This window comes from Carcharodon carcharias, chromosome 2 (genome assembly GCF_017639515.1).
Source record: "Carcharodon carcharias isolate sCarCar2 chromosome 2, sCarCar2.pri, whole genome shotgun sequence".
In the NCBI taxonomy this organism is placed as follows: domain Eukaryota; kingdom Metazoa; phylum Chordata; class Chondrichthyes; order Lamniformes; family Lamnidae; genus Carcharodon; species Carcharodon carcharias.
The window spans coordinates 195,986,095-196,130,273 of NC_054468.1; the positions used below are offsets into that span (position 1 = coordinate 195,986,095).

Sequence of the window (144,179 nt, forward strand, 5' to 3'; positions counted from 1 at the left end):
ATTAATGTGAAAAGAGTGGCGCAAGGACACCTCCAGTTTGAAGTACACTTTCTCTCACTTACCTGCCATGGCATCCCGTTGCTGCTTTCAAAATGGAAGGCCTCCTGAAGACCTTCCACATCTGAGAGCCTGCCTATGGACAGTGAGCCCACCTTTTGACACTAACTGGCCAAATCAGGGAAAATCAGAACGAGCAACAGTTTCCCACACAGTGCAGGCTTCTGACTGAATTTTACAGTCAGCTACCTGTTAACTGGCTTAGGTCGACACTTCCACCTCCACCAGTCAAGCAGATCCCAGGGAGGGTGGGGGTGGAACAAGAACACAAAGGCACAAGAGGTAGGATACATCGAGCCCACTCCGCCATTTGATACAATCATGGCTTATCTTCACCTCCACTTTCCCATCCTCTCCCCACGTCCCTTGATTCCCTGAGAGACCAAAAATCTGTCTATCTCAGCCTTAAGTATGGACAATGATGGAACATCCACAATCCTCTTGGATATGGAATTCCAAAGGTTCACATCCCTTTGAGTGAAGAAATTTCTCCCCATCTCGCTCCTAAATGATTGACTACTTATCATGAGAACGTGCCACCGTGTTTTAGATTCCCCAACCAGTGGATACAACCTCTCAGCATCTACCCTGTCGAGCCCCTTCAAAATCGTATCTGCTTCAATGATATCATCTCTTATTCTTCTCAGTTTTGGGGAATACAGACACAGTATACTCAGTTTCTCCTCACAGGACAGCCCACTCATCCCAGGGACCAAATTAGTGAACAATCATGAGCAGGGAGTATCATGGAGGGGAGATGGGAAGCCTCAGTGAGGGAATAATATTCCAACCCTGCAACAAGGCCACTAGGGTTCACCCCTCAATACTGGTAAAATACCAATAACAGCAAAAGAAGGCCCTTAAGTGGCCATTAATTTGCCCCATGCCATGATACCTGATTTTATGCACACCTCGCACCAGCCAGCTCAGGGGAGGGGTGTAAAATTCCAGCCAATATCCATAGGTAGATGCTCAAATAATTCATTTTAATGGAGGGTGCAACAAGCATATCTGTTTTAATAAGATACAAATACTTCATAGCCATACTTCATGTGGATCTTTGCATATGTCCACGAAAACTATATGCAACACAGAAATGGAGGGAGATCGGTCATGCATTTAACAAAGTGATGTATGTGCAGGTGAAGTAATGTATTCTACATATATTATATTATTAAGTGTGCTATATTTAGTTTAAATTTGAAGTAGGTATAAGTAAGATAGTTTCAGTGCTTAAAAAATAATCCGTTCTGTTTCCAATACCACTGTAGATAAAAATCCAATATTCCCCTGCATCCTCAAGAAGCTATGAACTCTCTCAATTTTACTACACATCTTTGTGTCTTTGAAATGCTCAACAAAGCACATGTTTCTGGCAATCTTGGATTCATAATCCCACACTGTCTACTTAAATATGTGCACTCACGGTTATCTTCCCTGCTGTGGCCTTGAGAAAGGGCAACTTCAATCATTGCTGTTAATATTTTCTCTCCAAAGGTGCAAACTGGATTAGTCTGTTGACTCCCTAATTATCTTAATCTAATATCCTGCCCTGTCAAATTAGTGTAAATATTGAAGATGAAGATGAGTGGGAGTCGGGGGAGGGGGGTGGTGTGTGGGGGAGAACAGTGGAAAACAAGGATTTAAATTGATTTGCTTAAGGATTAGTTTGGAAACTGGACTGGGATTAAAGCCAGGAAGTAAACATAGCAGGATGTGTTTTCCAGAAAACAACACATTGTAATACTTAAAATAAATGAAGTCTTAAACTAATTGTTCATTATTTTTTGGAGTGGCTTAACTGGTTAGAAATTGCTTCTGACTTAACTTAAGCTTCAAGAAAATTCAGTTAACTGACATATTCTTGGAGAGTACTTTGGGATTGTTGTAAAGTGCTGATTTTAAGTTAGGATATTTGAAATATTTCGTGTTAGTGATCAGAAATACTGTTGCATAGCCCTTCATGTTCAAGTGGAAGAAAGTGGCTGTTACAAGATTTGTTCATAGAGTGGTTGGAATGGCTGACATTTGGCAGATATATCAGGTTTACCTTCAATTGTTGCAAATTTCAAAAACAATATGTTAGTAGTAGTGAGTTAGCAGCTTGTTTTACATCCCTCCCAATTTTTACTCAAGCAAAATAAATCTTTACACAATATTACACAAGCAAACAAAGTCAAGGGTCAGAATTTTCTTGCAGGTGGAGAGGCTTTTCATCTGGTAGCAGAGGTCTGGATCCAGAAGTCCCTGCCCTGAACCTGGCCTCTGCCATTTTTGTAGGGGGTGGGGTGGGGAATGAGGCAGGTTCTAACGTACACATCTGTGTTTCATGGAGACAACTGCACAGATTTGATTTTGGTCAGTGAGATATCCAAATCATGACTTGTGCACTTTAGACTGTTAGAAGAAGGTCTAAAACTGTCAGAATTCTTTAGAGCAGTAGGGTACCTTTTTGGAGAGGTAAGGTACGTTTTGGATATAGTCCCAGGACACCTTCGGGAGAGGTCAGGTGCCATTTTGGAGAGATCAGGTGCCCTTTGGGATTGTTATAATTAGTCATGAATCTGTGTAAAAAGTGCATAAACTCATTGGAACTGTCTAGCTCATTGGAACTGTCTAGAACTGTCAAGGGAACTATCAAAACAACTGACAAAACAACTGGAAAAAATAACTGTCAAAGAAATTGTCAAGCTGTCAAGGCATTTAAATGTCCCACACTAAATATTAGAAAGATCTCTCTGCAGTGTTACAAATAAATCAGTGCTTGCTATTTCACTCTGTCTGTTGGCATAAGTGTGAGGGTTATCATTACTGTATTAGTGCTGCATAATTGTTTTCACAACCTATCATTATCATAGTGGGGTGTTTATCAGTGCACAGTTTGATTAACAGCTCCAAGTGTTTATAGATCTTAAAAGTGGGACTATGAATACAAATGCATGCTTCCATAAGGGATTAAAGGAATTTAAATGTAATGAATAGGTTTTTATCAACAAGAGATTTTTTTTGAAATAGTGAATTCATCAAGAGACAAAAAAAACTTTTTAAAATCTCAGCATGGGTCATGACGTCTACCCATGGTGGATACTGGGTGAATTAGCATGGTCGGTGTAAGGGCAAAGGGTGGTGGGTGGGGGGCATAGGTTGGTATGAGTTGGCACTAGATGGCATTGGGGCTACAAAGGGCATAGGCTGGCATTGAGGGTATAACAGGTCATGTGACATAGGTGGAGGTACTTGTGTTGGCATGGAGGGTAATGAAGGGCCTTGTGGGTGGGTGAGGGCATGAGGTGCCATGTATTGGCATAAATGGGGCATAGGGATTGTATGGGGAGTGAGGGGATGTGAGGGATGACGGCTTGAAAGCTGTTTTTAGTTTTATTCATTTTTTGATATCTTCGATGAAGTGCCAGAGCACCGATTGGCCTTTTGCCCAGCCCATCTTCGCACCCAGCAGCCTCGGAGCTCTTTCCTGGTTTGCCCTCCATGACTCTCATTTTCACCCAACACCCCCAAACCAAAATTCTGAACTTCTGGGGCACTTTTACTGAGTCGTGTTTGCAAAGCCATGAATTGTCCCAACTCCAGGGTCAAAAATTCAAGCCAAGATCAACTCAGATTAATGTAGACCCCGACTGTCAATGACAAGATAATGGTCCTAAAATCAGCTCACCCTATACGCTTATTATATGAACTATCATAACTATTAATATGGGTAGACATCTTGTCACATTAGATGCCAGATACAATTGTGAAAATCCTGTTAACAAGTATGTTTACATGAAATCAGTTAGTGATTTATTTTCCATCGCGAGCAAAATGTTCACTTAAAAGGAATGCTTGATTAAAAGAAACATTTGCCCTTGTCATAGGAGTGCTCCTATCAACAGTCCTAAATTGGGTTGAGTTGCTTGCACGGTTCAGCAATATACAATATCGTTAATAATTGCTTGCATCTGCAACCATTTGAACATGTTTGCATTCTAATCAGTGTAGCAGTCATCTGGAACATATTTATACATGCCAAACATATAGCTTATAAAAAGTTTGGGCCGTGTATAGGTCATCTAGAATCATAGTGTATATGATCATATGAATTTTGTGTCTTAGCTCTCACAGTATTCACCTGTACTTGATCCCACTTTTCAATCCTGAGTTTCATAAGGGAGCCAAGCCCATTAATGGATACACACAGAAAGGAATAGAACCTGAGCTGCAATTATTGAGAGAATTATATAGAGAATTCCATCATAATAATATTCCCAGCCTCAGTAAATTTCTTAGGCCACAAAATTCAGCTCCAAGCACTGATAGCTTCAGTGTTACACAAACCAGTTGGAGTGAAAATGGTGGGTTTCCCACTCCTGACCACTTGCAGCGCAGCCCACGTTGATCAACATGTCATTCAGTGCAATAACACAGGCGTTGTGGGCATGTGCCAGAAGTATTTTGAGTAGGCAGATTGTGAGGTCGGCCAGTGTCTAATGATGACACACAAACTTGTCACTGCAGTTAACACCTTCTCTTTAACGTGCTAACTGAAAATGCATTCAGCTGCATGTAGGGCCCCTGACCAGCGCTCTTAAAGGGATCCATCCAACTTGCAGGTTACTTGCTTATTATGATCAGTTGGTTCTTGTAGAGCTAGTAGGGGTTGTTGGAAGGTGAAGCCTGCAGGGAGAGGTGCTCTGAATATACCATTTGCTCCCAGATATGGGGGCTATAGTTGCAGTCTCCCTTGGGGCTGCAGAATCTGATGGAGATATGGAGCAGAGGCAGCAAAGAAGATGAGTTGCTTGCAGAGGTAGGAGGAGAAGGCATTCTCAGCTGGAGGCCTTAGCCACATAGGATCTTCAGGGGCTACTTCCTCTAAATGAAGAGCAGTGTGTTCCACTGCTGAGCTTCACCAAGGAGATGGTCACTGAGCCTCTTTCAACCAGACCTGCAGCCTCTGAAACAGGGCAGGGAGGGATAGTGGCCGTTAGGCTGGAACTGATGACATAGCAAACATCTCACAGATCGCCATCCATCACTGCACACAGGAGGTCACAGGGGCTCTACACCAGGAGAGGTGAGTTCACTGTCTTCATCTAAAGCAGAGAGAAGCAGGCATGCACAGAATCTTTTGCCTGAATAGAAGACTTCCCCATACTGCAGGGTTCCATTGATTGCACAAACACGGTTTTACAGGTGCCTCATCTCAATAATGAGATGTGCAGCAACTGTAAATAGTTCCACTCACTTCATATGCAGCTGGAGTGCAATCTCCCCAGCACATCATGCCGATGACTGCCTGCTATCCAGGCAGCAGTCATGATGCAGCCACCCTGCATCAGTCTGCTGCACCAGCAAACTTCCAGTCACCACATCAAACTCGAGCGTAATTACCTGGTGACAAGGGCTAGCCACTTTACACCTAGCTGTACCTCCCCGCCACAATACCACCACACGTGTCCAGCTCCCATGCAATGAGAGCCAGACTGCAATGAGTGAACGTAATCGAGCAAACTATCCAGATTCTGAAGCAATGTGCACTGCCTGGATCGCTCAGGAGGAGCCTTCCAAAATTTGCCACTGCACATGCCTCAACTCATGGTGATCTGTTTAACCCACCACAAAGTTGCCATCTTGAGGCCACAGGCAACATGGTTTTCATGACTACCTCAATCTGGTTGATGTTCCCAACCAGATCCTCCACCCATCCCAGACATGGTCATTTGCAACCAGAGTGTCTATTGGCACCATGGGCTGAATTTTCTTTGATTAATGGAGGTGGGACCAGGGACACGTGGCCCAGAATTTCCCACCTCCAGTCAGCAAGCTCCCTTGCTGGAACAGACTGATCCCCCAACCAAATTCAATCAGGCCAGGTCAGGGTGCAAAAGGCACAAGTAGCAGATAATGAATAAAGGCAGTTAAAGGGCCTATTAAGACGTCTCAACACCGCCAACTTGAATTTTCCAGTCAGGAAAGGAGGTGGCTTCCCAGCGGCAGACTGAGAGGCCAACTATCCAGAAACATTTAAACCATCCTGCTCCACCAGAGCCCCTTCACAATTGTTACCTGATAGCTATGGGACAATTTTATTCTGAAAACGCTGAGAGGGCACCTCTTACTTGAGGCACCTTCCTTACCTGCATAGGCAGGGAGCTGCTCTATCAGTGCTGGAGTGTTAAAGAAAGGGTATTTATTGGATCCTCCCTGAATTATTCTATTCATCATTGTGGCCATACTTTCCTCCGTCTGTTAATTTTGAATAAACATGTAGACAGGTGAAAGAGGGATATTGTATCATATCCAAGGTTGCTGCCCTTGTTCTTTAGGGATTCAGGCCATAATCTCAGCCTGAACTCCCAGGTGGGTTCTACTTCTGTGAGTTATACACTGAATTCCTTCAAATTGGGAGCTCCCAATGTAAGAAATTGCTCCCCCTGCCCCTGCCCTTTTATGAAAATGTTTGGGGTGGGTGGAGGCTCTGTTCCCCAAGGCTATTGAGGGAACTTCTATGCAAGGCCAAGAGCTTCCACATCCAGATCACATTCTAATTTCTGGTGGAATAAAGCCAAAGCTGCAGTCAAAGAATGCCACAATAATCATGGATTTTCATGGTCGATATAGGGTTGGAAAATCAACTCAGAGTCAAATAGGAGATGGTCTTGCAAAATGTTTGGTTCAGGCTGAGACAGCAGTTTATAAGGACAATGCAGTCAGAGACACAGTAGCAAATTTTGTGGTAGGGGCCAAAGAAGGTGTCCTAAACCTTCCCAATGTTTAAATGGAGTAAATGGAGACTTGTCCAAGACTGGATGTTCAGCAAGCAGTTTGACTGCACAGAAGGAGTAGAAAAGTCATGAAAAGCATTGGAGAAGCAGAGCTTGTCATCAACAAGGTAGTCATTGTGACTAGCACAATGCATCACTGGGCAAATTTGCCAGAGCCAAATGCAATACTTCTCCTTGAGGAGATCATGGTTTGGAACATTGATGCTGCAATGTTCTAGGTTCCCTGTGAGGAGGGAGCAGTGTTTTTATTCATATAAACATGACATTTAGCAAAATAGTTAGACCCTAACAACAACCATTCCCAGCAAAACAAAATAATGTTCTACTTTCCCTATCACTAAAATATTGTCACTCCGAGAGTGGAAAATATCCAAGAACACCTCAGAACCTCTCACTGCCCTCTCCAAGTGAAAGATTGTCTGTGCTGAATGAAAGCTCCTGAGCTGGTGATTTACTAAAGTTGTTTCCGTGCAGTGTGAGGGCAGAAAGATGATTGGAGTCATTCAAACATGGGCCTGTAGGAATGGTGGATGGAAATGCCTTGTCTCTGGTATCTGGTGCCGTAGTGCTGGTTGTTTGAATGTTAACTTATTATGATGAAGCAAAAGTGAATGAGTTCAGACATGTCTTTTTCTGTTAACATAGTACCCTGTCTCCTGCAAAACCGAGACATGAAACAATGCCAAGTTAATGAAGAGGGATTAGCTTATATAAAGTACCTCTCTCTGAATACATCATGATAATTTAAATTGAGCCACCTGAGATTACAATGCAAATGTAAAATTGACAATTATAAATTGAGCCTGAAAAATAATATTATGGTTTGGAGTTATTGTAATGCTTTAGAATATTTGACAAAGTAGGTGATGAAATAGAAGTCAATTAAGCAACAGAGAATGACAAAGTGAGCAGTTATTTATGCTTTTCAATGTGCCAAGATCAGATCTGGCACAAAATGAATATTATTATTGAAAGAGTACCCTTGTGAGATGAGCTGTTTGCTAATTCATATAGCTGTCAACTATTTCCATCTATGAGAAGCTCCTTGTAAGACCGATTCTTAAACAATTTGGATGCTGTCATGCAGGAAAATTTATTTACACTGGGGATAAGCATTTGGGTTATTTGGAGGAAATGTTCTGTGGTAATGTTAGAATATTTGTGAAGCTGAATGAACACTGACATTGCCCAAAGCAAAACAGTGAACATTTCTCACTAAACCACCAACAGAATATTGCTGATGTGAGGAGTGTGAGACGTTCAGGGACTTTGCTGCCTCTGCTGCTCCCCCACTCTCATTGCCCAAAAAGCCGAACCGCTTCCCACATTCCCCCTCACCATTGCCCTGAATCCAAATCTTTCTCTAGCCGCTCTCCTATCCTCCCTTATGCCCTCTCCAAGCCCATCTTCTCCAAGAGACCCACCTTTTGCTCCCTTTACTCCATTATCTGGACTGCCAAACTTCCCTTCCTGGTCCCCATGCTAGCTGACATTATAAAGAGCTTACCCCCTTCAGATGCTGCCAGGTTGCTCAGAACACCCACCCTCAATTCATCTGTGTTTGTCCTATCTCCAACATCTATTTCCTCTCCAAAATCCTTGACTGTGTTGTCGCTTTCCAAGTCTGTACCCACCATTCCTTCAAATCCATGTTTGAATGACTCCAGTCAGGTTTCCACTCTGACACTGTTCTGAAACAGTCCTAATCAATGTCACAACTAATATCTGCCATTGCCCTTGGTTTCACTGGCAAATTTCATGGACCCTGGGATATCCATGGGCCCGACATTAAAGTGAAAATAATGTCTCAATGTTCTGCCCATTGAGTGGTTAATATATGAAATTGACAATCCACCTCTCCCAAGCAGCCTTGTGTGCAGGCAGCCTAACATCAAATCAAAATACAGAAGTTGGCGGGTTCGAGCCAGCTTCCCACTGTGCTGTCAGTTTCTCTGGTTTTCAAACCCCACTTCCTGCTTTTCCACACTCAAATTCAACCCGATGATCTGAAATTTCTGTCTGCATTTCCAATTATTTCACCTTTTGGTGTCAGTTACGGCTCAGCTGATATAATTCTTGTCTCTGAATCAGAATGTTGTGGGTTTAAGTCTCAATCCAGGAACTTGAGTACAAAATCTAGGTTGACACTCCAGTGCAGTACTGAGGGAGTCCTGCATCCTTTCAAAAGACCCAATAAATCAAGGTCCCCCCTTCCTTCTCAAGTGGGCATATAAGAACATGGCACTATTTTGAAAAAGAGCAAGGGAGTTCTCCCTGGTGCCTTGTCCAATATTTATCCCTCAACTAAAACTTAATAACAGATTATATGGACATTATTTCATTGCTATTTGTGGGGCCTTGCTATGTGCAAATTGACTGTCGTATATACTTCAGTACAGTGACTACACTTCAAATGTACTTCATTTGCTCTAAAGTGTTCTGGGATGTCCTGAGACCATGAAAGCTGCTATATCACTGCAAGTCATTCTTTTCTTTAAAATGCAATGCAATTTTAAAAGTATCTTTCTGCTGTAAAACTGAGTACTCACTTCTGATCTTAACATCTGGTCCTATTTTATATATCTGTGAGTTACTCATCCTGAATGAAGTGATGAGCTATCAACACCTAAATCATGACATGTTGCCCAAGACAGTGAATAAAAAAGAGCTCTCATCACTTTGTCCAAGTTCATTAATCTGCAACACATTGTAATTAAACCAAATGCCAAGGTTGTGCAACATAAGTTAATACTCTGACAGACAGGAATGCCAATATGAATTGCAGATCTTAAAGATGGCCATCTAAAGCTTCTTTAATATTGGTTTTCACTCGTCGGCTCCTGTAGTGCTCCTGCTGCAGCCAGACAATACATCAAAATAAAGTTACAGGATTTCTTTTAAGACCAGATGTCAGAAAGAGCATTTTTTTAAAAAAAAAATCATTGGTCTTCTTGAGTGCTTCCAATCTTTCTGGGCCAGTAACTGTGCTGCTGTGGTATCACACAAGGTAATGATTTTATCATGCATCTGTAGGGACTCCGAGACACAACTCACCACGGTATCACATTATGCATGTGCACTAGCTAAAATGCCACAGCCAGTCAGTGCATTCACAGAATGGCTAGCCATCATAGTATAGCCAGACTTACAGGAAAACTCACTGCCTGTTACAGAGGTCACTGTGAGAAAGTAGTGCAGTTAGCTCATTCTCCCAAGACTTGGGCTGCAATATAAAACTAACTTAAACCTGTCAGGTTTGTTGAAACCTGGATAATTACATCCAGGAAGAATATACATGCAACCACGAAGAACTGAAGACAGAAGTTACCACCCAACCATTTTTGGTCTGTTTTTTACTGAGAGGGCTGTCTAGAGGTTTCTAAAATGTAAGCCAGGCACCAAAGCCTGCAATTTGAAATACAAGTTCATTTTTTCCACTTACTTATATTTCCTGATGTGGAGACATTAGGTTTTGAGGTTATTAAATTTCTTGGTGAATTTTCAGCAGCAACAAAGCAAGCATGAGAATTCAAACCATGAACTAATACCTCAGTGCATTCCCATCCCCTCATCCTGCTCCTCTCTGTTTCTGGATATGACAAAGAGTGGCTAGACTGAGACTGTGGCAGGAACATGCTTTTTTATTCCTTCATCGGATGTGGGCATCACTAGCTAAGCCAGCATTTATTGCCCAGCCCAAATTGCCCTTGTTTAGAGGGCATTTAAGAGTCAATCTCATTGCGTGGACCTGGAATCACATGTAGGCCAGAACAGGTAAGGACAGCAGATTTCCCTCCCTAAAGGACATTAGTGAACCAGATGAGTTTTTATGACCACCAATCACCAAATTTTTAATTCCAGATTTTTTAAATTGAATTCAAATTCGCGATGGGTCCCCAGAGCTTTATGCCAGGTCTCTGGAATACTAGTTTAGTGACAATACCACCATGCCACCACCTTCCCTCCACTGCATTGCACATAATCCTCAGAACACCAATCAGCTGTCTCTCTCAATAAAAAGCTCAGCAAAATTAATTTTAACATGAAATATTACATTGTTCAGTGCTATACAGGAAACATTTAATATCAGCAAAAACTGTAATACTAGAGAAGTACTAAAACTAACCACAAATAATGAAATACAACAAGAAAGAATGATGGATGGAGACAGAGGGTTGGACCCACTGGTGATACTTGAACCTGTCGAGTTGCTTTGTTTTTCAACTAATTTCCATGTTCCTTTTATACCATTGGATGTACCTCTGATGGCAACACACCATCAGCAGAAACCCTGTGGATTAAATGTCTGGCACTCATTCCAACAGAATTATTGAAACATTTAGTATTCCAGGTTTTTAACTCACTACCTTCTGCCAGAAATGCTGCCTGTAATCATTAGAGATAGCATGCTCTGGAGAGGTGCATCTGGCACTCAGCCTGCACATGCCGACTTGTGATTTGATGCTTTTGACGCTGTTAGCCTGTACAGATCTTTCCTAACATCAGGAAGTGTCCACGGCCAGGTCAGGAGAGTTGCACTTGTGATTTTGCATAAAATACATCCTTGCACATCTAAAGATAAGTGTGAGACTTCCGAGAAACTGAGAAATAAACTGGGCGGGCTTGAGATGACAGCAGCTAACACCAATTTCAGTAGCACAGTAATGGAAAAGAGGGGTTACATCTTGTATAACTAAATCTATATCAGTCTATCTGAAAACTCTCGATCATTATGACTAAATGAGAGATGGTATTTTAAATTTTGTTATGAACAAACTGTAAGCTGTATATTATCACATGCCAGTAATTTATAGATTAGAACATTAGAACGTTTGGCACAGACTAGAAGGGCCGAATGGCCTACTTTCTGTGCTGTAGTGTTCTATGGTTCTAACATCTGATCAAGATGTTCAAGTCTGGTCATTTAATGTGCTTTGACTACATCTTTGTGCACACTTATCCAAGTATTAATTAAACAGTTAGACATGAGCATCATTGATTGGAAATCATTATGTGAAAGACTAGGCAAGGTGTCTCACATCCTATTTATATTACAATATTGTTTCCAGAGATAACTTTCAGGGACAGTAGTCAAAGGCAGGGAGCAGAAATATTTTTATGATAGCTGCAGCAAAGATATATGGTCAGTCCCTGCACTGTTTGCTATCACGCCTACCATTTATTCTGACTACTGATGAGCCTGCACAGACAGGCTAACCATGTATTCTTTTGACATTTCTAGCCTTCACAATTATTTTTCTGATATCAGAGAGCATCTGACACCAGAATTGTAAAGTTAAAATCATGATTTTTATTTCAGTGAATGCATGTGTGTAAGACTACATCTGCACAGTTGTGCCAGGATTCTCATTGGTATCTAAATTTACCCTGCAGTATAAACAGATAAGTTTAAAACACAGACATTCACTAGAAGCAATATAAATGGATTCTGAAGATGTTTCCATGGATTAAGTAATCATTGCTTTCTATAAAACTGGGATTTGCACCTTGTGCTTTTTTTAAAATGATTCATTTCTAAGCTCAATAGGCGCACCAAAAAACTAAACTTTATTGTGTATAATTGTAGATGATAAATGTTCAGTCAGTATATACAGGAAGTCATCCATTATTTGATCTCTTTCTGCAAATGTAGGCTGCAGATTTCCAGCTATGCTTTTAACAAGATGTGTACTGTCTACATAGATGGTCTGTCTCGTCCGACGTCTTCTATGATGCTTGCAGGCAGCAATGATATAAACACTGTCAGAAATAGAGATTACTGTGATACTGAGGCCAGAAGGGTCACATTTTGTAAATAGCCAAGTTCACAATTACATGAACTGCTGTAGTCAAGACACACTTGTTACCTGCAGAGTGAGTCTGTCACTGTTAATGCTTGCCACAGTCATTTAGTTTATAGGGTAGGTGGGAATTTGGTCTAGACCAGAACTTAATGACATTGTTATTGCTTTGCAATAAAAGGACCAGTTCAATTGTTTTCGCTTAACAGCCTGAAGGTCAGATGCACATTTAAGTCTAGACACATCAAGCTCAGTGATTTTAGGATAACTACCATAAAACTAAGTGACAGAGATGGCTGGTGCTGCAATCATACTGATTAATTTAACTCAGAGGTGACTGATGAAGATCAAAAAGATTCTCAGGAACTGAGAGAAGGTTTGGGTCTGTGCACAGTCACTTGAAAGTTAAATTTTGCCCAGTATACTTGATACTCATTCTAATTCTGGACTGCCACATCTGATGCGAATCTTTTCACTATTTTGCCCCAGGAGGCACTGACTCCTGCTGAGGTAAGACTTTAAAGGTGGCAGCGATCGTGCTGCATGTTAAGCCTCAACAGTGAGTATAGATAGTTATCAAACAATGAGAAATGTGTCTACACATAAGGGGGATAGTATATTTTTGACTAGGGCAATGGTGAGAAAACAGCAATATTGAATTGATGGCCCATTTTTCCCTCCATTCTTTTCTTTTCCATTGCCATCCATTGGTACCAATTGGCTGGCACCCATTTTGTGTTACTGCCCAAGAAAATGTTATTGCTCCTACATTTTTCAACAAGAGTTGTCAGAGTGAATAGGAGCAGGAACACCAGTTGATTTCTTCTCTTCCTTAGACCTTCAAGACTAATCTTGGTGCCTAAACTGAAACCCTGTTGATCCTTTTAAAAAGAGGTTGAAATGTAGAATGTACTGTTGGCAATAATAGTCTTGGAATGGTTCATATTAGAGATAAAGAAGTGAACAAACATTTAGCTTCAGTGGGGCCACGAAGTGGGCTGGCGTGGACAATCTACCCATTATAAACATTGCCCAATTATCATTTCCATTGTCTTCAATGGAAGAGGAAATTGATGGGAGTGTATAACAAACAATTGACCCACTACCACTCATTTTGTGAACCCATTGAAGGTGAATTTTTCCTCAATGTTACCTTAAGTGTAAATTTCTGAGGTATAGAAATTGTTCTATAGGGTGAGGTAGAGAGATATTTCCCTATAGAATAAAACATTAATACCTGCTAACCCTATAGAACTCAGTTTGTAAAAGTCCTAAAGAGTCATGGTATGCCCACCTTCCTGTTCTGTTACCCTCCCATGAATTCACTGGGGACATTAGTATAACCTTCCGAATTTCAAGTATTGGACACTGGGTATTCCTCCAGATGAATCATGGAAAGCAAAAAGAAAATAACATATCCTGTTTCATCACAGGGCTGGGGTTTTACATAAAAATTACAGGACCTTTCAAATTAAAGTTAGGGTGTAAAGGGTTATGGTTCAAAAATGTCCTGCATATTTTGTAATCTCAAAGGATAATGTTGAGATGCTTTTATTACGAAAAATGTGGGAATTATTTATTGCTAAGTTCATTGAAGATCTATTGGGCAGCTCTCCGGAAGGCTGTCCATCATGTGATGGCTCAGGAGAGGGGTATGTTTAGGAATGATCTTTCCTCAGGCTTTTCACAGGCCCTCCAGAACCTCAGTCAAGTTATCAAGTCAAGTTTTAGGCAGAAGAGACATCATCTGATATTTACATTTTGGCATTTTATCAATATCAAAAGTTCTGTGGAAAAAAGTGTCTCAAAACATTTTGTTCATAACTTTTATTCCATAAATTTTGTTCATAACTTACAAATGTGCTTTCAAAATCCCAAATGTCTAGTCTTTGGCCCTCCATTTGCCACAACATTTCTGTAGATCACCTCCACTTTTGATGCCCAAGTCCCCAGTAAAAACATTACTCTCCCTCACCTTGGTCATTCCCCTGCTACGGCCTTTATCTGCATACAACAGACACAGATTTGAAAGGATATGGTGGACAATAAGTTTAGCCATTCATCACAAGATTTGGCTGTACCACATAAAGCACTATCAGGTCCTACATCCTCTAAAACTGCTCACTATTCCAGGATCGTCCTGGAATGCAAAGATAACCCCCTTCTCTTCTCTACTGCCCAACTTCTTAAAACCTATCCCCTGTCTCCTCCACCTTCCCTTCCAACAATAAGCTCAAGGAACTCATGGATTTCTCTGTCACCAAGATCAAGAACATCCGATCAGATGCCTCTACCACTTCTCTCCCTTCCATTAGTCAACCAGACCAAACTTTCTCTAAAGATCTCCTCTGACCTAGTCCTGAACTGGCGTCTTTCTCTTTTATCTCCGCTCATACCTTCCCCGAGTTCCTTTTGTCCATAGGACCCTCCTCCTGCTTCCTCACCCTTATTCCCACTAAACTACTCACCACCCAATTTCCACTTATGCTCCCCATGTTCGCAAACACTGTTAAGGCCAAATCCCATCATCTTTCCCAGAACTCCATGTTTGGATCCCTCCAATCTGGTTTCTGCCCCTGCCATAGTACTGAAAGGTATCAAAGTCACAAATGACACTCAATGTCACTGTGACAAAGGTAAACTATCCTTCATCATTCTCAATGTGTCTGCAGCCTTTGACACAGATAATCACATTATCCTCCTCCAACACCTCTCCACCATCACTCAGCAGAGTGGAACTGATCTAACCTGGTTTCATTCTTACCTATCTAATCACAGCCAGAGCATCACTTGGGCTGCTTCACTTTCCACTCATTCACCACTACCTTTGGTATTCCCCATGAATTTATCCTAGGCCCCCTCCTATTTCTCTTCTACATGCTTTCCCTTGGCGACATCATCCAAAAGCACAGCGTTAGTTTTCACACACACACTGACGACACCCAGCCTCAGCACTACCTCTCTCCATTCCTCTACTGTTGCTAAATTATCAGGATGTTTATCCAACATCCAGTACTGAATGAGCAGAAATTCCCTACAATTATCTTTGGGAAGACTGAAGCCAGTGTCTTCAGTTCCCATTCCAAACACCATTCCCTAACCACTGACTCTATCCCTCTCCCTAGCAATTATCAGAAGCTAATCAAGAGTGTGTGCAACCTTTGTGTCATTTTTGACCCTGGGATGAACTTCTGACCACATATTCATGCCATCACTAAGACAACTTATTTCCAACTCTGTAGCATCGCCCAACTTTGCCCCTGCCTCAGTTCATCTGCTGCTGAAACCCTCATTCAAGCCTTTGTTACATTTAGATTTGACTGCATTCCTGGCTTGTCCCCCACATTCTACACTCTGTAAATATATGAGCATTCAAAACTCTGCTGCCCATGTCCTTACTCGCCCTAAATCTTGTTCTCCATATCACCCCTGTGCTTGATGACTTACGTTGACTCCTGATCAAGTAACATTTTGATTTTAAAATTCTCATCCTTGTTTTCAAATCCCTCAGTTGCATCACTCTCCCTTCCACTAGCCCCTAGGCCATAGCTTTACCCTCCTATCTCTGTAATCTCCTCCAGCTGCACAGATCTCTGAGAGAAATATGCTCATCTAATCCTGACTTGTAGCAGGAAGCTGATTTAGCAGTTGCAACCAGTGTATAAGTCTTCAGTTCTCTATAAAAGTAGACAAGTTTTGCTACTGCACAGAGTAAGGGAAGCACAGAGTAAGACGATGACTGAGTGCGATGAGGAAGGAGTGCTAAGTCAGGAATTTGGAACAGGTGGGAATTTGATACAGAGGGTGAAAGTGGTGTTCCTTTTATATCTTTTTCAGCCTCCAGTAGATGATGAGTGTCCTTTTTTTGTTCCTAAGCTAGATTTGCAATTTGTGGAAATTTATAACTAATTGACTAATTAAATAAATAAGTTTTGACACCTATAGCAAGGATGATGGTATGCCATGGCTGCAACGTATAAAAATCTGTGGATTGCATTGCAGTCCCAGACAAACATATTTTCAGTAAGTGTCTGCAGATTGAGCAACTTTGGCTCAGAGTTGCTGAATTGGAGCCTGAGTTGCAGACATTGCTGACATCAGAGAGGGGGAGTGTTATCTGAACACTTTTCTCCAGAAGAGTGAGGAGACATTCACACCCCTTAAGCTAAGAAGAACTTTAGAATTGGTCAATGGATAGGGACAAAACTGTGACTGTGAGTCAGACATGTATAGGCATCCAGCAGGTAGTAATGAAGGAGCCTGAGACCTTAACTTTGACCGACAAGTACAAGATGCTTGCTACCTTTGTGGATGAGTAGAAGGACTGTAGGGTGGATGAGCAGATTGACCATTGCATCATGGTGAAGGATATCATTCAAGCAGGGTGGGGGGTGTGGGGTGCAAAAAGGAATGTGGAAGTGATAGGGGACAGTGTAGTCAAGGGGACAGATCCTGTTCTCTGCAGCTGTGACCAGGTGTTCAGTTTCTAGTCAATGGTAACCTCAAGGATGTAGATAGTGGGAAATTCAGCAATGACAATGCCATTAAATGGGAGATGGTTGGATTCTGTCTTGTTGGAGATGGTCATTAACAGGCACTTGTGTGGAGTGAATGTTACTTGCCATTTATCAGCCTAAGCCTGAATGCTGTCCGGGGGAGAATTTTCTCCCCGTCGGGCAGGCCAGCGTGACGCGCACCAGGAAGCACTCAACGCTACCTGTGTGGGCGGGGTGGGGGAGGGAGTGTCAGGGCCTGCGCTCTTTTGCACATGCGCGTGTAAGACCGCAGAAATCTCCCTGAGGCACGAAGCTGCCTAAGGGAGATTAATTTCACAATAAAGCATTGGAAAAAAAGAAAAAAGAAAATTACTCAGACATGTCCCCACATGTGACGTTGTCATCTGAGCTGGGACATGTCTTGGAATTTTCATAAAACATTTTATTTAATTAATAAGCCCTTCATGAAACCACATCTTGCCCGTGGTTGAGGTTCCATAAAATTGCAGAGGCCTCCTGGCTCTTCGCCTGCTGGCCAACAGTAAGGCCTTCACAGGCCTTTGACGGTTCAGCGGGCGCGCAGCCGACTCTGGTGCGCGCCTGCCGAACTGAAGATCGGAATGATGCGTGGTGACGTTGGGACACACGCCCAATGTCACCGCGCGTCATTTTATGTGTCGGCGTGCGGGGCCCGCCCCCACACGCCAACCAGAAGATTCTGCCCCAGGAGTTTGATGGAATACACACACTTTGTATATATGGGTACAGTCACAACAAATATCAAGAAGCTTGATGCCATTCAGGACAGAGCAATTTACTTGCTAGGTGCCCTTGCAACAGGATTTAATATTTGTCTGCTCCATCTACAGGATGGTGCTAGCTGCAGTTTGTGTGACCTAACAGATGCCCTTCAGCAACTCACCAAGCTGATCTCAACAGCATCTCTCTCTCTGTCCTGCAACCTCCATCATTAAGAAAGACAAGAGCAAAAATGTTATGGGAACACCATCACCTCCAAGTTCCCATCTAAGCCATATATCATCCTGATTAGATATGCATCACCAATCCTTCATTGTTGCTGGCTCAGGATCCTGACATTCCTGACCGAACACTATTGTGGGAGTACCATCACCACAGGGACTGCAGTGGGCCTGCACCACCTTTCCAGGGAAATTAGAGATGGGCAGGAAATGTAGCCTTGTTAACCTTGCCCATACCCCAAAAGCATTTTCTCAATAAAGACATTAGCCCAAGTGTGCGAAGAACAAAGGACAAAAATACCAAAATTAAATAGGTACTTACCTGAATACCTCACCTGAATGCCATCATAAAATACGGAGGAAAGGTACACACTAAATGCTTCAAAAACAGAAGTGAGATGTTTGGCCATGCCCTATTGATATATACACTGAGTGAAAGGATTTACTCACGACTTCGTGCTGGTGACAATAATATTCGCTCAAACATACCGGCACTTTTATTGCAAGTAACAAAACATCTTATGATGCTTTTCAAGGGAGGCATATCAGAATCTGATTAGAAAGTGTGAGAGAAGTTAGTGGAGACCAATGAAGGCACGGTCCAATGTTGTTTTTATACTGGTTTTAGTGGAGAGTTAGCACTGTTGGCTATCAGTGCTTTGATCTCTCACAGCTGGTGATAATCCAGCAAGCTTTCTGGATTTGCCACGTCCAAGCACAGGTAGTTGGACGTAATAAAATAGATGTCGGGAATTTGTGGCTTTAGCATCTGAGTAAATCTAATATAAGCATGGTTAACAAAGTAGATCTTAAGAGGGTTTTTGATGCTCATCTGTATCACCACTAATTCTACTGCTGTGCAATCCTATGTTACTTTAATAACCTCACATTGAATTTATTTTCATTAATTTCTACAAGCTGATGTAAAATAAGCTTGACTTAGTGTTTCTATCACATTACACCAGAGCTTTGCAGGAGTTTAGAACAGAATAATAATAACCATGTCAGTTGAAACAGAATGGTGAACTTTCCAATATCTTATTTCTCAGAGTGAGAAAGTTACTCAGCACAAAAACAAAAACAGAATTACCTGGAAAAACTCAGCAGGTCTGGCAGCATCGGCGGAGAAGAAGAGTTGACGTTTCGAGTCCTCATGACCCTTCGACAGAAATTGAGTTCGAGTCCAAGAAAGAGTTGAAATATAAGCTGGTTTAAGGTGTGTGTGTAGGGGGCGGAGAGAGAGAGAGAGAGAGAAGTGGAGTGGGGGTGTGGTTGTAGGGACAAACAAGCAGTGATAGAAGCAGATCATCAAAAGATGTCAACAACAATAGTACAAAAGAACACATAGGTGTTAAAGTTAAAGTTGGTGATATTATCTAAACGAATGTGCTAATTAAGAATGGTTGGTAGGGCACTCAAGGTATAGCTCTAGTGGGGGTGTTTTTTTTTAATTTTTTAAAAAAAAATAATGGAAGTAGGTGGGAAAAGGAAAATCTTTATAATTTATTGGAAAAAAAAGGAAGGGGGAAACAGAAAGGGGGTGGGGATGGGGGATGGGGGAGGGAGCTCATGACCTAAAGTTGTTGAATTCAATATTCAGTCCGGAAGGCTGTAAAGTGCCTAGTCGGAAGATGAGGTGTTGTTCCTCCAGTTTGCGTTGGGCTTCACTGGAACAATGCAGCAAGCCAAGGACAGACATGTGGGCAAGAGAGCAGGGTGGAGTGTTAAAATGGCAAGGGACAGGGAGGTTTGGGTCATTTTTGCGGACAGACCGCAGGTGTTCTGCAAAGCGGTCGCCCAGTTTATGTTTGGTCTCTCCAATGTAGAGGAGACCACATTGGGAGCAACGAATGCAGTAGACTAAGTTGGGGGAAATGCAAGTGAAATGCTGCTTCACTTGAAAGGAGTGTTTGGGTCCTTGGATGGTGAGGAGAGAGGAAGTGAAGGGGCAGGTGTTGCATCTTTTGCGTGGGCATGGGGAAGTGCCATAGGAGGGGGTTGAGGAGTAGGGGTTGATGGAGGAGTGGACCAGGGTGTCCCGGAGGGAGCGATCCCTACGGAATGCCGATAGGGGGGGGGTGAAGGGAAGATGTGTTTGGTGGTGGCATCATGCTGGAGTTGGCGGAAATGGCGGAGGATGATCCTTTGAATGCGGAGGCTGGTGGGGTGATAAGTGAGGACAAGGGGGACCCTATCATGTTTCTGGGAGGGAGGAGAAGGCGTGAGGGCAGATGTGCGGGAGATGGGCCGGACACGGTTGAGGGCCCTGTCAACGACCGTGGGTGGAAAACCTCGGTTAAGGAAGAAGGAGGACATGTCAGAGGAACTGTTTTTGAAGGTAGCATCATCGGAACAGATGCGACGGAGGCAAAGGAACTGAGAGAATGGGATGGAGTCCTTACAGGAAGCGGGGTGTGAGGGGCTGTGGTCGAGATAGCTGTGGGAGTCGGTGGGTTTGTAATGGATATTGGTGGACAGTTTATCACCAGAGATTGAGACAGAGAGGTCAAGGAAGGGAAGGGAAGTGTCAGAGGTGGACCACGTGAAAATGATGGAGGGGTGGAGATTGGAAGCAAAATTAATAAATTTTTCCAAGTCCCGACGAGAACATGAAGCGGCACCGAAGTAATCATCGATGTACCGGAGAAAGAGTTGTGGAAGGGGGCCGGAGTAGGACTGGAACAAGGAATGTTCCACATACCCCATAAAGAGATAGGCATAGCTGGGGTTACTCAGCAGCCCATCCACTTGATGGTTTCCACACAACCACCAAGACTTTCAAGGATGCTCCTAATTATATAATTCCTTCACAGCACCCTAACATAATGAGGTTGTACAATGAAGCCAGCAGCTACTTAAAGGGGGTAGCACTCATTTAAAGTGACATTTCCATTGTATAGCAATTGAAGCATAAACTGGGGCCCAGATTTTCACTACATCAGAGAGGCTTTCTGTTGAGGAGAAAATTCTGGAAACTCTAAGACCCGCCCCAAGCATGGCATTTCCAATTTTCATGGTAGTGGGACTGGAATTGAGACAGGGTTTGCACATGCATGGTTTTTGGGGTCAGCTGGCCATTTAAATCCCCAGCTGCCTCCGCTGAAGTGGGTTTTTGGTAGGTCAAAAGTGTGAAACCCAACATGTGCAGATTAGACCAGGTAAAAGGAGATCTGAAACTGATGGATTCGTTTTGATAGTCAGGTACCCTTTGGAGAGGTAAAGTAATTCTTAAAATGTCACTGCCAAGATCTTTTGCATCACTTGGGTACTGCCCAGATGAAAAACATCTCGAGTTATAAGAAAAGCCTTTCATTTTTACCAGGAATGAAATGTCAAACCGCTGAATGGGAAAGATCCTACACACGGATAACATTCACTTTACCAGACATGCTCCCAAGTACATTAGACATTATTTCATCCAAAGCACACTCACACCTCATTAGTCTTACTTTGATTCAACAACTAAAGTAATTCAGAAATTCTAACAATAACCAGTTCAGTTAAAGATTAAGTTGAGTCTGAACATTAACATGAGAAACTTTAGGCGTTCATTTCAATTTACTCCGGTTTTGTCTGATTGAAAAAAAAAACATGCAACATAACACCTTCCCTTTATATAGATTTTTGATGCCAACTTTCATGTAACAAGCATTGGCTCTTTGGCTAACAGTGTTCCTTTTTATATATGGACACAGAAATTCCTGGAAAGTTTCTGCGTAACTATAATATAAATGGATTTGTGGCATTTGTTTAAGAGGGAATTTGCGTGTAACATACTTATGCCAGTTTTACCTTGAAACATTGTGAAGTTCCTCCGCCAGTTGCATCATTTCTGAGATATGCCTGCCAAAACCCTCTGCTGTGCATTTACGCAGATCGACCCCCACACAAGCAATCAGCTTGCAAGAGATTCCTGGATTTTTGCAAATTGCTGATAGGGTTGGGGTCCCAGAAGGTGCCTCTGGATCTGACACCCTTAGGACATACTCCATTTTTCAAACTGAGTGCAGGGGGGAGGGAGTCACCTCCAGCTAACAGCCTGTCACCCTAATTGAAGAACTTGTATAACAGGCCCAGTCAGGACACCATGGATTTTCATCTTTGAAGTGGGTAGCTCGTCGGGAAAATTCCCGGCTTTGCACGCCCACTTTGGGAAAAAGTGGCTCCGGATGTGTGATTTTCATTGCGGGTGGGGGGGTGGGGTGGTGGGGATGGGGACGTGGGCTGCTGTCGTGCCCACTGACCCCAGAAACATTTGTGAGCCAGAGGCGGGACTGATTCAGGAGGTGGACCTTTCATGACTCAGGCCCTACGTAAAGGGCCACCCTGGAAGTCATCCACTGTGACAAGGCTGCAGGGGAGGAGACTTCAGAAAGCTGTCATGTGAGTAAAAGTTGACCAAATGGTTATTCATACTGTGAGAGATGGCCCATGGCGAGCCTTCCATTGGAAACTTTAGACAATGAGGTCTGCCTGTTGAAAATGTGTAAGGAGTGTTCGCACAGCAGTTATTCACAATTGGCAAAGATCCACCACACCCAGCTAACTCAATGTCTGTATTTTGGCAACTACAGCAGGTTACAACACTGTGCAGCAAGTGAAATAAGCCTGGCATCTCAGGCCTGGTCTCAGGACCCCACATGCAGGTCCTTAATGTCTTGCCACATGCCCTTTCACCTGTCACATTTTCAAGTGTGGGCACCCAAAAGTGATTCGCCCTTAACCATGACATCACCACACTATCCCCACAGGCATTTTTGACTCCAATGGATTATTCCAGAAAAGTCCTATAAGCCCCAGAACACACCAGGACATTTTGGAGTGCTCACACACAAGCACAGGGCACCCAAACTGTGAATGGTCCGACCCACAAATACATCAGCCTGCACACAACTCGAGATTAAAGTTCCAACAAGTGATTTCACATTGGTATTGAATAGTGCTGCAGAAAGTGGGAATCCTTACTCATCCGTGTGCTTTATTCATTGTCGTGGCAGAATGTCCCAGAGGAGCAGAATGTCTGAGTCTCATGGATTAAGTGCACCCAGGGTCTGCAACCAAGACCTCGTGCCAGAGGGATACCCTGTATCCAGCGGATCGGAGGAACCCTCCTGTTGTCAGGAAAAGTGTGGCAAGCAAGAGCAGTGCGGTGAAGTCATTCAGCAAATATGAAAAATCATGAATACAGTACCCGGGCACGGCTCTTATCATTTCCCCCATTGTCCCTTTCCTCCTCCAGCTCTTCCTCCTTGGTTACATCTTCTCCTGAGGCAAATGGCTCCTCCTCCTCCACATCTTCCTCCGGTGAGTGGTTTACTTCACTAGGTTCTGGATTCTGAAGCTGTACAGCCCTTCTCTGCACCAAATTACACAGCATGTAGCAGGCCACTGCTATCCTTAATACCCTTGCAAGTGAATATTGCAGTGGTCTTCCTGAGTGGTCAAGTCATCAAAAACACCTTGTTAAAGGCCGATAGCCTGCTCGATGGTTGCTCTGGTTTGACGATGGCTGGTGATGGCACAATGGAGTAAGCAGCCACCTCCTCAATGGGTAACCTTTTGTCACCCAGTAAGCAACCACAGACCTGAGGTCTAGGCTTGAAAAAGTGCAGCAGGTTTGACTCCCTTAAAATGAAAGAGTCATGGCAGCTTTCAGGGAGTTGTGGAGAAAAACCTCACTGTGTTGCACACAAGCTGCACATTGCTGGAATGAAAGGACTTTCTATTCATATATCTTTGAGCATCCTGTGATGGTGCTTTGATGGTGATCTGTGCGCAATCTATCACACCTTGTACTTGTGGAAAAACAGCTGCTGACATGAACCCCATTGCTCTTTGGCTCTGAGACGTCACATCTGCAGAAAATTAATGTGCTCCCTGGCAAAGTTGGTGACTGATGTTATGCACCTGTGGGTGGCTGATTGTGAGCAAAATTGCAGCAGAATCCCTGGAAGGATCCGGCATATTGAGGGCCACGGTAACTTTGACTTCAATTGGTAGGGCATGGGGTCCGGTTGTTTGAGGCATGAGGTCTAACTCCAACATGGCACAGATTTCTCTGGCCATATCCTGAGACATTCAATGTCCACAATGCCTTTCAGTCAACAAAAACAGAAAATGCTGGAAAAACTCAGCAGGTCTAACAGTATCTGTGTAGAGAAAAAACAGAGTTAATGTTTCGAGTCCGTATGACTCTTCTTCAGAGCTCAAGAGAAGTAAAAATGTGATGAAATTTATGACATTTAAGGGGGGGGGTAAAGCAGGCAAAGCTGACTAGAAGGCTAGTGACAGGTGGAGGCAAAGGAGAGATTGCCAAAGATGTCATAGACAAAAGAACAAAGGGCTGTTAATGATGGTGGCACTGGCTAAAGGAGATGCTGATGGTGGCATTAAGGTCAGAAAGCAGAATGTGATAATAGCAGGACAAGGGTAAGCACTCTGGAAAGAATACCATGAGCAAGGGACAGATGACCCTAGTCGGGGTGGAGTCGGGGGAGGGGACGGTAGTTGGAAAAAAAGATTTAAAATAGGATAAAAGGTGGGGATAAAACAATGAATAAAAATGAATTTAAATAAAAATAAAAATGAGTGGATAAAAAATAAAAGTTACAAAATGAAAAAATAAAAATTAAGAAATGAGAATGAATATTGAAAAAAGGGGATAGAAAGGGTGTGGGGATAGAGGAGAGAGTTCATGATCTGAAGTTGTTGAACTCAATGTTAAGTCTGGAAGGCTGTAAAGTGCCTAATCAGAAGATGAGGTGCTGTTCCTCCAGTTTGTGTTGAGATTCACTGGAACATTGCAGCAGGCCAAGTATGGGCATGTGGGCATGAGAGCAGGGTGGAGTGTTGAAATGGCAAGCGACAGGGAGGTTTGGGTCATGCTTGAGGACAGACCGAAGGTGTTCTGTAAAGCAGTCACCCAATCTGCGTTTGGTCTCTCCAATGTATTTTCAATCTTTTTTCCCACCACTGTCCCCTCCCCTCACTCCACCCCCACAAGGACCACCTGTCCCTTGCTCATGTTGTTGTTTCCAGAGTGCTTACCCTTGTCCTGCTATTATCACATTCTGCTTTCTGACCTTAATGCAACCATCAGCACCTCCTTTAGCCAGTGCCACTATCATTAACACCCCTTTGTCCTTGTATCCATGACATCTCTGGCAATCCCTCCTTTGCCTCCACCTATCACTTTCCTTCTAGTCAGCTTCACCTGCTCCATCCCCCTTAAACAGTATAAATTTCATCACACTTTTACTTCTCTTTAGCTCTGAAGAAGAGTCATAAGGACTCGAAACGTTAACTCTGTTTTATTCTCTCCACGGATGCTGTTAGACCTGCTGAGTTTTTCCAGCATTTTCTGTTTTTGTTTCAGATTTCCAGCATCCGCAGTTTTTTCCTTTAATGCTTTGGCCTTTCAATCATGTTGGAGAAGCTGAACCTGCTCCTGTATACCCTTCACTCAGGGCAATATCTCACTCTCCTCTTTCTTGTTCATCTATCTGGGGGCTCTGTCACCTCCTGCTCGGGTACTCTGGCTCTAGCAATATTCTGCTGCCATTGCCCTTCCTCTGTACGGAGTATGTGGGAAGTGAGCTGTGCCTATTTCTTCAACCTTCCTTCCTTCATGAACAGCACACTCACTCCTCATCGAGACTGGCAGTCTGTAATGTTGCCCACTTAGTTTACGTGGCAAGGAATGATGAAGAGGATGTGCCTTGCTCCTTTCCAGCCACCCCGCCACCCCCCTTCCCTGAGGTCATACAGCAGCCTCTATCTCAGAGGCAAGTTCAGCTTTAAGCCTCTACTTCACACAGCTCTATAGAAACCTTTACCCGAGGCCTTCAGAGCTGTTCACGCCTCCAGTCATGGAACAACACTGCAGTTGTGCATGTTTTGACAGCAAAAATCACAACTTCCTGCTCTTTCTTATCTTTTTAAGTGGCCCGACTGATTCATGACTTCCGCATGTGCGCTCCATGCCCACCCCCTTTCCACAGCTGCAAACATTGGGAACACCGAGAATGGGGCGTGTCTATGGATCCAGGTCCCGCTTGCCATTTTCAATTATCCAGACTCTACCCAGCTCCATGAAAGTCCAGCCCCATATCTCTGGTGATATGTCACCATTGGGGTCAGATCGCAACAAACTTCCGGGTCACGGTGCATTAGGCTAAGAATGGCCCAAATTGCCTGCAAATTAGAGACCATTCAATCATGTTGTTGGACACCTGAACAGTGCTCCAGCCATGTAATGCCAACATGAGTAATGAGCTGCACATGGAGGTCCTTCCAAAATTTTGTGTTTTTAATTTTAGGAAGATTGACTTGCTGCCAGTAGTTGTTTTCAACTACTTCTTTTTAACATATTAAGAGATAATTATTTTAATCAGTTCACCCATTTTGCTGCTGTGCAAGAGGCACATTTACAGACAGTTTCTTCCACCTGGATCCTATTTCACTTCTAACATTTTGTAGAACTGGTTCAGCTAAGGGCGGTAATCCTTTAAGAGCTGCGGGTACTATATATCCAACCTCCACCCCTTTTGTACTGTTAGGGTGGATTTAAACCAATGGCACTAAAAGCCACCCTCCTCCCCTTGCAGCTGATCCACCATGCCCCCTCCCCCGTCTGCCCCATCTTACCACAGTCCATCCTCGATCCCAGGCCTCAGGTGGGTGTAGTGCCGGCAGCAGTCACATCCTCCCTTGATGGAACTGCTAAATACAGAAGAGCTGCTGGCCTCTGGGGGATGGCCTGCCACTGGCACAAGGGCCTTCTCAAGAAGAGGGAACTTAGGGGCCGAAGTCTCTGCCACCTCCAGATCCTGCGCCCAGTACAACCTCTCAGGTGGACATATAAGATCCCATGGACTATTTTGAAGAAGAGCAAGGAATTTTTCCCAGTGTCCTGACCAATATTTATCCCTCGATCACCATCAGGAATGGTTCACTGGTTCTTCTCACTTTGCTTTTGTGGGTACTTGTTATGTGCAGACTGGCTGCCTCATTTCCTATATTACAACATGACTAAAATTCAAAAGTTAATTCATTGGCTGTAAGGGGCTGTGGGATGTCCTGTGGTCATGAAAGGTGCTCTATAAATGCAAGTCTTTCTTTTTCTTTTCAGTAGACAACGAGTGTCAGCAATCCTTTTGATCGTGGGGGCATCACAGGTCAGCTGACCAATCTGACACATTTCAGATGCTGGGGTTTCCCATCCAGTCACCCAAAGAGTCAGCGGGGGACACACCCTCTGCGATCACGGCAGCCCCCTGGCCATTTGACGCTCCATGAAGTGTTAATTGGCTGGAGATGAGATTTCTGCCTTTCACTCGGGAGGACGTTCTGCCTCAGAGAGCTGTCAGGCAATCTGATTGGCTGGCAACCCCATAGCCCCAGCAGCGCTAACAGCAGCAGTGGCCATGACTGAGATTACAAGCAGATTCTAAGGCCAGAATTTTCCGCTCCTGTTGGTAGCAGGCTTTAGGGCAGGCGGGGTGGGAGGAGAAGCGGGGGTGGGGGCAGAGATCAGTTTCGCGCTGGTGTGAAATCACAATGGATCATCCGATGGTGCCTGCCGCGGCAGAACGGGAATCCCGCTGGAGGCCGGCATGAACACGGTTTACATTCCGCTGACGGGAAGTAAGGCCGATCGGAATTGTCCCCCCCCATGCCCAATTTACCGTTACACCCAGGGGAAATCACGTCTGGACAAGTGTGACATGCAAGAGTCGGGACTTACCTTTATGACCTTGCTCAGATCGCAGACATCTGAAGAGAAGATGCTAGAGCCCTACAGCTACCAGCACCTGGAGGAACGCGTGCATTGCATGCTGAATGGATGTTCATGCACATGGCTCCACCACGAACAGCTCTTGGAAGGCAGGAGGTCTGCACTCAGCAGTTTCAACTTAGCTGAGGCTTTGGAACTTCACGGACTTCACCATGGGCTGGTACAAGTGATCGGCGAAGGGGGGTGCGGTGGGGAGAGGGAGGCCTAGGTGTGTGTGGGAGAGGGCAATGTACTGGGGGCAGGTGGCAAAGGTGTTGGAGGTGGGGTAAGGTTGAGATGGGCCAGGTAAAGGTGTCAGAAGGGGTGAGGTTATGCGGGGTGGGGGACGAAAGTGTCATGGTGGGTGGTGAGGTGGTGGGGGGAGATGCAAAGGTGTTGGGGGTGTGAGGCTAGGAAGGGAAAGGAGAGAGTACAGGGGTAGGAGGATGTAATGGGGGAGAATGGTGCAAGTGTGGAAGTAGGTGTAAGAGGAAAGGAAGATGTAAGGGAGGAACTTTGAAGGGGGAAGGTGTCTGGGAGAAGGAAAGAGTAGGAAGGGGGGAAAGTGTCTGGAGGGAAGAGGGAGTTTGGAAGGGGCTAGGTGCCAAGGGGGAGGAGGGAGTTTGGAGGGGGGGTAGGGTCTGGGGAAGCAGGAAGTTTGGAGGTGGGGAGGGAGTAAGGGTGGACGAAGGAGTAATGGGGGTGGAATGTTCCAGGGGCAGGGTCTGTGGAGTCAATAACTGTCTCCTGGGGAGCAAACTCAGTGTGGGCGTGGTAGGATGGAATGGTGAGTGGGAGAGGGGGCAGACGGAACTGCTGGGGTGGGAGGGTGAGGACGTGTTGGTACAAGTAGAAGGTGCAGTGACGGTGGTTGGTGGGGACTCGGAGGCTGACACGGACATTGAGGGTGGGAAGGAGGAGGCCGGGAGGCCAATGAGGAAGGGGATGAGATTTTCAGGAAGGTGGGAAACATGCATGTTCACCTGGACATCCTGGAATGACAACGGTTAGGGCTGTAGAGTAATGGTGGGGAGGTGGAAGGTGATGACAGGGAGGTGGACTGTGAGGGAGTAAAGTACATAGGTGACTGGGGGAGGGAAAAGAAGAGGGAGCTAATCAAAAATTTAAAGATTACCATGCTGTTCAAATCAAAAGTGAGTGGAGCCTCCTGTTGGATGGACACAGGTGCTGCATGGGAGTGCAGACAGTGGGTGGGCGGAGATGCAGGTCAGCTCATATGGACAACTGAAAGACAACCCTAGCAGGCAACATAGGAAATGCTTGGGACAGTAAGATGAGTTTGATGGATGAAGGCTCTGCGTGCATGGGAGAATGCTTGCACAAGGCTCCAAACAGCCCTGCTGCACACCCTTCTCCCTCCAGAATCACTCGTGGTCTGGCTGCATGCAGTTGAACTGCCAGTGGTGGGGAGTTAACAGGAGGATGCAGGGGGAGGACTCGTGAAACCTGTCAAAGAGGTTGAAAGAGAACATTGTACATTCTTCAGTGAAAGTGAATATATTTTCAGATCATGAAGTGACAAAATGTGTTCACCCATGACTTGTGGTCAGAAATTCTTAACTTTTCTAGACTTACTACTTCTTCTAGGTGCTTCCCTGACATCCACAGCAGCGGTGGAGACAGACTGTGCAATGGTTGGCCCTGTTGTTTCTGATCACTTCAATGTATGTCCTCTGGAGAGCCGAGGCCTTGAGGGCCCTGGTTTGCTTTGGGTGTCCTCCTGTGAGCCAGCTTCTCCCTCTGTGGTGACAGAGGATGAGGTTTATGGGGTCACAAGCAAAGGGGACTTAGGCGGAGAGGACAGCCTCTGAGTTTCCTGAGTGGATGACCCGGGGTGTCCAGCTGCGGCTCCTCATCCCTTCGGGTGCCCGAGGGCCCTGGCCTGACTCCTTGATGGGAAGGAGCACTTGGAGGGAATGTCGGGGTGTCCTGTTTCCTTCTCACGTTACCGCTGCAGCAACTCACCCATGGCACCTGCAATGGAGTGCAGGTCTGTGCACATCTCTGCGTTCTGCTGGACTAGGGTCTCTGCTGTCCACCATCCTTCCCATGGAGCCCTCCATGCTTGCACATGTGGGCACCACTTCATCAGAGAGCAGGTGGACACACTCCTCTGACTTGCATGTCACTCTGTTGAGGGCTTCCAACAGCTCTGTGTGATGTTGCCCTGCCTTCTGCTGACTCTCCATGGTGAGTTGGAAGGCCAAATCCAGAGGCTCATCTTCTGACTTGAACTACACAGATGCCTCTTCCCCAGCAGTCCTCTGAGAGCCAGCGGGACGAGCTGAACCTGCCTCCTCCTGCTGCAGACATGTTTGCGCAGTGACAACCAGATTGTGAACCCGAGCTTGCTCTAAATCCAAGTCCCACTGAGGTGTGTGTCTCTGTGCTGCTGGAGGGTGTGGGTAAGCGCTGTGATGGGTCTTCCAGGCTGCTTATTTCCAGCTCTTCACTGGAAGAGGTGTCCTTTTGGCTGGAGGTGAGAACGTGGATGGAGCTGAGGGACTGGCTGGCTGAGGGCATCGGTCGCTTGGCAGAGCTCCCTGTGAACCAAAGTAGAGATAATTAGTGCATGGCAACAGAGTCAAAAGCAGGAGGGAGAGCACTCACAGTTGGGTTGAGAGAGGGATGATTTGGTGCAGGATCCTCAGGCTGGTTTTCGCCAACCTCACTATGACCGCAGGCATGGTCCACATCCTTACCAGTCAGCGTGATGGCATGCTCCTCAAAGTGAGTGAGGGGCCTAATGTTAGCCCCTCCACCCCTCTGTCTGGGACCTCTTGCTACTGTTGTGAGACAGCTTCTACTGCATGAAAACAGATGGAGAGAGTGTGAGCAGGATGCATGGCACTGCGTGGAATGTTTGTGTGGTGAGTGGAGCCATGGACGGGATGAGAATGTGAGCTCCAGAGGATATGAGTCTGATGGAGATGTGAGGGTGTGTGAGAGAGTTAGTGGTGTTGTCCCTTGATGTGTGAGATCCTTCTAGGTGTGTAATGGGTTTGTGAGTGTGTGTTGAGAGTGATGAGGTGGTTGACTTGCCCTGACCGAATGGATGAGAGCATTTATTCTCTTCCTGCACTGGATGGCTGACCTCCTCTGTGCTCTGTTGGTGCTGACCACCACTGACACCACCTGCTAGGCCAGATTGGTTACTCTGGTGGACCCCCTGTGACCAGAGCTGAGGTAGAGGAGTTTGCAGTGGTCTTCCATAGCGTCCAGCAGGCACCCCAGAGAGGAGTCACTAAATTTGAGGTCTGCCATCACCTTTGCTTTAGGGGCCATCTGTCGCCTGGGGCAGTCCTGCTCTGTAGGCATGAAGTAGGCTGTGCTCTGGTGCACTTTAAATATGACACCCAGAGCGAAGTGGCACTGAGGTCACAGAGTAGTGGGCAAACCCAAGCCTGCCCCCACTAGCCATCCTGTGAATGCATTATTACTGAGGCAGAATGCGCTGGGAATTGGACAAAATGGTGCAAGAATCCGTCACTGCGACCAGCAGGTAAAATGTTGTTTGTCATGCCCACTACCGGACTTAGGGCAGAATCGTCCCAGATTTGCACTAAGCCTCAGAGTCCAGGACCAGGTACATGCAGGGGATCTCATGGCGGCGAGGGGAGCTGAGACCCAGGGCTGGGGAGAGAGGGGCGTGGGGGTCTTGATGGATAGGCTCAGTAGGGAGTGGAGCACCACAGGGGCCAGACCACGGGAGCGGGGTGCCTGATGTGGAAAAGGGCCCTTGGGGGAGGTGCCCCCAGCCTTTCCTGCCCGAGGGCCAAGCCGGGTGACCAGGTTTAAACCATGCCCCTGAACTCTTCCTACCAGCCTCAATTGGGGCAAAGGCAGGCCACCCTAGGCCATGTGTGTCCCCAACATTAAAATTTCAGACAGATTGTGCTTATGGGAGGGTGGCAGGAAGGCCTTTCCCACTCACCATGGCTGCAAACCCATCAGCAGGGAACAATAAAATCCTGCCCATGGACTTACAACAAGGATTGTTCAATAACGAACAAGGGCAGGAAGTCTGGCGTTCCTACTATCTTAAAATCTCGGGAGACCAGAGCCAAATGAGTCACTAAGACTATCCACTTAGATTAACAAACTCAGCAGGGGCCAGCGATTAAACTAACAACTTGCCTGGGTTATATGTGATAGCAACTCACTTAACCAGTTAGCCAGCACAGCTACTGGGGCGTCACATTGGTGAGATATTTTGATTGTCTCAGATGTTCCTGTCTTGTGAAAGAGGGTAAAGTTTGGATTAATTTAAAACCTGGTTGTTACAGTCTGTTGCTGCTGCTGCTATATTCTATTGTGGTGCAAGAAAACAGCAGCTCTTGATTGACGTTCACCCTCATAGCTTGTATCTACATTCCAATAAGCTTCTCATTAAATTGCAAGATTACAACAAATGCAAATGTTCATAATTATTTCTTTTCACTCAACCGACTATTAGGTCTGCTGAACTCTGGGTTAATATCATGATTCATTTAACAGGTAGGGGTGTATATCATTGGCATTCCGTTAAGCACATCTCTGTTAATTAGTTAACCTACCACTAACCACCTCCAATAATTTACTGTACTTTTACCCTTTTCACTTGCTACGTAATCCCATAATTCTCTAGATTCATCAACATGCATCATAGCTTTTATAGTTCATTGCCCCAACTCTGTGCCATTGATACGATATTAGGTATTCATGTAAAGAGAAGTAAATGATGAATCCAGTTATTGTGATCTATTTCTGATGTAACTTCCCTTGCAGGAAGTGTTTTTCCATTTAGGCTTCGCGTTCTGTATGACATAATCAACAATAAGGTCCAAATGCCAAATTTAGTTAGGAAAGTTTTCCATTATGCTTATTTTTGGGGTGGAACTGCCAACTATTAACAATCTGGAGTGAGTGATGTTCCTAAATTTTACTGTATGGCCTCAGAACCCATGAATCCTTTAACCTTAGTTCTTTATCCGCCATGTCAATAGCTTCTCTTCTTTGCACATATTTCCTTTGAAAAAATCCCCAAAATGCCATATTCTATCGTAAGAAAACATGGAATGAGGGAAGAGTGATCAGCCCTCAAGCCTACTCCTTCCATACATACAATCTACCTTACAATGGGGGGATTGTTAAGAGATTGAGAGCAAATAGGGAATTCATTTTGCAAATAAAGAATCCATTTTGTTTTAAATCTTTAAGGTTAAAAGTTTGGAGAACTCTGCTGAAAGTGACAGTCTTTGCATAAGTCACAGAAAATCTGTTCTCCCATTGATTGCACTTCATTTTGAACTTTCTCATAATTCATGCATGTTCAGAGATTAATTTCATCTGTGGTAAAGCTATCATTCTATGGTATAGCCAGAAATATAATCCATCTTTTACCTTAAACCTAAACAAGGTTGCTTCTGCTGGTCTCTGGGACCACAGGTGATTGATGTTTAGATAGCTTAAAACTTCATGATAAGGGATTAGTTGCTGAGCACATAAGGGTCATGAAATTGCAAAATTACAACAAATGGTGGAAAGATACAAAAATGGAAAGATTGTAACATTGAATTAGAAGGAGAAGGACGAGGAGGAGGAGGAAGGGGAAGGAGGAGGAGGAGGCAGCAAATTTCGAAAGTTGAGTTCAGCCACTTTATTTTATTTGCATCCTGTGGGCATCACTGGCTAGGCAAGCAATTATTGCCTATCCCTAATTGCCCTTGAGAATCCACCGCCTTGAACCGTTGCAGTCCATGTGATATCAGTACATCCAGAGTGCTGTGAGAGAGGAATCCCAGGACTTCAACCCAGCGACAGTGAAGGGATATTTCCAAGTCAGGATGGTGTGTGACTTGGAAGGGAACTTGCGGGTGGTGGTGTTCCCATGCACCTGCTGCCCTTGTTCACATGGTAAAGGTTGCGGTTTTGGATGGTGTCTTGGTGAGTTGCTGCAGTGCACCTTGTGGACTGTAACGTATGATATTCTACACCAAACTTTGCCTGTGAGTGTGTTCATTTAACCCTTAATTAACTTGTAATTGCAGTGCCTCCTCTATGTCTGGAATTCTCATTCTTAATACATAGACAAAGATTGCAATCTTTTTCAATTACAACACCTTATCAATAGCCCCTGGGTTATCTAAGTTCACATCCAACTCCATGACCTCGAGTTCCACTCCAAACCAGCACCAGGAATTTCTTAGGGGTTTTTCCTGCTCCACTGCCAGATGTTGGGTGAAAATCCAGTTTATGGATGGAAGTGAGATTTCCACCGAATTACATTGTGGACTGGGAAACATCCTGAGGAAATTCCCAGTGTAAGTATTTCAACACCTCTTTGCAGGTGACAATATTCCATCACTTTATTTTGCTGAAGTCCGTTTCATTTCTTTATGGGAAAAATATTCTCTTACTCTCTGTTTTAGAGGGAGCTTGTTAATTTTAAAATCTGTAATTCAATATGCACTCAGAGTCCAAGCCAAACTGAATATGTGTCTGTGCATATACATATTCACTTGAAACAATAGGGATGATTTCACATTCCAGTGTTCCCATGGAGAAAACCCTTAAGAGTGTAGGACCATGAAATCACCTTTAAAATTTTGGCAATTACTCATAAAATAAATGGTCTTCATTCATTTGGTATCTCCATTTTTTGAATACCACACTTCACGAGCATCAAACTTTGCTATGTTTGTCACCCAAGATTGTCACTCTGATTCTTTTGGTTCAAAGACAGATAAATTACTACACAATAAAACTATGACAGCCAGAATGTGCAGTTCTAGAGTTATTTATTTTGAAATTAAGAGTATGTTGCTTTTAGTTCTTTGGAAAATACAAAAGCATTTCGTTGTTTGAACTTGTCACAGTTGAATTAATTCAGGACCACAATCTATAAAATTTAACACCTATGCCATTTCTACTGAAGAGCTTGTTCATTCACTTCATCAACTGTAAGGATTTGACACTTACATCCATGCTTGCTACTGTTGGTCTATTTATATAACTGAAGGACTTTTTTTCTGAGTTTGTCATATCTTTTTCAGGGTAGCGCAGGTCACTTCAGATAACTGGGCCTTTTCTTTGAATGCAAGTTCATTCTGGAATTTGAACCAATTGTTTAAAGGTTGTGTTTTTTTTTTGCATATTTGTATGAAAACTTACTCTACATATATATTTTCATAAACTGTGCATGTATGTATCAATGACCCTCCCTCCATTATAAAATCAGCATATGTATTACAGTTCCTTCATTGCCATCAGGCCAATATTCTGTAATTCCCTAACTAACACCATTGTCAACAAAACAGAATTACCTGGAAAAACTCAGCAGGTCTGGCAGCATCGGTGGAGAAGAAAAGAGTTGATGTTTCGAGGTTCTGTTGAAGGGTCATGAGGACTCGAAACATCAACTCTTTTCTTCTCCACCGATGCTGCCAGACCTGCTGAGTTTTTCCAGGTAATGCTGTTTTGTTTTGGATTTCCAGCATCCACAGTTTTTTTGTTTTTACTATTGTCAACACACCATCATACTAAACTTAAGTGGTTGGAGAAGAATGCCTACCAACATGAACTCAGGGCAACCAGTGATGGGCAATAAATGTGACCCTGCAAGTGTTATCCACATTCCACAACTGAGTAAAAGAGGCACAGCTGAGTTTTGTAATACATGGTGAAGCATGTGGAGCCATTTCCTTTTAACATAATGATATTAATGGTGATAATGATGAAGTCTAATCTTTTAAAACACTACAAATTTCCTCTGTAATTCTAAATGGTCTAATAATATTTAATGTCCTTATTTTATCCTTCTTTCATTTCCTATCTGCATGTAGCCAAACCACATTGCATTTTTTGGCTTCCGTAGCCAGAGATAATTTTAGTGGGTTATTTTGTTTTATGTCTGGCACATTCACAATAAGCTGGTGTACTCTGAGTGTAACACTGTCTTCATTTGATTATCTTACAATTTTCTACACATTATTAATGTGCAAATATTGATGTCAGTTGCCTCTGCTCCTTCTGCCAGGTGATGGTATTTTACATAAGACATAAACGACTTTGCTCAAAGATTGTGCAATGTAAATAGGAGAAACAGCTGCAGGGTGAAGAAAAGCCATTATTTTTTAAATTAATCATGCAGAGTTCCAATGTACTGTCACACAAAAAAGTTCATCTGCAGTATGCATAAATCCAGCTGACAATATACAGACATAATGTACTGGATTTTGTTTTGGGGTCAGGACCATGGCATCGGGACCACATCCGGTCCCAACTCCACATCGCATTCCTCCTGAGACCTAACACAGTTTTTGAACAGCTGGCCAACCAATGGCCAGGGTGTGGGTCACCATCCAATTAAGGACAGAGGCTGGAGAGCCAATAAAAAGCCTTCAAGCCTTGATAGATCGGCAGAACCACCAACAAAAATGGGAGCTGCAGATGTAAGACAGAAAGGGAACCTCAGCAAGGAGGTGCCCACTGAAGACTTATTAATAAAGATGAAATTTAAATTGCCACAGCTACCAGGCCACTACTTTGGAGGGAAAACCCCTCCACAGGATGATCTGTGTCTGCAGCTTTTGCCACCTGATAGACATGGCCAAAGGGGGGAGGTTTAAAAAATTATTTGGAGTGCTATTCCCTCCCATCAGTCTGCTGTTGGGAGGCCACCTCCATGCATTGGTTGGGATTTGGCCTCTGTGTGAGCCCCAACTATTGACTGAGTGTCTCCCATTGCCCTCAATGGTCACTTGAAGAGCCTTTAATTGGCGACCTGCCGCTTGCAGGCGGTTAGCTATTCCCCCTGCTACCCCATCCCAACCATCCACTTTCAAAGTGGACCAGAGGCAAACAGGCACGCCACTCTCTGAAGTCAATTTTACAACCCTCCCAACTACACCGCAAATCAAAAACTCTGCTGTTGAGTTGCTATTCTACAACCCAGGTTCAAGTCATTTCTGGTTTTTACCTGCAGGAACCATTCCCTGACGAGCATTAAACCAGTTTTCCATAAAAAAGACACCACCTGTGTTTCTATTTCAGTTAATAATCACCTAATATTTTTTCAATTTGACTGAAGTAGTCCGGCTTCTCATCTCCGATGAACAGCTATGGAGAGACAGAATATGCATTCATTGAACATCTGTAACATTTGGCACACTGTTATTGACAGCTGGAAAAGTTTAATTGTTATTGTAACTGCGTGCATTCCAGTAGGAACATTGGTTTATTATGGCATCTGTATAAAACACGCTGAAGTGTGTAAACAATTTATTCAGAGTGCCTTACTTACAAAGTAACAACCAAGTGAGCCCTTCAAAGAAGACTGGCACCATTGACTGCCAAAGGATGAAACAATTATCTGAGCTGCCATGATAATAAGCATTTACACACTTAATTAAGTTACTGTGGTCAAAGTTTAGCCACACATTCATGGAGAAGTGGGCGAATTCCTTTCGATGAAAGCCTGCCAAGTTGCAAAGAGTTAATAGAAAAAACAAATAATATATCTTTGAGAGCAAGGGCACACCTAAAGGAGCAGACTTCCTATGCAATAGCCATTTAATATGGATTGAGCCAATAGGACACTGTTCATGAACTTTAATTGCTTATTGGAGGCCTCTCCTAATTTGCATGTTAATTAGACCTTAACAAGCCTATAGTGCACTACTGGGCTACAAAGGCTTGGCCTAAATAGCCAAGTGGTTATGGTACTGGGTTTGTAACCCCAAGCTCAAGAGTTCAAAGCTCACAATGGCAAAACTATGAAACAATGTAACTTCATCTGAAACAGATGGAAACAGGTTTGTACTCAAAAGAGTTACTGGGCTACAAATACTTCAGCCACATCCAAGTCAGAATGTTATGTGCACTAAGGCCTCAGTGTCCACACTTTAAAGACCATGCCTGATGATCAACATATTTTGAAGACCAAAGTTTGAGTTATTGTCCTCTAAATTTGATTAGATAATAACTGAAATGCACTGACGGAGAACTGTATCTCTGAATGGATAAGGGTGAATTGAACTGCTCTGCTCATCCATATCTACCTTGTACCTTGTATCGGGGTTAGTTTTCAAATGCATGCTGATGACACCCAGCTCTACCTCACTTCGCTTATCTCAAATCCTCCACTGTTACTAAATTAGCAGACTGCTTATCTGACCTCCAGTGCTGCATTAGCACAAATTTCTTCCAATTAAATATTGACTGAATGTCTTTTGGTTCCTGCTCCAAACTTCATTCCCTATCTGCTAACTCTAATTTTCTCTATGACAACTGTCTGAGACTAAACCAGATTGTTTGTAGCCTTGATGTCATTTTTGACCCTGAGATGAGCTTCCACATATTTGTAATATAACTAAAACCATCTCTTTCCACCTCCGTAATATTGCCCAATTTGGCCCCACCTCTGCTTATCTGTTGCCTTTGTTACCTCTAGTCTTGACCATCCCAATGCATTCCTGGTTGGTTCCCCCACATTCTGCTCTCCCTAAACTTTAGATCATCCAAAATTCTGTTGCCCATGTCCTAACTCACACCAATTTCTGTTCACTATCAGCCCTGTGCTCGCTGACTTACATAGACTCCTGGTCCAGCAACATTTTGATTTTAAAGTTCTCTTTTTTGTTTGAAAATCTCTTCAAGGCCTTGACCCTCTGTGTCTCTATAATCTCTTCAGCCCCACAACCCTCCATAATATCTGCGCTCAACTAATTCTGGTCTCTGATCTAAGCATCCCAGATTTTAATTGATCCACTGTTGGTGACTATACCTTCAATTCCCTAGGCCTTAAGCTCAGGACTTCCTTCCCTGCACATCTCTGCCTCTATACCTCACTTTCCTCCTTTGAGACACTCCTTAAAACCTACCTCTTTGACCAGGCTTTTGGTCACCTGACCTAAATCTGACCTAATATCTACTTAACGTGACTTAGCATCAAATTATGTTTTATTATGCTCCTGTGAATCACCTTGGGATGTTTGATTGCTTTAAAGATGCTAGATAAATGCAAGTTGTTGTTATAATCTCATGAAATGGCATTGTTTATTTTGTATACAAAATGGGTTGCGCCTAGTATAGCAATGTTAAAGAACAACTCTTTCACCAATTCTCAGTGCAAAGCACTGCTGCCGCCTTATCATTACTAGCTTAGGAAAATAATTTTCCTTTGACTTTAGACACGGTAGGAGATATATAAGGAGGTTACTGCATGATACGAGTAAATAATGACCACACAGGAGACAGTTTGTTGTACACAAGTTTTACTCTCAAGGACAGTATCTGTAATGGCTAAATACAGCTGGCTGAGCGCTTTGGTGTGAGGTGTTTAATTATCTATTCAAATGTATTCACTCAATAAGTAGTACACAAAGGCATACATGACAAAAAAGATTTCCGTAAACTTGCTTTGCATTCTCTTACTCCCTTGGCCACCTTATTGTTAGGCCTCCCCAGGTAGGATTCCCATGCAAAGTGAAAAATTAGATAAATCGCAGGCTTCTCTTCAGTATCATTAAACATTCCTCTGCGTTTACACAATTAACTGATAAAGCTTCTAAAGCTCTGATGAAAAGACACAAAGTCTTGCACCGAGATTTTAATCTCCACAAAGAATCGACTGAATACTTATTGCTTGTGTACAGTTGGATAAGCCTCAGCCAGGCTGCTCCTGTGGTGGAAGGGAGATGGGAGGAGGGGAGGAAAGGAAAAAGCAACAGGAGCAGCATAGGCAACTGAAAAACACAAAGCTGATTTTAGTTTACATTCCCTCATTTTGACTTCAGCAAAAAACTGTGCAAAAAAAATCGCTAAAGTAAATGTTGTCTGTCTTCATCAGTGAATCTTATATTTTTCACTCTTTTAGTGAAAGCTGTCAAGATTGCAAGCACCAACCAGCAGGCATTCTGATGGATATTGAAATTGAATTTGCGATATTCATAGCTATTTTAAAGAAATGATGTAGAGACCTGGAAATTCCTGGACCTGGCTGGAACAAGGGTTCAAGTTGAGCTAGACAACTGGAATTCAGGAAAAGACACATTTCTGCTAAGTGCCCACCCTTCTATATATTTTGAAACCACAGTAGGGAAAAAAAAGACTTACATTTATAAAGCACTTTTCATAACCTAAGGATGCCCCAAAGCACTTTACAGCCATTGAAGTACTTTTGAAGTGCAGTCACTGTTGTAATGTACGAATCATGGTTGCCAATATGTATACAGCAAAGTCCCACAAAAAATAATGTGATAATGACTAGGTAATCTGTTTCCAATGAGTTTGGTTCGGGAATAAATATTGGCCAAGATACTGGGGAGAACTCCGCTAGTCTTCTTGAAATAGTGACATGAGATGTTTTTTACACCCAACTGAGATAGCAGATAGGCCTCATTTAACAATATCTGAAAGATGGCACCTCCAGCAGTGCACCACGCCCTCAGTACTGCACATATCAACCTGGATTATGTGCTCATGTTTCTTGTACTTGGGAGGGGGTGGGTGCAAGTTGCCTTTTCCCCTTCAGTCAAATACAGGACTCACAGGTTAACATTTCATCACTATAATTCTCAACAGTTCCACCATTCCTGCTGCTAAATTAACATATATATACATGAAGCAGGGGTATATTACTGAACAAACATGGTGGTGGGGAGGGCATGGTGGGGGCATTTATGTCAATTTCCCAATTGCAATCAATCACAAATCAAGGCGCCAGTCAGATAATCCTGATTTCCCCCACAGACTAATGGCCCAGAAACACCATAAACAACAGAGTCTTTCACCCCTTCAATGTTAATAAAATATTTGGGACCAGATCAACAGCTGGTTACGTTGGTACCCTAACGCCCAGCCCCACAGGACTTGTTGCAGTGGAGTTGGACTTGAGGCATTTTGACCCCAGAATGTTTTGAAAATTATGATTGATCTAAAATATACTGTTATATTCTATTGTCTTCACATTTTTGAGGTAAAATCAGTGAGTTCTTATTCCAGCCTCCTAGGCCCACCAATTTTAGGGCTGCTGACATGTCTTTAAAGCAGTTATAAGTATTGGAATTAAATTTGCATATGTCACCACAGCAACAATGTCATATACAGCAACCCACAAAACACATGTGTGAATTGGAAGCTACTGCTTTATTTTTCAATGGCTTATTTTTCAGTCAATATTACTTCATGACACAATGGGAAGTGCCTGCACCGCATCACAAATAGCATTCTTCTTGTTGACATTCATTTGCAGAAAATGGTGATTTTACTGCTCTACACTATCTCTATCATGCAATAATTACCTCCCTGCTGTTAGGCACAAGGATCCTCCACAATCACCTCCTCCCACTGGCCGAGTGCGGTTTTCACCCATCAAGAGGCACCACAGATATGATCTTCACTGCATGGCAAATCCAAGAGAAAAAATCAAGAAACAACACCAACTGCTGTACATGGCCTTTTTCAACCTTCAAAAGTCTTTGACTCTGCCAAACCTGAAGGCCTATGGAGTATCCCCCTCAAATTTGTCTGCCCTTAGAAATTTGTCACCATCCTTCATCTACTTCACGATGACATACAAACCATGATACTCACCAATGGAACCACCACCAACCCTATCCCAGTACGTCTGGGGTCAATCAAGCCTGTGTCATCACACCAACCCTCTTCTCCATTTTTCACGGTACAGTACGGCACCTTACCTCCAGCATCTTATCCACAGCTGTGGGGATAATTTACAGAACAGATTGGAAAAAGTTCAACCTACGCTGCCTTCAATCTAAACCAACATCACTCCAACCTCAGTCATAGAGCTTCAAGAAGCAGATGATGCTTGTTGATTCCTTCATCGAAGGTTGTCAACTGTCTCATCGCTCATTTTTCTTTTCAATTTATCTGGGTTAGTTTCCTTCTTACCTCATTGAAATGTTCTTTTATCTAGCTACAGACCTTAATCTTTGATGGTTCATTTTCCTCTTTCAGTTTTTATATCGAATCTAATTATGTTTCCCAATCCTAATTGTCCCACTTTATTTCCTAGAATTAGATCCAGCTTGCCTTCCTCCTTAGCGGACTAAAACAGTTTGTTTCCCTTCCTTTCCATCGCTCTCTTCCTCTCTCCCCCCTCCCTCCCTCCCCCTTCCTCCCCTCCTTCTTTCCTTTCCTTCCTCTCTTTCTCATCAAATTTACATCTCTGTAACCTCCTCCATCCCTACAGTTCTCTGGGATCTCTGCGCTCCTCCAATTCTGGTCTCTTGCACATTCCTAATTTTCTTTGTTCCCCCATTGACATCCCTGCCTTCAGCTGTCTATGCCTTAAGTTTAGGAATTCACACCCTGAATTGCTTTGCCTCACCACCACCTTTTTCTTCTTTAAGATGTTCCTTATAACCTAGTTCTTTGACCAAGATTTTGGTTATCTGTCCTAACATCTTCTTATGAAGCATAGTGTCAAATATTGCTTAATAATGCACCTGTGATGTACCATGGGGTATCTTACTAAGATAAAGGTGCTAAATAAGTGCAAGCTGTTGTTGTTGTTACAGATCCATATAATCAAGTGTTGTGTATGCAACAATTTATTGCATTTATTATTACTTCCCACATCATAATTTTGGCTACCTTTTCATGTCAACTCTTACAATGGCAATTGCTTTAATTAATATTTAGAATGTTACTTAAGATGATAACAGACATTCATATCGTGCCTCTAGTGTAGGAAAACATCCCACAGTGCTTCACGGAGGTTGACGCAAAAAACAAACTAAACCAAAGAAGGAGAGATTGGAATAATGGCTAAAATCTTAGTCAATAAGGTAGGTTTATGGGGGATCTTAAAGGTGGATGATGGTTGAGAGGTAGAAGGTTTACGAAAATAACTTCAGGATGTGTAGCTGAAAGCATAGCCACCAATAGCAGAATGAATAGAGGGGGACTATGCACAAGAGGCCAGAATTAGAGGAAAGGATCTTCAGGGGGCTGTAAGCTGAGGGAGGTTACAGTGATGGGGAATGGAAAAGACACAAAGAGATTTCTACACAAGGATGAGGACTTTAACTTTGAGATTTTGGGGATTTTAGAATCAATGCATGTCAGTGAAGACATTGATCATGGGTGAGCAGGACATGGCATAAGGAAGGGTTTTGGCAGCAGAGTTTTAAATGAATTGGAGGTTACAAAGGGTGAAGGGTGGGGGCCATTGGGAAAGCATTGGAATAGGTGAGTCTGAACATTACTAAAGGCATGGATGGGGGTTTCAGAAGTAGATGAGCTGAAGAACACATGTTGCAGGAGTGGGAGTAAGTGGTCTTTGTGATGGAGAAAGAGATTGAATAAGAAGATTGGAGCTAAATGGGACACTGAGATTGTGAACATTCTGCTTCAGTCTCAAACAGTGGCTGGGGAAGGGATTGAATCAATAGCAATGGAACTGAATTTGTGATGGAAGCTGAAGATGATGTTTAACGCAAAGAAATTGTGCTCATACACGACTGGATATCAGACAAGCAGTTTGATAAAACAGAGCTAATGAAGAGAAGTAATGGACAGAGAGGTGGGACTCATCAGTATACATATGGAAGCTGACCACATGCCTTTTAATGATGTTGCCAAAGGGGAATATTTTAGCTGAAGAAGAGAAGTAGGCAAATGATTGATTTTCAGATGTAATTGAGGGTGGTGGGGGGGAGTGGATGGGAGAATGGCAGGAAGAGAAACCATTTATGGAGATCCACTGTTAACAGCAGGAATGGAACCAAGCTAGGATAGTTCCACTGAGCTGGACAATTGAGCAGAATTAGAGGAGGATGGTGTTGTCGACTGTGCCAAACGCTGCAAAGAGGTCAAGAAGGAAGAGATTGGAAAATGTGCCATGATTGCACTAACAAGGGGAAGAAATTCCTGACTTTGGTTCATGTCATTTCTGTGCTATGGTAATGGTCAAAATCTGATTAGAGAGATTCAAAGAAGAAACTGTGAAATGGTAGGTACAGATTTGGGAAGTGACAACATGTTCAAAAACTTTGGAAAGGAAAGGAAGATAGAAAACGGGGCAATAATTTGCAAGGACATGCAGGTCAAGGCCGATGACAGTAGCATTGAAAGGAAGGGAACAGTTCAGTGAGCATGGAAGACAGGAAAGGAAGTTGTGTGATCAGCAGCTTAGTGTGCATGGGGTCAAGGGAGCAGGAGATGGGATTCCTGGACATGATAAACTCAAGGGGCACAAGGAAGATAGGAGAGGAACTACAGAGATGTGGGTTCAGGGCGAGGCAGAGAGAGGCCTGGGGACATGTAGCTTGGTGGGAAGGGGAAAGGGGTAAGCAACAGATGTACCTGATCTGATGGTCTAATCATTTGTGACCAAAAGGACTGGAGCTCTTTGCATTTGTTGTCAGAGGTGAGGGTAGAAAGGTCAGAGTAGAGGAGTGTAAGGAGATAATTGGTGGAGCAGAAGTGAAGCCAGAACTCAGCTTTGCACTTCAGGATGATTCTTCAGTAGTGGATGTTCCTGGAAGATAAGAGTGAGGCCTGATGGAGTTTGGTGTGCATAGCTAAATCAATTATGCACCAGATATGCCCGAGTGCCCCTTGGACAGGGGAGCAAAGATGAGGGCCATACCAGAGGGATAGACAGGAATGGTTGAGAGTAAAGATTTCGCTGGTGCTGAGACCATTAATGATCAGGAAGTAGTTGAGCAAATGCACAGCTGCAGAAACATTATGGCGAACAATAAATCAAATATATAATCAATCCGTGTAGTGGTGAATTTATAGGTCTTTTCACACTGGTGGAACAATACATCCGCTCCATTTCCTCACTGAACTGATCAACATCTTCTCGCACCTGCCTAAACTTTGGCCTATAACTAATGTCTGCTTGCTTGCCTGTATTTTCAATCCTTAGGTTTTGCATTTGACTTAGATTTTAATTCGTATTTGCCCACAACATCAGGTAGATTTTGTGTCAAGGCTCCGTGCCACCCATCTCCAGGTCTTTCTGATCCCACACATATGCATTCACTAGCCAGCAAGCCAATATGCTGTGCATTTCCAACCTTTCCTGTTCTTCACTTCAAACTTCCCGCATCCGCAGTATTTTATTTTTTTGACTGTACATGGATGTTTACATTCACCTCACTTCAGAAACCGCAATGAAAGCAGAGGTATAGAATGAAAGCCAGTCACCTCCAGCTCAATTTTTCCCCCCAAGCTTGATAACCTGGCTTCACCCGACCCCCAGAGCACCAGCCAATCGACAAAAACTTCCTTCAGCAATTAACCTCCAGTTGTGCCTGTTCAGACCACTGCTACACCGGAAGAACCTGAGAAATGGCCTTAAAGGGACAGGACATCATATCAGCGAAATGTCATAAGACTCCCCAAGCCCCTGACTATCGGTGAAGAATTGGCTACTGATGTAAATTGTTTTTGAGTGAATACGTTATTTGTCCGAGCTTCAAACAAGAATAATTTAAAGAAAAATATTGCAGCGCACCGTGCTACAAAGCTGCACTTGTGATGAATTTATGCTGGGACAAACCCAATCAGGCTACAGGGTGCTGACGGGGTAAGAGTTGGAGCAGATCCAATGCACAGTAATTTAAAAAAAAACACAGCTTGATCGTTTCAAAGGCAATCCACAAGATTGGCGATGGAAAAAATGAATGTCGATGAAAAATATTAACACGACGGAAACACTTACAGTTGCAAAGCAGTCTGGCCAAGCAGACTGCTGAATAGCTTCTAAGCGCTACGTCCATCCCCGGTGCCTTCCCCATGTATACAGTGCTGTGCAATCGCACTTTTATTTCGACTTGAAATAATATTGCTTAGATAAGGGAAGAGGCAGACAAAATTTTAATTACACTCTGAAAAAGACCATTACTTCAACTTACAATCAAAGCCCCGTGCAATATTACATAGTTATAACTTGTAAATTAAACTAATTATATCTATTTGACAAGTACAGCACTGGCTTTAAAACAAAACACAGGAAAAACATTGGAGCACATAGTTATTTACTCTTTTTTTTTAAACCAAGCCTTTACAACTGCTTGCTCGGCTCCAGTACAACAGCTGGGAAATATTGTGTTAACAGGAACTCTGCTCCACCTTACCTAATATTCTCTCTAAAATATCTGTGTGATGTTCTGCAAAAAGTGGTCGCAATGTCAGGAATTTTAGCCGCAGTTTTGTCCCACTGCAAATTAGCTTTTCTGCAGTATAGCCCACAATAGCAATTTTTTTTTACCACAGTACTAGCAATGGATTGCATGAGGTAGAAGCAGATGTGTGGACGGGAAAGCAGAATATTTCTAAGTTGATGATAAAAACTGAAATGCAGTCAACGTACTGACTGCTTAAGCTAGGTAGAGTGTTCGTCTTCAAGCCTTCATAGCTTGATAATGGCGCTTTTAGGTTCCCATGTGTTGGCTTTCAATTATTGAAAGAAAATGTTTATTTCATAGAATTATTTAAAATCGATTTTTTTCGAAATTTAAAATGATCAGCATTATATCAATTAATTCAATGTATATATTACAGCTCACAAAAATAAAAAATGGAAACAATAAAAGTACGATTAGTACTTATCTCTTTCTCACTCAATAAATAAACCAAAGCGTCTTGTGGTTATCTAGACAGACACAGAAGTAAATAGCGATAGTTCGGTGTACCTGAATGCCCCCAGCCCGATTGCAGGGGGCAGTGTGGTGGATATTTGAACGCGTTGTTGTTGCAGTGTTACTCGTCGTTCTGTTAATTAGTGGCTGGAAATGTTTCGATATTTCGGGAAAATTCCTCTGTGAATTTAGTTCCATTTCCGATGTCAGTACTTCAATTATACATGCAATTCCAGTTAGAAATCTTTTTTCCCCTCTTCACGCTGTAAGGTATCCTTTTCGTCTGACCTTGACCTCTGGTAACAGGACGTTTACTGTATATATGTAGAAGTTATATTTTGTGTGATGTGCAATGAATTCTGAATGGCCTGTATGATTCTTCCCTTAATCAATATTAACAAGCATAAGATTGAAGTATTGTTGAAATTTGCGCGTTCCCACCAAATATCAAGTTAATTCGTAAATTAAATTTCCTCTTTACAACAGTGTTAGGATCAGGATCTTTAACCATCTATAGTTATCACCCAATTAAGTTACTGATAACCCAACATTTAACCATGATAGGTGGCTTCATTGTATGCCGCCTTTTGTCATAAGTTGCCATAAAGTGATGCTAAACAAACCGAAGTGGCACAAACGGCTTTTCCGCAGCACGTACTGCACCGGGGGAAAGCCGGGTCTCCTAGGGATGAAGGTCCCTGGCATTTAGAATGAAATGTCGCCCTGTGTTAATCGCCTCCTGTAAAATCCACCATGCTGCGGGTTATTGATCTATTAATAAATGGCAGATTAGAGACTGAAACCCAATACAGTGTTAAATTTGGTTCATTAGTAAACTGACGGCATTGTCAAACCCCCTTCGTTTAATAGCTCTGGTTTCTTGATCTATAATGCGGGAAGCAGACTATTTACACCAGTTGATTAGCTCCGCGCCAGTGCACAACATGCCGGTCGTGGGGTAATATTTGGCTGAGATTATGAATCACAGGAACATTGATTAATGCTTGAAATTTGGTACATTCAATACTTGTTGAAGGATAGGCGGAAGATCCGGAATTCAGAACCGCTTGCGCTCTGAACCTTTGCAGACGAATAAAACAGTCGGCCAGGTCGTGCAGTGCATAACATCATTATAGAAATGAATTATTGTATCTATAAAATCTATTTTTTTGGAATCAGTGCTCGTGTTGCAGGAACATTCACTGAGACACACAAAGGGAAGGTTAACCCTATCGAAGTTTAAGAAGTAGAGAAACAATAAGAACTGGGCTTGCTGCCTCTTTCTGCGCGCTCTGTTGACACTTTCTTCCCCACTCTCATTGCTAATATTACTCTCCATTTGAATAGACCTTTTCCTTTACACTGAACTGCGGAACGTGTGCCGGTCTCAGTAAAACCCCTGGAAATAGCCTCCAGATCGCCAATTTTCTCACTTGCAAACTAACAAGACAAAGGCTGGTCTGAAACTCCCAGTCACATTGGGATTGATAGATCACCAGTCGTGTGGCATTGGCCATGGTGTGTCAGTGTTCTCCTCACTAACAGAAATTGCATTTTCGAACATTAAAGTCGTGTTCCTTTTATATTGACTCTTGAGAGATCGGCCGATAGCCCTTTCATTTTAAAAGAATTTACACTTTGAAAAGGTGATTTTTGATTGCTGCTTAGTCGGGTCGTGGGCTTTTCCAATTCGTTAGTTTTGTATTTATGAACGTGAGCGGACGGTTCACGTGCAATTATATAAACTTTCAATAGTTACGTTCAAATGTAACAAGTTTCTCCCCGCTCTTTAAGCTACAGTGCGTGTTCTCGCGTAAGTTTGCATGGGCTGGGGGAAGAGAATAACGTTGCCGTTAAATCATGTTACACAGCCGTGTATTTTATGATCCTATTATAATACAGTTGGCAACATTGAAGGCTCGGTTATATTATGAGGGATATGGGCGCCGTGTGTATCTGTAAAGGAGCTCGACATGGTCTGGGTAAACGAGCTGGATTTATTACATTGAATCCTCTTGGCCAATCAATCCCGGAATGTGAGCCTGTCGGTTCTCAGCAACGTGAAACAGTAGGTGGCGCATTTCTTAATCGCAAAATGACATTTCGGTCTCCGAAATGTGTTACTTGTTTTGGCAGTACCGCCCTAACCACAGTAAAGCAGCATTTCTACAAAATAGGTCTAACCACAGTAAACTACAACATTTTAAAAAAAAGACAAGAAACATTTTTTTCCAAGTTGGAAAATAATGCAGAGGTCGCCTTGAAGCAGCGCATGAATCAGAAAAGTGACAACACATTTATCCCACAAGACGGCTTTGAAGGACACAGCCAGGAAACAACTGCAAGAAATTAATTGTGCAATGCTTTGGGCTTCATAAATAAGTCGCCAATGTGATTTAAGAAATTGTTTGGAGTTAGAGCACAATGAACACAGCGACTGAACATGACTGAAACTCACAGCCAGACAGACAGCAACTGTGGAGAAAGAAAACGACAGAGCTAAGCATTTCAAGTGTGGGCGCTTCAGCCAATATGTGTCAAGTGTTCATTCAAACTAAGTAACACCTCCATCCGTTACTTTCCCACCATAAAGTTAATTTTCTTCGAAACAGATTCATCTGAACGATGCAACTGAGAGGATATGCATGTTCACCAGAATTCTGTTTGATTGGGATTGTGATGGTGAAACATGCCTCCTTAAGAATGGCCCAGCCATATTTTGCAGAAAATACTAAGTTTTTCTGTGCAAATATTACATATTGTAAGTAAAACAAAATTCTGAAAAACCCCTGATGAAGTCATACAGATCCGTTAACTCTCTCTCTCTCCACTGATGCTGCCTGACCTGGCGAGTTTTTCCAGAATTTTCTGTTTTTATTTGATTTCCAGCATCCGTATTATTTTGCTTTAACCTGAAGAAACCGAAATAAGATTGTACACCATATAAAATAACATTACGAATCGCCTTAAGACGATTTATTAGGCTAAAGGCACCAGATAAAAGTTTTGATTTAGTTGCTGCTCTTCATTTCTATTATTTGCTTCTTAGATTTGATAAATGGCGCATCGTTAAGTGGATCAGGCCGAAGTAATCCAGCGTGACCCATTGACTTTAAATAGATATTTGAGCAAGTAAACTGTAACATTCGCTGACAACAATAATGAACAACCTGCGTGAAAAGCTGCCTTAAAGATGTCCAGGTTGCGCGCCCGTCATTTATTACCATTCATCAATTATCGCACTAATCAAAACATTTATTATTTTTTGCCTCTTTCCGGCTCTTCTAGAATTTGAAGCATGATTGCATTTGTTAATTAGTCGCTAATAGCGAGGTAATGTGCGCTTGATGGATAACCGTGTCATTGCCAATCACTCCACTCATTCATATTCCCAGCGGCGCGGGGCGGAGTGTTTGCGCGCAGATTTGTCACGTGCGCTGCCTGGCGAGGCGGGGCAAGAGCGCCTCCGTCATAATGGCTCTGAGTGATTGCCATGGGGGTTATCCAACAGAGCTCCGGCGTTGACGGCGTTGATTGGCCGAGATGCAGATGCGGGAATCCCTATTGCCAGCTTTCCCTGCGCCCAATGCTGGTGCGGTGCTCTCTGGGACCTGTGGTCCTGTAGGCCCTAGGCCGTCAGCGGTCAAACTGCAAGGACTACACCTCCCATGCTGCCGCGCGACACCGTCGCCTGGCTGCTTTAAGCCTGTCAATCAGCACGCGTCACGGTGCTTTGCTTATCAACGTTTGGGGGGGGGGGGGGGGGTGGGGGAAGCGCAGCCAATGTGAAGAATACATAAGGAAGGGGGAAAAAAATCCCCAAGTGTTATCTTCCCTGCAGGGTAGAAATTTTACTGTACAATGTGAAAACTTCACTTTCAAACAGCCGCCCTCTATAGTGTTTCACAGAACTTCCCTCTGGCAGATTAACAACGAAATGAAACGCAGAAAGATTGCCATCGCAGCTGGGCTCTGCTGTTCATTCTTCCTGGGCACTTTGCTGAATTTGTTATTTATCCCTGGGTTTGACCATCACCATCAGCAACAGAAGCATCAACGTTTTGAGAGCCCAGCGCAGGATCGCCTCAGCATCGACCCGTCTGTATTTTTCAACCGGGTGACCGACCAGGACCTGTTGAAGCAGTTGAGAGAAAGGTACGAGGAGGTTGTCCGCTATCGGCAGCAGTCAGGCTCTTCGGCGGCTGCAGGGAGGCTCGCCAGACCGCTGGAAAGGCGCTTGATGGACCTAGCCCAGAACAGCTCTCCTGATCAACTGCAAGCCCAGCATCAGCAACAGCAGCAACAGAGAAGCCCCGGCTTGCAAAGGCATAAACCATTAACTGTGGCAGGAGAAAACACCTTCGTCTCCAGCAGCCCAACGAGTGCATTTCGGTTCCATTTGCTCTCCCTGGGCTGTCCGGATATCAATAACGCGAGCAGTGTCCATTACTTGGGCTCTGGATACACAAAAGCGGTGTACAAAGCGGTCCTGAACGAAACGCTGGCAGTGGCCTTAAAGTCGGTGGACTTTGGAGGACACGACATGGAAAACTGTGTCAAACAATACGGGACACTGGAAGATTGCTACAGACTGGCGTCGTGCAAACTTGTCAAAGAGATGACACTTTTACAACGATTGCAGCACCCTAACATTCTTAAGGTAAGTGCCAGGCACTGCCCACCAGCAACTTACTCATGGAGCAGTTTCCTAATGGGTGAACTGAACATCTTCGGTTTATTTGTGGGTTCAGTTATTTGTGCAGTGAGTCATATTCAGAACGCATCCTGATCTATTTTGGTCAAAAACACGCGTGAAAAAAATGTACCGATCGCTTATTGAAAACACCACAAACCCACTCATCTTAACTCATTCACAGTGTTTCTGAGTACCTTGCGTATCCTATTATCCAGAATGAAAAAATGTGCAGAAGCAAACAGTTCAGTTTATTAAAGATATTTAGTTCATGTTCTGTGACAACACATTTTATTTTTGACGGTATATGTGCCATTAAACTACATATGATTCAATACTAAGACCGGCCAGTTATTCGGCATCATTTCGGATCAATGCCATTGTAGAATTGGGCCGCGGTATTAACGTGCTAGCAGTTTTGTACTTCTTAGTAAGAATTCACCTTTAAAACTCTGGAAAACATAATTATGCGCTGCACATTAAAAAAAATGAAAGTTATTGAAATGAAGTTAGGTTGAAACGTGTTTGTTTTTCATTATCTCTGTCGTCCACTTACTGTCTCCCTCTGTGCAGGTATTTGCGTTATTCTGTTCTACATGATCTTGTGGATTTTTGAAATAGTTGAAAGGGTGTTGGGTGGGGGAGATTGCAACCCTCCTAAGAATGCCGGCACTGAGCTACCGGAGGAGATTTGCCTAAATGAGCTCTTGCTGGCTTCTGCTCCAGGTTCCAAGTTTCCTGCTTCATTCTGCTTTAAGGGGACTTGCTTGGGGTAGCCGAAGACGAGACGAGGTCACTCTTATGTTTGAAACACGTTGGCTGAGAAGCTGGAATGTATTGTCAGCGCTGAGTGCGGATTTGCTCCCAAGACCTTTGAACCCGCAGAGTTTGAAGCAAACGTTATGTATAAGGTTGTCGCCGGCTGGGTTGGAGTCGGTTTCATCGCCGGGGCTTCAAACGGCACCGGGCATTGCCTCAGCTACAGATGTTGTTACAGCTTAAAAATGGAAAGCAAGTGAATCATTGCTCCGACTTTAACACGGGCGGGCTATAATGTAATTGATTCTAAAATTATATCTCCGCAGTATTTAAAAAATGACTAGCCTGCTTAGAGTGCATTTGGAACATTGCACAGAATATAAAGCCGATCACATCGCTCATCATCACCACGTGGCTCGTGATAGTTTGAAAAGCACATAGACATGATGCATTTGGACATATTGCATTTTTCTTGCAAGTTTTGTGAAACCACTGCGTTACACAGAGACGAGGTTTCCAACTTGTTCTCCCGGCTTGTCAGCTTCCCTATTCGGTGTGCTCACTCTCTCTGGCCAACCGCAACGACAAACTTCCTCCTGTGTCTATCTCGGATAGAGAAACAGAGTTAACGTTTCGAGGTTTGTGTGACCCTTCTTCAGAGCCCTCGAAATGTTAACTCTGTTTCTCTCTCCACAGATGCTGTCAGACCTGCTGAGTTTTTCCAGCATTTTCTGTTTTTATTTCAGATTTCCAGCACCCTGCTAGTATTTTGCTTATATCCTCGTGTCTATCTCGGCCTTTGTTCACGATTAATGATTTGTTTGTGTTTTTTCCCCCCAGAAAATAATGTAGAATAGAAACATTCAATTAGTCGATTGTCCCGACAGCCAGAAATGGTTTGTTCGGTATTATTTTCTCTCGGACACCATTTAGATCAATGGCTTTCTCCAGAACTTTGCGGGTTGAGGGGGCACCTATAACCCTAAAATCAATAACATGACAAACAGAAAGAGGGGGGGGGGGTGTAATTTAAGAGAATATTTGCGCACATACAGTTGTGAATGGGAATGATTTTGAAGAGACAGATGGATTTGTGTGGCGGATAGTGAAAGGTCTCAAATGCAGGACGGTCGGTCCAGTTTCTATAGTAACCGTGTTTCGGTTCTTTACTGGCGAAAGGGATTTTGTGGCATGCCCAGGACAGATGGCAGGTTTAAATGTAATTTACAAGATAACAGACATGTTCTGCATTGCTAAGACCCGATCTAACTCAGCTCTGTCACAAGTCCTGTACAATCCGCCTCGGCTGGCTCCTGCTTTAAATGTATAACTAAGTTCTGGATGTATCACATCGACGGCCGAAAGGTTTCACCTAGAAAGTAAAGCAGTGTTTTTTTTTCTCTCGGCACACCGGCTTTTCTTATATTAATATTAATGCAGGCGTTTATATTAATAATTTCCGTTATTAAAGGAGTGCCATCTTTTCTGTGAGGAGGTGCAGTAATGTAAGATGGCAAACATCAGAAATTACAGAGTCTGTCAAAAATCCAATTTCTCTTCTGCTTCGCCCACTGGTTCCGAAACTGTATTCCAAATAAGATTAAGAGCCGTATTCTAAATGCTGCGCTGAGCAATAACATTTGACCCGACCCTCCACCTCTCCCCGCTACCCCCAAATTAATAAGAACAGCACTGTGTCCCTGTCCGGGACCACTGGAATGAGAACTTGGTGTGGGTTTATAAAGAACGTCATGGAAAGTGTTGTCTGTGAGCCAATATTTGTTTTTTTTTATTGAAAAAAATCACAGTTGATTAAATTGATCAGGTTTTCCTGAGGATAGTTTGACTGCGTCACTGACCTGTTAGTAGCGCAGTAAAACCGGAGAATGTACCTTGTAACAGCACTGAATGATCGGAAAATGTGCCCTGTAACAACACTGAATAATCGGCCCTTTAACTTGTCACTCTCATAAACTTAACAGTGGAAACACCCCATGAACGAGCACCAGTTCATTAAGTGATTGCAGATTGTAATTTACTTCACTTCAAGGTAACTGAAAATTCGAGAGCCCACCCCATTTGGCAAGAAATATCAACGCAACATTAAATCTACAGACTCAATACCCGCGTACACAGAACACGAAACAGTGAAACTGTTCCACTTTGTAATTTCACAAGACATTTATGTAAAACAAGTGTTTACCTAAAGTCAAGTACATTACGCGGTTAAGGTGCACCTGGTTCACTGTCCAGTTATATGTCTCTCTGTTAATATACCCGGTGGATTCTCAGAAGGTACAGGGGAGATGCTTTACAAAGCTTAGCGTCAGAAGTTTTGATAAAGTGTGTTTGGGCTATAATGAGACAGATATCGAATGACTATTACTGGAAATAAAATGCAAACCATATTATTTATTTGATCTGGTTGATGGGAGGAGGGCTGCGTAAATAATTGATTCGTTGTCCATCCGCTCATTAAAATATAGAAGTTTCCTGGGAAAGCTGTCCTTTGGAAGGGGATTTGAATATGCATGAACTCCTGCCGCGTGCTGAAATCTCTTCATTTTCTCTCTTACCCCGAACAGGTGGTAGCATGGAAGGAGGGTTGTTGAGAAACTGGAGTTATTGACGGCAGGGACAGGTCGTTTCAGTGAGGGCTGTTTCATTTAAAAGGGCTGGAGCTGAAATTCGGTCAGGGTGCGATCGATATGGCCAGATCGAGTCAAAGCTGGGACAAATTGCACTCGCTGTAGCACTTAAAGCGAGGATACCTCTGTCCTCAGAGCTTTTCTTTCTCTCTCTCATTAACGCCCCGGTTGTTTCCCCTCCTTGCTATTAGTTATTTTTTCTGCATACTGACTTCCTTAAGTGGATTTTTTTAAAAAATCGACCCCGGAACACCAGTGTTTCTAAATATAGACAAGGCGATGGGCCCTGGTCTGTAATTTCTACACTCAGTTAGGTATCCCGACATACTCACAGGAATGCCCATTGGGTGAACGGATTATTGCGCACCCCGATTTTGAGAGGGGCGAGTAGCCAATCACTTAAGTAACATTTTGAGAGGGATGGAAATGTAAGCAGCAACGTAATCGTTCCTTAATACTGCTTGATTTATCTGTACACTTCTGTGGATCTACCTACGTTCAAGAAATCGAAGTACTTTTGCCTTAGCTGCCCTTCTATCTAATGAAAGGAGATGTTAATCCGCTCCTGACATCCGACGCTTATTCAGCCTTCTATTTATTTAACAGAATTTGCACCTCAAAGCCGGGAGTTAACAAAATGTAATCGATGGACGAGGTCAACCGGCAAACCAGTTGACGGTCGAGGGTTCACTAGTGTTGCTTCAGTGTGAAATGGTTTGTCAGTGAAACGAATTAATTATGTATTTCACATTGTCATTGTGTCTGGTATATGCTACAATGCAGACGAAGCAGGCGGGCCAAGTATCAACATAGTCGATAAAAAGAGCGGCTGGTCGAAAAAAAAACCTCATCAGACTCGAAGGGTGGGGAGAGTAAATAAATTGTCACCCAGTCTGTGCATTACAGGCGTCATCCGAGCAGGATGTGGCTTTCCTGTGTATGTTGGAATTAATTTTATTGTAATTAATGCAGCAAGCTACTATTCGAATGATTCCTTTTGTGAATGTGTCAAATTAGCACTTACTTTATAAAAAGAAAAATGTTAGAAGCAGAAATGCAACAAAAAAAATCCTGATTAAATTCTTCAGGTTGATTCTGGTTGGAGACTGGAATGAGGCCGGACTCGCTATCTATGATGACAGATGCTCTTTGACCTCATTACTTTCCGCTTGGTATGCTGCTATTGATCGATTGCCTGTCATTTTCCCCTTTGCATTTCACCAACTACTGAGCGTGATCTTTGCCCCTCCACTTCTGAGGGAGGGGAGAGTGTGAGTGGGTGGCTCATCGATGTCACCTCTGGCCACTTTTCTACCTCTTGTGGGAACGGGGCGCAGTGTTTCGCCGATCCTTGCGGCTGTCCAGCCCTGGAGGGTCATTGCCCAGCCGCCCGCTCATTGCTCTTTGTCGGAGTTGACGGCTCGGCGATGAAAACATCTCCTCACTGTGGCTGTCAGCTCCTTTACAAAAGATGAACAAATATCGGAATCCCAGTAACTTGCACTCAGAGCACAAGCCTGGTCTTTTCAGTTGTAATATTTTCTGCATTGCTGAAGCATGGTATTCAGCTGTCAAAAATTTAAAAAATTACTGACCCCAACTCTTAAGTATAAAAAGTCTCTCGCAGGCCACAGGGACCGTCCGGATTCAAACCATGTGACAGGAAAGACATCGTCTGAATGTTCCCATCGAATGAAAGCATTTTACACAGATTTGAACTGTCCTGCTGATCTAATGGTGAATTATTAACTCCCGACAAACTAGTTACTCAGGTGAACGACAATCACAGCCGCGACATCACATGTATGAAGGTGACTGCTGAAGATAAGTTGGGGTGTAGGTGGCTGTTGGCTCCTCTGATCAACATGAGGGGAGTTGCACTGCGGATAGACTCTGTGTATGTGTGTGTGGGGCGCTGGTGTTTGCGGATCAAAGATTTGGAGGGAAGTTTATGTGAGCTTAATTATTCTTCTATTTCGCTCCAGTGATAGGAAAGGGCGAGAAGTGCCTGTTATGGCTACTGCAGATTGTGTGTGGAAAGCAGAGAATGCCCGGGGCTGGCGGCCGGTGTTGGGGATGATAAGAGTTCAATTCACAGGAACACATTCTTGTCGATTTACAGTTGCTGTCTTATGGAATGGAGTCAACTGACGATTAACGATTCAGATCAAATATTGCAAAAGTCATTGGATCGATTGCAATCCTGTAGTTTTGGAGTAGGTTAAGGATAAAAAGTCATAGTCACATCAAATTGAGAAGATGGAGAGAGTTCAGTGGGCTAAACATTCTATGTACTGTGTGTGTGAGAGAGTGAGAGGGGGAAAGTGGGATAAAGGGGAACAAATGAAATTGAGATTTGGATACCAAATAAGGTGCAGAATGGATAAAGCTGCCATTTCTTAAGCTTCATTTATATTACAACATTCACTGATGCAAAGTGGCTTTGCTTGCTGATCAATGCAAGTGTGTATTAAAATTCAGCAGATCACCAGGTCCACTTCAATTATGAAGTGTGAGATCCTCTCCAAAAGGCTTTCTCAGATCACTTTAACTTCCCACAGGCTATATTCGTACTGGTGCTGTTCAGAATCTGGGAGACCTGTCCCATAAACCAGCTCTCAGCATTTATGTTGCTAACTCCAGCACTCTTTGCTTTGTTTTAAAAGAGGAAATCAATTGGGCCTACCAGGATTTAGTGTTGTAAATGCACATGGCTGGACCTGGTCTCCTGAAACCAATCTAAATGAAATGGTAGTTTTCCCTAGGATCTGTTTCAATTCAGTTCAAATTTCCAAAGGACACTTAAGGTTAGTCTTGCCTCCATTCTTGCCTTCAGTAATTTTAATGAAAACAATACACAAAATGCAAAAAAATGTAAGGAGAAAGCCCCAATGTATTATTTCACATATTTCGTTCTAATATGAGTAGCAAAATGACAATGAAGTCATAATTTTGCTGAAGAAAATCATGAATAATTATGTGTGGCCCATTCTGCATCTGTAGAAACAAATCAAAAGGTGAACATTTTATTTAAGTCAGGCCTCAAATTGGTAAGCACACCAACTGCGTAAATGAATAGTACAGAAGAGGTTTTGCCCTAGAGCACCAGTGTAGCAGCCAGTGAGAGATATAGCTCTGTAATATAGGGAGATTGAGAAGAGGGACAGAGGGCTTCAAATTTCACCATGGCAGTGTAAGAAGTCAAATTGAATTTTAAAAATCTGGAATCAAAAATCTGCTCTCGATAAAAGTGACCATGAAACGGTTGGCTTGTCATTAAAAACCCAACTGATTCATTAACCTTCTTTAGGGAAGGAAACCGGCTGCCCTCACCTGATCTGACCTGTGTGTGAGTCCAGTCCTGTGGTAATATATTTGACACTTCCTTCCCCTCTGAAGTGACCTCCCAAACCACTCAGTTGCATCAAACTGCTGCAAAGATTAGAATGTAGCAGGTCAAGAGGGCCACTATCAACATCTTAGGCCAGCATGGAATGGCCAATAAATGTCGGCCATGCCAAGGATGCCGACATCCTGAGAATGATTTTATAAACAAGGGAATGTGATTCGCTGCAGGTATTATTCCAGACGTTTGACATACTGCATGTCAAAGGGCAATACCCGAGGAGGCTCATGCTGACAGGAAATGGCTGTAATTAAGATATTCCGCCTGCTTCATAAAGACCTTCAAAGAAGTCAGCCATTTGCAATGCATCAAACAGTGTCAATGGAAGTCACTACTGCTCTCTATACCCATGATGTGGTCTGTACTATCTCCATTGTAGCATTAGATTTTTCAATATTCTTATTTTTCTTCCCCATTTCTTGCCTCCTCTGTCAAATATACAGACATTTTTTTAGCTCATTCATGGGATGTGGGCTTCGCTGGCTGGTTCAACATTTATTGCCTACTCCTAGTTGCCCTTGAGAAGGAAGTGGTGAGCTGCCTTCCTGAACCACTGCAGTCCATGTGGTGTAGGTACACCCACAGTGATGTTAGAAAGGGAGTTCCAGGATTTTGACCCAGCGACAGTGAAGGAACAGTGATATATTTCCAAGTCAGGATGGTGAGTGACTTGGAGGGGAACTTCCAGGTGGTGGTGTTCCCATCTATCTGCTGATCTTGTCCTCCTAGATGGTAGGAGTCATGGGTTTGGAATGTGCTGTCTAAGGAGCCTTGGTGAATTCCTTCAGTGCATCTTGTAGATGGTACACACTGATGCTACTGTGCATTTGGTGGTGGAGGGAGTGAATGTTTGTGGATGTGGAGCCAATCAAGTGGCCTGCTTTGTCCTTGACGGTGTCAAACCTCTTGAGTGTTGTGGGAGCTGCACTCATCCAGGCAAGTGGAGAGTATTCCATCACACTTCTGATTTTTGCCTTATAGATGGTGGACAGGCTTTGGAGAGTCAGGAGGTGAGTTACTCATTGCAGGATTCCTAGCTTCTGACCTGCTCTTGTAGCCACAGTATTTATATGGCTAGTCCAGTTCAGTTTCTGGTCAATGGTAACCCCCAGAATGTTGATTGTGGGGATTCAGAGATGGTAATGCCATTGAATTTCAAGGGGTGATAGTTAGATTCTCTCTTTTTGGAGATGGCCATTGCCTGGCACTTGTGTGGCAGATATGTTACTTGCTACTTGTCAGCCCAAGCCTGGATATTGTCCAGTTCTTGCAGCATTTGGACGTGGACTGCTTCAGTATCTGAGGAATGACAATGCTGAACATTGTGCAATCATCAGTGAACATCCCCACTTCTGACCTTATGATGGAAGGGAGGTCATTGATGAAGCAACTGAAGATAGTTGAGCTGAGGACACTACCGTGAGGAACTCCTGCAGTGATGTCTTGGAGCTGAGATGACTGACCTCCAACAACCACAACCACTTTCCTTTGTGCTAGGTACGACTCCAACCAATGGAGAGTTTTTCCCTGATTACTATTGATTCCAGTTTCGCTAGGGCTCCTGGATGCCACACTCGGTCAAATGCAGCCTTGATGTCAAGGGCAGTCACTCTCAACTCACCTGAGGAGTTCAGCTCTTTTGTCCATGTTTGAACCAAGGCTGTAATGAGGTCAGGAGCTGAGTGGTCCTGGCAGAACCCAAACTGGGTATCACAGAATCACACAGTGCAGAAGAGGCCCTTTGGCCCACCGAGTCTGGACCAACACATGAGAAACACCTGACCTAACTACCTAATCCCATTTACTAGCATTTGGCTGATAGCCTTGAATGTTATGAGTTATCAGTAAGCAGGTTATTGTTAAGCAAGTGCCGCTTGATAGCATAGATGCCTGGGGTGCGGCAAGTTCTGGAGCATATGTCTTAAGTACTATTGCCGGAATATTGTCAGGGCCCAAAGCCTTTTCACTATCCGGTGCCTTCAGCTGTTTCTTGAAATCACGTGGAATGAATTGAATTGGCTGAAAACTGGCACCTGTGATGCTGGGGACCTCCGGAGGAGGCCGAGATGGATCATCCTCTTGGCATTTCTGGCTGAAGATTGTAGCAAATGCTTAAGCCTTATCTTTTGCACTGATGTGTTGGGCTGCCTTATCATGGATATTTGTGGAGCCTCCTCTTCCAGTGGGTTGTTTAATTGTCCACCACCATTCACGACTGGATGTGGCAGGACTGCAGGACTCATGCTGAGATATGTTTAGGAAGGCACTACTGATCCTCCAGCAACTCCCCCATGTGATGACTGTGCAAGTGTAAGCCTAAACAGTGAACGTTAGCAGGCTACCTGACAGCAGCGAGCATCAGAATTGGGCTTGATAACATGCACAGATGCATACTTTCTAGCAGGGCTCACTGGCTAGAACCAGGAGAAGAAAACCTGGCTGACATTCTTCCTCTCCAAGTCAGAGGTGTAGGGGCCTGTTGTGGCATCTCACTGGTTGGGATCAGCTGAGGCATGGAGTGAACTTACACCTTTTTCTGGCTTATATGCACTCGGTTGTGCACTTCTGAAGGGTAAGGGTAAGCACTTCAATTCAGGACAATCAATTCTTAGTTTTTCCCTTCATGGGCACATCCTCCAAAAAGCCTTCCCTAAAAATTGTTGATGTGGACAAGGGAGGAAAAGAAGGACAAACTTTGTGACCGATTTAAAAAAAAATCTGTGGGAAATTCCTGTCCAACTCCAGAAGGTAATGAAGCAAGTGAGAGGTGTCCATGGTTACCCATGATGCAGCACAGGGCAAATAGATCTGACATACCCCTGGTTTGCCCCAATGTTCTCCACCAGCAACATTTTTCATGAACCACAGCATTCCCATACCTAGCATATCCATGAGGAAACTGTTGTACAGATCTTCAACCCTTTGAAAAAAGAAACTTTTGTCAGGCAACTAATCTGACATCTTGTCTACATATTGTCTAGGCATGCTCTTTAATCCTATCACAATCTATTTTCAACATCTTACCCAGATCTACTATATCTTATTCTGCCATATCTTTAAAAATTCTAGATGCTATCTCCAAGCCTTCTAAATCTAAAAAATTTAAGTTTATCCTTGTTGCCCTCCTCTATACCTTCTATTGAGCGATATATATCACCAGATGTGTAGACCAAAATACCTTAAGTGTGAATGTAGCAAAGCCTTACATTACCTTATTTACCTGCTGAGTTTTGAGGAGAGCTTTAATACTTTTTCAATAAAAGCTGAGATACTAAGATGAACAGCAACATATATAATTGTTACCACTGATTTTGTCACCATTTACAGACTAGAGTGTTTTGTAAGATACTTCACCACACCACTGAAACCCTTTTTGAAACTTTCCCAGTGAACTCCTTGCAGCATAAAAATGTCCGCTCACAGACATTCAAGAAAATGTCACAACTCTATAGAGTGCAATTATAAAGAAAAACTCTCACTTTGAGTTAAAGCCTCACTGGAGACTGGCACAAGACCACTTATGAACTGCACTGGGATTCTCTCCCCAGTGATTCTGTTTGCTATTCACTTCACACAACAAAACAGGGCCCATTTTTCTTGCATATTCATTCATGAGGGGCTGTTGCTTGCATGCTGTTAACTTGCTGATGACAGCTTAATAAGGTCCTCACTTTGTGTTTCATCCCAATGAGCTTGTCAAGCTTTGTGTGGCAGGCTAACCTTTCCCTTTTTTCTCTGAGGAAGGGGCAGCTGTGTCACTATTATTTAGAAGAATGAAGGACTTTTGAGAGACCACGGCTGTGACAGATTGTGCTGAGGTTGTCACACATATAAAAACCTACATGATTCTGGTTTCCATTCTTTAAAACATTGGTGGACGATTTAGCTTGGAAATAAAAATAGTACAAACCGCATTACAGTAGGGATCTTTAACAGTTAGAGAGGTGCAGTATGTAAATTCAGTAGTTTTGATTACATGATTAGGTACTGTTTTCAGAAACAAACAGGAGTGATGTGAAGAAGTACAAATTGATTTTTAAAAAAGAACTTCTGCCTGTGAAATGTAGCTTTCTTTGTTAAAAGTGAAAGTGTTCAAAATACTAAACTGATAAATTTTAAAAACCCTGCTTTAAGATGATTAGAAATAGACAGCAAGCAGTATACAACCTGGAATCTCAGCAGTCAGGTTGAAAATAATTAATTGAAAAAAGGGTATTTTGTCTCAAAATACTAAGTATCATGATACAGGGAAAATCACATAGATATACATAATGGGGGAACATTGTTGGTTGTAAATAAGCAATTCGTGAAATGTAGGATAAAACAATTTTCTGAAACTTCATTTGTTCTTTAATAACCTGAGGTAATCTTATTAGATTGAAATCTTGTTTTCGACACAGGATACAGGTAGTGCTTGAGTCCCTTACAATCTTACTTTATGTTTTTTTAATCAATTCATTCCTCTATTTGGTTCTGACAGATTGTATATTTATGTTAATGGACTATTTTTGGTGCACACTTGAAAATTTTGATTAAAGTGTTCTTTTCCTCTAACTATGAAAGGTCTTGTGTAGAATTTACCATAAATGTGAGTATTTAGAGGCACTAAGATAAATTGTGTACAAATCCACAATAACAGTCTCAGGCTTCACTCCATTTTATACAAGAGTAAACTTTAAGAAATGGTAATGATTGGGGGCTGGGTGGTGCACTTTCTATGAATGAAAAGCACAAATTGCCTATGATTTATCACTAACCATCAGCTTGTCAATTTAACATCTCGCGATCCTGCAAGAAAATTGGTGTTGATAATTAAAATGTCATACTGATGAAATGTGTAGTTCTGAGACTGGGGCTAAGGCACATGGTGGGGTTGCATAAAGAAAATTTTAATCCGCACGTAACCTGTTCAATAAATTGACTCCATTCTGGACCCTGATTCTAGATGAAAACAGTGGGGGAAAGTACTGCCATCTATCCCTCACTTTGACAAACTTAAAGCTAACCATCAAAATAATTTGTCTGAGACTGCTAATATTCCTCATTCTTTTATGGAGCAACTGAATTATGAAACAGTTAAAGAGCAACATTACAATGACATGGGGTCAAGTTTAACTGTTCCCACCCATTTTACAACCCATCTGATTTTCTTTTGCACCGACAACCACTGCTCCTTTCAGTTAAACTGAACTCCTGTGATTTGGAAGTGAAAAATCCTTTGATCTGATTAATTTTTATTTTATCTTTAAAGGTCTAGCTACTAATGTGACAGGGCATGTCATAAGGCAAAAAATAAACTTCATCTTGGACTATATAAAGTTGTAGTATTTCCAAGAAATCCAATCCTACCCACTTCAATTTAATTATGACATTTGGGTTCATTAACATTCGTTATTACTGCTGTGAAAAATGCTCACATTTATCAGCACTTTATGACAGAAACACACTAACAAACAGGTTCCAGTTTACACAGTGAGTGGTTACAATGTAGAATTCACCACCACAAGGGGCAGTTGAGGTGAATAGCAAAGATGCATTTAAGAGAAAGCTACATAAACAAATGAGGGAGAAATGAATGGAAGTTTATAGAGCTAGATGAAGTAAAGTGGGAACTGACTCATGTGGAGCATAAACATTGGCATCTGGGCCAAAGAGTCTGTTTCTGTGCTGTAAAATTTGATCAAATATGATGTAAGAAGCCCCCAGGTATCATGTTTTGCTAATTCATTAATTGTATTGCAGCAATATCATCATTCTATACATCAACTTTGATTAAACAGCTTAACATGTTGCTTTCTCGTGTTTTTCCCCTTCCATTCTGCAGCTATATGGTTATTGTTATCAGGACAGCAATGATATTGCAGACACACTGACCACTATCACAGAGCTTGGATCTCCATTAGAGATGATTCAGCTTCTGCAGACTTCATGGGAAGAGAGATTCCGAGTAAGTAATGAGGGTCTCTGGAGCTTTGATTGGGAAGGTGTGGGGGTTGGGGGCGGTGTGGGGTGGGGGGGTGGGTGGGGTGGGGGTGGGGGGGGGGCGGGGGTGTTGGCGAGGGGGGAGGAGGTGGGGAGGGAAGAAAATGTACTGGAAAGCATGGAAAGAAAATGTTCCAGCCACAAAGAATGTTGTTTCCAAAACAATTTTTGTTCTCTGGGGTTTTAAACCTGCTTGATAAACAAGATAGCCTTTTTAAGTCTTCTAATTAGTCAGGAGTTTGTTGGTCAAAGCAAACTATTTTCATCTGATTAAGCATAATGGGATAATTGCGCTTCTCTCTTTTGTTTAGAATTCTTGGGCTTAACATTCCAATTACCACAATATTTAAAATAAAAACAATGCCGTCTGTATCTTTCTCAATGTATAAATGTTTTTAACTACTGTACTTCCTATTGTTGTCAGAGGCTCAGAATCTCAAATGTTGTGGAAAAGCATGCAGAAAGAGACGAGCCTCAAACACAACAGGCACTTTGAGAAGAAACATGCAGTGCGACACATTTCATTTTGTGTTTGCCATGAATAACACATGCTATACTGATTTCCTTTACTCTGCCTAATGTGTTTCACAAATGAATTCTTGGAATTTTCAAGGGGGATAAAAACAAAGTTAAATTTAATTTGCTTTTTTTTAAAAAAATAACTCTCTTTTTCTCTTTTACTTTCTCCCTAACATAAGACCCCAGTATTCTCTGTCAGCATGGAAAGTCCATCCAGCATAGAGACATTGCTATTGACATTGTCAATGGTACTCTTCAGTCCCCTTCTGGGAGGCACCCTGCACTGGCACAGGAAGCACCAGCTGGTGATGGGGGTGGGGGGGTTTCTTTTATCTGCCACCCCCCAAAAGGCTTCTTTCTATGAGACTAGCAAAGCTTTGTCTCCTAGAAAATTTCAAAAGCAAATTTTAGCCATTTTATTCAGCGATCCAGTGCTCTAATGTTATAGACTACAGACTGCATTTTCCATTTATTTATTAATATTCTAAAAAATTGAAGAGCTGTCTCTTACCAGGTCACTGTGGATTTCTACATTTAAATGTAAAGCTCTACAGTGGCTTGTTTTCTTAGTATTCCTTCTTTAATGTGTTATTTTGTTTTCGAAGCACTGTTAAGTAAAATGAACTACAAGCTGCCAAACAAATCAAAGGGTTCAGATACCTGAAATTACACTACTGTCTTAGATACATTAAATATGTCTGTTCTTTTGTGTAATGTAAACACAGTGAACCTTCCTCTGTTGCAGTGTCATGCTGCACCTGGTATTTGAAGACACTAAATGATATGGAAGTGTGATGTCAAAACACTGCTGGGGATGGTACTCATACAGGGCAGTACATCTCAGGTCCAATTTTCAGGCTTTGCTTAGCCAGGGCAACAGTTGGGGCTCCTGGTTAGAGATAGGGAAATCTTGTTTTTGATCACCTCCCAATGCAGACGTATAAACTTCAAGCAAGGACAGGATTGGACTCGGCTATATGTCCTACATAGTTGAATAACCTATTTCATTCATACTTAAAGAATAGCCACTTGGGTGAGACGCAGACCGGTTCCAGAAAAAATGCTTCCTTCTGGACTGTGCTTCCATTGTGCAGTGATACTGGAGGAACTGCATTGCAGCAAGAGGCATTATTTGCAGCAACAGAGAGAAACCAAAACGGAATGTATAGCTGCCTGAAAGCACATTAAGCCTTAGGATCAGCCATGTTAGCCAGTTATTCTTTATATATAAGCAATTTCAGTGCAATTCCATCCTCATACATATAAATATATATAATTAAACTGGGAGCAAGTGAAGCTATATTTTACTGAACTCTGTCTTTTTGGATCTTTCTTTTTGTAAACTTAAGCATGCTATATGAAGTGTACCTTGTGCTATTTTCATTGCAGATATGTTTGAGTTTGATACGCTTATTACACTATTTGGCCCATTCGCCTCTTGGCTCAGTGACATTGTTGGACTTCCGTCCTCGTCAATTTGTTATTGTGGATGGTGAACTAAAAGTGACAGATTTGGATGATGCTAGCATCAATGAAACACCCTGCTCAAGCAACAGTGATTGTTTTATGGAGTTTCCCGCTCGAAATTTCACCTTAATCTGTTCCATGGAGGGCAGATGTCAAAGCATGAACGAGATGCGGAATCTCTACAACGCGTATAGGTAATTGCTTCTTTCACTGCTGAACGTGTCGGAAGAGCTCAGATTGCAACCACTGCTATTGTCTGAAACCGACTGTTTGTCAGTTTCATCACTATGCAAAATTGCTTTGAAACTGCATTCCACTTTGTAAAGATCTTGTGTAATTGACTTCATTCTATAGTTCTCAGAAGGGATAATATGTCCAAACATGATACAGTCTGATATGCACTTGGTGTTTATTATGACAAGAGAAGAAAAGCAATGAATGGTGAGAGAGTTTGCAATGATCCCAATGTTTTTACACAGTTCAGTCACAATCTAGAAAACAACAAAAAAAAGCAATCATATACAAACACCAATTTATACCAATCTTTGCAGATAGGTGCAGTTTGCCCCATTTAATTCCTTTCAGAAGCATGCATTCTGCACAAAACATCATTTAGCCACCAACACAAGCATTGCTATAAGAAACATATATGTTACAGAATAAAAATATGGCTCTCCAGGATTCTGTGGGATCTGTGTTGAACTTCAATGCACATGATATGAGCTGAACTCACATGAGATATGTAGAACATGGACATGCATGTTTTTCTACCTTGGAAACTGCTGCCAAATGTTTTCACTTTCTTGCAAAGCCACAGAACTGCTATAGAAATGGCACATGGTGTGTTTGAAGGGGGGATTCTTTCCAGAGTTGAAAATAATATTGATCAAAGGTCACAGATCCCTGTGCAAAATTTCTGAACATAATGGAGAAATTAAAAAAGATTCAACACTAATTTGCTAACTGACTAACTAAAGATACTATATTACACTGTAACAAATGGCTGTAAGTGATTTCCTGTTATCCCTAGTCATAAAGAGGAAACAGTGCCAGAGACCCAAGCACATAATCTTGGCTGACATTTAATTGAAGTATTTAGGGAGTGTTGCAATGTTGGTGGTGTCATCTTTTGGATGAGATGTTAAAATGGCCTTGTCTGCCTTCATAGATTAATGTAAATAATCTCACAGTGCAATTCAAGAAAGAGCAGGGATGTTCTCCCAGTGTACTGTCCAACGTTTATCCCTCAGCCAACACATAAAGCAGATGATCTGGTCATTTACTTCACCACTGTTTGTGGACACTTGCTCTCTGCAAATTTTTGTTGTGTTTCCTACGTTATGATAGCTCTAAAGTGCTTCATTGGTTGTAAGGTGCTTGGGGATACCTTGACCTCATGAAAGAGTTGCAAGTCCTTTTCTTTTAAATTTCCCGTGGAAATCCTTGCATGGTACTAAAACGCCTGCTTAGTTCAAAGCAACTTGGCTGCGCTGAGGTCCAATTTAATCATTGCTTTATTTGCTCTTAGTATTTTGATTAGTCTTGCTGCATGCCATGTTATCATGGATCCGATTTCAACTCCCAGCCAGCTGCACATTTCTAGCCTGAAAAATTGGGCAAAGGGCGATTGGGAATCAGAAACGTGCTGTGCACGGATACAATTTTCAGGCCTGGAAATGGGGGAGCAGCTCAATCACCTTAAACAGGTGGAATACAGTTTAAATATGCAAATCAGTGTCCTATGCTGGTTGTAGAGCCCTGAATGCATCTTTTCAGGTACAAACAGAATGGGCGTACACAGGGCCTCACACACATGTTTGCACATTTCTTTCAGGAGTTAAGCTGTCAAACCAGTGGTCTTTAAGGGAGGCTGCTCACAAAACAACTCAGGAAACTTAATTTGTTTGATGGGGCCAGGAGGCTCAAAAAAAATTCTCTGGTGGGCTGCCCCTAAAACTAGTAGTGTGGTTTGGCCGCCCGGAATAGAAACCACCCAGTTTTTAATTCCATTGGTTTCAGTGGAAATTGAAATTGAATGGTTTCTATTAGAGTAGCTGATCCACGAAGCCAGTGTTACACTGGGGTGGGCAGATTAAAAATCTATATCCTTGTTTTTGTCCCTTCATGTGCTCTTGTGAAACAGCAGGGTGAGGATACTCTCAGTTCTGCTAACATCTTTTTAATTTAATGAAGTGCAAAATAATAGAAAATGTGGTGGGGCTGGGGTGGGATAAGGTAGGGAAATCGCTTTTTAGTAATAATGTGAAGCAAGCGATAGTGAATGAACAGTTTGCTTTACACCCACCTGAGTGACTTCAGTGGAAAATAAAATTAGATAATTTGTAAAACAGTCTGCCGATTTTTTTATTGTCCCTTTTGCAGTTTCACCTCAGATCAATTCTAACCAACTTATTCCTAATATAACATTAACAGGATATCTTTTAAATAAGACTTACGGAGCTGATCAGTAAAATAATGAGGGTGAAATTCAACTTCATTGAAGCACAAGTGGGCTGTAATGGATTGATCGTTCATTCCAAACCGTGCCCAATTGCCCTTTCCATTGACTTTATACCATCCATTTTGTGCTTCTGCCAAAGTTTAATTTCACACCCAATGACTCCAATCTCACATCTGTGACTAAGCCTAAATCCTAGCTTTTAGCTGAAATTATTATCCTGTTAATAAAGTGTAAGAATCATTCATAATGAACGTTAATTTATAGCAGAGTGGCATTGGCAGTTGCCTGTAAGAAAGTTGGCTGACTGACTTTTGGGCTAGAGATTGATTCAGGTCAGGTGAGATCAAAAGTGGGAGAAAATTGATAAATCTCTTACCTTACTCTTCCAAAACCACTTTATCTAATTCAGGGTCGCAGGGAGTCAGAGCCTATCCTGACATGGCAATGGGCACTAGGGAGGGTACACCCAGGACAGGACACCAGTCCATCACAGGGCACACACTCACACATTAATTTGACCATCACCAATCCACGTAACCAGCACATCTGTGGATGGTGGGAGAAAAGCAGAGCACCCAACAGAAACAGGAACCGGGATTTTCTGTTCGGTTTGCGGGGGCGGGCCCCACATGCCGATGCATAAAATGATGCACAGTGACATTGTGCATGTGTCCCGATGTCATCATACGTCTTTCCGATCTTTCGTTTGGTAGCCACGCACTGGAGTCGGATGTGTGCCCTCCAAACTGTCAAAGGCCTGTTAAGGCCATTAATAAACTAATTAACCTAATTGTTAGGGCTGCCCGTCCAACATAAAGGTTGGCGGGCAGGCAAAGAGCCCAGGCGGCCTTCACATTTTTCATGAAACCTCATCCACGGGTGGGATGAGGCTTCATGAAGGGTTTATTACATTAATAAATATTTTTTGAACAATTCAGAAACATGTCCCAGCTCATGTGATGCTGTCACATGAGGGGGCACACGTAAATGATTTTTTAGCCTCTTCATTTAAAATCCACATTATGAAATTAATCTCCCTGAGGTAGCTCATGCCATTGACTCTCCCTCTTCCCCCTGCCTCCACAGGTAGCATTGAGCACTTTCGAGCGCGCGTCACGCTGGGTGGGCCTTAATTGGCCAGCCCACGTAAAATGGTGAGCAGCCAATCGCGGGTGGTGATTGGCTCTGCGCCCCCCCGCGCCCATCCAATGGGGAGAAAATTCTCCCCAGGGAAAACATACAAACTCCACGCAGACAGACACCAGAGGTCAGAATCAAACCCGGGTCCCTAGAGCAGGATGTGACACAGCAGCACGCGCCACTGTGCCACCTAAGTTTCTTGCCTATTAAAAAGACCTCTAACATGGCTCAATATTTTCTCCCATTGCAGGTTCTTCTTTACCTATCTCTTGCCACACAGTGCCCCATCAAGTCTACGGTCATTGCTGGATACTGTAGTGAATGCTACAGGTATGAAATTGAAATGTTTACTACACTGGCTTCATTCTGTCTGAAAGTTTCGGTTTACATAGCATATTTTTAGAAACAATTTGACAGGTATGGTACCAGAACCCTGTTATAATAGATTAGCATAGAAGCTGCAATTAACTGGGCTGCTTAAAACCAAATTGGCCTTCCAATCCTGATGAAACAGTCAAACATATTAGATATGTTTCATTGATGTACACTTTAAACATACACCCTTTATTTATTGAGTGTGTACCACTGTACACAAAAACAAACCACTTACTACCATGAATATTGTTTTGATTGCTTTCCAGCTGCTTATCATTTTACCTAACTTGATCTCCTGAATTTAACAAAAGAAAGCAATAATGCTGACAACTTACATTTATCTATTGCCATTAATTTAGAAAAAAATGTTCCAAGGTGTTTCACAGAGGTGTAAGGGAAAACTGGACACCAAGCCAAAGGAGAGATGAGAAAGGATGACCAAAAGTTTGGGCAAAGAGATGCATTTTAAGGAGAGCCTTAAAGGAAGAGATGTTGTTGCAGTGGCGAAGGGGTTGGAGAAGTAGTTCTAGAGTGTGACACCCCAGGTTTCTGCAGGCATGGCTGCCAATGGTGGGACAAAGGGATGGAGTACAGAAGAGGCTGGAGATAGATAAGCAAAGAACTTGGAGATGGGGCTGGCATGGTAGGGCTGGAGGAGACCCCAGAAATAGGCAGGAGTGAGGCCACGGGGGGATTTTAGCACAAAATAGAGAACTTTAAATCTGAGGTACTGGGGAGCGGTGATTAATCTTTGTCAATAAGGAATAGTTTGTTTTGGAAGCAAAAAGCCATAGTTATCTGACAGAAAATGCTATTCATGTCTTTGGGACTGTTTCAGTGGTGAGACAGGCAGAAATCTGGTTTGAGGGAATGAGATTGTGAATTCACAGGCCTATATGGGCAGCAGAATTAATCAATTAGAGAAATATAATCTATTGAAAATGAAAGTGATTAATTGTTCTGTGTGGTTTTACTAACATATCTTTGCACAAAGAACAAGCAAATAATTATGATGAAAGATTGACCCTCCAGCAATTTAAATTGGCATTTTATTGGACAGTTTACTTATTTAATAAGTTCTGTCTTTCATACTTCAGAGAACATATCTTCTGAATCGCTATAAGCAGCAATTTTAAGATAGTGTGGCCTGCAATATGAGGGATGGATTGGAACAATGAAGGCTATCCTCACAGCAAAACACATACAAGGTGCTCCTCCCATTGTGTTTTAATGCTTCCCTTGGTTTTATTTGAAACTAAGGGCTAAAACAGAATTAGGAGACTCAAATCTCTTTTTTAAGAGTCCAACCGGGGGATTAGGTCAGGGAAGAATCCTAGGATTTTCATTTATAGCTCACAGGAAGTTGCAAGTATTATAGAGTTGCATAGGAACAGAAGAACAGCCAGTGATTGGTCAGGGGAATCATAATGTAAAATTTTTGGAAATAAGTAGATTTTTGTATTAGCTAGAAATGCAAATTAGTAAATTACACCTCCTGTTGGTTGTGCTGCAGCTGGGTGTAAATTGTTGCTGAAAATGTTTTCCAAAACTGACTAGCTTCACCAAATCACTCAAATATTCTGCATTTATTGTCTCATCCAGCATTGAATAGCATTACCTAAGAAAAGCAAAACTCCCTGAGCTCATAAAACATTCTACAAAAACCATACATCTGTCCCAAGTACCACTTTAAATCCTCCTCTTTTAACACATTGCAGATGAGAGCTATGGGCTTTACCAATCCATAATGCTTGTTTTCTGTTTTAATTATATTTTTAACAAAAAACTTACCTGGAACTATTCATTCTCATTCAACATTGTTTTTAGATCCATCATGATAATACAACAAAAATATGCAACTCTCTACCTGTATAAACTCTAGCTCTGTGGAAATGGTCCATTCAGTGAATGGATCCTGTGGATTACATATAGTCTTTCTAGTATTTATCAGTGCCTTGGTATTTCAGACAATACTTGCCTACTGGAAAACAGGTGCAAACTTGTTTAATTCTTTACAAGATGACCATAAATGCATTTTTGTCACTAATGTCCTGATCTCCTGTATGTGTGATACCACAGCAAAAAGGAAAGATTGAGCCACTCCTTCCACTGGCACGTACATTGGCACTTGATCACATTGTTCTCAGCTAGGTTTCTCGAGGATGACAGTAGGATATGCCATTGTGTATTCAATGACTCTTGTCACCGCACCCCTGTTGTTTGACTCAACAACAGATGGTAGTTGAGCCAGCTAAGGTCAACCTATACCACCCCTCCCCCACATGCCACCTTCCCTCCTCCATCCCCACTTGGATGAGAGGGGGATTTGTGGTATCAAGCTGCAACATGAAAAGAGCAGAGATGGGACCCAGCCTTCTACCTGTTTATTTGCATCATTGTGAAAGAATAGACAATGGGCAGAATTTTACGCCGGCGGGATTTTACGGTCCTGTCAAAGTCAATGGAATTTAGAATGGCTCATCGCATTTTACAGCCCCAGCCCCACCAATGTTGCTAGATATCATACTCACAGTGCCAGTCCCATACTCAGGTTTATAAATGACACATCCACAACAACATAATAAACACAGTCTGGAGTTACAGCTCAGACAAATCCATTCCACTTGGTATTAATTGTAAAATGGCTAACATAAGTGAGACTGTCAGAGCAGAAGGTTTTTAACAGTAGTGGAGTTTGCTAACGGTAACAGCTGGTTTGTGATATTCCTATTACATTAGGATATCTAATTGAACATCACATAAAGCTTGAAACATCATATGTGGTATATTTGTAATTACCTAGCTCCCCTACTTCCCTTCTTGTACTCTGCTCCATATCGTGTACCTTTGCTACCTAAATTGAAGAAATGGCCAAGTGCCATTTTGCAGTTAGAAAGTAAGGAGTTTGACCTTATCATGCCCCTTCCTTCCTGTGGGCATGTGCCTGCATTCCCCTGGGCACCTCCATGCAAAAGCCTAATTGAGATCAGCAACTTGCTGTCTTGGGACTTGCAGAGAGAACCTGTTTCTTGGCACCCTCTGTGCCATTGCATGGCCTTGGTCATCAGATTTCTACTAGTGTTCTAAATTGAGAAGCCTAGATGCTGGTCTGAGGCCTGCAGTGTAAGGATGAGAAGAATAGAAGTGAAGACAATGGATATCAGAAAGTAGTGGTTAAGTAGCGCTTAAGTTTGGATTTTCAAAGCTTGAGAATTGTATGGTTTGTAGGAGGAGAAAAAACTGGCATTGCACAGTTTGTAAGGCCCTGTGGAAGAATAAAAAGAATTAGCTGGACAGTACAATGAGTACAATGAGTATTCAACACAGTTTGAATGTAGGGGGTCGAAGCAGAACAAGAGAAAACTGTTCAGGGCAGCACTAACCATGGCCGTATTGAGAAGCTAAAATGGAAAGAGAAAGTCACATTGTACTCCAGTGATTGAAGGAGACAAGAAAGCATTTAACTGAAACATTGTTTGTTTTGCAGGGGAGTTGCGCTGGGGAATAGACGAGACACTGACTCAGCTAGAGGAGGTTCTGTACCTGTTCAAGAGTGGCTTATATCTGCAGAACGTCACAAGAAGCCGAACCTCGGGTAAGACAGCCTCAATTACATTAACTGCAAGACTGCCAAACCTCCAGACATGCTGTGTACTGTTTGAGCATCAGGTTAAATGGAGGGGGCAGGGAAACTTTGATTCATCACAGATTGTGTCATTGATTCAAATGTTCAAAGTACTGTGATGAAAGTCTGTGGTTTGAGTGTATGAGGGCAGAGTTGTATAAAGAAAAATAATTATAAAGTAATTTTAATCCTGGCATGCAATTAAGCGGAGCTACGTGACATCTGTGTTGGTCCTCTGCTGAGAGTAGCTTATGAAATTTATCTTTTATTTTATTATTTAACAGTCCCTGTAGGCTAGTGCTGTTTGATTGATGCCGTGTAAAGAAGTAACAACTTGAGATTTTTAGGACTCTGGTTTGTTTTGGTGCCATAATCCATATTACACCCTAATATTTCTCAAGAGAAATTCCCATTTCGGTACAGTATCATACTCCCTACCTCTTTCAATGTGGGGGTGGATTGGGGTAGGGACAGGGGAAGTGGGAGGAGGGTAATAGACCAACATCATTTTACTGTGTGTCCATGAAACAGCATGTTGTCCACCATTTGTGAACATCAAAAGCGCTAGGAGTAGAATCTGTCTCTTCGCTGTAAGGAAAGGAAAATGCAGAATGTGAGTTGCCCTCTTCCAAGGTGTAAACTTTTGCTCAGTGACTTTTCACCCAGAAGCTTGTGGGTTCAAATCCCACTACAGAGAAACAAATACAAAAAACTACGATGATACACCATGTAGTACTGCTACTGGAGATGGGTATTTGGAGATGCTGCCGGGAAGATCCTGGCAGCAGGCGGACCCTTGCAGAAACCTAAGACGGCAGGAACCTGGAGGTAGCTTGCCATTGGCTCACTTGGGGGAGCCCACGGGACCTCTTTCGATTCCTCCCTCCACCAGAGGCATGTGGATCGGGGGCCACAAACGCGGCTGCAAGCCATCCTGCTGGGAGGGTGGGTGTTCCCCTCCACAGGGTGGCCTGGCAACTGTGGCCGCATTTTAATTTCAAAAATTTGATACATTTTCAGACGGCGCCTCAAGTTGGAGGTGCCATCTTGCAGCGGCAGTGTCCACCTCCGCTACTGGGGCTGCTGTCCTTCCAGGGCTGCAGGCCCTCTGACTGGGTCAGCAAGCTGCCCGCCATCCTTAAATGGATGTCAGCTGCAGAGGGACCACCTCTGTGTTGCTGGCAAGTGCAATGTCAGGGCCTGGAAATGGTCTTGACCCACAATTAATTTTTAAAGGGCATAAGATTCTGCCCATACGGTGCCAATCTGACATGTGTACAAATCGCATCCAAATATCATTCTACAACAGATATTTATGGATTAATTCTAGTCCCTCACAGCTGGTACTCAAATTGTAATTTGTGTCCACAAATCAGAGACTTTTCAACTGCTCTGCTTTGAAGTTATCTTATTTCAATGTAAAAAATAATTGCGGTTGGTTTGTTAGATGTTTCATGATCAGAATGTGAACAAATAAGTTCCTGTTTTCAGTTGTAAGTCTAAGAATTCTTTGATCCAGTGTGGTGTGCCTCATGTTGGTCACGCTGCAGGATGCTTTTTCTCCAGCTCCGTGCATTCTCTAGTTGGTAGAGTGTCTCTTTTTAAGATGCTAGTGCAAACCTTTGAATGGCAGTGAACATGATATATGTATAACTAAATCTTGTAAAAATGGTACAACTAGCGCATATCTCCTGCCTGTCACACTTCAACTCTCTGTGTCACACTGGAAAAGAAAATTTAAAGATTAAAGGAAAATTAAGGACAGAAAATACCTGAGCCAGAATATCTGCTGCCTCGTGACTGCTATAAGTAGCAACATGTTTGTTTTTAAACAGTAACAACCTCTTAATTTCTCTTTGTATGAGCCCAGTGTTTACTTAATCATAGGTAGATTATTGTTGTTGTAAAAGGGACATAGGCCCTTAGCAGCAGGGAGAGAAACTCAACTCAGGTCCTTCCCATTTTTTGATCTAAAAAGTGTTTGGCTGAAAAATTCTGCATTGTGGTCTGTCTCATCTGAACTTCACTGGAAAAGCCCTTGTTGCTATATTGCCTTGGGTAACTTTTAGTCATCCAGGCATTTGCTCCTTAAATATGCAAATTGGATTTGCAAAAAAAAATAGACTTGTGTTTATATAGCACTTCGACTTCCAAAGTGCTCTACAAATTTTGAAGTGTACTCCCACTTGTAATGCAAGAAATACAGCAGCCAGTTTGGGCATGACTGAACCCTTTAAACATCAATGAAATAAGGCCAGATTATCTTCTTTGAAAAGTGCCATGGGATCTTTTACATCTGCCTGAAGGGGTGCATGGGACCTCAGTTTAATGTCTCATCTGAAAGGCAGCACCTCCAACAGTGTAGCACTCACTCAGTACTGCAGTGAAGTGTCAGCCTAGATTTTGTGCTCAAGACTCTGAAGTGGGACTCGATCTCATGCCTTTCTGACACAGGGGAGAAATTGGTAGCTACTGAACTATGACTGGTGCAACTGTTGTAAGTTGCCAAACATAAAAGCAAGGTTAAAAAATGGGTAAAGCTTGCCTAGTTATGCCAGGCATTGATTGGCCTAAAAGGGATTACTGGAGGCTGCTCAAAGAAATGGGCAGAAAATTTTATCTTTTTACTTTTGTGAGCTCAGTAAAAGCAGGAGTATTGCTGTTGGGCTCACCAGAATCTGACTCTTTGCTGCTTCATTCACAGAATCACAGAATTGTTACGGTGCAGAAGGAGGTCATTCAGCCCATTGTGTCTGCACTGGCTCTCTGAGCATTTTAACTTAGTGCCAATCTCCTGTCTTTTCCCCATAACCCTGCACATTGGGCAGAATTTTGTCGTTGGCAAACAGTGGGTGGGGCCCGCTCGCCGATGCATAAAATGATGCGGGATGACATCGGGGGGAACCCCCAGCATCATCCCACCCTATTTAAATTTTCAGGAACGCGGGAGCGCAGCAAAATCAGCTGTGCACCCGCCGACCAGTCAATGGCCAATTGAGGCCATTGACAGGATCATTGAAACAATTGAAGGGCCTGCCCGTCCAACCTTAAGGCTGGCGGGCAGGCCAGGAGCCCCGGCAGGCTTCTGAAAAAAACATGAAACCTCATCCACTGGCAGGATGAGGTTTCATGTTGGGATTTAAACAGTTTAATAAAGTTTCAGTGTAATTTATGAACATGTCCCATCTCATGTGACATTGTCACATGAGGGGCACATGTTAAGGATTTGTTTTTTCTATCTTTAATGTTTTTAAAAGTGTCAGTGATCTCCCTGAGGCAGCATTTAGCCTCAGGGAGTGTGCACTCTTTTGTGCGCATGCGTGAAAGAGTGCACTCTCGCTTTTGGGGAATCCCCCCCTGCCCCTGCCCGCACGGGAAGTGCATAGCGCTTCCCACCAGGCGTCACGCTGGGTGGGCCTTAATTGGTCCGCCCATGTAAAATGGCAGCGGGGCCCGCTTCTCAGGTGGGGATCAGCTCCCCACCCACTGGAGATTGGGTCTGGTCTGCCCGCCCAACAGGCAGAAAATTCTGCACATTGTTTCTATTTAAATAATCATCCAATGCCCCTTGAAATACCTCAATTGAACCTGCCTCCACCACACTTCCAGGCAGTGCATTCCAAACCCTAACTACTCGCTGTGTATAAATGCTTTTTTCTCACTTCGCATTTGCTTCTTTTGCAAAACACTTTTAAAACTGTGCCCTCTGGTTCTCGGTCCGTTTACAAGCAGGAGCAGTTTCTCCCTATCTACTCTGTCCAGGCACCTCATGATTTTGAAAACTTCTATCAAGTCTCCTCTCAGCCTTCTCTTCTCCAAGGAAAACAGTCCCAACTTCTCCAATCTTTCTTCATAACTCATCCCTGGAGCCATTCTTGTAAACCTCTTCTGCACTCTCTCCAATGCTTTCACATCCTTCCTATAGTGTGGTGCCTAGAGCTGTACACAATACTCCAGCTGTGGTCTAACCAGTGTCTTATATAAGTTCATCAAAACCTCCCTGCTCTTATACTCTATGCTCCTATTATTGAAGCCTAGAATACTGTATGCTTTAGAAACAGTTCTCTCTACCAGTCCTGCCACCTTTAATGACTTATGTACATATACACCCAGGTCTCTCTGCTCCTGCACACCATTTAGAATAGTGTCCTTTATTTTATACTGTCTCTCCATGTTCTTCATACCAAAGTGTATAACCTCACTCTTCTCTACATTGAACTTCATCTGTCACCTATCTGCCCATTTCACCAATGCGTCAGTGTCCTTCTGAAATTCTACACTGTCCTTCTCACAGTTTACAATTCTCCCAAGTTTTGTGTCGTCTGCACACTTTGAAATTGTCCCATGCACACCAAGATCTAGATCGTTTTTATATATATCAGCAAAAGCAAGGGTCCCAATACTGACCCTGGGGAACTTCACTACAAACCTTTTTTCAGCCCGAAAAACAACCATTATTCTCTTTTTCCTATCCCTCAGCCAATTTTGTATCCACGTTGCTACTGTTCCTTTTACTCCATGACCTATGACTTTCCTCACAAGTTGGTTGTGTGGCGTTGTATTGAATGACTTTTGGAAGTCCATATACACCACATCAACGGCCTTGCCCTCATCAACCACCTCTGTTCCCTCTTCACAAAACTGCAGCAAGTTAGTTAGACATGATTTCCCTTTAACAAATCCATGCTGACTCTTCCAAATCAATCCACATTTTTCCATGTGACTGTTAGTTCTGTCCCGTATAATTGTTTCTAGAAGTTTTCCCACCACTGAAGTTAAACCGGCTAGTCATTCCATTTCCTCCCCCTCCCCCAGGATTACGTCTTTGTCCCTCCCTGAACTGGCTTGTCAGCTGATTGATGAGCTGCAACAGGGTAGATGCTTGGCAGCCACAGCTCGCTGTAGGCATTCAAGTGATGCCCAAAGCCATATTTGGCACAGGCCTTGGGATGGCATGGACCGACATGCAGAACTGCTGCCCTGGAGACTTTGTGCCACTGTTGGGGATGGAAGTGAAATTTCTTGCCCATTGTATTTACATGGATTGATGGACAAAATCTTAGCATCGCAAAGGCAGCTTAGGAGGCTGGTATCGAGGTGGCACCTGATGCATACCCACTTCTGAATGATGTCGCAAGACACAGGGTGAGACTGACATCAGCTACTCATCCAGCAGCAGGTCACTAATTAGGGAAATTAAGTGCCACTAGGGGCAAATTGGTGACATTGCAAGGATCTTACCTCTTACTGGAAATAGACCGGTCACATTGAGTCCGAAGCTCGCAAGGAGAACGGAGGCAGCCTCCAGGCAGCAGGCCTCCTTTCATTTATCCCCATTCCACCAGAGTCGCAGGTACAGAGGACTTAAACTGCTGCTGCAAGCCATCCTATCATGCCCTATGGTGACCGGCCAGCTGTGCCCATAGTTTATTTTAAACTTTAGCTGAAGTCTTCAGCAGGCACCTCCATCTTGAGGCATCTCTCACGGTGGGGCTGCCAGCCACCCAGAGCCTTGGGTGCTTCCATTGCCCCACTCACCCCGGCTGTGCAGCCTGTCCATTGTCCTTAAATGGAAGGGGCTCCTGGAGGCAGCCTGTTAACTGGCTCCTCCAGTAAGATTGTGTACCTGGAGAGACTTCGTAAACCATTGGGCTTTCAACTAAGGCGGTAAGATTCTGCTGAATGTGCCTTGCGTTATTTATAAAGCAGCATATCCATTGACTTAGCCTGAGCAGCACAACAGCAAATTTGTTTAGCTTAAATAAAAACAGAAATGTTGGAAATTCATAGCAGGTCTGTGCACACCAGAAGGAGAAAAGACAGCTCAACAGTTTGGAAAGGTCTCTTCATTGGAAACTATCCCTTTTTCTGTCAGTTGCTCCTGTTAACTCTGCCTCATGGAATATCCATTTTTTAAATAAATAATCAAACATATCAAAAGTTCAAATTATGTTTCCTGTGTGTTTTTGCATTCTCTGACTGTTTCATGTTGTAATGTTCAAATCTGTCACATTCCTGGTACACATGACCAGGATAATGAGACAAAATAAAAACACTCGGGTATTGTGAAGAAGAATTCCGAACAGTTTTGGGTTGTGGGCAGGCCCTAAGCCGACTGCAGTCGAGCTGTCCAGTCTTTCTGGCTGGTTGATGGTTGTTTGATTTGAAATGGGCGTCTGTCGCTTACCGCTTCACTGCAGCTGTATAGCAAAGGGAGAGGAGTGATGATTGATTGCGGAGTTCAGAGCGGGGAATAGAAAGGACAGAAAAGCCATTCATTGTCAAATAGAACTGAAATAACCCCAGATTGTCTGTAGTTACCTTGCTTCATAATTAGCATGAAAAGCTGCACAGGTGTTCCGATGATTTTCTAATTCTCTGATATCCGTCATGCTCCCTGCTGACTGACGCCTGTCAACACATTAAACTTATTCTCAGCACCACAATAAATAATACAAACATACCTTTGTCGAGAAAGTGCTAGGAAGGTTGTGGTTTCTCTGGTGTTGGTTGATCTCAGTTTAAGTGGCAAATCGGAACCACCGTTGAGGTGCTGTGGATTAACTGCTGTGCATTGTTTTGATTTTAAAAAATTGATGACTAGAAAAGAGAGGTTAGCAACAGCAGGAAAACTATGGTCAGTTTTTCTCTGTCCTTGTTTCGGGCTGTGTTTAATTGTCACACTCTCTCTTCTTCCTTTTCTCTCTGCATATCACATTCTATCACTCCCTCTGTCTGTCTCTCAATTTTTTTTTGTACTTTCTCTTTTCTTTCTCTTTCTGTCCCCATTCTGTTCTCCCAGTCACACTCTTGTCTTTCTTTCCCTGTTTGCCTTGTCTCCTTACTTTCCCTTTCCCCCCATCTTCCTCTCTTACACCTTGGGCTTGATTTTCAAATCAGAGTTGGGAACCTGAATCCCAGATAATGTTCAGGTCCCGATCCTGCACATCAGCTGTGTCTCTCATGCTGTGTATTTTAAATGTAAATGCCCTTACTGGGCCGGAATTGAGCTCGTGTCCAATTAGGGGCACCAAGTGTTACCAGGAGGCAGGGGCTACCTGCAGAGCGTGAGCAGCAAAGGCAGCTGGTAGCCAAGATGGGGGCCTGATGCTTCCTTACAGAAGAGAACAGGTAGCACTTTGGAGGGCCAGCAGCGAACATTAGTATTCAATTATTCAATAAGTCGGTGTTGATTATGTGAGTCTGTTGACTCTTCTGAGTTCTGTGTGCTATTAGTCAAGGCTGGATGTGGTTACAGAGCAAAATATAAACTAAACTGAAACAGAAAACTGTCATCTTGTGACTGCAGCCATTTTAAAAGCATTGTAAATAAAACTCCTTCTCAAACTGGTGTGTCATCTCTGTCTATCTCCGAGACATAAAACACAACACTAACTGCGCATGAAAGTGGCTATATGTCCAAATGAGAGGCAATGCACATGATACAGCACAAGATCAACCAGGTCCCGACGTTATCCACCATGTAAAAAAGAACTTTCATTTTCCCACCGCATTGAATCCAGTAGCTGTACACTAACATGCACCAGACTGTTCAGGTTTGCTTATTTCCCAATTGAGAATCCAGTTGTCTCCTTCCCCATCCCTTTTACAAGCTCCTCAAGGAGTTTAACTGGCTGTTAATTGAAGGTAAGTGGGTTTCCTGTTTCCACCCCTCCTACCTTTCCTTTGAAAATTGGATTGCGCCCAGAGACGCAGGATCCAGACACACCTTCTTGGAACACAACTTTTTAGGTGTACCCACAACCATTCTCAACTCTACTGGCAATTGAAAATTCAGCCCCTTATCTCTTTCTTCCTAATCTGTCTTTTGAAATCTTTAAATTTTTTCTTCTCAATCAGACCTGTTCTCTCTCCATCTCTTTTTTGCCTTTTCTGTTTCTTTCTTTCTCTAACTTTTGCTCATTCCACCTTACTCATCTTTCTGCAGTATGGTTCCCATGAGCTGCTCTAAGATTTTTATGATATGTGACATTGGGTACTAAGACAACATAAATTTCTCTAAACTGCATGTCATCCAGTGTGCAGAAGTGCACCTCCAAACTAAACAGCACTAGCTTAGGTCTCCCTGCCCCAGGCTTCCCCCCACGTTGATTGTAAGGCCATCCAGGCCCCATTCCTAACCTCTTAACTGACTGATCCGACTGTACCTTTGGGCCTTTGATTGTAGCGCCTGTCAACCACAATCCCACCCAACCCCTGGCCAGTTAGCACCTCTTGTTGGGTTTGGTCATGGTCCTGATGAGGCCTGGGATTAAAATCTCACGCTGCAGAAAGCTGGGTAATTTCCTGTCCACCTCAGCCCAACTCGCACTAGAAGTTAAAATTGAGACTCCAAGAACTTGCTGCATTATTCCATCGATTGAACATTGACTAAATGTGAGAGAATCACACACAGGATAGCTCTGCTGCAGCAAAAGGATTGCCCTCCCGTCTCCCCCCACCCAGCATCCCCACCTCAGGCTGAACCTCAATCCCTGGCGGAAACCCAACAATACTTAAGGGGCTGACCCTAGGCTCTTCCCCATTGCACTTCTGCTGGTATAACTAAGCTCCCGCATCTCTCTCCCCTTTGAATAAGTGAATATCTTGTGGGAAAGTGCATAAGCCATAAAAATGGGACCAAAACAAATCCATAAAATTTGATCCGTGAATTGCAAAAATTAAAAATACAAGAAAATTTATGTCAGACATAAAATCAACAGGGAGAATGTGCACCACTAATTTCAGAGGGCTGAAAAGATGTTTTCACTTATCATAATGCTTGTATAGTAATGCACTGTGCTGCACAAGTATGGGAGGGCTGCATGTGTTTCCACAGGCACAGCCAGGGCTTGAGAAAATCCATGGTACATTTAGGCCATTTGCTTTTAGCTACACAGTATGGGATAGAGCTTCTATTAATTGTGTTTAATTTTATGCAGGTGGTGGGCATTAACTGGGGAATCACTTGTGTTCCTATAAATAAGAGCTGTGGTGGCTAGATTATTAGATGCTTGTTTGTAATATGTATATTTGTGAATAGAAACTTATAAAAACATGTGGAGATTGCCTCCAGTCCTATCCCTCACTCCATGGATTTCTGGATTAGAACAGTTTCTGAATGGAAATTGGATCCTGCAGCGTGTGTCTTCTGTCTTGGAGACTGGATCACACATTATGTGCTTTCTGTGCGTGAAATATGTCAGTCATATCATATTTCGAGATTTTATTAAACCTGGCATATCATCCAACTTCTTAGAAGCTATGGTCAGAATTTTCCGCTCACCTGACATTATCGTGCACTTGTGCGATACTTCGGTCGGCAGGCGCACGCCATACTCGGAAGCGTGCCCGCTGTCAATTAAGAGGGCTACTAAGCCCATTAACGGCGCAATTAACTGGGATTTTTCGCTGCCTCTCCAACATCACGGTTAGTGGGCGGGCGAATTGGCCAAGCGACCTTTGCGTTTTTCAGGAAACCTCATCCAAGGGTGGGATGAGGTTTCTGTGATTAAATAAAAATCTATGCACAGAATTTTTATGTTCAGGTGACTGCTTGTGTTGCATGGATATTTTTTCCCGGATTTAAAAATCTTTATTTGATCCTTCTGAAATCTTCAGCTCCCTGAGGCAGCTCTCTGCTTTCAGGGAGACTTCTGTGTGCACTCCCCGCCGTGTCCACGCTGAGTTCAGCGCTCACCCTCCTCCCGCCCCCAACCCAGGCAATGCTAATCATATCAACGCACACCTCATGCTGACTGGCCGTTAATTGGCCAGCCAATGTGAAACCGCAGTTGGGGGTCAGTTGCAGGTGGCGGTCCGCTCCCCAGCCCTCCCTGGCCCACCGATCACACCCGCACATCCTGTCCTATGTGTTAAGAAGGAAGGCACAAGGGTAGATTAGTATCTTCACTCCCTGGGCAGTAATCTAGTGGAGTAGGTCACCCATCCATTATAGAACCCCCGCTTTTATCATCCAATTAAAGTCAATGAATTTTGTAAAGGTTGAAAAATCCACCCACCAGAATTCCACTCAGTGAAGACGAAAACCGACCTCACACTTCCTATGGAGAATGTTCTGATATGATGACATGCACCTTTAAGGCATATCTTAAAATTACTGTCAATCATTGGTATCTCGACAGGATGTGATGTCTTAGGGCAAGATTTTCCGGTCCTGCTGAAGGTGAATGGACTTTCGGCTGGGCTGCCGAATCGCCCGCGGCTGGTCCTGCCACAGAAGGGCTGGAAAATCCCAGCCTTAGTCTCATGACTTGTAGTCAGTCTATGAGCAGCATTGGTCGAGGTCAGACATGTGTTGGACCAGACTTGCAATGGACATTATTATCTTACCTTCAATAAAGACCCACATTATTGTTTCACCAATCCTTGTGTATGATTAGTACGGTTACATTGAAGGGAAGCAAAACATAGCAGAGAACAGATAAGAGGAAAATTGGGATTTGAATGTATGGATTGTGAAGACTTTGCAATGGCTCATGTTAATAAAATGGTGAATAGTTTAGTTCATATCTGCAGAGGATAGGCAGCTATGCTCTGTCAGCTTCTATATTCTTGACTTTATACCCTTTTTGTGAGCAGCAGTCTAAATGTGGGCTTACATTTTATTTTGTTGAAGCTGTATTTTCTGGAACAATGTTGCATTTGCAGGTGATAACTTGGGAAAGTCTGGCATTTTCCCAGCCAGGATCTAAACTGAGCAGTAAATCATAACTTGACTGCTATGGGTAGAGTAAATGGTCATTAGGGCTGATTAAATTCAGCTTCGGGAGTTCTTCAGACAACCTGAATAAAGAGACCACAATCTATTGCACCTATTACACTGCATTAAACTGTAAAGTGAGTTTGTTTGACCCTACAGGCTTTTGGGATATGGGCTTATAGAGAATGTATACAAGACTGAGTTATTACTCGTGAATTGTGCCTGCTGTAATTGTTGTTGTGTTTTTTACCTATATGTATTCACAGTAACCTGCCTGGAGGCAAACTGTAACAGATCATTTTGTACTCACCAAGATTGTTTACATGTGATGTATCGTATTCGTTCTTTGAAAGAAGCATGACTGTCAAGTTAATTCAACTCAAACAACACATTAACTGAAAGTGGAAATTATTGTCAAATTTTAAGATATTTATCAAAAAAATTTTTTAAAGGAAAACCTTGAATTGGGCACATGATCTAGTTTCTGTTTAGGCTAAAGAATTGATCTAGCTGTTAAACAGACATTCAGTCACCTTGGTAGCATAAGGTTATCTACCCTTAAAAGTCGTTTATTTAAGTATTAAAACTGTCATGGAGAATCTGCTGGCCAGTAATGTAAGCTATTACAGTATTGTTTCTTCCAATTTTCTCCCCTTTTGAACGTGCCGTGGTATGGTTCCGTGGGAACTTATCATCCTCTGGCGCTTGACACAATTTGCCATTCTTCTTGTTTAAACTAGAATGTGAGTGCACGGATTGTTTGACTGAAAGGAATCACAGCTGAATCTAAACTCAATTTTGTCTGTTGTCCACATATGCACTTCCAGGCAGATAATGACCAGGAGCAGCAACTTTGCTTGATTATTTTTATCCTTGTTAGGTCAGGGTCAGTGATGAAAACTATGGAGCCAAAACCCCAGCTGAGACCAGCTAACCCAGCAGAGACTGTCTGCTGATTCAAACCCAGATCAGGGAGTGCATTTATCACTTGAACATTTGGGTGGGAGTCTTTTTTTCCAGTTTTGGCTCTTTAGCCAGAACTTTACAGTCTTTACCGGCAGGTTTGCAGGTGGGAGGCTCATAAGAATTCCTGGGTGGCCTTCCCACCACCTGCCCGCCTGCTACCGAGCTGCCTCTGATTTTACAGGGGGCGGGCAAGGCCCAGGGTAGCTTGTCCACCCTCATCTCAATTGAGGCCTTAAGTGGCAAATTATTGGTGACTTAAGGGCCGCTTCCCGCCTGATCACAATTTTTCTTTGGTGGGAGGAGTTCAGGGATGGGGACATGGGGGGAAGCCCAGCAGATCACCCTGCTTGGCCCTCAGGCAGAAAAGGTGGGGAAGTTTCTATTACTGGCTCCCTTTCAAGATTGGGCATGGTATTACCCCCTTACCCTTCCCACCACAGGTGCTTCATCCCCACCCGGCTTGTTATCACCCCCACCTCTATTCCAACCACTCTGGGCTTCACCCCCCCATCCCTGCCATGAGACCTCCCCAGCTCGCGGCCCCCCCACCCCGCCACCTCCCCCCACACACACTTACCTCCACCCTGTGCTCCAGCATATGAAATCTAGGGGCTGCCTGTAGTCCCAGCAGTGGCCACCGCTTCCAGTGGGTGCTTGGCCGGCAGCTGAATGGGGTGGGAGCTCCTCCTGAGTTAGGGGCGGAAATCCCTTCTTCAGTCAATTAATGCTTCTTGGAGAATTAAATAGCTTCGGGCGGACGGCGGTGGCGGAGACGCACTCCCTGCCAACTCTTCAGGTGGAGGGGCAGGAAACTCCACCATCTGTAAAGTTCTGCACTGAGTAATTTATGGCACAGTTGGAACCTTCTACCCAGAAGAGAAGAGAAATTAGCAAGAAAGCCACTTCTCCAACTCCTATTAGCTGTTGAGATTGGCATTGGCAGAGGCCAAAGTTGATGAGGAGCCAATGGCAAAGGAGATGTGTGCAGGCTGCAAAAGGATTTGAAAACCTGTTCAATGATCAAAAATTGTCCTTCTTTAAATAATTATTAAAATGACCATGTGAAATAAAAAAATCTTTCTGGCTGAAACTCCCAAATGAAACAAAAATCCAAGTGTGCAAATTATAAGTTAACATTGGCGAGCAAAGCAGTGGTTTTAGCATCCTTCTTTACATGGCTGCAGCTTGCAAGTTGTAATACTTGTCACTTCAAATAAAAGCTTCAAAGTAAAAGAGAAAGAATTGCACGAAGGGAAGTACCCTGATCGCCAAGATAGTTCAACATTAGAAATGACAAAATCACACAGGAGTAGCTGCCAGGAAATATTACTGCAGGCCACAATTTGAAACTGCTTAAGTGTTGTCTGGGAAACGAACCGTCTGCAGGGACAGAAACATCAAACGGTCTGATTGAATGGTATTTTATCCACAGTCTCACAAAATATTGCTGATATCAACATCAATGATATTTTAAGAAGTAACTGATTTAATTTATCTTGCAAACATTGATTACATGTTTAATGCATATGTCAATTCATATTTTAATACATTGCAAGAGATGAAAATGTGTGATTTTATTGCTGTGCCTATCTGGAGATAGACATGTATTTAGTGTTTTAAAAGGCCATTAAGGTGTAAATCAACCATAACCTTGTCATTTGTACTATGATTTACTGCTGCGAGCCTCCAAATTTTATTGAAATTTTGCGGGTGAAGGCCTCTCTTGGCAGGACACAGGACTGAACTTGGTACCAAGCCTCAATATAATCTAACAGATTTAAAGCAATGGGATGTCTCCAATGGGGGTAACAGCTGGTTGAGAATGCGCTTGGATGTTTAAAAAATTGAAGTTTGTTGCATATTGTTTTGAATGAAGCTGGTCACTGCTCACAGGAAATCTTTAGTCTCTTTATCTGAGATCAACCAGTCATGCTGGCTGCGTTTGAGTGATTGTGAAAGGTATGGGAGTAGCTGCTGACTTGGGGGGAGGATTTGGCACAGAGATGAACAGAAGCTCACAACACAAGCATACCGTTTGCATACCTGCATGATGTGTTGTAGGAAGTCCCCCTTTCTAGGAGCTTCAGCAGGTGTCTCTGATCATTGCCAAACTTGTCTTGGCTAACGTCCAGAATCATTCATATTTAAAGTAAAAAGATCTTGCAGAGTGGGTGGTGATCTTTCATCAACATGTTGCTGCTCAGAGAAAGCGACTCCTAATAACTGGGACAGGATTGTATTTTGGACAAATTGAAGTGAATTGAGATTAATATTTTTCATCCATTTTTGGGGTGTGAGCATCGATCGCATTTATTGCCCATCAGTGCTTGTTTCCAAGATGATAGTGGAGGATCTTCTTTTTGACATGCATCAGGCCATGTGATCCAGCCCCAACCCATCCAGGCCAGTGGAGAGTGTTCCATCAAACTCCCAGCATAGCTTGCAGAGGTTGGAAAGGTTTTGGGACATCAGGAGGTGAGCCACTTGCCACAGAATCCGTAGGCCCTAATCTGCCTCATTCTGTGCCATATCTTTTCTATGTGCACTTATGTGCCTGTTTCATTTGAGTTTCTGCTCAGTGGTGCCCGTTCCCCTCCCTCTCTGAATGTTGCTGGCATGGAACTTGGCAAAGGCCATTGAATGCCACTCTCTCTTGTTGGAGATGGTCATTGCTTAGCACTTGTGTGGCACAAACTGTTACTTGAGACATATTACCCCAAGCCTGGACATTATCGCAATCTTGCTGCGTGCCAGCATAGACTGCTTTATTATCTGAGGAATTGCGCATGGAGCTGACTCTGTGCAATCAGCAGTGACCAGTTCCACTTCTGACTCTATCATGGAGAGAAGATTGTTGATAACACAACTAAAGATAGTTAGGACTAGAATGTTGTCCTGAGGAACTCTTACAACAATATCCTGAAACTGAGCTGCTGACCTCCAATGATCAAAGCCATCTTCCAATGACTCCATTCACTGGAGTAAGTTATGTGGGTGGGACCAGGGAATTGCAAACAGATATAGATGGACCAAGTGAGTGGGCTTTGACAGAGGGAGTTTAATGAAGGAAAATGTGAGGTCATCCACTTTGCGTCTGAGAAAAAGAAATTGAAATATATTCTTAACAGTGAGAGCTTAGGAGCTGTGGAGGAGCAAAGGGATTTAGGTGTCCATGCCCACTAATAACTAAAAGCTAGTGCACAAGTACAAAAGGTAATCGAGAAGGTTAATAGAATGTCAGCCTTTATGTCAAGTGATGCTTCTGTTGTGCTGAGCCTGATCAGACTCCATCTGCGTTCAGTTTTCAGTACTGACCTCAGGAAGGAATACCTTGGCCTTGAAAGACAGACCGCACAGATTCACCAGAATGACATCAGGGCTTAAAAGGTTAAAATATGGAGACTGGTTACATGAAGCTGGCTTATATTCCCTTGAGGTTAGATGGTTAAGGAATGACTGAATTTAGATGTTTAAATGATAAAGGGATTTGAAGGTGTAAATACTGAGAAACAATTTCCTCTGGTGGTGTATTCAGAACAAATAAAAGCTAAGCTATTAAGAGTGAAATCAGAAAATACTTTTTCACATGAAGCGCAGTGATATCTCAACTTTGCTACCACCTGCACCACCCCCCCACCCCCACCACTCCCCATGCGCCCCCTCCCACCACCCCCCCACCCTCTCTCCACCACCCCTCAAAAACTGTGGATGCTGGGTCAGATGGTATGTTCAAAAACTAGATTGCTTGATTTTTTTTTTTGGTAAGAATAAGAGAAATGGAACAAAGGAGGGTTAATCAAATTGTGGTACAGATCAATATCATGATATGGTGAAACAGGCTCGAGAGATTCACTAACTGTTCCTACGGTGATGGAGGAGTCTGGGACTTTGGCTAACAGGAATGATTCCCATCGTTATGTCTGGATATTGCTTGGCTAGTCTTCAACAGCCACCAGATGTTAGTGAAGAGGGCTTTGTGGGGCCCTGTAGGCTGGGTGTGCCTTTGCTGTGTCCTACAATGTTTACATTGCAAACAAGTTGTTCATCTGGTTTGATACTTTTCTTTCTTTCTAGCAATTTGATGCAACTGAAGGTACTTCCTAAGTTATTTGCACGGTTAAAATACTTAAATAGAGAATTGGAAAAAGGCTACACAGCCCATCCAGACTGCCCCATGGTACAACCGTGTATATCATTGATCCATTCTCGTAGTCAAACAAATTCCAAGGAGAAGTGAGAATACCTGCAGGTTAAACCTTGTGAATTTCCTCCTTAACTCGTAAGGCAATCAAGAAAAGTTCCAGCAAGCTGCAATAATTCATAAACCCTATTACTCCTAATTGACCCTTGCAGTCACATATAGTTCAATTATTATTTGTATAATGCTGCTGTATAATGCTATCCATTTTTTAAATCATAGCACTTGTCTTAATGTTACTGTCTGGTGTCACTGGGACAACTCACTGTCACCTCTACTTGGCAACTTAAAAAAAGACCTATTTAAACTGCAAACTTACCCTTTATAATGGAATTGCTGTCCTCGTCCATGAACCTGGACAGCATCACTTTGAAGGACTGCAGGAAATTTTTACTCATTGCAGGAAACAGGCTACTGTCTATAAAATAAGGCACTATGCAGCATTACTGCAGGACACAAACAGGCTTCGATTGTGATGAAAACGGATGCATCAAGTAAAGCTGTGGTATCTCTTAGTGGCTGTGGGAGGAAATCTGGACTGAGATTCATGCCTGCTTAACCCCTTGCTGGTTATAGGAGAATCCATGAGAGCTCAGGAATGGGCTATATGCACACACTGCTGTCTTCACTGCAAGAAGATCAGCACATGTGTGCTTTCAGCAGGAGTTGCTGGATTGTGATGAAGAGCAGGATCCCTGTCTAGCTTCCTTTGCCTAAGCTGAGAACGCTGTGCAATTTGTAATATTCCTACCCCCATCCCTTATTGAGGTCAGCAAATTCAGCACCCACTTTGTTGGTCTATGTAGCTTAGCCAATCAATAGGTTAAGTATCAGAATCAAAAGTAGGATGTTTTGAAACAATCACTGAGGCATGTGGATGGCCACCTGTCAAATAAAGGCTATTTTATCTAATGTACAGGATATGAAATATAATCATTACAGATAATTATCCATTTTAAATTAATGAAATTAGTAACTGTGCAAGTTGAAGTAGCAGACTAATAAGAGTGTAATATATGTACTGTGTTTTACTATGGAGTAACTATAGACAGTTTTCACATGATAATATCTCCTATATTTAAATCTTAGTTTCCCTTTGCCATTTACCTGGCCAGCTGTGGACTCTAGCACTCCATGTAACACATGTTACCACTTTAACATGATTTGGAAGGCCAGTCTAATAGCAACCTCAAGTAGCTCCGTGTAAACAGTTTAAATGCAAAGGGAAGGCATGCTGACTGACAATGTGCAGAGAAGTGCAGTAAATGATGATGAAAGTGTTGGGAAATTGCATTACCATGTGGTGCAGAAGTGCTTTCACACATGTGAAAGGTTGTAAATAGTGGCTTTAGTTATGATAGTCTACTGCATAAGCAAATGATCAGCAATAGTCTCTGGGTATAATTTGGAAGCACCTTTTTTTTTGAAAAATTACATTTTAAAGGTGATTTACATCTCTAGCCCCTGTGGAGCCTTTCCACATCACACCAAATTCAAAAAGGTGACTGAGTGTCCAGCTTTCCCAACAGCAGCAATGCCCCTCTGAAACAAGCCACTGTTTGCTCTGTAACAGCAAATTTAAGATGATTCTGCTTTCAGTTTTCCCTCCCTCCCATTAGGGAAAACACCTGGCTTCATGGATCTTCCTGCTTCTTTGCAGTGATGCCTGCACCAGAGCTTTGAGACATGCTCTGAAATGTGTCTTACTGATCAGACCATCTAGTGATGAAAGACCTTTTAAAAAATGGCTCACACTAAATTATTTATAACTAGAGTTGTGCAACTCATTTATTTGTGCCTGTTTGAACAATAATCCCCATTGAGAAACCTTTAAGAATGCTAACTGTAAATCATTTTTAATGATGAAGTGGGCAGTTTAATGAATAAATGTATCCTTTCTTGAGTGCCATCTCCTTCTTGCCTGTTTTCTTTCCTCCTTTCTCAGGGCGATTGTGTTAAGATATGATGTGAGCCAAGACCATTTTAATTGTGATGCCTCTACTGCCACCTTGGCTGAGCTCAGCTAGTTTAGCACACACTGACTGATCTGTATGGCTGAACTATGCACTACCTGTACCAATTGAGTTACTGGGAAAGTGGCTGTGTTCTACAAGCAGGACTGTGATAGGAGCTGCTCTGTAGGTTTGGAGATACTGTCATGGCTCCAAATCAAGCTCCTTCAGAACATCTGAGACTTGATTTGATTTTACTTTATACAGAGCCCTTTAATCAACTTTTGACTGACTTTGTTCTTGCTTTCTTGAAGTTACGAATTGGCTTTCTTGTGTCTGATGCAAAGTGGCTCAGTGTAATGTTTTTTGTAAGCTTCTCAATTTTGGAATCTGGATGCATGAAATGCATGTAGGGAATTGCTGTGATACTCGATGACTACTTTAATTGAAATTTGGATGCCTACCTCTGAAACTTGGTGCCAATATTTTAAGGAATATGAGTTGCTTTTAGCAGTGGCTTCCTGGCCTCTTTGTGATAGTTTTTATCAACCTAACAACTAACTGATACAACAAAATCTGATGACCCAGGTTCAAGTGCACCATTCTTCTGATCTGTCAATTCAGCTGCCAAGATGAGGATTGACAAGACAGCAATTTCAGCATGGCTGAACAAGTATCTCCAGGATGCCCATGTGGGTCAGTAGGTTAGTCTGCTGCCCTAGCATCTTTGAGACCTGCATTTAGGTTTGGCTCAGATCAGAGGAATGAAACCTCCACTCACTGGCAACTGTGAGGATCTTGCACAAAATTAATTTTAAAGCTCTCTCAATTGGAGTAATGTGCCACCTGGTATGATTCTGAATCACATGAACCAGTAAGTTTCAGTCCAGTCTTGGGAGTGTGTTGAGGGAACTAATCTCAGTCAGTTTGCTGATGGGGGTAATGGATATAATTAGCTGGTGAGCCAGGTTCTCATTCATGATCACTATGTAATCACCACTGCCCAAAAGTGTTTGTATGTGGATCAATGATACTTTTCACAGTCCAATAACTTGATAGTATTCATTATGAGAACATTTGAGCATTGATCACTTGGATAAGGTAGCAGGGTAGCTGCTAAATCATATTCCTAGCAAGTAAATGCTTTCAAAACAGGAGAGAATTCGGAAGAGAAAGGAATAAGTTTGAGTCATCTCAACCCAGCTCCTGTTGTTGATAGAAGCTCTCAGAACAAGAGTGGCACCCAAGCAACATCAGAATTACCTCCACCATGTTTTGTGTTATAATGCTCCTGTGAACTGCTTTGCGACATTTTATTATGTTAAAGGTGCTTTACAAATATAAGTTGTTTTTGTTGATTATAGGGTGCAAGTCACCATGTTTCATGTCCATTGGCTGTTTAATTGTTCAGTCCCCTTTCTGGCCAGCAGCAAATTAGTTTTATTTTCAGTGGCTAGTATTGATCATCCCCAGCCATTAGGGGAGTACTCATGACAAGAAATTAAAATTGTGATTATTGTTTGGTGCTACCGCTATTTAATCGGCCATGACATAAATGGGGCATATTGCATGCAGCAGCAGCCAAAGTTGCCATAGAAATCATTTCAAGTGGAAGTCATTCTGGTAATATGAATGTGACATTATAAGGATACTTGTTGCTGAGAATGTAGTTCGACAGAAGACTTCAAACAACATAGGAAGGTTAAAAGGTGCAGTCTACATACAGCTGCAAATAAAAAAAATCTTCATTAGTGATTATTTTAATTTGCTGCTGCATGGCTTAGCTTAAAAGTTCAGAGGCAGCTGGGGAGTTGAGAGACAGGACACATTTTTTTTCCCTTGAACCACATAGAATAGAGGGAGTTCATGAAGGGAAGCGAGACTGAATGGCAGCCAAGGGTGCAGTATAGGGCAGGCCAGAAGAACTGGGCAAGTATCAAACCGACATGCTTCATGTACTCCTTTCTTAGAATCCCATCAAGAAACCTTTTTTGTCAAACAGAGCAAGAAACGTTTTGTTAATTAAAAGCCTCTGCACCATTCATGTGAAGGGAGAAAAAAAAAAGCAAAATAGTTTTGCGTTTCTGATTTGGGGGGAGGGGCAGAAGACGCCAGTCCAGCTCTAACAGCAACAATCAAACTCAGTGTTTAGGATTTGATTTAGAAATAGTTCAGTTGAATGGATGCTACTTATTAAAAGCCGCATTCTTTCTGTGAGAACTGAATAGAACAGAGACATGCACCTCACAGAGTAATGGATATTGAATTTGCTGAACCACATTTATCTGCAACATCTTTTTCAGAAGTATGTCGGCTTTCTGTAGATTTAATAGATAGAGCTTTGTGCAGTGAATCATAAAGGAACTTTTGAAGTTGCAGTTATTGCCATTTTCTTACATTTTGTTTTGAGATGGTTGAAGGGCTCAAAAACACCTTTTTCCTGCTTGTGAATAATTGAAAAGTCATTGATTAGACATTTAAACACTTGACTGCTGAAGTGTGTTAAACATGTCATATTGTCCCTTTCTTTGGTGCATGCTTTTGAGAAACTTGCTTTCAATCTGCTGCTTGATTTACGAAAGCATCATTAGTTGTAGAGCAAATTGAATTCTGAAGAAATAAATACACAAAATACTGAGAGTGCACAACAGGTCAGTCAGCTTTTGAAAAAGCAAAGGCAAATTAATGTTTTGGTCTCAACAGCATATTTCACACATTTCTAATTTCTATTTCAGAATATTTCCCCGGTTTTTCATTTTATCTCTGAAAATGTTGTTCAGATTCCTGTCGCTATTCTGGGAGCACGGGGTCAGTGAAATGTCCCTGTGTTGTGGAGGTGGGAGATTGACATGCAGGTCTTAAGTTTTGTACAAAAATGACCAAGGGCATGGATTATGATGAAGCAATTACTTTCCATTCCTCTAAGTAAGCGGCTGGCCTCCAGCTGATACCTCCTTCCACTGGTATGGCCCAAATATGAACTGCCAGAAATACCACTGTGCTTGAGCAAATGTCCAAATCATGTTATGCTTTTAAACCACTGTGTCACAATGCTGCCACTATGTGCACATTAGAAAAAAGAGAAGCTGAGTTTCAGTACACTCACTGCATCATGAATGCTGAGTTAACTTATCGAAGTGAAAATGCTTGCGGTTGGGCTGCTGTTATTCTTAATACCATTAGCAACAGTTTAAGGGGGTGTGTTACCATGGGCAAAATTTTTAGCCATTAACAAGGTTATTAAGTTAAATTTTTCACTGCCCGCCCAACCTTACGGTTGGTGGGCAGGCAAAATGGCCAAGTGGCCTTTCTACTTTTTGGGAAACCTCATCCACGGGCAGGATGAGGTTCCCTAAAGTAAATAAAATATTTAAAATTTAATTAATAACATGTCCCTGCTCATGTGACAGAGTCACATGTGGGGACATGTTTTATTATATTATTTATTTCTTTATTTATTTTTTGAAAATGCTTCATCCCCCTGAGGCAGCTCTGTGCCTCAGGGAGATTATGAAGCATGCACTCACGCGCATGTGCAAAATTCCTGCTCTCCCCACTTGCCCTCCATCCCACCCCCCCACCAAACCCGCCCGCACAGGCAGCGCTGAGCACATGTTTCATGCTGGGCGAGCCTTAATTGGGCGGCGGTCTGTTTCCTAACTGCCCCCGCCCATCCTCACCAAGCCCACCCGACAAGGGCAAAATTCTGTCCCATGTAATTGTATTTATAAACACTTTATTGTGTTTAGATACAATGGTGCATATAAAATATATAACGAAAAGTAACTTGATATGCTCTGCCAATACTGGCATACTACAAAGGTTCGTCACCTGATATTATACTTAGTCACTCAAATTAGGAAAGTTCAAGGCCTAATAGTTGTTCTGCTGAGCTTGTTGGTGGTGTTAGAGTTGTTATATTTCCCCTTAACACCCCTGTGTTGGGAAGGACTAAGATCAACTAAAGATCCAGTAAATACTTATCCATGGATAATGCGTGTGAACAGTGTCTAGGGAATCTGTGTGGAAGTATAGTCCGCTCATACTGCCTGGACTTTCTGGTCCCGCTCGCTGTGGGACCGGAAATTCCTGCCCAAAGTCAAGGGGCATTTGGCTGGTCTGTCAAAGTTTCCGCCCCGCCCGCGAAGATTCCCACCACAGGCGGGACCGGAAAATCCCGGCTAAGCAGTTCATACATAGAGAATGGCCGCCTGGGTAAGATGCTGCAGCACTGTGTAACCTGTATGAACCAGCACAATTCACTGCCTTTAGAAAGTGTTGATAAATTGGGAAGTAAATAGAGATACCACACTGCCAAGCAGAAGATTTGTTAAATCTGATCTATATATCATTTTGCATTGCTGTCAAACACTGGGTTTCCTAGGCAGGGTTTTATTGACTTTGCCAGGAACTAAACTTTAACAAGAACTTCCTAGGTGGTATATTTATCAAGGATATACAGCTAATCAACATTTTTTATAAGAGGAAATACATCTTCTATGAAGTTCAGTGGGCAAGCGGTTAACTGTTTGCTTTTTTCTTTAGTCAAATTTTAAAAGTTCATCTTTTAATACTTTGAACCCTATTTAATGGCATTGAACTGACAGTACAAAACATCTGTTTGCCAATAACTAATGTGACCGCCTGGTCGCATGGCTATAAATCTGTTAGTTGTCCATTTAAGTTGCACGTGGCAAGTCAGCACTGCTTTACTAAAGAACATGCTTCACTAAATAACTAAAGGAAGAATTTTCATTCTAGCCTGGACAGGCTACAGCCAGTTTTTTTTTTCAAACATGCTTGAAAATCACCACAATATACTAATTCATCTGTTTTCAATTAGCCCACTATGTTGTGTGTCTCTTTACAGTCCAAATTATTTGGAAGAAAAACCTAGGCTGGAATTTTATGCATCCCCCCTCCCCAACACCACCCTCCCACCCCCTCAGGAGTAGGTTGGCAGAGAGTGGAGTGGGAGGGAGGATTGGTGTAAAATCTAGTGGCATGATGGGGGGTGCCATATCTTTCACCTGTCTGCCTCTGCTGAGACTTTATCAGTGGCAGGGTAAGAGTCATGTGTCCGTGAGCCAATTAAGACCCTTAATTGCCAATGAAAAGACTTCTGGTATTTTGCCAGTGGCAAAAGGGATACCTGCAACAAGTAGTGAAGCCACCAGATATCCTTTCTGTTTGGGCACCCTGTGCCCCATGAAGGACTCCATCCCTCCACCACCTCCCAGTGAAAAAGGTCACTCAAGCATGTTTACCTCTGCTGGCCATCCTCCCCATGTTAGCCATGTATATGTTTTTAGGGCAACTCGTAGGCCTGGATTTTCACTGAGTTGTGATGATTTGGGAGCCCTTTAAAAAAATCTGGGATTCCCAACCTCATTCCTGGGCTGTCTGATATTCAGGAGTTTAAAGGATGTAAGCTTGTCCCTGTCAGAAGCCCACATCTGGCACTCCCAACTTGGTCATCTCCATTGCAGAGATAGGCATTTCCTACTCCTCCACAATTTTCATGGAGTCGGGTCAGGTTTTTAAAGAGTTGTGGTTCATGAACCCTCAGAGGAGTTGTGATCCCTAGTCTGCATGAGGGTATCTTTTGAAAAGTCAGTTCAAAAGGGCCTCCTCAAATCCCTATGCCAAGCGCTGCCCACCCGCCAACCCCTATGGTCCCTCATGCTCTCTTTGCCAAGCTCTGTCCTTCCACACATCCCTATGACTCTTCATGCCACCTATGCTAAGTTCTGCTCTTCGACCCATCCCTATGGCCCCTCTTGCCACCTGATCCAAGCTGTGCCCTTCCACCTGCCCCCTATGGCCATTCATGCCCCCTATGCCACTTCCATGCCCATTTACCCACTATACACTGTCTAGAACCAATGATCCCTATAGTATATAGTGGTATATATAAAAAAAGCTTTAAAAAAGTAATTCATTCATAACTTTCTCCTATATATTATGTGTCCTTGGCTGAGAGCCCAGAGAACCATTAGAGTACTAAAACACTTGCGCCCAGAAAAATCATTGTTTGAATGACAGCTCAGGCTCTCTGATCTATACTGTCAATTTATCAGTGCTTGTTTACACAGCATTAAGTGATTTCAAAGGTTTGTGGATTTTGTTCTTGCTACTTTAAAAGGTCTGGATGGAGATTGACACTTTTATTAGCTTTTAGTGAAATTACTTTTTTAACATAGGAGAAAGTTATGAATGAATTACTGAATCTTCCTGTCAGCATGCAGGGGTGGGCCCAACATGCCAACGCGAAAAGTGACACGCGATGACATTGGGCGTATGTCCTGATGTCCTCATGCATCACCTTGATATTTCGCTCGGTGGGCGGGTGCTGGAGTCGGCTGCACGCCTGCCGAAATGTCAACGGCCTATTAAGGCCATTAAGTAAGTAATTAAACTGGTTGAGAACGCTGCCTATCCAACCTTAAGGTTGGTGGGCAGCCAAAAAAGCCCAAGCGGCCTTCACGTTTTTCAGGAAACCTCATCTACGGGCGGGGTTTCCTGAAGCTTTTATAAAATAAATAAATAATTTTTCCCAACTTCACAAACATGTTCCAACTCATGAAGGGACATGTGTAAATACATTTTTACATCATTTATTAAAATGTTTTATTCCATAATCAATCTCCCCAAGGCAGCTCCGTGCTGAGTGCTACTGGCCGCACGTTACGCTGGGCGGGTCTTAGTTGGCCCGCTTGCATAAAATGGCGGCACGCAGCCGATCGTGGGCGGCATTCACCTCCTCTCCCGCCCAGCCCGCCTGCCATAGGAAAGATTTTCCCCAAAGTTTTTTTTCAGAAAACATGGGCAGCATTTTACCCCTGTTGTGGGGGATGTGCGGAAGCAGGCGTGGGTGGGTGGGTTCCCAATTGGTGTCCCGGTTGGGGGCGCACCAATTAAGGCCCGCCCAGCGTGGCATCCGCTCGGAAGCGCTGAGCGCTCCTTGAGTGGGCGAGGGGTGATTCCCTAAGCTGGGAGTGCGCTCTTTTGTGCAAAGCGACATCTCAGGGAGATCGGTGGAAGTTTCAAAATCTTTTAAAGGGTAGGAAAAATTTTCCTGACATGTTCCCTCACGTGACACTGTTACATGAGCTGGGACATATCCATTACTTTTATTTAAAAATTTTCTGAAATTTTTAAATCCTTCATGAAACCTCATCCCGCCCGTGGATGAGGTTTCATGCTTTCTCGGAAGGCTGCCTGGGCTCTTTGCCTGCCTGCCAACCTTAAGGTTGGACAGGCAGGTCCATTGATCATTTCAATTACTTTTTTAATGGCCTTAATAGGCCATTGACAGGTCGGCGGGCGCACAGCCAACTCTACTGCGTGCCCGCCGAACTGAAAATCTAAATGACGCGGGGTGACATCAGGACGCACGCCTGACATCATTTTACGTGTCAGTGAGCAGGCCCTGCCCCCTGCTCACCATCTGGAAAAAGCTGCCCCATATACACTTTAGGGTTCATTGGTTCTAGACAGTGGGTCAATTAGCATGAAAGTGTCATTGTTTTGCATTGGCGCCTGAAGGACCATAGGGGGTGGTGGAAGGGGGTTGGTTGAGGGGCATGGGGTGGCATGGACGGGGCATGGGGAGTGTTTGGAAGGTAAGGGGATGTGAGGGCTGGAGGGCCTTTGTGTTTTTATTCTAATTGGGACAAAGTCCCATGGCGCCAAGGCAAGTCTTTTGACAGCCCACCTCTGCACCCAGCAGCCCCTGTGGCTGCCTCTAAGCTTCTTCCTGGGTGGGCTGCCCCAATTGCAGCCCACACCTGCCCTGGCAATGAAGATTCTACCTTTGCAGGCCAAGCTTGGAATTTTCCTAACTCCTCCTGCCTGCCTTGAAGATGAAAGATGAAGATGCCTTGCAGGTCTCACTGTCTCACATAAATGGCTCTCATCTGAAAATCTCCCACTTTCCATTTGTCTAATTGTGGCAGTTTTGCTGGACATGAAAACACTGTTGAAACTCACACATGAAAAAAAAAGCCACTTGAATAAGGTACCAGCACAGATAGGACTGGCCAAATAGCCTCCTTTTGCTGTAAGTTCATAAGGACTACTGGCATCATGGAACCTTAATAATATTAGAGAGTGCACCTAGAAAAGAGAAGATCAAGGAAGAATATGGATCACCCCAAAATATACCATTAACTTAGGGGTTTTGTGATGAGTAAGCTTATTATACTATTGGGTGTACTGTAGTTCCTGTTTAGGAAAATTCAGCCATTCCTGTTGTTGTAAAATTGTTTTCAACTCAAGTTCATGTGAAAAAATTCTATTTAGACTGCAAATTGACTTACGCTAAATGCTTAACAGTAAATTCTTTTTCTGTCAGGTAAATTGATTTGGAGTTAAGGCAGTAAACGAAATTAAGATACGGATCAGCTATAATCTAATTAAATAATGGAGCAGACTCAAGGGGCTGAATGGTCTTATTCCTGCTTCTGTATTCCTATGCTCCAAAACTGCTACTCTACTCACTAAAAAGGGATAAAGAAATTTCAATAAAATTCATTGAGTGATAAAGGCAAGGCAATTAACATTCTTTTGAAATCAAAATCAGACCAGGCCTCCAAGTTCAAAGAGCCATTGGTTATTGCAGGTAATTACAGATATTTAATCTTTCCATGTCCTGATCTGTGATAGTATGGCACTATTTGATGGTAGATCAGAATCACATGCAAGAATGAATATAGTACTTGCTCTTGTAATTATAAATAACTAGGAGGTAAAAAAATGCAACTATAATTGTAATTATTTGTTGCAGTTCATCTTAACCTTCTGACTTTGTATCTGATTAGCAGAAGCACTACACTGAGATTAAAGCAACATTCCAAAGAAGTACATTTCAACAAAATCTCATTTAAAAATAGCACTTTGTCATACTCGGGTAGTCCAGGCTACAAATTACTGCAAGCCCAGGTCATGTCCAGTCATGTCATGAAACAACATCAACAAAAACATTTATCTCGGTTTTCAAAAGGCCTTCGATAATGTGCCCCATATTAGACAAATGAAAAGGTCAGAGAATGAAGAGTCAGAGGACAAGTGGCAGCATGGATTTCTAGCTGGCTCTGTTAAAAAAAAATGGAGACTAGGCATAGAGGCTAGTTATTCAGTGGCAGAATGTGGAAAGTGTTCATCCACAAGGTTTGCTGCTGGGACTGCAGCTGTTCATACATTACATTAACGATTTGGACTTTGGAATCAAAAACATATTTTCTGAATTTACAGATTACAGCAAATTGGGGGCGGTTGGGTGGTGTTACTGAAGAAGACTGCAAAAAACTACAGGTGGACATTAATAAACTTGCAGAATAATCAAATAATTGGCAAATGAAGTTCAGCACAGATAAATGTGAGGTAGCACGTTTTGGTATGAAGAGTAAGGAGGTCACTTATAACTTGGAAGGTGCAAGTCTAGGTGGGTCTCAGAAGACCAAATATACCAATCACTAAAAGTTGCGCCACAGGTTAGCAAGGCTGTTTAAAAAAAGAAAACCAAGCAGTAGGCTTTATTTCTAGAGGGGTAGAATTGAACGGTAGGGAAATTATCCTAAACTTGTGTCGAACTTTGGTTAGATCTCACATAGAGTACTGCATTCAGTTTTGGTTGCTATCATCATCATTGTCAGTTCCTCAAAATAAGCATGACGTCTGCCGGGGTAACCATATTATGAAAGGATATAGAGGCACTGGAGAGACTGCAGAGAAAATGTACAGAAATGCCTTGGGTATCCATATCAGGAAAGGATTGACAGTCTGGGTCTCTTTTCTCTTGAAAAAAGAAGGCTGCGGGTAACCTGATAAAGGCTTTTAAAATTGTGAAAGTTTGTGCTGGAGAGGATCCACTATAGGGAAGAGCACAAATAGAGGCCATCAATTTATGACAGTCACCAAGAAATCCAATCGGGAATTCGGAAAAAAGTTTTTTATCAAAAGGGTGATGAAAATGTGGAACTTGATACCATGAGAAGTGGTTGAAGCAAATATTTCAGATGCTTTAAGAGGAAGCCAGGTAAGTATATAAAGAATAAGGGAATGGATGGTCACTGTAATGATTGTAAGTTAAACCCTTTCTTACTGTTATGGAGACCATGTGACTGTATAGACCAATCAGCCCTAAGCGTGGGGAGTCTTAGGGCTGGAGCTTTTTAACCTTGGTCTTGGAACAAGCATGTAGCCTCACCTGGGAGCCTGTAAATAAAGCTTACTGTTTCTTACAAGAAACCAGTCCTGCACTCCAAGATTATTAGAGTTACGATGATAGCTATAGATAAAAAAAGATGGGGGGAGGCTCCAGTGGAGCATAAACGCCGAGATGAAATGGTCAGGATGAATAACCTGTTTCTGTGTAGTATTTTTTTTATTCTTTCATGGGATGTGGGCATTGCTGGCCAGACCAGCAATTGTTGTCTATCCCTAATTACCCTTGAAAAGGCAGTGGTGAGCTACCTTCTTGAACCATGTGATGTAGATATACTCACAGTGCTATTAGGAAGGGAGCTCCTAGTATGTCCAACATCTTGAGCAGGATTTTCCCTTTGTTGGGTGAGCGCGGCGGGCAAGCCCGGTAGCAGCCGGGAAATGGACCGCCACCCGCAATCGTGCGCCGACTGCAATTTCAAACTGGCTGGCCAATTAATGGCCAGCCTGTGTGAAACACTCGCTGAGAACCTCAGCGCTGCCGGAGTGACGGCAAGAGGAGTGCGAGCGCTAAAGTCTGCGCATGTGTGGGGCAGTGTGCACTGAAGCACAGGGCTGCCTCAGGGAGCTGAAGAATTTTACAATTAAGGGGTATGGGGAGAGAGCAGGAGTATGGCATTGAGATAGAAGATCAGCAATGATCATATTGAATGGCGGAGCAGGCTCGAAGGGCCGAATGACCTATTCCTGCTTCTGTTTTCTATGTTTCTATGTTTCGCTGTTTAAGAAATGCTCTGCACATCTGTCCCTCCTACCAAACTTTATCGAAAGCCTTCAGAAAATCCAAGTCCACTCCATCCACCAACTCCCCTTTATCAATTCTATTAGCAACATCCTCAAAAAACTCCAACCGGTTTGTCAAACATGGGGCAGGATTTTGCCCTTGGCAGGGGTGCTTGGCGGGGGCGGCCAGGAAGCTGACCGCAGCCTGCGATTGGCTTCACATCGTGATTTCACGCTGACGGGACAATTAAGGCCCGCCCAGTGTGGAATGTGAGTGGCAGCGCTGCCTGTGTGGGCGGTGGGAGGAGTGTGAGTGGGCCTAGTGCGATGGTTCGCGCATACTCACAAAAGAGTGCTTCAATCTCCCTGAGGCACGGAGCCGCTGTTTAAAAAAGAAACAAAGGAAATAAAATTGCCATAAAACATGTCCCCTCATGTGACCTTGTCACATGAGCTGGGACATGCTTTTAATTCAAAAATAAAATTTTTATTTGATGTTTATTTGCTTTATGAGTGACCTCCTACAAAATGCCAGTCTTTCAGCAAGTGAACCGCCTGTGGATGAGGTTTCCTTACAAAATGTAAAGGCTGCTTGTCCTTTTCGCCTGCCCGCCAACCATTAGGTTGGACAGGCAGTGTAAATTTGAATTTAATTAGCTTCTTAATGGCGTTAGTAGGCCTTTCAATTGTCGGCGGGCGTGCAGCTGACTCTGGCGCGTGCCTGCCGAATGAAATATCACGAGACTGCGAGATGATGTCGGGACTCTCGGCTGCCATCATCGCACGTCATTTTATGCTCAGGCGTATCGGGTGCGCGCCCGCACACCAAGCGTAATGTTCTGCCCATGATTTCCCATTCATAAATCCATGTTGATTATGCCCAATCAAATCGCGCCTTTCATCCTGTGATATTAACAACGTGAAAAATTGTAGAAGAATCTGATAGTACAGTTAGCCAAGCATTCACATAGCTTAGTGATGCCATCTAGTTCGTCATACCAGCTTCCTATCGGAAAAGGATTCTCAGCTAAAGGGTGGTATGTTGTGTCTGGAGATACCTGGGGCTGAGGGGAGGGTGGTGTGGGTTGCGGTGGGGGCGAGGTGGTTGTGAGTGTGTGGGAGGGGATAGGGGCATGGTGCAGGTGTCAGCAAATGGCTTAAATTGTTTGACATCCATATTGGTGCTTATCTTCTAACTATGCCTGATGAAGGAATTCCCATTGGGCAAGACATTGATGCCAGTAATGGAAACAAAATGTACAACAATTGACACAAAGGCTCAATGGCAGAGGTGGGGATGGGTTGAGGGGGTTGGGTGGCATGAGTGGAAGATGATAAAAAAGGCCAAAAAATGGCTGAAAATACAATTACCTCAGCTTTACTGTATCTTTCCACATTGTGCTACTTAATTACCTTGTGCAGCAACCCTGGTTGCTCATCTCACATAGGGCACGATGTCCTACATGTCAGAATGGTGGGAACTGGGCATTCCAAACCCTAAATTAATATTTAAATAGGGTGCCAGAATGTTTGAGGTGGACACTTGCATCATTGCTTGAAAATAGACCAAAGACAAAGTGAATGGAATTCTAGTGGCATAAAGGATTGTGCCCTGATCAAGGCTGAGATTGCGCCTGGACTCCATGATACATGAAAGTGTATTTAATGTAATCTCACGGGTAACTTGTTTATAACAAATAGACCATTTGATCATTGATTAGAGCGTTTTTACACTCTTCTCTGATATGGAATTTTACCAGGCCGACTAGCTTTCCTCCAGACCACGGGAGTATCATGAAGGACAATAGCGACCTCCTAGGAATTGCCAATCTTTGGCATGTGAACTGTCCTCGTGACTTATGGCATTTCTCTTGCTGGAGAACACAAGAAAGTAAGACACGGTCATGGAGGCAAATGTTAATAGGATTTATAGGAATAGGGAGAAAGACAATAAAATAAGAGGGTGGTGAATAAGATCAATTAATCTCCATGATGCAGCTTGTTTTTGACATGAGTGGATACCTAACACACACACTGTTCATGCTTGAAAACCAAGATTTGCTCCTCCAGTTTCATGCAGTTTGGTTTGGTTCATAGATTAATGATGCTGACATCATTTATTTGCTTGGTTTGCAGAATACAAACAATTAGCCAATGTTGTTGTACCAGATGAAAACTATAGGTGTTGGCCATCTTACCACCACGAAGGCTGCCTGCTGTCCGTCTATGATCTTAATGAGGCCATGGAGATATGTGACAATCATTCCCAGTGCCATGCTTTTGTTCTAACCAATCAGACAACTTGGACAGGTAAACCTTATTTTGGTTCAGACAAAATCCAATCCAGTATGAAGACAATGGGTGGGTGAAAACCTCACCATATTGGGGCAAATTTAGTGAGAATATTGGCCTGGTCAGAGCTAGGTGTACCTTCTTGACAATATTCGCGAATGGGGTTTTTATTATTGAGATTCTGAGTCTTAACCAAAATTTTCTATTCTATTTGTCTTTTCATAAACAAGATAAGATGGTGGCCTTGCTCATATTCTTCCTCAGTCTTGCTGATGATTGTTATTCAAAGTGGAAGATAAACCTTACTGCACCAACTCCCAGGGGAATCCCAGCACTGCCATGTCTATTTGTCACACTGATATGGTTTTATTTCATTTACCTGAGAAAATGCACAGCACCATGACAATCTTAATTTAAGGGCATTTTCCAACAGCGTAATAACAATATTTAGAGTACTCAAGGAACCCCAGAATGACGGTAATCACTCTTCCAAATTGTAGAGCATCCAAATTCAAACAGGATGCGAGTTTCATGAGTTATTTTTTAAAATATGTATGTAGACAGGCTTTAACTGTTTTGAAAATAAAAAAGATTTCTAAAGAAAAAGTGCTGTGCAGTACGATTGGATGGCATAGAGGAGGAAGGGAGTTTAGTTAAAAGGAAAGTCACAGCAAGCCACAATGTGCATTCCAGTGGTGAGCTGCATGAACCACTGATCTATCATTCCCTGTCATATCTTGATGCATGCATCAGTGATCACTGCCAGCACAGGCTGGGATCAAGTCCAGCTGTTGGAGAATGTGAGTGGGAGCTCAGTTCAGCTTGTACGAGGTCAGAGTGTGAAAACACCAGGCACTGATGAAATCTGCAAATGACACTCTACTGAAAGATGGCTTTAATTACTTCTATGAGCTGCAGAAGGATAACCAGTGTAGCAGTGACTGTAATGGGTGCTTGTCTGTCAGCATAATATGCTGCTTCTGTAATTTAACAGGAAGTTTTGAAAATAAAGTCCCGTCTAATTAAAGTGGACAGGTGAAGGAAACTCATCATTTGGCATATTTGACTATCTTTACTGAAACAAGCGTGAGTGGGATTCCAGCAGTTCAGTATTTGTTTTCTCACTTGAGTGAAATTATGACCAGATATCTCTTCTCTTCCATTCACAGGACGGCATCTTGTTTTCTTCAAAACCAGCTCGAATCGCATGGTTCCTGCTGCAGAGAAGATAACATTTGTGAAAGTGACAGGCTGAGCACCAGATGAGCTTTGGACATTCAAGAGCACAAGCGATCCGGAATAAAAAGCAAGGCCCGCTGTGGGATTAAGTGCCCCTGCACTGCTGCTTGTGTGTTTTTCTCACTAAAGTGTCATGAGATGGGACGAAAGAGAGGTGATCAGGATCACCTGGAAAACGTGCAATATTGCGAGGGTGGGGAAAGTGAACTGAAGAAAAAATCCACACGTGGATGTGGCTTTCTAATGCAAGGTCGCTGTCATTTTGTTTAGACATTATTCGGTCTGGAAATCCCCTCCACTTCTCTTGTCACTGAGCAAGCAATAAAACCATCTCAGGATGCTGCATGAAATAGGCCAACCTATAAGGCATTGCTTAAAGTAGATGAAGAGGCCATTTTGAAAATGTTAATGTATGACTAATAACAATTTTCCATATGTCAGGATACAGAAATGAATTCAGTCACACTGAGCTCCTGGCATTTTCAATATTGGAATGTAACAAGAGCGTTTTATTTGCCCTCGTTTTTATTTCCTTTGTATTGTCTATCCTTCCCCTATGCTACTTGCTACACAGTTGCTTCCTGCAGAGTTGTTCTCAGATTTCCATTGATGCTATTCCTCATAGTGGATAGAGGAATGTATGTGGGCAATGGGGAAGTGGACCCTCCATTCCAAATTGTCCCCCCCAAAATCTCAGGGAATCTCAGGTTTGAAATCTATCCCTCGGAGATAGGCCCTTGGAATATTAACACGTTCAGATGAAATTCTTTTTTCTGCTATGTTAACTGGCATTAACCAGTTTCTTCTAATACTCCTCATATCTAATTCCAAGGCACGACTTTTGCCATTCACTTCACTAACCTGTTACCTAATAACACAAGTCTTTCGTTATTTTGACAGTACCAATGTTTATCAGTTCAGTGCTGTTCAGTAACATGAGCAGAGAAGGGGAACCGAAAAATGTGAGAAAATTAAAGCAATAGTATACACCAAGAACAAGTGGCAACTGATCAGGTGTATTTTAAAATTTATTTTCTTTTGATGGACAAAGTTTGTCTTGCTTATTTGCTTTCAGTGAAAGTATTATTGATGCATTGACATCTGTCATGATCCTTTCTGGCTCCAACAGGTCATTTTCTAACTTTGCATTTCAGTGAGGGAATATTGCCCAGCAGAGCTCATATTGGAAATTGAGGTGTGCCCTGTGCATGGTTTTCTGGTTATTGTTTTAAGGCATCATAGAAATCATGCCTGACTTTCTGATATGGGTGAAGCTTTCCACTGAGAGCATAAAGTCAGAAAATCACCTCTAATATTTTTTTAAATGTGATATACATATTTTTAGTAAACATTTATTTATTTTTTTGTATTAAAACAGCATTAAACTTGATGAAGTGAACATCAAGCGTCTTTTGTTGAGTGCGAGTGTGGGTTCCTGTGTGAATACTGAGGCCTGGGACCTCTCAGGGGCAGATGTTATGCTTCTCAGCAGCTTTTATTTTCCCCAGTTGCAGCAGAATAAGTTGGCCTGACAGCCACATCTGGAATGACTTTCTTAGTGTGGTGTGGGAGCCACAACTAGGCAAGGGATGGGGGCAGAGGTGGGGTGAAAGGTGGTGGTATTTGGGGAGCGGAAGTTGCATAGGGAACTGTGGAGTACCATGCGGTCACGCAGTGGGGAAATGTTGCATTGTTATGAGGCAATGACATTTTCACTCTTATCACTGCAAGTTGAAACTTCGCAGATTGCTACCTATGCTCTGTGAGGGTTGCTTGTGCGATTTGGGTGCAGTTGATAAGCTGGGGCTGCTGGTGGCATGTTGTGTTGCGGATCCCATAAATCTAAATTGTGACAGACCTGTTCAGTCTGACGATCGCAGAATCCAATCTACAAAGGCTGTGCTTCGTGTGGTGAGGTCTGTGTGTAGCCAGGACAAAATGATTTTTGATTATACACTTGATTAGACTAGAACACAGCACAGTCCATCAAAGCCTTTTAAACTATGGGGGAGGGGAAAGAAGCAGGATTCCAGCATCCCAAACTGCTCGTTGAAATAGATAAATTTGTAAGACAAATAATGTGTTTAAACCAGTTAACAGATGGACAGTGCTTCACATTAAAGAAATGCCCATGTTGTATGGAGCAGGTGTGATGGATTGCTTGTTACTCTATCCTCACTGTGAGGTTCAAACAGGCTGACCTGCCCTTTTGCCTTTCCAAATACATCCATTCATTCTACTTCAGACCTGAGAAGCTCTAACCCTTGCTCTGAAAGAAGATCCAGGGTCTGCTGAATGGCTGACCCAGAGCACAAGATAAACAAATCTGAAAATAAAAAGCAGCTGAATGATATTTACTCAGTACAAAACCAGCAGCCATTGATGAAAAGTGACTGTAGGACAATGGGATGATAGGAATAGGAACACAGGGTGATTTAGTAACCATTTCCTCATACTTCTGAATGCTACTGGCATTTTTTTTAATACACAGTCCACGTTAACATCTCTGTATTGTGGGAGGTAATCTGTGATGTTTAAAAATGTCTTTAACTACAGAATAAAAATTCCAACTTTGCTAATGAGGGTTGGAGAAGGAAACTTTGCGAATTCTGCTTTGAGGTGAGGGGGTTGGAGTTGTTGAGGGGAGGGCAGCACTAGAATGCTTGTTCATCGAAATGTTGAACAAGATGTTTACACGGCCCATTACGTTTCTCCCCTTGACCCCCCTGCCTCCTGTTTTCCCCTCTTCTGACGACACTTGTACATACTGCAATAGAGTTCCCAAAGGGACAAGGGCCTTTTTAATATCTTGCCCAATCACTCTTCACACAGGAACCAAAAACATTTAGGCCTGGATTTTCAGCTTGGCCTGCGGGCCCGTGCCTGACAAGCATGAGCGGGAAATAGCGTGCGATGACGTTGGGTGAGCATCCTAATGTCATCGCGCACTTGTGCGATATTTCGGTCGGCGGGCAAGTGAGGGAGTCAGCAGCTCACCCACCGACAATTATGAGAGTTGTTAAGGCCATCAGTCAATTAATTAAATAGAATTTTTCCCTGCCTGTCCAACCTTACAGTTGTTGGATGGGTGAATAGGCCAAGTGGCCTTTGGATTTTTGAGGAAATCTCATCCACAGACGCGATGAGGTTTCCGATGTCAATTAAAAATAAAACAAAAATTTTTAGAACTCATTTTCAACTTGTCCCTGCTCATGTAACATGTTTTCCTTTTTTTTGAAAACTTTATTTTTAATGTGAAAACTCTTCAGCTCCCCAAGGCAGCTCTGTGCCTTCAGAGACCTTTCACTGAGTGCATCCATGCGCATGTGCCAACTTCCGCGCTCGCCCTCCTCACCCCCCCCACCTAGGCAACGCTGAGCGTTTCAGCGCGCAATTCACACTGGCTGGCTGTTAATTGGTCAGCCAGGGTGAAGTCGCGGTCGGGGCCTGATTGCGGGCGGCGGACTGTTGTGTGGCTGTTCTCGTGCCTGCCTGACGAGGAGAAAATCTTCCCCTTAAGCTTTGGAGGCTCATTCTTCCACGAGGTGTTGTGGGCTGTCCAGATTTTGCATTCAGCCTGGATTTTCTGCCAAGTATTGCCTGGTTTTCACATGGACGCAGGGACCATTACACCAGACCCTTGACTCTTTTCTTCTCATCAAGTTTCCACTGTCATTTCCAGCATTTTAATGAAGGTGGAATGATTTGCTGACTTACTAACATCATGCATTCCATCTTTGATCATTTGTACTGCATTTGTGCTCAGCAGTGATTATGACTGTAAAGTAAAAATCACTAGGCTAGCGCTTTACAAACTTTTTCCCGATGTGACCCCATTTTAATTCCTCAGGCTTTATGTGATGCCAAAGTGAAAACTAGGGAATCGTTGAGGGGGGGCGGGGGAGAGGGGGGTGCTGCGCATTGGGCATAGTCACCATCTACTTTAATGAGCCAAGCACAGATCATTGAAAGCTTTACAAATTTTTTTACCTTTCTTTTCAATGCAACCACTCTGCACACTGAATTACTATCACTTGCTGTGGGGCTATAACTCATATCTCAGCTCTCCCTCTGAAAAGAAGCTGCAATGGGTTTCTCCTTGGGTCATCATCTCTACTCCTTCTTCCTGAAGAAAAAGGAGGAGCAGCATTGGGGAGCCAGGCTTGTGAAGCAGCAGTGGGAACACATGGCACCAACCCAATGGAGCTCCAGGAGATAAAGCAGAGGCACTTCTACCAACCTAAGGAGCTTTTTAAAGTAATTGGCAAAAGAACAAGAAGCAAAGTTAGGAGAATTTATTTTTGCATAGCAAGTTGTTACAATCTGGTATGTGCTGCTTGAAAGAGCGATGGAAGCGGATTCAATAAGATTTTTCAAAAGAGGAATTGGATAAAAACCCAGAGAACATTTTGCAGGGTTATGGGGAAATAGCAGGAGAGTGATTCTTTTAAGGAGCCAGCACGAAGATGATAGGCCAAATATCCTCCTTCTGTGTTTTATTATTTTATCATTCTATGAGCAAGAGCAGTAAATGGAAGATGTTATGAAGGATAGCCTTTAGTCCCCTGAAAGGGCATTCATGAACCAAAATATAGGAAACCTCACGCTCACTATGGTGTATAAGCTGTCCATCAACAGTCCTGTGTTGATCTTCTCTCCTTCCCATCAATGACATGTCCTCACGTATAGAAATTTCCACATATGCTGCAAAATACACAAATCCCATTCCTGGATAAAAGAAATCTTTCAATCTTGCCAAGAACAAATACAACGGAGCCGTAGTTTTAATAAAAAAAACATATAGTGTGCATACCTTATGCTTTGTTATCACCATGTTTTGCCTTGGTACCGCTGTGAACTCTTAAAAGTAATCTTGTCTTCTACTCAGAGCTACAGGAATACAAGAAATCGCTCTCTCTTTTGATCTTTAATGAGGCTCTTGGAACTAAGATGGCCCTGTCTCATGGAAAGAAGGACTTGCTGAAGTCTATACCACTTGTACACCTCCATGGCTAGCTTGACTATTTCAGAAACATATAGGTATGGGGCGGGGGTGGGGTCAGTGGAGGTTAGTTGGGGTACTGCAATCATGAGAGAAAGCAACATCATGTGTTAACTTTTGCCACAACACTCATACTGTTAGGAGATTTCCCATGGCCATTTATCCATGGAAAAGAGGGCCTAATAGTATTAATGAGATCAGTAAAGTCAGGTAAGTGTATTCTAGTGTGATTCACTCAGGGGCCAGACAGACAGTTCTCCCCAGTTTGATGCCTCAGGCCCCTAAGGCAACAGTCTGAGCATCCATTGAGCAAGATGACTGTAGGGTTTCTGTTTTACAGAAGTTCAGTGAAGATCTGGTGGAGGCTTCCACATACTGCAAAGCATACACCATGGTACTATTCATACAGGTAGCGGACTGCACCACTTATTCACACTGTCTAGAATGTTCCTCAGTATTTACATGTGAGTTTAATACTCATTTTAAAAGCAGATCTGTGAGAATTAGTCTTCCATTGGGGGAAAACATTCCAATTAGCAATGTCTTCCTCAATACCTTCCACTGACAGCTGCTCCTACTCATTCATGCCCGTTTAATTTAATATATTCCCCTCTGACACATTCTCCTATTCCTCAAATATCTCGGAGTTAGTGCTTGAAAGAGGGGTGAGTGAGTGATGAAACATACACTGAAGTGCCGACAGGGCCAGATGCACAGGGGCCTGAATCTTCTCCATTTCCTCAAACACATCTCGACAAAGAAAATAGGCCAAAATGCCGAGAGAAGAGTTCATGGGTCACTTTCAGTAATGCGAGTAACTTGAGGTTTTTGTGACATTATTCAGTGTTCAGTGCAATAGGATCAGAAAAAAGTGAGGCAGAATATTATTACAAATTTGCAGCTGGCACTTGCCTTGCTAGCTCTCCACCTAGCTCTTCCACTATGGCCACATTCCCAAGTGCTCCACTGTTTCCTCTTTTTTGGTATGAGTAGGCAGCAGTTTAGAGGTTCACTGCCTATTACCAATTTTTGTCAGCTGTTATAGGTGGTCTTCTCCAAAGAACATATTCCAAAAGGTGAGAATGACTTCTGGCCAAAATACAGTCAAACCCAGATGTCTGCATGCAGCCTGTAATGGGGTGATGAACCAAACAATTACATGTCACATGATGCTTCAGAGGGCTAAAGTCATGTAAGGATGCGAGTGGAAGAATACTTTTGCAGGTGACAGCTAGAAGTATAAGGAGCATCGTATAACCTCATGGATGTTTTTGGCATGTCATTCAAGGGCCTTAATATGGTGAGGGAGAGATGATTGTAAATGGCAAACAATCGTTTGTACACTCTTGAAGGATGTAGCTGGTTCATTCTACCTTGCCACCCTTGGCAAGGTTATTAAACTCTTCCTGGCACTAAGTTGCCATAGAGTTTTGGAGTTGTCACTGGTTGCTCTGGCCAAATCCTTCCACTGTTACTGTGCTGCTCTCCTTGTGGGCTTGTGACTTTAGTTGTCAATAGCTTCTGCCTCTCTGGAAAAATACTTCCACAGACTCAGTGGTGAACCTAACAATATCAAAGTCAAATTGAGAAATATTAATGAGCACCCTATGTCCTTGATACAGGATATGAATTACCATTAGTCAAGAGAGTGCCGGTGGCATAGTGGTAATCTCACTGGCCTAGTAATGCAGAGACTCAGACTAATGCTTTGGGGACACAGGGGGCAGCTGGCCAAATTTAAATTTAATTATTTAATAAATCTGGAATTAAAAGCTATTTTAAACTAAATAAAAGCTAAATTAAAACCATGAAACCATTGTCTATTGTCACAAATACCCATCTGCTTCATTAATGTCCTTTAGGGAAGGAAATCTGCTGTCCTTATCGGTCTGGCCTACATGTGACTCCAGACCCACAGCAATGTGGTTGGTGCTTAAATGGCCCAGCAAGCCACTACAAAGTCAAAAAGGATGCACCACCAAGGCACCAGAAATGAAAACAGCAAACCCAGCTCTGTCAACCCTGCAAATTCCTCCTTATTAACGTCTGGCGGCTTGTGCCAAAATCAGGACAGCTGTCGCACAGACTAGTCAAGCAACAGCCTGACATAGTAATGTTCACTGAATCATACCTTATAATGGGATTCAGTCAATTTTCAAATGTGTTGAGACAGACAATTTCCCAGACACCACCTTTGCCATCGCTGGGTATGTCCTGTCCAACCGACAGTACAGACCCAGTAGAGGTGGTGGCACAGTGGTATATAATTGGAAGAGAGTTGTCCTGGGGGTCATAAACATTGACTCTGGACCCCATGAAGTCACATGGAATCAGGTCAAACATGGGCAAGGAAACCTCCTGCTGATTACCACCTACTGCCCTCCCTCAGCTGATGAATCAGTGCTCCTCCATGTTGAACACTACTTGGAAGAAGCATTGACGGGGGCAACGGTACAGAATGCACCCTGGGTACTGACAGAGTGATCGAGTCCTGAAGGATTTAGTTACTAGACCGGGTCTGTGGCAGGTGGTGATGGGACCAAGAGGGAAAAGCCAATTTGACCTCATCCTTACCAATCTACCTGTTGCAGAATTATCTGTCCCTGGAGGAGTGACTGCTGCACAAGCCTCATGCAGACAAAGTCCCATTTTGAGGACACCCTCCATTATGTTGTGGGATAGCTTTTGAGCAACACAAAACTGTGCATCCCTGAGGTACAGTGGACCAGCAGCAGCAGCAGAATTGTATTCAGTCACAGCTTGGTTGTCCGACACATGCCCTACTCTGCCATTACCATCAACCCTGCTTCAATGAAGAGTGCAGGAGGGAATGGTAGGTGCAGCACCAGGCATACCTAAAAATGAGGTGTCAACCTGGTGAAGCTGTAACACTACAGCTACAACACCCACATACTTGCCAAACAGCGGAAACAGCATGCAGTAGACAGCTATGTGATTCCACATCAACAGATCAGATCTAAACTCTGCAGTCCTGCTACAGCCAGTTGTGAATGGTGGGGGGCAATTAAACAATCAACAGGAGGAGGAGATCCACAAATATCTCCATCCTCAATGGTATGGGGGCAGGGGGTGGGGGTCAGCAAATCAGAGCAACAGATAAAACTGAAGCATTTGCAACCATCTTCAGCCAAAAGTGCTGAGTGGATGATACATCTTGGCTTCCTCCAGATGTCTCCAGCATCACAGTTTCCAGTCTTCAGGCAATATGGTTCACTCCACGTGATGTCAAGAAACAGCAGAAGACATTTGATACTACAAAGGCTGTGGCCCTGACAATATTCCAGCAATAGTTTTGAAGACTTGTGCTCCAGAACTGGCCATGGCTATAACCAAGTTGTTCCAGTACAGGTACAGCACTGGCACCTAACCGGCAAGGTGGAAAATATCCCAGGTATGTCCTGCCCACAAAAAGCAGGACAAACCCAACTTGGACAATTACTTCCAGTTTACTCCAGATCATCAGCAAAGGGAATGTTGTCATCAACAGTGCTATCAAGCAGCGCTTAGTCAGCAATAACATGCTCACTGACACTAAGTTTGGGTTTCATCAGAGCCATTCAGCTCCTGACCTCTTGGTCCAAACCTGCACAAGAGAGCTGAACTCAAGAGATGAAGCGAGACTGACTGCCCTTGGCATCAAAGCAGCATTTGACTGAATGTGACATTAAGGAGGCTGAGCAAAACTGAAGTGGGGAAATCTCTCCACTGGTTGGAGTCATACCTATCACAAAGGATGATGGTTGTGGTTGTTGGAGGTCAATCATCTCAGTCCCAGGACATGACTGCAGGACTTCCTCAGGGTGGCACGAAAGGCTCAACAATCTTCAGTTGAGTACTGCTGAAAAGAGAGAGTTTTTTTGTCAAAGCTTTTCGTCCGGCACTCATCAGGACAATTCACAAGAAAATACCAATGTCAGGGGAAACAACAATTTATACTGTATAAGAAGAGAGTGTGATTGGTTGGCAAGTGGACTCTGATTGGTGGAGCCATTGCCATGGGGAATGCACCAGCTGATTTGACTGATAGTTAACTGCCAAGCGTTGTTTGAAATTTAAACCAGGCAGCTTGATTCTGATTGGTCAAGACATTGCCCTGGGGTATTTGTCAGTGAAAGGCTGTTGCTTGTTTTGTTTAGCTAAAACAGGCACAATTGTGCATGCTTGTTCTTTCTGTCTACAAAGAATAGGGCCCCGTGTATTAATAAATGCAGCTTCCAGTACACATAAATGTGCCACATTGAGAGCCTGACTGACAATCTTAAATTGGTTGACAGCATAATTCTTAGCACATTGAGGATTATTTAGCAAATGTTGTCCAATCGTAGAATCATATCTAATGCTGGACACTGTGTTCTGAGTTTAGCAAACACGAGCTGGTTGGGCATGGTCCATACCTTGCCCATTGTGAACAGTGGAAGGGACATACTGTTTGATACAATTCACCAGTCTTTGGGACATTTGGCCTACATACTTAGCATCATACTGGCAATGCCTCTTCCAATCAGAGTCCACTTGCACAACCAACCAACACTGTCTTCTCATACAGTATAAATATATATATTGTTTCCCCCAACATTAGCATTTTCTTGCAAATTGCCCTAATGAGTGCAAGATGAAAAGCTTTGACAAAAACTGTCTCTTTTTTCAGTAATACTCAAGTTCTGCACTACCAAACAACTACTTATCTTCAATTGCATCATCAACGACTTTTCCTCCATCATAAGGTCAGAAGTGAGGATGTTCACTGATGATTGCACAATGTTCAGCACCATTCATGACTCCTCAGATACTGAAGCAGTCCGTATCCATATGCTGCAGGACCTAGGCAACATTCAGGCCTGAGCTGATAAGTGGCAAGTAACATTCATACCACACAAGTACCAAGCAATGACTATCTCCAACAAGAAAGAATCCAACCACCTCCCCTTGACATTCATTGGTATTATCATCACTGAATCCTCCACTATCAACATCCTAGGGATTACCATTGACCAGAAACTGAACTGGATCAGTCATATAAAAACTGGCTACAAGAACTGGTCAGAGGCTGGGAATTCTGCAGTGGCACCTCAACTTCTGACCCCCCAGGAGCCTGTCCGCCATCTACAAGGCACAAGTCATGAGTGTGATGGAATGCTCTTCACTTGCCTGGATGAGTGCAGCTCCAACAACACTCAAGAAGCTGAACAGGATCCAAGGTGAAGCAACCCATTTGTTTGGCATCCCACCCATCACCTTAAACATTCACTCCCTCCACCACCTATGTGTCATGTTATTATAATAATATAATATCTTGGGCTTACTGTACAAGACACAAGGCACCAATTACTTATAAGGGATTGGATAAACAGATTGTGGACTCATTTATTAAGAATAGGCACATGAGAACAGACATACATAGACATAAAGCTTGAAGACATCAGAGATCAAAGCAAATGTAAAACTAAGGCAGGATCGCATAACACAGTTCCTCCCTTCTAGTGATGTCATGCTCATATCCCTTAAAGGCATAATGTAACACAACACACAGTGATAACAGTATGTATTATCTACAAATGCATTGCATTGCATTGATTCCTTCAACAGAGCCTTCCAAACCTGTGACTTCCACCAACTAGAAGGACAAGGGCAGCAGATACAAGGAACACCACCCTCTGCAAGCTGCCCTCCAAGTCACTCACCATCCTGACTTGGAAATATATCACCATTCCTTCACTGTCGCTGGGTCAAAATCCTGGCACTCCCTCCCTAACAGCACTGTGGGTGTACCTACACCACAGGGACTGCAGCATTTCAAGAAGGCAGTTCACCACCACCTTCTCAGTGGCAATTAGGGATGGTCAATAAATGCTGGCCTAGCCAGCGACACCCACATCCCATGAAAAGAATTTTTAAAAAATTATTCAAATTGGGTGGGCTTCAGAAAATCTGACAGGATCACCCTTCTTCCCAGTGAGCAGGTGCAAATCAAACTCTTGACATTTTTCCACTCCGGTTTTTCCTGATGTGGGGAATGGTAGAAAAGTGCTAATGTTGCTGAACACTAATGATCCAGAAATGCTCCAGATAGAAGAGTTCAGATCCCACTATGGCAGTTAGTGAAATTTAAATTCAATTAACTTCCAAGTCTGGAGTAAACAATGAAGGTCATGAAACTGCCAGATTGCCATTAAAACCCATTTGCTTCACTAATGGCCTTCAGGGAAGGAAATCGACCATTATGCCTGGTCTGACCTCTCTGTGACATTAGGCACACAGAAATATAGTTGACTCTTAACTGCTCTCCGAAATGGCTTCGCAAACCACTCACTTGTTTCAAATTGCTGCCGAAAAGTTAAGTAAGAATAACATCCGATGGACCATCTGGCATTGGAAACAACAGCAACACATTCTGCCCAGTTGACCCTGTAAAGTCCTCCTCACTAACATCTGGGGGCCAAAATTGGAAGAACTGTCCCACAGATTAGTCAAACAAAGATCTGACATAGCCATACTGACTATAATGCCTTACAATGTCTGAGAATCTTCCATCATTATCCCTGGTTATGTCCTGTCTCATCATCAGGGCAGATCCTCCAGAGATGGTAGCACAGTGGTGCACAGTCAGGAAGGAAGTGGCTCGAGGAATCCTCAACATTGACCCTAGACCAGGAAGTTCCATGGAATAATGTCAAATAAGGGCAAGGAAATCTCTTGCTGATTACCACTTACTGCCTCCCCTCAGCTGATGAATCAATGTTCCACTATGTTGAACACCACTTGGAAGAAGCGCTGAGGGCAGCAATGGCATGGAACGTACTCTGGGAGGGAACTTCAATGTTCATCATCAAAAGTGGCTCAGTAGCACTACTGCTGGCTGGGTCCTGAAGGACATAGTTGCAAGACTGGGCCTGCAGCAGGTGATGAGAGAACCAATAAGAGAGAAAAACCTACTTCATCAACCTATCTGTCACAGATGCATCTGTCTAGGGCAATATTGGTAGGAGTGACTACCAGACAGTCCTTGTGGAAGCAAAGACCAATTTTAAGCTTATCGCATTGTGTGGCACTACCATTGTGTTAAAATGGATGAATTGAGAACAAATCTACAGGCTTAAATCTGGGCACCCATGAAACGCAGTGGACCTTTAGCAGCAGCAGAATTGTATTCAACCTCAGTCTGTAAGCCCATAGTCTGACATAAACATCATACTACCACTTCCATCAAGCTTGGGCACCAACTCTGGTTCAATGAGGAGTGTTGGAGGGAATTCCAGGAGCAGCAATGGGCATACCTAAAAATGAGGTCACAATCTGGAGAAGCTACAACACAAGACTACAGATCAAAACTCAGCAGTCCTGCCACATCCAGTCATGATGGTGGCCATTTAAACAACTGATGGAAGAAGGAGGCTCCACAAACACCCCTAACATTTATGATGGTGCAGTCCAGTATGTCAGTGCAAAAGACAAGGCCAAAGCATATGCAACCTTCTTTAGCCAGTGGATCTCGGTCTCCTCCTGAGGTCCTTGAATTCCCTCCGTAACAGCATTGTGGGCATTCCCACAAAACATGGACTGCAATAATTCAAGATGGTGGCTCACCACCGCCCTCTCAAGGGCCATTCGGGATGGGCAATAAATGTTGGCCTTACTAACCATGCCCACATCCCACAAATGAATGAAAAAAAGTGCAAAATCTAGATTCCAATATCCACATATACATTTTCCAGCAAATCTCACTGGGTAGCAATCAAGGATCCTCAACCACTTTCCCCTCCTTAGCCAAGGAGCTCTGAAGCTAATTGTAGTGTCCGTTTTACTGACCTAATTGAAATCAGCTAACTCAGTACTGACACAAGATCAAAGCCATGAGTGTTACTGTCTGTAAAGCACAGATTTTTAATAAGAGATCCATTAGTCGTCAAAATATAAATGAAAGCTTTGTTGTGCCAGGGATTTAGGAAATGAAATACTTGATGATGACTAGAGTGCTGAATAGAGAAAAATGTCAGCTTGAATTATTTGTTGTAGGTATCCAGGAGCTTAGTGTTCTCAAAATTTCAGCCAAGTTGGATAGATGCCCATCACTAAAGAAAGCTAATGGTTTCATTATGTAATTTGTTGGCAATATCTAATCTAGACTTCAGATTATGTTCTCCAACTTGCAGTCTTAGCAGTCACAAAAACTGATGTTTCCACAACGAATTACACATGTATCTCTCCATTAGTCACTTGCGCAAAGTGCTATTACCTTTCTGGAACAAAACTATAAGAGTTTTTTATCTTCTGTTATGAACTCAGGGAAATTGCAGAGTGGAGCCACCCCTTAGACTACTAGCTGATTGAAAAAGTAAGCATCTGCTTTCATCTTCTTGCCTTAATCCTCCAGGGAGATTCTAACGTCTCATACATAATTGAGAAGCTTTAGTAGCAAGCATACAGCAATTCCACAAACAATTTGTTGAAAATTAAAAAGATCTGGCTGATATGTTCTTCTGACATTCCTCTTCTCCTTTCTTTACCTTTCCAGGGATACAATTTGGCCAGACTTCATGTGGACACCTAAAACAGTAAAGGTTGACAGGATGTACAACCTTAGAGGACATCACATGATCCTGTACTCACCCCAATGTCCACTCACAAGCTCAATAAGCAGGATTCCCTGGATAGTGGTCAGGAGCAGGAACTAGGCCAGGGGCACCAAGTTAAACGCAATGCCCCAATGAACTCAATTAATTCAGCACAGACGACAATTGAATGACTCTCCCTAAGCCACACCATGTGATAAATTTATGCATTAGTCATTTTCTAGTTTTATTTCAGAGTTTAAGGAATTTTTGTAATAGCAAAATGCCAAATGCTTGCAGCTTTTTTCACTTAAGTACCTGGTGTATGGATGCTTAACCTATCAGTACCAAAACTTGATTCATTCATGAACCCCAAGATTTTCAGGAATGTTTTAAATGCCCATATTTCAGGTGAGAAAATAAAAGAGTAGTCTTGTACACACTTAGGTTTCTACTTGAACTGCTCGCTGTTGAAAAAACTTCTGCAAATTGCAGTATTCATGAATATATTAGGATGTCTGATAATCTGTTAATGCCTCTAATTGCATGTTGGTGTACTGTGTCATATTGGAAACTTTGGGTTAGTACCACTGTGGGATACAAGGCTTTACAACGTTATCATAGCATTTCAAGGCACTAACTGTTTTTCAGGTTGGTTGCAAAACATTACTGGGCAAGAATCCACCATTTTCATAGAAGTCTTCATGAGGTTTTCTGAAAAACATCAATGTATCAGATGTCTCTGTAGAAAGAAGAGATGAGAAATGCGCTTGAAAGCTGAGTTATTAGTTTATGATGTGTGCTGGTTATATAGTTCTCCGTACTGCCTGCAAATTGCTTTTGAAAAGCTTTTGGCAAGTTGAGGACTCACATGTCCATGATCACCTGACTCAATGCAACTGTGCGCTCATGTGCATCTCCTGTTGGTAGGACAGGACATACCCAGGGACGGTGATGATGGATGATGCTTGATTGATATGATTCTGAGTACGATTATGTGAGACCATTACTTGCCTAGTGTATGGGACAGTTCTCTCAACTCGGACACTAGCTAGATGTTAGATTGAGCCTCAGTCAGATTGTGATGGAACCAATGTCAGGAAGTAGCCTACTTCATTTTGTTCTCGCTGATTCACTGCTTGCAAACATGTATGTCCATGATAACACTCACAGGAGTTACTATTGCACAGTTCCTGTGAAGAGTACTTTAGAGGGTACTCTGTGCTTGACCAAGTCTTATCCTGATTCAATACATTGGTCAATACAATAGTTCCACTGATGGTTCCCTTACGATTCTCTTTGGTAGCAAATGATGTATAACTAAGTGGGGCTGATATTAAAATTGCCAAAGTTAATTATTCATCTTAGAGCTAACAGGTTTTAATTTTCAACTAGTCTCCTGAGCAGGGGGTAAATTCTCCTTCCCAAAGCCATTTTAACATTTGCCTGTCAGGTCCCAATGATTGCTATTTTCACTAAGCGGCCTGAATGGAAAGCCACAGTAAGTCTGCCGCTAGGACAACGGACCAGGGAAGAGGTAAGTACCCCAAAAAGCTAAGCTTTCATATTTGTTTACTTTCCTTGTGGGGCCCAGAGGAGAAGGTGCGCTCCACAAGGAAAGTTTAGGTCTCCCGTGCCATGAATCCACCCCTTTCCAATCGCAGGACTGTTGTGGGATAGCCCTGCAGCAGTTCTCACCACTTCTACTTGCTGTCAATGGGTGACATCTGCATGGAATGGGTACAATGCCACTTGGCACAATTTAAATGGGGTTCACCAGTTAAAAATCCGAGCAATTAACTCACTGACACAGCTTTCTATTGGAAACCCGCTGTAAGTTAAAATATGGGTCAATGGCTTACTTTAAGGAGAATTAAATGTCAACCAGATATTAGGGAACTGAAATAGTGGTCAGAATTTTCTGAGCCCAGTGGAGGTGGGTTGTGACATGTGCAGGATGGAGAATTCCAGGAAATTGAAGTTTGGTGGGGATCTCAAACTCCTCTTTCGCCTTCCCTGGATCAGGATTGAAGGCAAGCAGGGGTAAGTAATTAAAAAGTGTTTGAGGTAGTTAAGAAAGCAATTAAGATCTATTTTAACTACCTCAATCCTGGATTTTCCAACCTGGGGACCTGTTTCTTGACCTCTTTGCACTTTTCCAGCTTTCACTGAAGCAAGTGCACAGTGGAAAAGTTTCTTCAGTGAAAATGACAGGCTGGGAAGGCTTTGAGCAGTTACATTGAAGAGTTCCAGTCATGGCCTTTGAGAGACTGCTGTTCAAAGCACTTCTTCTTTCAGTCAGTGCTTTCACTGCATGATAGGTGATTGCCAACTTCTTGGAAGGCACTTCACCTGTCTAGTACTTCACGAAACTTCAGCTGCACTTCGTTGCTGCCAGCCTTCAACATGGCATGAGAGCAGCTTATGTTGAGGGGCAAGAGCAGTGGCCACAATGCTGTCAACAGATCCAGCAGCAGCAGGACCAACAGCAGCTACAGTGCCAGCTTGGGCCTTGCCCTCAGCTGCATGCATCTCCAGGACAGAGGGGATGGACACTGAGATACAGCTGGAAGAAGGTGAGGCCCCCAACAGAGGGTCTATAGTTAGAGGATCATTTCTTTCAACATATTTGAGAATCTGTGCTTCAGGAGGCTTAGGCTTTCATGGCAGGTTGCTGCTGATATCTGCAGCCTCCTGGAACAAGACCTCCTTCCCAATGGAACAGGTGGGCACATATTGCTATTAGCTGACAAGGTGCCTGTCACTGGAGGGCCACCACCAGCCACCAGCACGAGACCTCTGCCTTTCACTCTGTGTGCTTGCTCCTCCTGCAGGCACGGAAAGCAGAGAGGTGTGCGTGTTCATGATGGCTTGTGCAGTGAGGAGGAAAAGACATCATTTGTGAAGGGTAACTATGCAGCATGGATGTGAGGGGGCTATGGCTAAGGCTGAGTATGAGTTTGTTCAGATGGCGATATGAGGTGCCTGGAGAGAGAGGAATGAGTGGAGCTGCAAGGTTTGTTGATGAGGCATGCTGTGCAGGAGAATGCTGGGCAAGTCAGAATGTGTACCTTGGTACATAAGAGTTACACCACTCACCTGGTATGCCCTTCTGAGGTTCTGGAGCCTCTTGGTGCATTGTCTCCTAGGGATGACATTTCTGCTGCTGACTTCCTTGGCCACTTGCATCCACACTTGTTTGGTTGGAGAGATGGTCCTCCAGCTCCCATCCTTGGAAGAGCTCATCACACTGCGGCCTCTCAGAATCCAAAGCAGGACTCACTGTGAGAGACCCGGAGAACAGGCTTTCTGGGCCTCCTCTCCATACCAGTGGTTGCTGCAGCCTCAGAAATCCAAATGCTGGTGAGTCATTGTAACCCATGGTGTGGCGGCGTTAATTAGAAATTCTTCCTTTGCCAGAATGGGCACGTCATCCATGCACCACCCGCCCAACTCCACCCCCATCACCTCCCCCCACCACCCCCACATCTCCCCCCACCACCCCCGCTCCACACCCCCCCCACGTCCCCACACCACTTTAATTGGTTGGGGAACCTGGAAGTGAGATGACAATCAGTTTGCTTTGGGAAAGAAAAGCGTCCAGCTGCCCAATTCGGTGTGTCGGCTCCCAGACTTGAAAATGACCCCATTGTTCCAGCAAGGGTGAAGGTGAGAATATTCCACCCGGGACCAAGTCAAAGTGTCTTCCCCCATGAAGGGTATTATTGAACAATTTGGATTTCTACAATGATCCAGCATCTTAGATAATCATTTCTCCTGGTGTTTGCTGATAACTTGTGAGAGTTATTGAAATCAATTTCACAACTTGCCATGCTAACATTTAAGCTCATGACCTCTGAGTTACTGGCCCCGGAAACTAATTATTATTATGTATGAGTTCTTTCTCTGGGTCTTTTCTTGCAGTTATTTCTTTTAAAAGAAAATTGTTCCTTTTGGGGGGAAAGGAACTGAATTGGACAAATATTTTGCAATTTTGCATGTTTTTCTGCATTGTGAGTACTATACACCAGAGACTATTAGTGGATCTAGATTTTTTGGAGGGGCGGGGGATTATTCTGTTTTTAACAAACAGCCTGAGATTGCTACTTACCCATCTAAAGTGGGTGCAGCAGGAATAATAGCCTGTCTTGAGTAGTTGTGATTTTTAAAGCTAGTTTGCGGTTGTTTGATGAATATTGAAGTCTGCCTTCCTTTTGGAATGATCATTTCTCTGCTTATGCGTTTGGCATCTCTCATTTTGTTTTCTCCATACTTGTGACTTTAATATCTCAGTCTTTATTTTGCTAAGATATATTTTCTTAGCATCCAGGCAATTACTGTTTCAGTACAGGTTGCAGCTAAGTAAGCTGGCAGGATAGTGACCCAGTTCGGTATTTACATGGCACTGCATGAACTGGATGAAGAAAAATAATTTGGAAGGACTCAACAGCTTCAGGTGCAAATGCAGGTGAATGAAGTTTTTGTCCTGACAAGCCCAAGGGCCTATGCTTACAATCAACCATGTCCCTGCTATCTGGGAATGTCAAGGGAGTCCTGTCTACAGTGCCTCCATTTCCCATGAGAGGAGGTCACTGCATTACGCCACCTTCTGTAAGTTGATCTCCGGATAATGGCAAGAGCTAGGAGAACTCTTCCTGCAGTTATGAGGCACTTAGCTTCTGTGGCACAGCATCCTTTACAGATCTAAAGTAGTTGGCAGAAGAACAAGGAGGAAGAAAAACTTAAGGCAGTGAATTGGTATGATCTGGACTGTTGCGCCTGAAAGGGTGGAAGCAGATTTAGTAATAACTTTCAAATGGAAATTGAATAAATGCTTGAAAAGAAAAAAAAAGTGCTGGGCAATGGGAAAAGTAAAAGGAAGTGGGACTAAGTGGATAGTTTCAACTGAGCGCTGGCATGGGCCTAATGGGTCAAAGGGTATCCTTCTGTGCTGTATGATTCTACGAAGCAAAGGAGAAATAACAAGCTTTCTGGTTATTGAGTGCTGTTTAATGCATACATTTCTGGATGTTCTTCAACATTGGTGCCGTTATAAATGTTATGCATCCTAAGCCTCAATTTAAGACTATCGAAATTCTTCCTGTCTAGCAAGAACAACCGTGGTGAGATCAGTGCTGCATGGCCATGTTAGCTGGTGTAAGGTAGAAGAGAAATTTCCTTGCCATGATTTGCCCAGACTCTGGAAATTTGAGACAAAAACAAAAACAGAGTTACCTGGAAAAATTCAGCAGGTCTGGCAGCATCGGCGGAGAAGAAAAGAGTTGACGTTTCGAGTCCTCATGACCCTTCGACAGAACTTGAGTTTGAGTCCAAGAAAGAGTTGAAATATAAGTTGGTTTAAGGTGTGTGTGTGGGGGGCGGAGAGAGAGAGAGAGAGAGAGGTGGAGTGGGGGTGTGGTTGTAGGAACAAACAAGCAGTGATAGAAGCAGATCATCAAAAGATGTCAACAACAAGAATACAAAAGAACACATAGGTGTTAAAGTTAAAGTTGGTGATATTATCTAAACGAATGTGCTAATTAAGAATGGATGGTAGGGCACTCAAGGTATAGCTCTAGTGGGGGTGGGGAGAGCATAAAAGATGTAAAAAAAAATAAATAAATATTTTTTTTTCTTTTTCTCTTTTTATAATGGAAATAAGTGGGAAAAGGAAAATCTATATAATTTATTGGAAAAAAAAGAAAAGGAAGGGGGAAACAGAAAGGGGGTGGGGAGGGGGGAGGGAGCTCACGACCTAAAGTTGTTGAATTCAATATTCAGTCCGGATGGCTGTAAAGTGCCTAGTCGGAAGATGAGGTGTTGTTCCTCCAGTTTGCGTTGGGCTTCACTGGAACAATGCAGCAAGCCAATGTGGGCAAGAGAGCAGGGTGGAGTGTTAAAATGGCAAGCGACAGGGAGGTTTGGGTCATTCTTGCGGACAGACCGCAGGTGTTCTGCAAAGCGGTCGCCCAGTTTACGTTTGGTCTCTCCAATGTAGAGGAGACCACATTGGGAGCAACGAATGCAGTAGACTAAGTTGGGGGAAATGCAAGTGAAATGCTGCTTCACTTGAAAGGAGTGTTTGGGTCCTTGGATGGTGAGGAGAGAGGAAGTGAAGGGGCAGGTATTGCATTTTTTGCGTGGGCATGGGGTGGTGCCATAGGAGGGTGTTGAGGAGTAGGGGGTGATGGAGGAGTGGACCAGGGTGTCCCGGAGGGAGCGATCCCTACGGAGGGCCCTGACAGGGCACTCAACCGTGTCCGGCCCATCTCCCGCGCATCCGCCCTCATGCCTTCTCCTCCCTGCCAGAAACATGATAGGGTCCCCCTTGTCCTCACTTATCACCCCACCAGCCTCCGCATTCAAAGGATCATCCTCCGCCATTTCCGCCAACTCCGGCATGATGCCACCAGCAAACACATCTTCCCTTCACCCTCCCTATCGGCATTCCGTAGGGATCGCTCCCTCCGGGACACCCTGGTCCACTCCTCCATCACCCCCTACTCCTCAACACCCTCCTATGGCACCACCCCATGCCCACGCAAAAAATGCAATACCTGCCCCTTCACTTCCTCTCTCCTCACCATCCAAGGACCCAAACACTCCTTTCAAGTGAAGCAGCATTTCACTTGCATTTCCCCCAAATTAGTCTACTGCATTCGTTGCTCCCAATGTGGTCTCCTCTACATTGGAGAGAACAAACGTAAACTGGGCGACCGCTTTGCAGAACACCTGCGGTCTGTCCGCAAGAATGACCCAAACCTCCCTGTCACTTGCCATTTTAACACTCCACCCTGCTCTCTTGCCCACATGTCTGTCCTTGGCTTGCTGCATTGTTCCAGTGAAGCCCAACGCAAACTGGAGGAACAACACCTCATCTTCCGACTAGGCACTTTACAGCCATGCGGACTGAATACTGAATTCAACAACTTTAGGTCATGAGCTCCCTCCCCCATCCCCACCCCCTTTCTCTTTCCCCCTTCCTTTTCTTTTTTTTCCAATAAATTATATAGATTTTCCTTTTCCCACTTATTTCCATTATAAAGAGAGAAAAAGAAAAAAAAATATTTATTTATTTTTTTTTTACATCTTTTATGCTCTCCCCACCCCCACTAGAGCTATACCTTGAGTGCCCTACCATCCATTCTTAATTAGCACATTCGTTTAGATAATATCACCAACTTTAACTTTAACACCTATGTGTTCTTTTCTATTACTGTTGTTGACATTTTTTGATGATCTGCTTCTATCACTGCTTGTTTGTCCCTACAACCACACCCCCACTCCACCTCTCTCTCTCTCTCTCTCTCTCTCTCCGCCCCCCATACACACACCTTAAACCAACTTATATTTCAACTCTTTCTTGGACTCAAACTCAAGTTCTGTCGAAGGGTCATGAGGACTCGAAACGTCAACTTTTTTCTTCTCCGCCGATGCTGCCAGACCTGCTGAGTTTTTCCAGGTAATTCTGTTTCCGTTTTTGTTTTGGATTTCCAGCATCCGCAGTTTTTTTGTTTTTATCTCTGGAAATTTGAGGGTTAGGTGTGTGTAATCTCTTCAAAATGTCTCTTTTTAAAATTAAAAGTTTAGTTAGAAGTGCCAACTAAGATTAGGCCTCGCTATCAAAAATAATGGTTATGAAGATTCTTTTGTTCCTTCCTGATTATTTCAGTCAATTTAAAAAGAATTTCCTTTTATCTCAACAGTGAGTGCTGCTGATGTTATCAGTGAAACTGGCCTGAAGCAGTTACTGGATCGGATCTGTATTGAGCGTGAGGGAGTTGTTTTAATGTCAGCACTGATCCCAGTCTTTAACATGGGGATGATATAAGCATTGTCATCTTAAGTTTTCCTGTTAACTCAACTTCCTTGCACTGTCAGACCCAGTGACTTCTCCCAGTTGCTAATGATGTTATCTCAATACTGCTTATAAAATACATTGATGAGGAGGAGCTGTCTGCTTTTCTCCGAGTGTCTCCTTCAATTTAATGGAGGCTGCAATATTAGGCCAGCCTGGATCCTGATCCACCCAACCACAGGAAAAGATATTACCAATGAAGTATGCAATTTACCCAACACATGTTTTATCGGGGTGCCAGGCATTCTCAGACAGGCCTGAAAGGCACTCCCTCCCTTGAAGTGATTGGAGTGGTTCCAGGAGACTCCTCCCTATCAATAGTTTCACGTCAACATCCATAATAGGAAAGAAATCCTGAAGTAGCATGTACGTGTGAAGCAATAAAATACAATATTGATCTAATAATCTTGCCTGGATGTTACTTGGTTTTTCAGATAGACATTGCTGTTTACTATAAACAAAATGTATTCCATTCCCAGACTTTCCTCTCCACCTTAAAACAAAAGTTTCAAATAATTGACCACACCTTTACTTTTTGGAACCTCAGGGGTATTGGCTGGCACCAGTTGTAGAAAAGGCTTTGTGAGAATTCCTCCGCTGCATTGTTTCACCCCATAATTTACCTATTTTATCTACTGTTCACCCAAGCAGCCTCAAAGCAAAAGTCAGCACTCGACTTTTTATTTTATAAACTGTTGTCACCCTTTACCGTCCCTTTTGGTGTGGTCCCTTCTGCCAGCAGAACATCAGTCTCTCTAATCTTATCTGAACTGGCAGAGACTCCAACTGTAATCCTTCAAATCTCCCTGCATCCGCAGTACATTACTGGTTTGTGACACACGCCTGCCACAGGAATGTGCAGGTTAAATTGCCCTAAAAAGGGAATGTAAACATTTTTCAGCCCACCAGCTGTCTGATGCCTTGAGAACCTATTCCAATATAAAAAGCAGAAGGTGTGAGCTATTCTACTACCATTTCAAGTTTGCATGGAGGTAGCATAATTCTGTTGTAAAGTTAGCCCAATTTGCAGGAGGCGGTAGCATAGTGGAAATGTTAACTCTGTTTCTCTCTCCACAGATGCTACCGGACCCACTGGGCTTTTCCAACACTTTTTGTTTTATTTCAGATTTCAAGCATGCGCAGTATTTTGCTTTTGGCATAGTGGTATTGGTGCTGGACTAGTAATCTAGAGACCAAGGTAATACACTGGGGATCGGGGTTCAAATCCCACCATGGCAGATGGTGGAATCTGAACGTCGATAGAAATCTAATGATGACCATGAAACTATAGTCGATTGTGGTAAAAACCCATCTGGTTCACCAATGCCCTTTAGGGAAGGAAATCTGCCATCCTTAATTGGTCTGGTCTACACGTGACTCCAGCCCCACAGCAATGTGGTTGACTCTTAAATGCCCCTTGAAATGGCTTAGCAAGCCACTCCGTTGTATCCAACCACTATGAATGAAACCAGGTGGACCACTCGGCATCAACCTAGGTACCGGAAATGACAACGGCAAACCCAGTCCTGTTGACCCCACAAAGTCCTCCTTACTAACATCAAGCCAGGGATCAATGGTTCAATGAAGAGTGTAGGTGGGCATGCCTGGAGCAGTACCAGGCATACCTAAAAATGAGGTGTCAACCTGGTGAAGCTACAATACAGAACTATTTTGTGCCAAACAGCGTAAGCAGCATACACCAGACAGAGCTAAGCAATCCCACAAACTATGCAGTCTTGCCACATCCTGTCATGAATGGTGGTGAACAATTAAACAACTCACTGGAGGAGGAGTCTCCACAAATATCCCCATCCTCAATGATGGGGGAGCCTAGCAGATCAGTGCAAAAGATAAAGCTGAAGCATTTGCAACAATCTTCAGCCAGAAGTGCCAAGTGGATGATCCATGTCAGCCTTCTCCGGAGGTCCCCAGCATCACAGATGCCAATCTTCAGCCAATTCGATTCACTCCACGTGATATCAAGAAATGGCTGAAGGCACTGGATACTGCAAAGGCTATAAGCCCTGACAATATTCCAGAAACAGTACTGAAATCTTGTGCCCCAAAACCTACTGTGCCCCTAGCCAAGCTGTTGCAGTACTGCTCCAACACTATCATCCATCCAGCAATGTGGGAAAGTGCCCAGATATGTCCTGTACACAAAAAGCAGGACAAATCCAACCTGGCAAATTACCGCTCCATCAGTTTCCTCTTGATCATCAGTGAAGTGATGGAAGGGGTCATCAGCAGTGCTATCAAGTGGTACTTGCTTTGCAATAGCCTGTGTATTGATGCTCAGTTTGGGTTCTGCCAGGGCCACTCATCTCCTGACCTCATTACAGCCTTGGTTCAAATATGAACAAAAGAGCTGAACTCCAGAGGTGAGATGAGATGACTGGCCTTGACATCAAGGCAGCATTTGACCAAGTGTGGCATCAAGCAGCCCTAGCAAAACTGGAGTCAATGGGAATTAGGGGGAAAACTCTCCACTGGTTGGAATCATGCCTAGCACAAAGGAAGATGGTTGTGGTTGTTGGAGGTTAGTCATCTCAGTTCCAGGACATCACTGCAAGGTGGTGTCCGAGGCCCAACCATCTTCAGCTGCTTCATCAATGACCTTCCTTCCATCATAAGGTTAGAAGTGGGGATGTTCGCAACTCCTCAGATAGTGAAGCAGTCCCTATATCCAAATGCAGCAAGACCTAGGCAATATCCAGGCTTAGGCTGACAAGTGGCCAGTGACACTCACGCCACACAAGTGCCAGGCAATGACCATCTCCAGCAAGAGAGAATTCAACCACCACCTCACCCCCCACTGCCCCACTTCACATTCAATGGCATTACCATCACTGAATCCCCCAATATCAACATTCTGGGGGTCACCATTGACCAGAAACTGAACTGGACGAGCCAAATAAATACTGTGACTTAAACAGCAGGTCAGAGGCTGGGAATCCTATGGCGAGTAACTCACCTCGTGACTCCCCAAAGCCTTTCCGCCATCTACAGGTCACAAGTCAAGAGTGTGATGGAATACTCTCCACTTGCCTAGATGAGTGCAGCTCCCACAACAATCAAGAAGCTCGACGTCATCTCCATCCACAAACGTCCAATGCTTCTACCACTGACACACAGTAGCAGCAGTGTGTACCATCTGCCAGATGCACCGTAGGATCTCACCAAGGTTCCTTAGACAGCACCTTCAAAACCTACGACCACTGCCATCTAAAAGGACAAGGGCAGCAGATAGATGGGAACACCACCACCTGGAAGTTCCCCTCAAAGCCAACCACCATCCTGACTTGGAAATATATCACCGTTCATTCATTGTCACCAGGTCAAAATCCTGGAACTCCCTTCCGAACAGCACTGTGGGTGTACCTACACCACATGGACTGCAGTTGTTCAGGAAGGCAGCTCACCACCATCTTCTCAAGAGCAATTAGGGATGGGCAATAAATGCTGGCCACGCCAAGGATGCCCAGGTCCCATGAATGAATTTTAAAAAATCAAAATTCAGGCAAAAGATGTCAGACTTCAAGGAGTTGCAGCCAGATTGTTTTAACTTCACACTGGGTTCAGTAAAACTGCAACCAGGGCAAAGGAAATTTTTCAAAAACATTCTAATTTAACCAGCAATTAAAGGCCAGTGAGTTAACTCTCAGCATTCAACTTGTGTATGTTTGCAGAGCTGTTTTGCTTGACTGGATAATGGCACAGTGCCAGCACTTGCACCAGTTCTATATCCCAGCAAGCAGATATTAGACTCAAACTGATAGCTATAACATGTAAGTGTTCAGGGATTGTGAGAAAGTGTTTCCTGATTTCCCTCCTAAATATCCGAGGTCCAAAATTACGTTTATGTCCCCTTGTTCTTGATTCCTCTCTGTTCACCTTAACTAACTCTTTTAATATTTTAAGTACTGTAATAGAGGAATGGTGAGTGAATAGATAATGTCAGAACTCCCATTACTGTAGAAATTCTTATATATTACAGGATTTTTAAGGACACAAAGACAAGTAATCCTGATTTTTAGTGAGTTCACAAGTTTTACTGGAGGTTTGGTTGAAGCCATTTCATTGTCATTATTATTAAATGAGCCCTTATTTAAAAAGTAATAAAAGTTATTTGCTTTTTGAAATGTGCACAGGCCATTATTTAGTATGACAAATTGTTCAAATACCAAATTAAGCTACAAGTTAAAGTTGAGGAAGTTAGGAGAATGAAGGGAGTAGGGGGGAATCACATGGAGTGCTTCATGATTTATGGGATATTAACAAAGAAGATCATTGAATCAAATAGTATAAATGTTTTCAAAAGATAACTCGATATATTTGAAAGTGAGAAGCTAAGGGATATAGTGAGAAGGTGGGGTATTGGGATTTGTATCTGTCAAACGTTATTTGCCCTTATAATCTTTTTTTCATTCTTTGTGGGGATGTGGGTATCACTCACAAGGCCAGCATTTGTTGCCCATCCCTAATTGCCCTTCAGAAAGTGTTAGTGAGCCGCCTTCTTAAACTGCTGCAGCCTGTCTGGTGCAGGCACTTCCACGGTGCTGTTAGGTAGGAAGTCCCAGACTGATGTTCCTAACAATTCTTATGCCCCATTTCTTATGTCTCTAGTATCACACATTACACAAACAGCATTTTTATGGCATTAGTGCCTCTGAGATAGTCTCACATATAACTTGCCTACAACCTGCCTTTTATCTCCTTAACCAATCCAATCACTGCAACTGAATATTTTACTTATTTATATTAATTTTCCCATCAGAAGCTTTTATAAATGGCTCCATGAAGCACTGCAGAGCCACCAACTTCTGAACAATGACAGAGAGTGATGGCTTGTTAAATACCAGGAAATCTTTGTCTCAGTACATTTACAGAATCACATGTTTCTCCCATTCCACCAAAGGACAGTTGTCAGCTGTGTTTCATGGGATTTCACTTTAAGCTACTCTCAATGTTGATTTTACTTCAAACCGCAATGAAAAAAGAATCATTTGGCCTGCTTCTGTGCAGTGACCATTCTCTGATTCTGTTATTTCATGTTTGTAGCAAATTCGCAGCTTCTACTAAGTTAGGGGCAAAAATTTAACAGCGACAGTAATGAAGGAAATGGCATGAGAGAGAATCACTCACAGCTTCAAAACTGCAAAAAATGTTTCAAAGATGAAGCTGCCCAAACAATAGTGAAGGAATCTATCATGTTTACACAGTACGGAGGCACTAAACACCTAATGAACAATCGGGTGCATTTGAGTCAGTGCTTGGGAACATGTTTGTTTAACAAAAGCAGAAATTTGAGAAATGCAAAAAAGTCAAACTTATTTTCAGAAGAAGGAAACTTAAAATGGAAAATAGCTACAGAAAATTGCATAAAGAAACAGATCATTTGTCCCAAATGGTGCCCTTAATGTGCAAAGGCAATGGAAGCAGATAGCCATGGTGATCTATGCCAGCAGTCAAGCCCCCAAGTCTCAAGAAGTGGAATGACTTCACATCAATTAAGTTCAGTGAGTTTTCCCCAGCTGGTCCACACGAGTATTAATGCCCTACACTACCTCCTTCCTCACTTCTTGATCTAAACCCTATCAACATATCCTTCTATTCCTTTGTCTCTCGTGTGTTTATCTAAATTTCTCTTAAATGTATCTATCCTATTTTTTAGATTGTTATATTATTCCAGAATGATTTAGGAACAATATGTTCATGCATATGTCAGGAATTCACCAAGGCTCCTTCGACAGCACCTTCCAAACCCATGACCACTACCATCTAGAAGGACAAGGGCAGCAGATAGATGGGAGCACCATCACCTGCAAGTTCCCCTCCAAGTCACTCACCATCCTGATTTGGAAATGTATTGCCATTCCTTCACTGTCGCTGGATCAAAATCCTGGAACTCTCTTCCTAACAGCACTGTGGGTGTACCAACACCCACATGGACTGCAGCAGTTCAAGAAGGCAGCTCAACACCACCTTCTCATGGGCAACTAGGGATGGGCACTAAAGGCTGGCCCAAGATTGAATAAAATTTAAAAAAATGTATGCATAAATATTCAGAATGCCACATTACTCACCATTGCAGTCTGGATATTGAATGAACAATGTATCATCGGCAGCACAAAGTCTGATCTGAGAAATACATTTGAGGAAGCTCCAGAATTTGAGTATAAAAGTGTAATTATTTTGAACTTCTGGGAACCACAAGACATAACATGGTGGCAGTAGGCATTTGTGAGTAAAACCCAAACATTGTTAAAAGTTTAGTGCTGAATTAGTTTGAGAAAAATCAACCCAAATTAGTGCCAGAGAGAGAGAAAAAACTGAATGAATTGCAAAAAATAAAATGGCTACAACCATTGCAATGAACGTACTATTCCAGACCAGAATGAATCGGGAAGCTGATGATGTCATTGAAGCGCTCGAGAAGTTTTTAAAAAATTCAAATCGCCAAACAGTAGTTATCTAAAACAAAAACAGAAAATGCTGGAAAAACTCAGCAAGTCTAACAGCATCTGTGGAGAGAAAAAAAAGTTAACATTTCAAGTCCATATGACTTTTCTTCAGTAGTTTTCTAAAAGTCACTAGTGAAGAGGAAAGGGTCAACTACATCTTTTTCTGAAAAGAGAGAAAGGTTTAGATTTGTTTAATTGCTGGGAGATCAGTGAGGATGACAGGAAAAACCCAGACAAAATTTTCAAGAAATTCAGCACACATCTCTAGCCAAAGTCAAACCATCGGATCCACTGACATGAGTTTCAAAGCCAGAGGCAGGAATCAGGTGAGCCTGTTGACAATTTCTTAACAAGATCAGAGGGATACACAGGAAAAGACACAAACTACATGTTCTACCTCACTGAAACAGATGGTCCTGCTATCCTGAGGTTGAACAGTTGCGAAGAGCTGCATCTGAATTCAGTAAACCATGAGATGAAGGAGGCATCACTGAGCATCAATGCTATTACACCCATTGAAAAGTGCCTCCGACCCAGAAGCAGGAAGATGATTGCCAGAGTCACAATGCCTAAAGAACGGGGTAAATTCTATTGTTATGAGAGATAACATTCAAAATCAAAAGAAAAGGTTGCAGACAGATGTTGAAATTCTCAAGGCCAATATTGAAAGACACCAAGGGCTTTTGACAGAAAAGTAAAGAGAGCTGATTTTAAAGATGTTCAAGCAGCTAAAGGAGAAGATTGCCAGAAACTTACAGCATTCCAAGATGAAAAGTTAGAACAACAGAATAAAGTCGCTGACCTGGAAAACTGAAGGGTGAGCAGGACATAATGTTGCATGTTGAGAAGAGCATATGGAACAGAAGCTACAATCTGTACAGTTAGCAGAGGGGGCATCCAAGAAGGAGATGCTGAACCTCAGGTCAAAACTTCAACAGCACATGCTTCAAAAAGAAGAATTTGAAAAAGAAAAGAATGACAGTGCAGAGTTCAGACAACAAATCAGCGAACTGCAGATGCAGCTTCACACAACATCACAGTCAAGGAATGATTTACTGGAGACCAACAACAAACTGTGAGAAATGCTGGAGCATTTAAAAGAGGAAATATGAAATGCGAGAAAGCCAAAGAGCAGGAACAGCAGGAAGCTGAAAAACTGGCTGAAGACAGGCAAATAGACTGGTTGGAAGGGAAACATAAGCTGCAGAATCTTAACACAGAGTTTAAGAAGAAGAAATCCAGGCCGATGACCAACTGCTCAGAAGAAGAAGCATAATATTTTACCACTTAAGCGATACTGTGAATAATGTTTTTGAGAAAAGGAAACAAGCTATAAATGAATCTAAAGGGCTGGGATTTTCCAGCCTCACTATGGGCAAGATGGCACTCCAGCCAGAAGTCCATTGACTTGTGGCGGGACCGGAAGATCCCCGAGACGGGCAGGTGTGGAAAATCCCGCCAAAGGCGTTCAGTTTAATTATTGTCAATTGTTAATTTTCCACATAGAAAAATGTTCATAACTGGAACAGTTATATTGATAAATAGAGCCTTTTTTTAAGGAAAGAGGGATGCCATATTGTTATATTATTCCAACATGATTCAGGAACTATAATTTCATGCATAAGTACATAAGTATCTAGATTGTCGCATTACTCACTGCTGCAGTCTGGGTATTGACCGAGCAATGTAATCGTCTGCAGCACGGTGTGATCTGAGAAATACATTTGATGAAACATTTGAGTCTAAGATTGTGATTATTTTGAACTTTTGGGAACCATAAGTATAACGCTGTTCACCTTAATCACTCCCTGTGGGAGTGAGTTCCACTTTCTAATCACTCTCTGGCTAAAGAGTTTCTCTTTAATTTTTTATTGGATTTATTAGCGACTATCTTACATCCATGTTCCCTAGAGGCTGCATTTTAACTTTCAGACCTATTAACAGCTGGGTAGGCCAGCAGTGCATTGAGAACCATGAAGTTTTAGCAGCACATTTATCAGTGGCTTTTTAATCCAGCCACTGCGTTTGCATCTGTCCTGACAATTTGCGCAAGTATGCGTAATGATGACTGGCATGAGTTTTTCATTTCAACAGTTTGGGGGCCATATTATAATGGTAATGTCACTGGACTTGTAATCCAGAGGCCTGGGATGATGCCGCAGAGACATGTGTCAAATCCCATCATGGCAGCTGGTGAAATTTAAATTCAGTGAGTTTCCAAACAAAAAGCTAGTCGCATCAATAATGATCATGAAATTACCGATTGCCGTAACACCCACTTGGTTCCCTAAGTCCTTCAGGGGAGGAAATCTGTCATCCTTACCCCACCTGGTCAACGTGTGACTCCAGGCCGCAGAATTGTGGTTGATTCTTAACTATCCTCTGAAATGGCCGAGCAAGCCATTCAGTTGTATCAAACCCCTACAGAGAAAAGCACTGCGAGTATACCTACCAGGTATAACAAGCAGGCCAACTTGATGAGGAGAAAGAGGAATCCTCAGAGGGTGCAGCGCCACATTGTTTCCTCACACCTTCCAACTGTGCAGGAGCCCTTCAGCAGCCTGGGGCTCTCCAGGCCTCAGACAGCCAGAGGACGGCTGCCAAGGTCATCGCAAGTAATGAGGCAGCACAATTAGCAATCTGCCTCCACCTCAGCTGACAGTGCAGGAGCAGCAGCTCATAGATAGCTAAGAAGAGCACCTAGCTGAACTCTGGATTCACGGGTGATTACAATATTTAGATGTTATGTCTCATTTCTGTGGTGCTCCTCAGTCAATCTTTCACAAACTCTTGCTGCTTCTCATTCTAATTCTCGCTGACTTGTGAGATCTCTGCTACACGCTTTCTCCCTCAATGGGCATAAAGTGGTGGACTAAAGCTCTTCAGTCTGGTCACTGTGCCCTGTGCACCTGGACGTTGGGTGATGGAGTTTAAAAAGAAGGGGGTGACAACAGGACTGATTAAAAGTAAGGCTTTATTGGAATAATTCTGAATGGGCACAAGGGTAACAGGAAAGGACTATGCATTAGGCCCATAGCTGCGAGCCTCACTTGCACATATGTCATTGTAATTTGCCTATGGTCCAAGGGATCCCTCGTCTTGCATTGGCTGGTCATCTGGCCCCTCCAAATCTTCACTGTCAGAGGAGGTGTCATGATCAGCAATGTCCTCATTATTCAGCATCTCCCATCTCCAACATTGTGAAATGCACATCAGACCACCACAGCATACTGAAGGACTCCACCGGATTGGCCCAGGCACCAGAATTGCATCTTCAAAAGGCCAATGGCCTGCTTTGTGGTCACTCGGGTTGACCGGTGGCAGATGTTGTACCACTCCTCTGCATCCATAGGATTCTCACAGACATGAGGAGCCATGGCTTTAGTAGGTAGTCTTTGTCTCCCATCCATCCCGAAGATGCATGGGGCCAGGAAAGTTGTGGTACCTGGGACTGCTGAAGTGTGTTGGCTTCATTGCTGCTTCCTGGGAGCTGTGCATACACCTGAAGGATCTGCTTTCTGTGGTCTTAGACTAGTTGGACATTGATGGAATGGAACCCATGCCTGTTAATGAAGGCTGCTGGCTGCCCTGTGTGAGTCCTAGTGGCCACATGTGCGCAGTCACCGACACCTAGCACACAGGGGAATCTAGAGATGGCCCCAAACCCAGTGGACCTCTCCACCTGACATTTGGGATCAGTGCAGAATTACCAGCTATCTTGAACTTGGTATTAGTCACCTCCTGATGCAGCAATGGGCCACAGCCTAGATATCCCACACATGCCCCAGTGGATCCCTAGAAACAGCCAGGTGCATAGAGATTGAGAGTTACAGTGATCTTCAGGGCCACTGGCATTGGGTTTCCACCAATCCCCATGGGTCTCAGCTCTTCCTGCAGCATGGAGCAGAGATCAGTGATGTCCTCCCTGGAGGGCCTCAGTCTGCATTCCCATTGCCGCTCAAACATTTGGAGAAAATTCAGCCTCAGGCAGAACACTCTTTCCTGGGGATGGCCTCTTCTGTAAACATCCTCCTTTTAACGGGAGCCTTGAAGCCTGGGTGGATGAGACGGGATTAATACGCAGAATTAACAGCACTGAAAGAGGCCATTCGGCCCAACTGGTCCTTGCTGGAGTTTATACTCCACATGAGCCTCCTCTTATCCTATTTCATCAAATCCTATCAACATATCCTTCTATTTCTTTACCCTCAAAGTTCTTTCCCCTCAAATGTATCTATGCTATTCACTTCAATTACCCCATATGGTAGCAAGTTCCATATTGTAATTAATCTGTAGTTAAAGACCTGCTACCCTAATCTTCACCATCCTCCCCCTGTACAACCCTCACCCTCTACCCTTCCTGAAAGCACAGCTCCTGCTGGGATACAGCTCAAAGGGTTCCTGGTCCAAATGGCCAACATTCATAAATCAAGATGGCTTTTTGCCCATGAAGGCAGGAGGCACTACACATAATCCAAATCCTGTTCCCCTGAAACATCCACATACTTCCCAAGGCTCACACAATAGTAATCAGGTGACATAAGGTTGGCTAGTTCCACTTTTCCTATTCAGCACCACTACTGCTACCACTACTGAGGTGGGCTATTCAGCACAGAACATGAATCAAAAAAAATCTTTCTGTTTGTATGTTTTAGTGTGAAGCAAGATGGCATCTCTACCTTGTAGGGCGTAAGTTTAACTAGAAAGGCAACAATGTGTTGGGCACCTGAATATAAAATGAAAAAAATTGGAAATATGGGTTGGTAACCCTTCAGGCTAACATGCAACTGTGTGATTCTTGTATAATTTAATTCAATCTCTCCCACTTCTCACTAACACTGTGCTTCTAAAGATGCACAAGCCACAGGGTAAAGATTTGAAACACCGCTGGCAAATGGGGCTTGCAGCAATGAAGGTATCATAATAGAGACAGAGAAACCAATTGGAATTCCAAAGCTTGAAGTTTACTCACTCAGGGCTACAGGGTTATGCAGATTTGGTTTCTTGTCACAATCCCTGAGCTTATCTTCGCCCTCTGTTTAGTATAAAAATCAAATATGCAGTCTTACTTCACATGAATGGCAGTTTTTCAGTGGGCAGGCCCTTTCATTAATATCTGACCTCCACAACACAGACCACCCCTTCCAAACATCCAGTGATGCTTCTCCTGGAGGAGAGGGATGCGTGAGGATTCCCACAACTTGCGACCCAGATCACTGCACTGTTGAATGACAAAATCTGTAGAATGATACCTAGGTGGATAGTTAGCAGCCTAAAGCACTTTATCACCCAAAGCTGTGGTTCTTGCCATAATATTGCAACAGCTTCCTGTAATAATCCCCAGTCAACATCCCAATAGGAGATGAGTCATCAGACAGTACTGGCAGCTCTACAGCTGGTAACTTATATCCACTTTCATTCTCAAACCAAAGGAAAGAGCAGCAGTAGTAGTCTCCATCACGGAACATGAACATGGTGTAGCCCTTCTGCCAATACCAGTGTCCCATAACAACCAGAGACCACACATTGCTTTTGATAAATGAAGCCAATGGTCCTTTCCCCAGCTCTGTGGATTTTTCTGATATGTTCAAAGAAGGTGCAATCATTTGACCGACTATCCTGAACTGAATGAATTCAGGGAAATCTCACAGGTGGGGGATCATGGCAGTGTTCCTCTTGCTCTTTACCAAGAGAAATTTCTTCCAGTCCATCAGCTTCCCCTGAACAATTTTCAGTGTCTTGGTCTGTAGGTTCACGATAGGTCCTGAGAATCCCCTGTAGGGGCATAAAGTACAAGAACAGGAAGGTTATGATGAACTTATATAAGACACTAGTTAGACCACAGCTGGAGTATTGTGTACAGCTCTGGGCACCATACTATAGGAAGGATATGCATTGGAGAGAGTGCAGAAGAGGTTTACGAGAATGGCTCCAGGGATGAGACACTTGAGTTATGAGGAAAGATTGGAGAAGTTGGGACAGTTTTCCTTGGAGAAGAGAAGGCTAAGAGGACAATTGATAGGAGTTTTCGAAATCATGATGTGCCTGGACAGAGTAGACAGGGAGAAACTGTTCCTGCTCAAAAACAGATTGAGAAACAGAGCGCACAGTTTTAAAGTGTTTTGCAAAAGAAGCAAATACGAGAAAAAACTTTCACACAGCAAGTAGTTAGGGTTTGGAATGCACTGCCTGGAAGTGTGGTGGAGGCAGGTTCAAATGAAGCATTCAAGAGGGCATTGGGTGATTATTTAAATAGAAATGATGTGCAGGATTACAGGGAAAAGGCAGGAGATTGGCACTAAGTTAAAATGCTCAGAGAGCCAGTGCAGACACAATGGGCCGAATGGCCTCCTTCTACTCTGTAAAAATTCTGTGATTCTGACTCTGTGAATCTGTGAAATACTGCTGATACACCAAGCACAGCTGGCACTTCACATTCCGACAGGCCTGTAAGAGCTTGAGGCTTTTCAGTGTCAGGTTTGGAAAATGCTTTGTTCTTGTAGTCCACTCAGGCAGACTGCAACTGGCACTTCAGGACTCTGAGCCTTTATGAATTTATCCATCCTCTGCCGTAGGTCAGGCATGTTAGAGTAAATGCGAGAAGTGTGCCTGAGTTCCTTTCAATCACTTAGCTTGGCCCATGGCAGGTGTGCTCTCTCTGATTCCTAGACCTTCTACCAGGATAAGTCCTCCCCAAATCTGTCCCCAAGTCATCTCCTCAGAGCAAATGCCATTGCTCTTATATGATCCTGACCATAAGCCCCCACATCATTTTTCACTATTTCCCCCTTTCTGCTGATGTCTATCAGTTCCCTTTGCACTCCAGCACTTCCTACCACTGGATGTTGGCTCTCTAGATGGCTTCCTGAGCGAGACAGCACTCATTCGCCCCCATTTCCCTTTCACCTTGTTTCATTAAGTGGAGCTCCAAATGTGCCATAAAATTGGTGTTAAATGGCTTTTAAGTACTTCAGTTGCTGTCTTGCCGTCTCAATATCAGAAGCGTGCCCTCCATGCTTCTTGCTGCTGGAAAATCCGGAAGCAATTTCAAGATATCGGACTTCAGGCCAAACGTGGCCTGCTTCCATTTTACGGGCCCCAAATCTAAACTTGACCTAAACGGCCTGATAAAATTCTGGGGCAGTAACAGAAAATGTGTGAAGTTCCGTCAGTCTTTCCAGGTGCACTGCATACGATTGGAGAGAGTTTGAAGGACTGCCATGCTCTGAGTTAATCAGCTGAAATGTTCTGAAATGCTAGTGGCTGGAGATTAGAAGAGTAAGAGGTGGCTTGATCGAACCATAAAAGATCCTGAGGGGTCCTGACAGGGTGGATGTGGGAAAGATGTTTCCTCTTGTGGGAGAATCTAGAGCCAGGGATCATTGTTTAAAAATAAGAGGTCACCCATTTTGACAAGGATGAGGGGGATTTTTTCTCTCAGAGTCATGAGTCTTTGGGACTCTCTTCCTCAAAAGGTGTTCGATGCAGAGTCTGAATATTTTTAAGGCAGACTAGATAGATTTTTGATAAGCAAAGGGTGAAAGGTTAGCAGGCATTGGCAGGAATGTGGAGTTGAGGTTGTGTTCAGATCAACCACGATCTATTGAATAACGGAGCAGGCTCGAGGGGCCAATTGCCCTACTCCTGCTCCTAATCCATATGTTCATATGTAGCCAACTCAAAATATCACTAAATCTGCAACAAGGGTTGTTTACTGTAGGGAGTCCTGCCAGGGCTATTGGGCCTTCATATGATCTTTGTAATATGGTAATTTAAACATTGGAGCAACTCATCTTACAGGGCCTCACAGGAAGATAGATGCCATGGACAACAGTGGTTTTGAAAATTTGAGGTGAGTAGAATGGAAAGGATTACCTGAAGGTGCTTAATTTGTAACAGAAGTTATTCGATACATATACAAAAGGACCAATCCAGAACATTAAAATGAGAGACAAATGTTGGACCCAAGATACAGGAATGGGGCAAATAATAAAGAAAATCCTAGAAATACACACATATCTAAGGCTAGTATCTTGACATGAAATTTCATTGCAAATGGGGAAAATAATTGATTAATATGTAACCTTTATTTTAAAAATTCTAATTTCAGGAGAAACTCATATATAACTCAGAGATGTTGAGTTGTAGAAATCGGAATAGTAGCTTGTATTTAGCTGAAATCATTGGACAGAATCCAGCCTGCCTTGCCATAACTATTGTTTGTTGCATTAAATGGGAAATGTTAACATTTCAACAAATTAAACTAATATTTAAAACAATTATCCAATATGTGTCAGCAGTCAAGTAATTATTAATTAATTTTCAAGTTTAGATAATTTTACCAAAGTTCATTTTTAAAAAAGCTATTTGAATTAATTTTTTCTTCCTATATTAATTTCTCAGCATGACTTGTACATTTTATGCTGCTTCTTATTATAAAGACTGTTTCACATTATTCTAATGTGGTAGCCACTTTAACTAAAAATCATCTTCAAGGATCCTGGTACAAGGGAATGAAATGCTTCTTATAAACTATTGTCACGTCACTTCTAGCCAGTGCCCTTAGAAATCTGTAAAATTAGGTTTTCTGACGTGTCTTCCAAATTTCAAGGATGCACCATAAAATATCAGCTGTGGTTCAGCGGTAGCAGTCTGGCTTCTAGATCAGAGACTGTAGGTTCAAACTCTACTCCAGGGCTGTCATCTAGGTTGGCACTTTAATGCAGGACTGAGGGAGCATAATGCCTCACCTTAGAAATTGTACCAATTGGCCCGCTCAGATGGGTATAAAAGATTTTATGGAACTATTTGAAGAAGAGCAAGTGAGTTTTCCTGGTGTCCTGGCAGCAGTTATCCCAAAACCCATCATCACTAAAAACTGGTTCTCTGGTCATTTTTGTCATTGTTTTTTAAATGTCTCTGTTACACTGACTACTGAGTTTCACTGAATTTCAACATTTCATAAGTGCCCCATCAGGCATAAAATACTTTGGAACATCTTGAGGTTGTGAAAGGTGCTATATGAATGCAAATTCTTCCTTTTGCCTATATTTATATGTCTTTAAGTTTAATAGCAGGCACTTTTATATTAAAATGCATCATAGGTTTATGGAGAGGCAACTAAATTATAAATTTACCTGATGAGGAAGAGGTGAGATGAAAAGACTACAGCAACAAACCAGGAGCTGGAGCAGCAGAACAAGGGCATCCAATGATAGAATGGGGGCAAACAGAGACCTGGAGCAGATCAGCCCATAGCTAGCCTTCAGCTAGAAAGCTAGCCCACTAGCTAGATATCACCAGAAACCAGGCAACCAACAGAAGTCGCTACTAGCCAAAATGAGGGGAGAAAGCTACAGGATCCCAGGGGTAGGAAGCAGGATCAGAAGGTGGGACAGAAGTGATGCAACTGGAACAATTTCATTTATAGTTAAAAACAAAAACAGAATTACCTGGAAAAACTCAGCAGGTCTGGCAGCATCAGCGGAGAAGAAAAGAGTTGACTTTTCAAGTCCTCATGATCCTTCAGCAGAACTCTATTATCAGGAAACTTGCCAGATGTGTGTGGTACATGAAAGAGGATATTGTGTAGTCAAAACTTGAAGTAATTTTTGTGTGGTTTCAGCAAAGGAATATTATTGCAAATCATAATAACAAGTTCTGCTGAAGGGTAATGAGGACTCCAAACGTCAACTCTTCTTCTTCGCCGAAGCTGCCAGACCTGCTGAGTTTTTCCAGGTAATTCTGTTTTTGTTTTGGATTTCCAGCATCTGCAGTTTTTTGTTTTTATTCATTTATAGTTACCTCATTTATAGAAGGCATTTTGGAGGAACAAGAGCAGAAGGCTTCTGCATTAACCCTAAATGCAGTCTGTGCCAGTGACATTGCTCCTGATTCATATATGTGAGATTTCAATCCTATAGGTAAGAAAAAGATTGCACTCATCACTGGCCATTATTTATACCAAGTGTGTGTTAATTGTATCAATTAAGATTAAGTATGTACAGGCGGAGGTCATTGATTGGATGGTTACTTGAGCACATAAAGAGACACTTACTGACACAGATGTGGAGTGAGGAGATGTATATCTGTAATGTTTCACTCTCTGAACAAACATATTTCACGTAAAGACGGGCTCTGGTGTCTGCCTTCATCAACTAGCTTTCAGGAGAATAACAGTGCACACCGTGGGGAAGTTTTGAACAATACAGAATCCTTTAAATGCAGCTTTGGTTCATTAATCTTTATCAAAAGGTGAAAGCTATATTTGCACTATGCAAACAAAATTGCACCAGTCTTGTTTATCTATAGAGGCTGCAAGCTGAAATTGCCTCTATGACTTCTGTGGACATCTCCCTCACTTTGCATTAAACCAT

The 144,179-nt window shown here is 43.0% G+C and overlaps 1 protein-coding gene across 1 annotated transcript; it reads left to right on the plus strand.

Moving 5' to 3' along the window:
* The first annotated feature begins 50,309 nt into the window (after positions 1–50,309).
* pkdcca (protein kinase domain containing, cytoplasmic a) lies at positions 50,310–107,296 on the plus strand. Its single transcript, XM_041208989.1, has 7 exons — positions 50,310–51,174; positions 63,845–63,967; positions 65,911–66,182; positions 69,840–69,919; positions 73,452–73,559; positions 104,515–104,688; positions 105,840–107,296. The coding sequence occupies exons 1-7, from the start codon at positions 50,452–50,454 to the stop codon at positions 105,923–105,925; spliced, it is 1,566 nt and encodes a 521-aa protein (XP_041064923.1). The 5' UTR covers positions 50,310–50,451; the 3' UTR covers positions 105,926–107,296.
* Positions 107,297–144,179: the final 36,883 nt, after the last annotated feature.

Coding starts and splice junctions, on each gene's coding strand:
- pkdcca (XM_041208989.1), top strand. CDS start 50,452: ATGAAACGCAGAAAGATTGCCATCGCAGCTGGGCTCTGCTGTTCATTC. Junction 51,175..63,844: donor AGCACCCTAACATTCTTAAG/GTAAGTGCCAGG, acceptor TCCATTCTGCAG/CTATATGGTTATTGTTATCA. Junction 69,920..73,451: donor TACTGTAGTGAATGCTACAG/GTATGAAATTGA, acceptor TTTGTTTTGCAG/GGGAGTTGCGCTGGGGAATA.